The sequence below is a fragment of the Phyllobates terribilis genome, unplaced genomic scaffold (assembly GCF_046119375.1).
Source record: "Phyllobates terribilis strain yellow unplaced genomic scaffold, ASM4611937v1 Scaffold_1__5_contigs__length_1240528914, whole genome shotgun sequence".
Classification (NCBI taxonomy): domain Eukaryota; kingdom Metazoa; phylum Chordata; class Amphibia; order Anura; family Dendrobatidae; genus Phyllobates; species Phyllobates terribilis.
This window is the reverse complement of record NW_027362761.1, coordinates 354,480,428-354,624,606: the sequence shown is the minus strand read 5'-3', so window position 1 is coordinate 354,624,606 and position 144,179 is coordinate 354,480,428. Positions and strand designations below refer to the sequence as shown.

The following is a 144,179-nucleotide window of genomic DNA, read 5'->3' as shown; positions in this document are numbered from 1 at the left end:
GCACAGGGAAGCTGGTCAGAGTTGATGGGAAGATGGATGGAGCTAAATACAGGGCAATCCTGGAGGAAAACCTGTTAGAGGTTGCAAAAGACTTGAGACTGTGTGTAGGTTCACCTTCCAGCAGGGCAAGGGCCCTAAAAATACTGGCAGAGCTACAGTGGACTGGTTTAGATCAAAGCATATTCATGTGTTTAAATGGCCCAGTCACAGTCCAGACCTAAATCCCATTGAGGATCTGTGGCAAGACTTGAAAATTGCTGTTCGCAAAAACTCTCTATCCAATCGCACTGAGCTAGAACTAGTTTTCAAAGAAGAATTGGTAACATTTTCAGCCTCTAGATGTGGAAAGCTGGTAGAGACATACGCCAAATGACTTGCAGCTGTAATTGCAGCGAAAGGTGGTCCTACAAAGTATTGACTCAAGGGGGCTCAATACACATCACAATTTTCAGATTTATAGTGTTATAATATTTAGAAAACCATGAATTATTTCCTCTACAGTTCACAAATACTTGCTACTTTGTGTTGGTATATCACTTAAAATTCAAATAAAAAACATTTAAGTTTGTGAGTGTAACATGAAAAAATATGGAAAAGTTCACGGGGTATGGAAACTTTTTCAAGTCACTGTATATGTATGCATATTGCATTTCTTTTTTTATTTTACTGCATTTTTTTTACAAACTATGCAGAGTGCAGCAAGTGTGGTAAAATGGTGAAAAAACGTGATTCTCTCAATTTTGGAGGTTTTGTACAGGTGCTTCTCATAAACTTAGAATATCATCAAAAAGTTAATTTATTTCAGTTCTTCAATACAAAAAGTGAAACTCATTATATAGAGTCATTACAAACAGAGTGATCTATTTCAAGTGTTTATTTCTGTTAATGTTGATGATTATGGCTTACAGTCAATGAAAACACAAAAGTCATTATCTCAGTAAATTAGAATACTTTATAACAACAGCTTGTAAAATGTTTTTAAAATCTGAAATGTTGGCCTACTGAAATGTATGTTCAGTAAATGCACTCAATACTTGGTCGTGGCTCCTTTTGCATCAATTACTGCATCAATGCGACGTGGCATGGAGGCGATCAGCCTGTGCACTGCTGAGGTGTTATGGAAGCCCAGGTTGCTTTGATAGCAGCCTTCAGCTTGTCTGCATTGTTGGGTCTGGTGTCTCTCATATTCCTCTTGACAATACCCCATAGATTCTCTATGGGCTTACGGTCAGGCGAGTTTGCTGGCCAATCAACCACAGTGATGCTGTTGTTTTTAAACCAGGTATTGGTACTTTTGGCAATGTGGACAGGTGCCAAGTCCTGCTGGAGAATTAAATTTCCATCTCCAAAAAGCTTGTCGGCAGAGGGAAGCATGAAGTGCTCTAAAATTTCCTGGTAGACGGCTGCACTGACTTTGGTCTTGATAAAACACAATGGACCTACAGCAGCAGATGACATGGCTCCCCAAACCATCACTGATTGTGGAAACTTCACACTAGACCTCAAGCAGCTTGGATTGTGGCCTCTCCACTCTTCCTCCAGACTCTGGGACCTTGATTTCCAAATGAAATGCAAAATTTACTTTCATCTGAAAACAACACCTTGGACCACTGAGCAACAGTCCAGGTCTTTTTCTCCTTGGCCCAGGTAAAACGCTTCTGGCGTTGTCTATTGGTCATTAGTGGCTTGACACAAGGAATGCGACACTTGTAGCCCATGTCCTGGATACATCTGTGTGTGGTGGCTCTTGAAGCAATGACTCCAGCAGCAGTCCACTCCTTGTGAATCTCCCCCAAATTTTTGAATGGCCTTTTCTTAACAATTTCAAGGCTGTAGTTATCCCGGTTGCTTGTGCATGTTTTTCTACCACACTTTTTACTTCCACTCAACTTTCCATTAATATGCTTGGATACAGCATTCTGTGAACAGACAGCTTCTTTAACAATGACCTTTTGTGACTTACCCTCCTTGTGGAGTGTGTCAATGACTGCCTTCTGGACATCTGTCAAGTCAGCAGTCTTCCCCATGTTTGTGGAACCTACTGAAACAGACTAAGGGACCTTTTTAAACGCTTAGGAAGCCTTTGCAGGTGTTTTTTCTTAATTATTCCAATTTACTGAGATAATGACTTGTGTTTTCATTGGCTGTAAGCCATAATCATCAACATTAACAAAAATAAACACTTGAAATAGATCACTCTGTTTGTAATGACTCTATATACTGTAATGAGTTTCACTTTTTCTATTGAAGAACTGAAATAAATTAACTTTTCAATGTTATTCCAATTTTAGGAGAAGCATCTGTATTTATGAAATTTATTATTTGGTAAAAATGACCTCACAGTATTCTTCAGGTCAGTATACAGTACAGACCAAAAGTTTGGACACACCTTCTCATTTAAAGATTTTTCTGTATTTTCATGTCTTTGAAAATTGTACATTCACACTGAAAGCATCAAAACTATGAATTAACACATGTGGAATTATATACTTAACAAAAAAGTGTGAAACAACTGAAAATATGTCTTATATTCTAGGTTCTTCAAAGTAGCCACCTTTTGCTTTGATGACTGCTTTGCACACTCTTGGCATTCTCTTGATGAGCTTCAAGAGGGAGTCACCGGAAATGGTTTTCACTTCACAGGTGTGCCCTGTCAGGTTTAATAAGTGGGATTTCTTGCCTTATAAATGGGGTTGTGCAGAAGTCAGGTGGATACACAGCTGATAGTCCTACTGAATAGACTGTTAGAATTTGTATTATGGAAAGAAAAAAGCAGCTAAGTAAAGAAAAACGAGTGGCCATCATTACTTTAAGAAATGAAGGTCAGTCAGTGCGAAAAATTGGGAAAACTTTGAAAGTGTTCGCAAGTGCCGTTGCAAAAACCATAAAGCGCTACAAAGAAACTGGCTCACATGAGGACCGCCCCAGGAAAGGAAGACCAAGAGTCACCTCTGCTTCTGAGGATAAGTTTATCCGAGTCACCAGCCTCAGAAATCGCAGGTTAACAGCAGCTCAGATTAGAGACCAGGTCAATGCCACACAGAGTTCTAGCAGCAGACACATCTGTACAACAACTGTTAAGAGGAGACTTTGTGCAGCAGGCCTTCACGGTAAAATAGCTGCTAGGAAACCACTGCTAAGGACAGGTAACAAGCAGAAGAGACTTGTTTGGGCTAAATAACACAAGGAATGGACATTAGACCAGTGGAAATCTGTGCTTTGGTCTGATGAGTCCAAATTTGAGATCTTTGGTTCCAACCACTGTGTCTTTGTGCGACTCAGAAAAGGTGAACGGATGGACTCTACATGCCTGGTTCCCACCGAGAAGCATGGAGGAGGAGGTGTGATGGTGCTTTGCTGGTGACACTGTTGGGGATTTATTCAAAATTGAAGGCATACTGAACCAGCATGGCTACCACAGCATCTTGCAGCGGCATGCTACTCCATCCGGTTTGCGTTTAGTTGGACCATCATTTATTTTTCAACAGGACAATGACCCCAAACACACCTTCAGGCTGTGTAAGGGCTATTTGACCAAGAAGGAGAGTGATGGGGTGCTACGCAAGATGACCTGGCCTCCACAGTCTCCAGACCTGAACCCAATCGAGATGGTTTGGGGTGAGCTGGACCCCAGAGTGAAGGCAAAAGGGCCAACAAGTGCTAAGCATCTCTGGGAACTCCTTCAAGATTGTTGGAAGACCATTTCCGGTGACTACCTCTTGAAGCTCATCAAGAGAATGCCAAGAGTGTGCAAAGCAGTCATCAAATCAAAAGGTGGCTACTTTGAAGAACCTAGAATATAAGACATATTTTCAGTTGTTTCACACTTTTTTGTTAAGTATATAATTCCACATGTGTTAATTCATAGTTTTGATGCCTTCAGTGTGAATGTACAATTTTCAAAGACATGAAAATACAGAAAAATCTTTAAATGAGAAGGTGTGTCCAAACTTTTGGTCTGTACTGTAAGTGACACCAAAACTTCGGTGATACCAAACTTTTAAAGGGAATCTGTCACCCATTGGGAGATATCAGACCTCTACTATGGGCACACAGGTTATAGACATGTGAATCTATACTTACCTGTATGGCCCATAGTAGAGGTTTGATTGCAGAGAAAAGTGTTTTTATAAACTCCGTTTTTCAGACGCCAAGAAATCCCCACCTATCTGCTTATTATTCACCCAAGTCCCTGCCTATCTGCTTAGTTACCATATCCCCCCCCTCCCCTGCACTTTACAGGGCCCTGTGATGTGCACTGTGCTCCCTGACTTCCCTGGCATGTACAAAGCGCCACTCACAGAGCGAGCTTTACTTGCTCCTGGCCCGTCTCTCCGTGCTCTGCGCTGCAGGAATCTATCGCGCAGGTGCCGGGAAGTGACAGTGACTCCTCCGCACCTGCGCAATAGAACCCACAGATAGGTGGGGATTTCTTGGCGTCCAGGGGAGGCCAAGCCTATGAAAAACGGGGTTTATAAAAACTCTTTTCTCTGCAATCAAACCTCTGCTATGGGCCATACAGGTAAGTATAGATTTACTTTTCTATAACCTGTATGCCCATAGTAGAGGTCTGATATCTCATCTCCCAGGGGGTGACACATTCCCTTTAATGTTCTGTTTTATAATACAAAGGTAAAAAAAATTTTTGTAAAAAAAAATTATTTGTGTCGCTATTTTCTGAGACTTATTACATTTTTTATTTTCTGTCAAGGTGGCTGTGTGAGGGCTTGTTTATTGTACGATGCTCTTACATATTTGTTTTTAACATTTTCAGGTGGAGATTTGATTATTTTACTACGGTAAATGCCATAAACAGAAGTTTTTTTTTTTTAAAAATGCCAGAATTGCGTTTTTTTTTTCAAACACCTCACTTTGCTAAAAATAAAAAAATAAAAACATGACATGTATCCCAGAATGTTATCAATAAAACTGTTACCTCAACTTGCAAAAAATAAGCTTGAAAGTAACCATCGCTTTAATTTTTATTTTACAATTCACATGAAAATATTAAGCAACTCTGTAAGATAACTAGTCAAAAAAATCTGCTTATATCTCTGCAAGAATTGATATCACAGAATTGAGAATTTTGATAATGACTGATCAATTCTGTCTGGGAAAGAAACAGATATAAAAATTAAAACAACAGTTACTCTTTAACACATTTACATTAACAGAAAAATAAAAAAAATTACGATTCTCCAAAACTTGTGCCAAAAGAACAATTTATTTTTTTTTTTATACTTATGAATTTTTTTCTTAACATTAAAATATTAAGAGTAAACTATGCAAGTTTGGTATCTCTGTAATCATACTGACCTGGAGAATCATATTATAAGATTATTTTTACCACACAATGAACGCAGCAAACAAAACCCTAAAACAATTGCGGAATTGCATTTATTCACAGCATGTTTTTATTGTACTGCGGGGAGGGGCGACATTTCAATTATCGCCTTAGTTAGCAGAAAAGCTAAAATCGGCGCTACTAGCGATCCTCGGTCACACTGTCCACATGTCAGGATCATATTGCAGTCACCAACAAAATGACACTAACTGTAATCCTAAACTTTATCCGCACCCCATTTTGAAAATACCCAGAAGAGGAGGGGAGGACTGATGTCAAACACATGTGAGAAGACCCTGCCCACACTTACTGCAGTCGTAATGCAAGCTACGCTTGGATTTCATGTCAAATGTGAGGAGCTGCTCCCCCTAGTGATTACAAGTTGAAAATCTCAAAACTTTTAAAATAATTTTTCATCAAAAAAAAAATATATATATAAATAATAATATATATATATATTTTTTTTTTCGGATGATACATTCCCTTTAATATGCTAGCATATTTTGCAGATCCATTGTTAAGCCTCAGGTTACCAAAGCAGTTGATTAGCCCAGGGGATGGGGATGACTCGGTACCCGGGCCTTTGCCTGGCCTTTGGGGATGTCGCAGTGGTCGTCTCCCGGGCCCGTACCCTGGGGTCAGCTTTAAAAAGGGGATTGTTGTTAACTCTATGAAAGTTCGTGACGCCACCTGTGGTTTCTGGTGAGGATCACCAGCGCTGCGGCAGTCCACTGAGGCCGGTGATCAGGCAGCTTAGTTGGTACGGCTCCCCACAGGTGGAGCTAGGCCTCAGGGCAGCGTACGGAGAGGGGGATGCAGGACAGGCGAGACCCAGCCGGGTCAGAGCAAGAACGGGACAGACACGATAGTCACTTCAGTACCTTTTACTGATGGAAATTCAGGCACGTCCTGGAGCACTGTAGGGTGAAGGGTGCATATCAGGATCCTCCCCAATGAGTGGGTGTAGGGCCTCCTGTTTCTTGCCTCTGCGTAGTAGGTTTCTGACCTGCCTGGTGCTAGGCCTAACTTTATCTCTGTCCTGCACCGGCTGACGTTGTGGTAGGGCCTTTTCTTGGAGTGCATGCTCCCAGTTTACGGGGCCTATGTGTCTCCTGGCTCTGTTACGTATCAGCTCTCTGGTGAACCTGGGACCTGTAGTTCTCCAGGGATTCCGGTTATGCCTTATTGGGTCGTAGAGATCCCGGTAAGCTCGGACCCGATGTCCGGTATATGTTTCGGGGTGAGCTGGGTAAGCTCCTCTGCCCCCACTGCTACTCACTTTTCACTCGCCTTCGGCCACGCTAGGGCCCTCACTAGGCCACTCACACTAACGGCAGCTTGGCGCTCTTCACCGATATTATGGCGCCGGCACACCTAAAGCTCACTATTCTGAGCTACAACTGAGTCTTAGTCTGGATGAGCTCCACTGCAGGCTAGCAACTGCATGAGCTGGAACAGGCTCTGTCCTCTGAGGTAACTCTTCAGAGAAAACTGCTGAATCACTCTGTACTCTAAACTAGACTGAACTAGCCTGAACTGCCTAGCTCCACCTTCCCTATTTATATCCCTAACGGGCTCCCTCTGCTGGTCTGAGGTGGAAGGTGGAGATGTGTGAATGTTTATGGGGGCCTCTTGTGGAGGAATCCATCAATGCACTCTTCTAGGATCTGTGATACCAAGCGCAGCTGGGCGTCACACAGTCATTGACACTCCGCGATCCTGTTGTGTGCGGGTAGTGGGTACAGAACTATCTAAGGGGTTCAATTATACTTAAATGTATCCAAAGGGTTAAATGATTGGGACTGATGCTGTATCTTACAACTAACATCTGCTGTAATAGTGCCAGATTTCATGTTAACACCGACCCACCACTAATATAATAGTATGCCATTGGGCAGGAAGGGGTGAAACTTTAATTTCTATTCCTTTGTCATTTTTCATATCACGATCCACAGTGCTGTGCAAAAGTTTTAGGCAGGTGTGGAAAAATTACTGCAAAGTAAAAATGCTTTTAAAAATAGAAATGTTAATAGTTGATTGGTATCAATTAAGAAAATGCAAAGTGAATAAACAAAAAATAAATCTAAATCAAATCAATAAGTGGTGTGACAGCCCTTTGCAATATCATCACTTCCGGGACTCCTGTTTTCTCCTTTTCGCTGAAGATACTTCTTAATGAGATTGGCTGTATGTCCGGGGTCTTGGTCCTGCTGGAGAATAAATTTTGAGCCAATCAGATGCCTCTCTGACAGATCTGCATGTTGGATAAGTTTCTGCCTTTATTTCTCATGTAGAGACAGAAGGGATTATATGGAGACACAGGAGAATTTGCACAAGGCTATAGCCACACAAGATCTGTGGTAAGTTCTCCAAGATGTCTGGAACAACCTCCCTGCCGAGTTCTAGCAAAAACTGTGTGCAAGTGTACCTAGAAGAATTGATGCTTTGATGCTGTTTTGAAGGCAAAGGGCGGTCACACCAAATATTGATCTGAATTAGATTTATTTTTTCTTCATTCACTTTGAATTTTGTTAATTGATAAAAATAAACTATTAAAGAAGTTGGCCACTACTTTTTATGATTGCCCCAATCGACTGACCCGGTGCCAAAGGATTTTTCTAATTTCGTCCTGCGGTCCTTCTTGCCTGTGAGCGGCGCTATAGCTGTTGCCGCTCACAGGCATCACGTGACCCCCGGCTGCAGACGGTTTTTTCTCCAGCTGATGTCACGTCAAGTGAGGCGTGACATCAGTGACGCAGTCCCCGCGGTGGATGCTGGGTTGTGGGCGGGGTTACCCCGCGTGTCACACCCAGCATCCACCTCACGCTTTCCCAATGAATGAGGAGAGGGAGAGCGCGCAGTGGATGCTGGGTGTGACGCGCGGGTTAACCCTGCTCACAGCTCATCACTCACCGTGGAACGCAGCACTGAGTCACCCCCGGCTGCAGCCGGAACTTGATGTGACATCAGCGGATGTCAGAGCCGGCTGGATGGATGGATGTGTGGATAGCACAAAGGAACAGCAGATCTAAATAGACAATCAGGCACCTTGTTGTAGGAGAGTAGAAAATCAGGTACCAAATAGTAGCAGAGCCAAGTAGGAAGTGTGGCTTAATTATTGGAAAGTACATGGTAGCAGCATGTGTGGCACCCCAGGGGTCTGGTTACCACAGTAATAGAAATATTATGTCTGAGAGCAAGTGGGAGGTCTCCTGGTCAGGAGCCCTCAAGCATGCCACACCTCCTGCCTCAGTCCTGGGAGGGGAGGAATCTGCCCTATATAAACTGGGTCTGAGGCGGGGTTAGAGAGAGTGAAGTCCCAGACAGAGACGCAGTCCAGTCTGGAGGACAGCAGACACAGGGAAAGCAAGAACTAGGAGCTCTGTAGGAGCAGGAGCGAGTGCCAGGGGCTGGAAGCCAGATAGCTCGCCCTGGCTGAAGACACTAAGACTGGACACGGAGTCCGAGGCTGTGGGGACATCCAGGTCCAGCAGCAGAATCCAACCGGCAGGGGATTCCAGGTCCTCTGGCCATAGAAACCCGGAGGCATGGTCACAAGCAAGGGACCAGTACCGCCATCGTGGAGCGGAGGCTAACAGAAGGCCCCGAGTCACCGGCCATATGGGTGAGCACCACACGGTACACTCAGGGACGTGGGCTACTTCTACCCGCATACAGCAAGGTAGCCAGGAAGAGTGCAGATAGACGGGGAGGCCTACAACTTCACCTGGCCAGGGGGACTCCTGCTTGCTCACAGACTGACCAGGCCTCTACTGCTAACCAGTACTCCCGGGAGGGTCTGCTTTATAACACCAGTAAAGACCCTGAACTGCACTGCACAGACTCTGAGTTGTTCCTGCTGCGCTCGTGCACCATCACTCCCATCATCCACACCAACTGCCCTGAGACTATACTTCTCCCGTGGGGAGTCATCCCATTCTTAGCTGCACACACAACATCGGCCTCAGCGGTCTGCCTTGCAGCGGCGGTCCCCACTGACCGCAATCCACGGGTGGCGTAGTCGGACCATTATCATACTAATAAGACTGCCACTGATTTGACCACCCTGGGCACGGACCGGGTCATCGCCACGGAGACTACAACCCCCAGCGATCCGGCTCCGGGTATTCCCCGCACACACGTGCACGCACAACACAGGCCCAGGGGGCGAGTCACATGCATTAGCTACCCAAATACTCAAAAGGTGTGCAGCCTCCTGGGTCAGCCTTAAAAGGCCTTGAATTGTGACATCAGAGGTGTGCGCCAGAACTGGTTGAGTAACAGCCACTAAGCCAAATACTAAGATCATGCTTCTTTATGTTACGCATGCAGGTGGCGCATGTAGTTTCATGGACTCACTGTGCCACGGGGATGGGCTAAGCGGCTGCCAGGTGTTCACTGGAGCTTCTGATGGTGGAGTCAGGCTTGGCTGCAGGTAGCTGCCAGGTACCACTCGTAGGCAGTCCCCACTACTGCAGCTGCTGACTCCAGGGATCAGGTACAGAGACACTGATAGGACTAGGGCTTTGTTCAGACTACTAAGTTCTGGATCCTCTGTAGAATGGTTATTGACACGAACTCAGGCTTCATTCAAACTACTAGGTTCAGGGTCCTCTGCAGAAGTTACTGACACAGAATGATTCAGAGACTGATTGTAGCAGTTGGGATATACGGGGTACTCGAATAGGCACACGTTCAGACACACAGGTCTTGGATACTGATTCAGGGACCAGCCGCAAACAGACCAGGGGACGAGATTCAGGCACTGGCTGCACAAGGACCAGGGACTTCGGGTTTAGGACACTGGCCACACCAGGACCAGGGGACCTCACAACTCACTAGGAAATCATCTCACTCACTAATGATTCAATGTGTTGCTTGGCACCTCCCTATTGGGGAGCGTGCCTTTTAAACAAGATGCCTCCCAGCTATTGGCTGCTAGCTATCTTGCAGGTGTACTCATATACTAAATGCCTTCCAGCCATTGGATGGTGGCATTTAACTATGTGCGCTGCCCCTTTAAAAGCAGGGGAGCGCTCGTGTACTAGGCGCTCTGCGGGAAGTGTGGCGCACGCACAGCTGGAGTCAGGAAGCACGCCAGCGGCCGGGGTGGTAAGTATGCTGGCGTCCCTGCATGGAGAGGGAAGTGGAATAATGCAGGGGTGACGGCAAATAGCGTTACACTTGATATGTATAGATCACTTTTCAGACCGTGTGGCTTAGGATAGCAGACAGGACCGCCATTTGGTACAGGTACAGACTGTGCGGCTCAGGATAGTAGACAGAACAGCTATTTGGAACTGGTACAGACTATGCAGCTCAGGATAACAGACAGGACAGCCACCTGGTACTGGTACAGACTGTGTGGCTCTGGATAGCAGACAGAATGCAGATTAACAAACACTGGAACAATATCAAACAATGCAGACAGGGGGACTTAACAGGCAGGCTAGAAGCAAACTAACTAGAATACTGTTGGGTGGGGACACAATACAAGAGTGCACGCTGTCTCTTTAAGAGATCGGGGATCTGTGCACCCTGAGTGCGCTGCCTGGAGACCTTCCAGGAGAGCGCAGACCCTGGTGCGCGGGAGCAGGGACCGGAGATAGGTGGCCGGCGTGGTGAGTGAGTCGGCGTCCCTGCCAGGGGGTAACGGATGCACACAGAGATGCCGGCTCTACAAGGGTAAGACAGCGTTAATGTTTGGGACTAGCCCACAGTGTGAGGTTAGTGTTAGGGAGAGTGATGGCTTCCTGATAGAAAGGGAGATAGTTTTTTGAGTGCAGAGTGAGCAGTGGTGCATCGGGGGGGTGATTCTGTGTGAGGGGAGACCAAAGAAGGAGGGATAACGTGATCCTGAGGAAAAGTGACAAAAGAGACAGAGTGGCCTTCTGGAGTCGGGTCCTAGGAGGGGACGCCTAGCCACGAGATCTTGAACTTGCAACAAAAAATGTAACGGGCCTTAGCAGGACTAAGAGACTGGGACTAGTAAATGGTCCCGAGTGGGAGACCCAGGGCGCCAGTAGTGGAAGAAATAAGACGCAGAACCGCTGAGCAAGTAAAGAAGACTTATTAATCAGAACTTTGGCGTTAAAGCTGTGTTGTGGCAACGTAGGGAGAAACAGTGTACCTTGAAAGCCCTGGGGTATACTATAGAAATAGAATACTGTGTGAAAAAATGCTTCATACTGTAAAAGAAACATCCATAAAACTTTGTACCCGGTATTCCTTGTATATAACCCGTATCAAGTTACCGTTCTCTAAAGAGTTTATTTTGGAATGGGGGTCTTCCTCATTGAACCGTGAAACATCTGGTCCTGGCAAGTCCACAGCACCAACTACATGTGGCCTGCAAGAGCGTAAAGCCCTCGCAGCACAAGTCCACACACCCAGCCAGAACTCACACTTTCATGTAACGTGCCGGAGCATTGAAGACGAGTGCCTTGAAAGCAGCTACCACCCTGCGCCACGTTACACTTGGCGTAGTTGGCAGGATCAAGTCTTCCAGCTGAAGGAACAACGCAGTGCAGGGAAGACTCGAGTTACAGGAAAGATGGCAACAGTTAAACGGTCTAAGGTGGTGCCAAACAAAGACTGCAAAATGGCGGTGAGTGGCACGAAATGGCGAGTAAGACCCACCCATCGTGGGCGTACAAGGAGCGAAAGGGTGCAAAGTGGTGTCCAACCCTTCAGAAGGTATGCCTATAGGAGGGGGTGCCAGAATCGAGAGTGTCAGTCCACAACAGGGAGTGACCATCACCGCAGAGTGGAATGGAAGGAGAAGATCCGCCCAGTAAGATGTGGTCCGAGGAAATGGGTAGAGACGACTTCGAAATGGGATGATGAGCTAAAGAGGACTCCACCAAGCAAAAGGCCGGCCATGATAGGTCTTGGGAGGCAGAAAAGATGGAGCCAATTTTGGGTAGTAAGTCGGAGATGGCGGAGTCGAGTGAGGCTAGATCAACGGCGGTAGGAGCTGAAGATTGTAGTCCTAAAATCGGCAACTCCACTGGGCAGACAAGGCCCGAAAGAAGAACACGGCCTAAACCTACGGGGTTCCAGAGGACCGAGGAGGGAAGAGCCAGGATTCGGCAGCTTGTTAGTGACCTGAGGGGCCTCGGTGGGACGGCAGAGGTGAGAAGGCGGGGCAGTACTCGGGCCGGAAATATGCTGACAGGTCAGCTAGCCAAACGATACAGGGAGCTGGCCTCCCAGTGAGAGATCACAAATTAAGATCCGCAGCGTGGGCAATGATTCATCGAGGAGTTTGAAACTCTCCATAGAGTCCTTTTCGATCGGAGGATGGTAGAAAGTGATCACCTGCCCCGAAGGCTGCATGAACTGACGGCTGAAACGAGGGTCACATTTCTGAATTTGGACGGCAGCCATCGATGGTATGCCATCTGCATGGTCCATGAGAGCAGAGGTCTGGAAGAGCAACGAACTAGAGCAAGCTATCTCATCAGTGGGAGGCGCTAAAGCTTGTAGTCCTAAACCGGGCGACTCCACTGGGCCGATGAGGCCCGATGGAATAACGCGGCCTACACCTTCCTGAGGTCCGAGGAGTGAAGAACCAGGATTTGGCAGCTTGTTTGTGACCTGAGGGGCCTAGGCTGGACAGCAGAGGTGAGAAGGCGGGCCAGTACTCGAGGTGGAAATATGCTGAGGGGTCCTTTAGCCGAGTGATACAGGGAGCTGGTGTAGCATCGGCGTCTCTGCCCCCTGCCAGGCAGAGACGCTGTACCTCTCACCGCCGCGCTCCCTGCCCGGCGTCCTCCAGCGCTCCTCTTCCTGCTTCTGCTGCCGGCGCGCGCAGCTTCCCGGGCACTGTGCTTAGGAGTGCTAAGGAGTCCCAGGCCAATTGCCGGAGGTCCTCCCATATATAAGGCACCTCCTCCAAAATGGAGGTGCCCGAGCAATAGTTGATGCACAGTATTCTTACCTCTGCTGCTAGCCTGATAACTAGTCCTGCCCGCCAGCCTGACTATCAGTCCAGTCCGCCAGCCTGACTACTCTCCAGCCCGACAGTCTGTCTTCCATTCAGTCTGCCAGTCAGTCTATGGGCTTCACCCGCCTGCTTACCTGGAAGCACCTGCCTGTTACCTGTCAGCCTACCTGGAGGCTCCTGCCTGTCACTTGCCGTGACCACCTGTCTGCCTACCTGGAGGCTCCTGCCTGTCACTTGCCGTGACCACCTGTCAGCCTACCTGGAGGCTCCTTCCCATCACTTGCCGTGACCACCTGACAGCCTACCTAGAGGCTTCCGCCTTTCGCCTGCTGTCTCTGCCAGTTCATCTACCCGGATCTCTCGTCAGCCTGCCTGCTGTGCCCATCTGCAGTATCGGTCAGTCTCAGCCATCTGACCCGTGGTCGTCCCCAGAGTAGCACCTGGTCCCTCTGCTCGGTCCCTCCCTGGTCACAGAGTCGTTAGCCGCTGTATGACCTGGGTCGGTCCGAGTTGATACTTAGTTACGCCCCTCTGGGTCCCTCTTTGCACTGCAGCACAGAGGTTCCACCACCCGGATCCGTAACAGCTGGCCTCCTTTTGTGTGCAGCTTTATATTCTGTCCCCCTGCTGGCGTTTCCTACTGGTGATAGATTCATTTGGATGTTCTGACATTCTGTTGATGTTTGGAGCCAGTCTGTGAGATTCGAGCTAAGGATTTTCGCTTTGCCGTTTCTTTGCCATACTTTGCATCTTCTTTTTATCATTAGGAATAGGCAGTATATTTGTTAACAGTACTTGCTTTATTCTTTGTTTAGTGTTTCATTAATTACTTTTCTCACTCTGGAATCTTTCCTTTATTCAGCACATTTCTCTTCTTGCAGGTAATTCACACTCTGCTCTACCCTCCAGTTCTTTAGGAGGAATGTGAAGCAACTTGTGGGCCTTTTAGGCAATTTAAGCCAGAGTTGCAAGCTCCTAGTCAGTGGTTAGGACTATCTCTGCACCCACAGGCTCCACTAGAGACTACGGAGTCAGGATATCTAGTTTGTACAGGAACCGGCAGGGTCAGTCACAGTTTTTAGTGTATTACCTGTTTTCCCTAGCGACATGCTACCCAGGCATAGTTATTCTAGGAGCTGTTAGGGGCATTCAGGGTGAGCCACCATCGAGTGGGGGCGCCATTGCGTTATCTTAGGGTACCAACCAGGGCCGGGATCAGCACCCAACGCACCCAGGCAAGTGCCGGGGCCCTGAGCAGGCGGGGGGCCCACTCGCTGTTGGGCACCCCGCCACGCTATGGGACCCGTGAGCGGAGGAGAGCGGTGTCAGCGCCCGCTCCCCCCGCTTGCTCAGGGCCCCGGCAGCCGGCGGCACAATACTTACCCCTCCTCGTGCCTCCGCAGCAGGTCCGGTGTCTTCCGCGGCTGCTGCACTGTGACGTCTCAGGTCAGAGGGTGTGGAGATGTCTTTTCACCTCGCTCTCTCCTGAGCCATCACAGCGCAGAGCGGGAAGATGCCGGAGTACCCGGGCGCTTGCTCCGCCGACCTGCTCCTGGGCCCTCTACCGGAGCCACCTGCCCCCGCACCCGAGTGGGTCTATGGAAACACCACCTACGACTGGTCCGCCCGATATGAGGACCAGCAAGGACCCCCGCTAGCACCTGCGTCTGCACCCCCGGTTACCTGCCCAGGAGGAGAAGAGTTCCGGTGGGATAACCGGGAAGGTGACCTCATGGGGTTCCCGTGGGAGACGCAGGCCCAGGCCCTCCGGAGGGAAGAGCACTGCAGGAGGGAGCTCCTGCAGCTGGAGCGGGAACGTCACGACCGGCAGGTGCGGTGGGAAAAGATGGAGGCCCGAAGCATGGCAGCCAAGACCCGAGCCCGTAAAGCAAGAGCAGCCACCCCTAGTCCCCGTCTGGAAGGGATAGTCATCAAATTCAATTTTGACGCCGGGTGGGGCTTTGTGCGGGAGCCGCATACCGATCGAGACGTTTTTGTTAACCGGCGGGATGTAGAACCCCACCTCCAACAGGGGCATCCCGGCCGAAACCTCTATCCAGGTGACTACGTCACATTTACCCGTCACAAGGGCGAGCGCGGCTGGTATGCCCTTCAAATATATCGAGTGGCAAAGAAAAGAGACATGCCCCTGCAGCCCCAGGCTGAAGACCCGGCTGGGTCAGCCTGTAAAAATCAGGAATTTCCTCCCCGGAGGGAACCTCACTGCTGAACTGTTTGCTCTAAAAGCTGCTTGTATATAGTTACCTGGAAAGGTATGGCAGAGACACTGCAAGTTTGACCGATTTATGAGTGTGTTTATTTGATTACCCGGTAAGGGTACCAGAACTTGTAGGCTGAGGACTGTGAGCAGCAAAATACTCTCCATTGTAAATAGTTGCGCTTCTTAAAGTGCCCCTTATTGGTTTTATATATACAAAGCTGACCTCAGAACAAAAACCCATTTGGCGTGGCCGAAGACGTGGTCCAACACCTGGATCATCCATGCCCTGCAGCCACGCCCAGAGCCTACGTTGAGGGTTTTCGGACGGGTCCCTCATGCTCATGTTTGCTGGTTTGCACCTTAATAAAGAAAATGGACACCTGGTTGCAGATCGTGCTGTGACCTGTTGAAAAATGTTTTATAAGTGAAGAAAAATGTTATTTAAAAATTCTTATAATGTTTTGATAAAGAAACCAGTAACGTTCAAGTAATGCTCCTCCCATAAAGGGAAGAAAAAGTTTGTTTAATATCTTCTATGCGAATGCATTCTAAAAAATTGCATGTCTGTAAAATACCCTGTTTTTACTCTGTTCCAGCCCGCGGACGTGCTGTGTTTTACCAGAGGGGTATACGGCGCCCCTGAGGGTTCAATCGCCACAGAGGTACTGCATCTCACCCAGAGGTGTGGTATCTCACTCTCAGGTAAGGAAGGAGTACAGCTCGGGACCCTAATGACGCGCCCCCTGGGCCATATTCTTTAGGGGGAATATCCGGAGCCGGATCAGATGGGAGTTGTAGTCTTCCGAGTGGCTGTGACCCGGTCCGTGCCCAGGGTGTCAAACTCAGTTGTATGTGGCAGTCCTACAGATGTTATTAAGTTCTTTATTGTCGACTACGCCACCCGTTGTATTGCGGTCACTATGGCCGCCGCTGCAGCAGGGTCCGCTGAGGCTGATGGTGTAGGTGCAGCTTTTGGTGGTATAACCCCCAACGGGTGGGGTATAGCCTCAGGGGGTCAGGTGCAGAGGATGGGGGTTGTGGTGGTGCAGCATAGATGTTAAAGGAAGACAGAGTCGGGTTGTGCAGTTTAGGGTATTTACTCACTGCTGATTGTAACATACCTGGCGGCGTCCTTGCATGGTGGTCCATCTCCCACTGTGCAAGAGAGCGCACTTGATCTCCTGTCCAGAGTGTCTCTCTGGCTTCCCTCCATGCTGTCTGTTTGTGTCTGTCTCTGCTGCTTAAGGGCGGCGCCCGATCACTTCCTGCCTTTTGTACCTGCTGTGGGTCACACCCCTTGTGCGTCCTCAGCCTATTGCTGTCTGACACTTGGTATATAGCTCAGCAGCTCCCTTCTATCCCGGCCTGAGCATGTGTTTCTTTCAGTGTGTGCTTGCACTCTGAAGGTGCCAGGTCCCGTCTTTGTTTCCCTGTCCGCCTTTCCTGGAGGCTTGTTTCCAGGCCTGTCTGAACTAAGTCCTGTATGTTTCCTGCCTTGCGGTGTCAGCTCCCGTGTCTGAACTGTGTCCTGTATGTCTCCTGCTTTTCGGTATTAGTTCCCGTGTCTGAACTAAGTCCTGTATGTCTCCTGCCTGGCGGTGTCAGCTCCCGTGTCTGAACTGTGTCCTGTATGTCTCCTGCTTTACGGTATTAGTTCCCGTGTCTGAACTAAGTCCTGTATGTCTCCTGCCTTGCGGTGTCAGCTCCCGTGTCTGAACTGTGTCCTGTATCTTGTCTGTCCTGTCTGAACACGCTCCTTGCCTGTTCGTCCCGCCTCTCTGGGGGCAGTATTCCCAGACCCGCTCCTGTATCCCGCTGCAGTGTCGGTCTCCTCCGTACACTCAGTTCCAGTCTGAACTCTCTCCTATCCTTTACCTGTTTTGTCTATGTCCATTCCCTTCCTTTTCCTGCAGAGTCTGTACTCGTACCTAACTCCTGCTTGTTGTCTCTGTACTCCCGTTTGTGAGTTTTTGGTCCACTCGCTACTTCACTGCAAGTACCCTGTGGGTGTCTGGCTCTGTCTTTCCCTTCCTGTCTGTTCCGTGTGAACAGAGTCCTGTCCTGCCCTGCTTCTGCCCGCTGCTCCTGCAGTCCTGTCCTGCCCTGCTTCTGCCCGCTGCTCCGGCAGTCCTGTCCTGCCCTGCCTGTACCCTATCCTGCCTGTATTGTTCCTGAGTCCCAGTGTGTACTGGGCCCTATCCTGCCTGTATTGTTCCTGAGTCCCAGTGTGTACTGGGCCCTATCCTGCCTGTATTGTTCCTGAGTCCCGGTGTGTACTGGGCTCTATCCCGCCTGTGTTCCTACCTGCTAGTGCCTCCCCGTCTGCACTCTAGCTGTGCTTGCCTTTACCCGCCTGCCTGCATACCCGCCTGCCTGCATACCCGCCTGCCTGCATACCCGCCTGCCTGCATACCCGCCTGCCTGCATACCAGTCTGTTCCTGTATTTCCCTGTGTGGGTCAACAGCCGTGTCCGGGGTCTGTCCTGGAGTAGCACCTGGTCCCTCTGCTCGGTTCCTCCTTGGTGCACTGGCGTCGTATGCCGTCGTGCCACCTTGGTCGGATCGGGTAGATACTTAGTTACGCCCCTCCAGGCATACACTCTCCGGCACGGTCCAGTGGAATCACTACCAATCACATGCACACGCCGCTCTAGCCCGGGCGTGTGCATAACAGCATGCTCAGGCCATGGTTCCCGTTGAGCCCCACGGCCTTCGCCCTCTGAGAAGTTTTCCAGCGAATATATGCATTAAAATAAATAAATAATTTTTTTTTCCCTTAGCTGAGTTCCAGGCGAATTACGCACCGTCCAGATGGATCTATCAGCTCTCGTTCCTGCGGATCCGCCACGTTACTATGGGGATCCAAGACAGTGTCGTGCATTTGTGGAGCAATGCATGCTACACTTTAAGGCCTACCCTCTTTATTTTCCTTCCGATTGGGCTAAAGTGGCCTTTATGATGTCTTACCTGGCGGGTGATGCCTTGGAATGGATCAACCCCCTATATGAAACACAGGATCCGATCCTCCGGGACCTAATGGCCTTCCTGGTGGCCTTTCTAATGGTCTTCGATGATCCTAACCCGGAGGCTCCTGCTGAAGCTTCACTTCCCAATATCCCGGAGCAGCCCCAATGGGTAATGTGTGTGGGTAGCGCAATAGTCCTCCAGCCCAATGAGACTACTGCCCACCCAGAATCCTCTCAGGGTGACTACGCTTTCCGGAATACTTCTCTCAACCTCAAGAGGCAGTCCAGACGTGCTAGACTTAGAGGCAAGCCGTCACGCCAGGGCCTGTCCTCCCTGAGACCTCCTGACCCCAACCTTGAAGTCCCTACGGAAGCTTCATCTCCCTGTATCCCGGAGAAACCCCAATGGGTAGTGTGCGTGGGTAGTGCACCAGTTCTCCTGCCCGAAGAGACTTCTGCCCATCCAGACTCCACACAGGAGAACTTCCTGCACCCGGCATCAGATGCTTCTCTCTCTTTAACCGGTGTGCATGTCCAAGGATGCTCCAAAGCTGTGGTTACCTCTGAGTCTGTGCACCTCTACTACCTGGCGGAGGATCCCCTGTTGCCTCCTGAATCCTCCGGGATACCACTCTATGACAAATGGAGAGAGACTTCTCTACACCCGGTACTCAATACTTTGTCCGCTTCGTCCTGTGAGCCTGACAATGGGTACCCCAAAGTGGTAGTTACCTCCGAGTCTCTACACCCCTCCGACCAGGCGGAGGATCTCCAGTTGTCTCCTGAACCCTTCGGGGTGCTACCTGGTAGCGAAAGGACAGAGACTCTCCTATACTCTGTACCTGATACCTCGCTCGCTTCGTCCAGTGAGTCCAACCTAGTGTACTCCGAAGCAGAGGTTACTCCTGAGTCTCTACACCCCTCCGACCAGGCGGAGGACCTCCAGTTGTGTTCAGAATCCTTCGGGGTGCCACCTGGTGGTGAATGGACAGAGACTTTCCTATATCCTGTACCTGATACCTCGCTCGCTTCGTCCAGTGAGTCCAACCTAGTGTACTCCGAAGCAGAGGTTACTCCCGAGTCTCTACACCCCTCCGACCAGGCGGAGGACCTCCAGTTGTGTTCAGAACCCTTCGGGGTGCCACCTGGTGGTGAATGGACAGAGACTTTCCTATACTCGGTACCCGATACCTCGCCTGCTTCCTCCAGTGAGTCCGACCTAGTGTACTCTGAAGCAGTTGTTTTCTCTGAGCCTCTGCACTCTTCTGACCCGGCGGAGGACCTCCAGTTGTTTCCTGAATCCTCCGGGGTACCACCAGATAACAAAGAGACAGTGACTTTTCCTCATTATGTACCTGATAACCCGTCTATTTTTTCCTGTGAGCTTGACAAGATGTACCTCGAAGCAGAGATTACCCTCAAGTCTCTGTCCCCCTCCAACCCAGTGAACGACTGGTCCTCGAATTCCCTGCGGAAGATTCTGGCAGGCCTGAAGAAGAGGGGGCGTAAGGGGGGAGGTACTGTAACATACCTGGCGGCGTCCTTGCATGGTGGTCCATCTCCCACTGTGCAAGAGAGCGCACTTGATCTCCTGTCCAGAGTGTCTCTCTGGCTTCCCTCCATGCTGTCTGTTTGTGTCTGTCTCTGCTGCTTAAGGGCGGCGCCCGATCACTTCCTGCCTTTTGTACCTGCTGTGGGTCACACCCCTTGTGCGTCCTCAGCCTATTGCTGTCTGACACTTGGTATATAGCTCAGCAGCTCCCTTCTATCCCGGCCTGAGCATGTGTTTCTTTCAGTGTGTGCTTGCACTCTGAAGGTGCCAGGTCCCGTCTTTGTTTCCCTGTCCGCCTTTCCTGGAGGCTTGTTTCCAGGCCTGTCTGAACTAAGTCCTGTATGTTTCCTGCCTTGCGGTGTCAGCTCCCGTGTCTGAACTGTGTCCTGTATGTCTCCTGCTTTTCGGTATTAGTTCCCGTGTCTGAACTAAGTCCTGTATGTCTCCTGCCTGGCGGTGTCAGCTCCCGTGTCTGAACTGTGTCCTGTATGTCTCCTGCTTTACGGTATTAGTTCCCGTGTCTGAACTAAGTCCTGTATGTCTCCTGCCTTGCGGTGTCAGCTCCCGTGTCTGAACTGTGTCCTGTATCTTGTCTGTCCTGTCTGAACACGCTCCTTGCCTGTTCGTCCCGCCTCTCTGGGGGCAGTATTCCCAGACCCGCTCCTGTATCCCGCTGCAGTGTCGGTCTCCTCCGTACACTCAGTTCCAGTCTGAACTCTCTCCTATCCTTTACCTGTTTTGTCTATGTCCATTCCCTTCCTTTTCCTGCAGAGTCTGTACTCGTACCTAACTCCTGCTTGTTGTCTCTGTACTCCCGTTTGTGAGTTTTTGGTCCACTCGCTACTTCACTGCAAGTACCCTGTGGGTGTCTGGCTCTGTCTTTCCCTTCCTGTCTGTTCCGTGTGAACAGAGTCCTGTCCTGCCCTGCTTCTGCCCGCTGCTCCTGCAGTCCTGTCCTGCCCTGCTTCTGCCCGCTGCTCCGGCAGTCCTGTCCTGCCCTGCCTGTACCCTATCCTGCCTGTATTGTTCCTGAGTCCCAGTGTGTACTGGGCCCTATCCTGCCTGTATTGTTCCTGAGTCCCAGTGTGTACTGGGCCCTATCCTGCCTGTATTGTTCCTGAGTCCCGGTGTGTACTGGGCTCTATCCCGCCTGTGTTCCTACCTGCTAGTGCCTCCCCGTCTGCACTCTAGCTGTGCTTGCCTTTACCCGCCTGCCTGCATACCCGCCTGCCTGCATACCCGCCTGCCTGCATACCCGCCTGCCTGCATACCCGCCTGCCTGCATACCAGTCTGTTCCTGTATTTCCCTGTGTGGGTCAACAGCCGTGTCCGGGGTCTGTCCTGGAGTAGCACCTGGTCCCTCTGCTCGGTTCCTCCTTGGTGCACTGGCGTCGTATGCCGTCGTGCCACCTTGGTCGGATCGGGTAGATACTTAGTTACGCCCCTCCAGGCATACACTCTCCGGCACGGTCCAGTGGAATCACTACCAATCACATGCACACGCCGCTCTAGCCCGGGCGTGTGCATAACACTGATGTTCCGGTCACTCCAGCTTCAAGTGACCTCCCGAGCCGTGCTGCGTCCACCAGGTCCTGGATCCAGCCAACCCCCAAGCGAGTCCGGAGCGTGACCCTGAGCTCTCCTTCTGTCCTTTCTCTGGCCGTCCCCACTATTGATCCACCCAGGTCCAGCTCCCTCGGGCCTTCTGTTGGGAGACCCTTGGCCTTGGGTTCCCTGACCCTCCACGTGGTATGCCTTCGAGGTGGATGTGGTGGGTGGCCGTGGCAGACGCTGCCCACGGCCTCCGGTCTCTGGCTAGGGTGTGTTTTTGCCCCCACCAGCTTGGGTTCCGGTACCCTAATGCCAACTCTTCACCCGCTGATGGACTTTGGGTTCTCAGAGTTCCTTTCTTTGTCCCCTCTGGGTCTTTCTTCTCTGCTCCACTCTCTCTCTTTGGATCTGCTCTGCTCCTCTTCCTGACTCTGACAGACTGACCGTTCTGCAAAGACTGACTGACCCTGTTCTCTGATGGTGCCCACCTTATATACACCCTCTATGTGTGAGCTCAGGTGACCAGCACCCAATGAGCTCCTATCTTTACCCAGGCTGCTCCCCCTATCTGCCCCTACACTACTTGGGATGTACCACCCCCCTCCCACTCCAGCCAGGAACAGACTCGGTCGTACCTGCACATTTCTAAGTGGGAGTACCGTCGGTCTGCTCCTCGGAAATGGGATGTGTGTAGTGCATGCAGCCTACCGAGCTCAGGTCCACACTCCATCCTTACCCGGGAGTGGAATATCACACCTCTGGGTTGAGGTGCAATACCCCTGTAGCAGCCGAATCCTCAGGGTGCTACATTCCCCCCTGGTAAATCACAGCACGTCCTCGGGCTGTAAGACATAACACCAAAAACATACAAATTTTTGCATAAACATATAAAACATATTAAACAACATATATTAGCAGCATAACTCTTCATATAAAACATTCTCGTCGCCTCTGGCTCCTCCTCCGGTCACTGTGCAACGTGTGACCGGGTAAAGTGCGACAGTCTCTCTAGAAAACTGGTTTTCCTATAAAACCGGTAGGGGGCGCTTTAGGACGCGCAACTATATACAGGGGAAGTGGCCGCTCTCAGTCCTCGGCCAGGTATTGGGGAGGAATGACCGCTCTCAGTCCTCGGTCAGTGGGATTTAGGGGTTAAACGGATAACAGTTCACACATGCTGGTCCCAACGGGGACTATATTAGCAACAGTAACAGTTTCAGTTTATGGTGCCCCGACGGGCAACTATATACAGCTCCTGCTTCGCTGTACTTAACGACGGCGTCCTCCTGCTCTTTCTTTGTAGTTACCTTTAACTCTAGTTTCAGACCCGTCCGGGTCCTCTTGTTCTTCCTCCTCACACCGCAGCTCTTCCTCCGTCAGGCGATGCACATGGAGGGCGTAGGGTCCTTTGGCACACTTGTGCCGGGTGAAGGTGACCTCGTCCCCGATGTAAAGGTCACGACCTCTGTGTCCCTCCGGTAGGTGGGACTCAACGTCTCTCCTGGTCACGAAGACGTCGCCTAGGGTGCGGTGGTCTCGGATGAAGCCCCACCCATGCTGCATGTTAAACTTTATCACAGTCCCGGTGGTGCGGGGACTATGCGCTGCACGGGGGTCTCTCCTGGCCCGGCTCTTCTGCTCCGCGCTCCTTATTTGAGCTTGCTGTTCCCGGACCCGCCTCTCTCTCCGCTCCCTCTCAAAGTCCTCGAGCTGTTGGCGGCAGCACTCAGCACGCTCCGCTGCAGCTGCCCGAGTCTCTTGAGTGAACCCCATGAGATCTTCTCCGGTGGGGTCCCACTCGAACTGCGCTTCTGCTAGCGGGGGCGAGATCCTCTTTACGGGCTTTGGAGCCGGGATCAGGGGTTCATCCAGGGGTCTCTCTCTCCGGAGTCGGGGATGGTGGAACTCCGGTGGCCATATAAATGGCTGCCCATCCGGGCACGTATGCTGGGCGTACAGGTCCTCTCCCAGATGCGGCACTCTTGGTCTTATGGGCGCGGTGGTGTTAGCGCCCGGGTTGCCCGGGCCTTGCGGCCAGGCCTGGGGTATCTGGAAGGTAAAGGGCACCGTAAGGACGGCGGCGCCCTGGGCTACTTGGCCCTGCGACCAGGCCGGGGGCTCCGCGGAGGTAGGGGGCGCTGTTGGTATTGCGGCGCCCGGGGGTACTAGGCCTTGCGACCAGGCTGGTGGTACTTCCTGCTTGGTCACGCTCGGGGTCGAGGCGTGTGACGTCACAGGGGTCGCGGCTCCCGTTTGAGGCCTAGTCTGCGGCGGTGACGTTGCAGCGACGGGCACGGCAGGATAGACTTCGGGCTCTGCGACGGGGAGCTGGGGCAGGTACGCGGTTTCCCGGTTTGGGGTAGAGACGTCCCCTTTACCTGCCTCCACTCGTTCGGCTCCCTTCTCGGCGCCGTCTCCGGCCTTCAGTCCTCCCGCGCCATCCTCAGAGGCGGTCTGTCTCCTCATCTTGGGTGGCGTGCTCCGCTGACAGGTCTCGGTCTGCTGGGCCATCTCACGGCTCCACTCCGCCAACGTCTCTCGCTGCACCCGGGCCATCCTCCTTGCGAGGCCCTCCAGAGCGGTCTGTGCACACTCCCGATCTCGGGGGAGCTGTGCTAGGACCTCCACTAGGCCTAGTGGGGTCGTTGCTTCCAGCAGGCTCCTGGCCAGCGGGCCGGTGTTGCTCTGCTCTCCCTCCTCTGTTTCTAGCAGGCTCCTGGCCAATGGGCCGGTGCTGCTCTGCTTTCTCGCCATCTCCGGGTAAGCTCCTCCGATCTTCTTCTCCAGGCTTCTTGCCTCCGGGTGCGCTCGCTCCAGACTGCTCCAAGCGACACCCATCTTTGTTCTCTCCTTTCGTCTCCTCCCACCTCGAGGGCGGTCCCGGGGCCCCTTGGTGATTGTCAGCTCCAGGGGCTGTTCTTTCACGCTGACAGACACCTCTAGCATCACAGTCTCTGTTGGTGGGGGCGGTTTCCACTTTTGGCGCCATTTTCGGTCCTGGCCCACGATGGGAGGTGGCCTCTTGCCATCCTCTGGCACGCCCATAATGGCGTCCGCTCTGACAAGGCGGGAAACCTTTGGAAATGGCGGGAATCGTCTCCCAGTGGCGGGAAACTCTGCAGATGGCGGGAAAAAGCTGTTAATGGCGGACAACCGGCGGGAGTCGACCTGTGATGGAGTCCGATGGCGGGGACCCTCCGGAACCGGCAGGAGACTTCTTTTTGAGGTAAACTCGCACTTTTCTTCAGGCACGCAGTACCCGGGTGTTGCGGGCACGTAATCCTGCCGACTACGCCAAAGTTGACGCGCCCCCTGGGCCATATTCTTTAGGGGGAATATCCGGAGCCGGATCAGATGGGAGTTGTAGTCTTCCGAGTGGCTGTGACCCGGTCCGTGCCCAGGGTGTCAAACTCAGTTGTATGTGGCAGTCCTACAGATGTTATTAAGTTCTTTATTGTCGACTACGCCACCCGTTGTATTGCGGTCACTATGGCCGCCGCTGCAGCAGGGTCCGCTGAGGCTGATGGTGTAGGTGCAGCTTTTGGTGGTATAACCCCCAACGGGTGGGGTATAGCCTCAGGGGGTCAGGTGCAGAGGATGGGGGTTGTGGTGGTGCAGCATAGATGTTAAAGGAAGACAGAGTCGGGTTGTGCAGTTTAGGGTATTTACTCACTGCTGATGTTCCGGTCACTCCAGCTTCAAGTGACCTCCCGAGCCGTGCTGCGTCCACCAGGTCCTGGATCCAGCCAACCCCCAAGCGAGTCCGGAGCGTGACCCTGAGCTCTCCTTCTGTCCTTTCTCTGGCCGTCCCCACTATTGATCCACCCAGGTCCAGCTCCCTCGGGCCTTCTGTTGGGAGACCCTTGGCCTTGGGTTCCCTGACCCTCCACGTGGTATGCCTTCGAGGTGGATGTGGTGGGTGGCCGTGGCAGACGCTGCCCACGGCCTCCGGTCTCTGGCTAGGGTGTGTTTTTGCCCCCACCAGCTTGGGTTCCGGTACCCTAATGCCAACTCTTCACCCGCTGATGGACTTTGGGTTCTCAGAGTTCCTTTCTTTGTCCCCTCTGGGTCTTTCTTCTCTGCTCCACTCTCTCTCTTTGGATCTGCTCTGCTCCTCTTCCTGACTCTGACAGACTGACCGTTCTGCAAAGACTGACTGACCCTGTTCTCTGATGGTGCCCACCTTATATACACCCTCTATGTGTGAGCTCAGGTGACCAGCACCCAATGAGCTCCTATCTTTACCCAGGCTGCTCCCCCTATCTGCCCCTACACTACTTGGGATGTACCACCCCCCTCCCACTCCAGCCAGGAACAGACTCGGTCGTACCTGCACATTTCTAAGTGGGAGTACCGTCGGTCTGCTCCTCGGAAATGGGATGTGTGTAGTGCATGCAGCCTACCGAGCTCAGGTCCACACTCCATCCTTACCCGGGAGTGGAATATCACACCTCTGGGTTGAGGTGCAATACCCCTGTAGCAGCCGAATCCTCAGGGTGCTACACTAACACCTGCATCCAACACATACCCGCAGTGGGGGTAGGGCGAGATTGCTCCTAAGGGAGAGCACAGTCCCGGGTCCCTAGCTGTTGGGAGGAGCTATGTAGTGGGTGTGGGTGGAGGAAGTAGCTTAGGGGAGCACATGAGAGGAAGGCATATATAGAGAAGCCATCTTGTTTTAGGGAGTTCAGTTCTGTTCAGTCTGAGTGGAGTCACAGAACAGTCTACAGTGAGAGGAGTGGAGCAGGGCTCTGCAGGAGCTCTGCTCAGGCAGAGGGCCTGAGGAGAGGCCCAGGACTGAAGGAGAAGGAGAGGAGCAGGAAGGGCTCCGGGAACGAAGGACGGGACCCCAGGGGTACGGGCAGTGCTGGAGGCTACCCGTACACCCGAATCTACCGGGAGGTGGAGGGGTCAGGCCACACAAAGGGGACCGGTCCCTCAACTAGCGGAGCACTTTATGTCTCAACTAGAAACCAGAGGCTGCAGTATTTCAAGTCCTGCAGCCAACAGTCCATATCAGTCTCACCAAGAAGGTAGCTATAGAGGACCCAGGGGACAGAACAGACGTCGCCCGACAAGGCCCGCAGGTACCGGATTGGGACACTTGGTATGAGGTGCAGGGAGACGGCCAGAGAAAGGACACAGAAGGGGGTCCCGTTAAGTACTCCGGAGATATCTGAGGGTGGACTGAACCCCTCCCTGAATAAGCGCAGCACGACGAGGGAAGTTACGTTGGTACCTGTAACTTGGACTGCAACAAACGTGAGTAAAGACCCTGAGGACTGCACCCCATTGTCTCTGTGATTATTGCTGCGCCATCAAACCCTGCACTACAACGCCCAGCACAACCTATCCCATCTACACTGCCCTGGAGCTAAGCTCTACCTGTGGAAAGCCACACTATCCCTGCTGCAGTAACATCAGCTCCAGAGGACCTGCTCCGCAACGGCGGCTCCCTTTAGCCGTATACCACAGGTGGCGTCACGAACTTTGTACATATAAACTATAAAATCCCCTTTTTACTGACCGCCCTGGGTCACGGACCGGGTCACCACCACTGTGACATCTCCCCTAGCAACGACCGGCCCGGCACCGAGTACCCCACGGCCCAGGGGGCGCGTCAGTGACATCCTGCATGGAGCATTATAAGGGAGGGGGTGTTTGACATCCTGCATGGGGTATTATAAGGAGGGATGACATAATGCATGGGGCATTATAAGGGGGGTGACATCCTGCATGGGGCATTATAAGGGGAGGTGACATCCTGCATGGGGCTTTATATGGGGGGAACAGCCTGCATGGGGCATTATAAGGGGGGAACAGCCTGCGTGGGGAATTATGTGGGGGCAACAGTCTGCATGAGGCATTATGTGGGGGCACAGCCTGCATGGAGCGTTATATGGGGGACAGTATTCTGTATGGAGCGTTATATGGAGGCCAGTATCCTGTATGGAGCGTTATATGGGGGCCAGTATTGTGTATGGCGCATTTTATGGGGGCCAGTATACTGTGTGGAGCGATTCGCCGGTTTCTGAGCTAATGTGGAATTTACAATAGATATCACTCAAGTAATGTAAGAATTGAAATCTTTGCATTGTACTATACCTATATTTCTCTGCGGTATCTGTGCATCATGAATCGTGGTATGTGTTAAAGGGGCCACTGAGACTCTTTCGCCCAGGGCCCACAAAAACCTGGAGCCGGCCCTGATGCCAACCTTTGCAGTCAGGTAGGAGCAAAACAAAATTTGTGTGAATCTCAAACCATTTGACCACGATTAAGTGCATTCGTGTCCACGGAGGCCAGTAAATGGTCAGTGCTACAGGACCGGCGGGGACCACTGAAGCAGTCGCATAGGTAGAGCACGGGTTCCCATAGTTTGGAGAGAAAAAAAGCACCTTGCTGCATTGTTATTTTTCGTACGTTGAAATATTAGACAAACTAACGAAATCCCAACGGACCTCAATATAGTAAATAGGGTCTGTCGGGCGGAATTTGCAACCGTCATATGGCGGATCTGGTTCCTGAATGAATATTGCCACATTACAGAGCAAAAAATGGAGCTCGGACCAGAGACAAGAACCTAGCCCAAGTGTGAGACGTCACACTGTTCATCGCGCCAAGCTGGACGACACATGTAGATTTGATGCTGTGTGATTGTGATGTTACTTTACAACATCTATTCTTGGCGGGTCACGTGACATTGCTGTGTCATGTGACCTCTGCAGCCAATCACAGGTTGCCTACTGGCTGAAGTCTTTACAGTATTTCGTTAGAGCGGATGTCCACTCTGATGTAATATTGTTGAGCAGCAGCAGATCAAGAACTGGTGAGTGGCTGCAGCGGTCACAAGACACAGCAATGTCATATGACTGGCCGGGAATAGCTACATAGACATCGCAGGAGCGGTGCCAATGCAGGAGGTGAGTATATATTGTTTTCATTTGATATGAGGCATTGAATTAAGCACAGCCTGTCCAGTAGTGGAAAACCCCTTTAAGAAAAATAGGCTGTAGCGCATTCTGAGTGACTCAGGGAATGATCAAACAGATCTAAAGCTGCCATTAATGAATGTTGCTGAGCCAGGCAGCATTAGTGAGGAATCAGCTGTAACAAAATCTTTATTTTAAAACGATGTATTCGATTTCTGCCTGTTCTGTTCCCTTACTTAAAATGGCCGCCAAGGCTTCTGACAGCTAGACGTGACAGCGCGTTTTCTCGTACTGCCAGGTCTACACTACGTTTCTATTGCCCGGATGTCACATTGTCCCAGCCGGGCCTCCGTACAGCCGTTACGTGGCACTAGCTGCTAGCTCCCCGGCAGCCTACAGCGGTGACGCCTCTTTCTCAGTGAGGCCCAGACTCCGCCGCAAGGTTCCCGGCCTGTGCTCGCTTCTTTCCCCACACTGACCGCCATGTTTACGGTATCGGAGCTCGTGGCCCTGGTCGCCTTCTTCTCCGCCACGGCCTCGGGCTACTTTGTGAGCATCGATGCGCACGCTGAAGAATGTTACTTCGAGCATGTAACGTCCGGCACCAAGATGGGCCTGATCTTCGAGGTGGCGGAGGGGGGATTCCTGGACATCGATGTGGAGGTGAGTATGGTGCAATCTGCGGCCCCCTCACTGACACAGTGTCCCCGGGATGCCCGAGCACCTGACACTCTCCATCGCCATGAGTCCAGTGTGCCAGAGCCGCCCTGCTGCTGGGGTGGACATGGTGCCAGGCTGATATAGATACATAAGACATGGTGCCAGCGCTATAGATAGACCACATATATACCACACATGGTGCCAGGCTGATATAGATACATAAGACATGGTGCCAGCGCTATAGATAGACCACATATATACCACACATGGTGCCAGGCTGATATAGATACATAAGACATGGTGCCAGTGCTATAGATAGACCACATATATACCACACATGGTGCCAGGCTGATATAGATACATAAGACATGGTGCCAGTGCTATAGATAGACCACATATATACCACACATGGTGCCAGGCTGATATAGATACATAAGACATGGTGCCAGCGCTATAGATAGACCACATATATACCACACATGGTGCCAGGCTGATATAGATACATAAGACATGGTGCCAGCGCTATAGATAGACCACATATATACCACACATGGTGCCAGGCTGATATAGATACATAAGACATGGTGCCAGCGCTATAGATAGACCACATATATACCACACATGGTGCCAGGCTGATATAGATACATAAGACATGGTGCCAGCGCTATAGATAGACCACATATATACCACACATGGTGCCAGGCTGATATAGATACATAAGACATGGTGCCAGCGCTATAGATAGACCACATATATACCACACATGGTGCCAGGCTGATATAGGTATATATACATAAGACATGGTGCCAGCGCTATAGATAGACCACATATATACCACACATGGTGCCAGGCTGCAATACATGGCTATATACACCAGACATGTCTCAGGCTTATGGATAGATATATACCACACATGGTGCCAGGCTGTGATTATACAGTGGTGTGAAAGTGTTTGCCCCCTTGATGATTTCTTATTCTTTTGTATGTTTGTTACACTTAAATGTTTCGGATCATAAAACAAATGTAAATATTAGACAAAGATAACACAAGTAACCACAAAATGCAGTTTTTAAATGAAGGTCTTTATTATTAAGGGAAAAAGAAATCCAAACCTACAGGGCCCTGTGTGAAAAAGTGATTGCCCCCTAAACCTAATAACTGGTTGGACCACCCTTAGCAGCAACAACTGCAATCAAGCATTAGCGATAACTGGCAATGAGTCTTTTACAACGCTCTGGAGGAATTTTGACCCTCTCATCTTTGCAAAATTGTTGTAATTCTGCTACATTGGAGGGTTTCAGAGCATGAACCTCCTTTTTAAGATCATGCCACAGCATCTCAATCGGATTAAGGTCAGGACTTTGACTAGGCCACTGCAAAGTCTTAATTTTGTTATTCTTAAGCCATTCACAGGTGGACTTGCTGGTGTGTTTTGGATCATTGTCCTGCTGCATAACCCAAGTGCGCTTGAGGTCGAGGTCACAAACATATGGCCGGACATTCTCCTTCAGGATTTTTTGGTAGACATCAGAATTCATGGTTCCATTTACCACAGCAAGTCTTCCAGGTCCTGAAGCAAAAAAACAGCCCCAGACCATCACACTACCACCACCATATTTTACTGTTAGTATGATGTTCCTTTTTTGAAATGCTGTGTTACTTCTACACCAGATGTAATGGGACATGCAACTTCCAAAAAGTTCAGCTTTTGTCTCGTCAGTTCACAGAGTATTCTCCCAAATGTCTTGCCGATCATCAAGATGTTTTCTGGCAAAATTGACATGAGCCTTTATGTTCTATTTGCTCAGCAGTGGTTTTCGTCTTGGAGCTCTGCCATGCATGGCATTTTTGCCCAGTCTCTTTCTTATGGTGGAGTCATGAACAGTGACCTTAACTGAGGCAAGTGAGGCCTGCAGTTCTTTGGATGTTGTTGTGGGGTCTCCTGTGACCTCTTGGATGAGTCGTTTCTGCTCTCTCTGGGGGTTAATTTTAGTCGGCCGGCCACTCCTGGGAAGGTTCACTCCTGTTCTATGTTTTTGACATTTGTGGATAATGGCTCTCACTGTGGTTAGCTGGAGTCCCAAAGCTTTAGAAATGGCTTTATAACCTTTTCCAGACTGATAGATCTCAGTTACTTTGTTTCTCATTTGTTCCTGAATTTCTTTGGATCGCAGCATGATGTCTAGATTTTGAGTATCTCTTGGTATACTTCACTTTGTCAAGTAGGTCCCATTTAAGTGATTTCTTGAATGAGAAATCAGGACTGTATGGGGCTATGGCAATTGATCTTAGCTTCACAAAGATGTGATAAACCACAGTTAATTTATATTTTAAGGAGGTGGGTGGGGAATTACTTTTTCACACAGGGCCCTGTAGGTTTGGATTTCTTTTTCCCTTATTAATAAAGACCTACATTTAAAAACTGCATTTTGTGGTTACTTGTGTTATCTTTGTCTAATATTTAAATTTGTTTTGTGATTTGAAACATTTAAGTGTGACGAACATGCCAAAGAATAAGAAATCAGGAAGGGGGCAAACACTTTTTCACACCACTGTAGATATCTACACATATACCACACATAATACCAGGCTGCAGTGTGTATGTATGTATATATATATTACACATACAGTACATACCAACAGTTTGGACACACCTTCTCATTTAAAGATTTTTCTGTATTTCATGACTATGAAAATTGTACATTCACACTGAAGGCATCAAAACTATGAATTAACACATGTGGAATTATATACTTAACAAAAAAGTGTGAAATAAGTGAAAATATGTCTTATATTCTAGGTTCTTCAAAGTAGCCACCTTTTGCTTTGATGACTGCTTTGTACACTCTTGGCATTCTCTTGATGAATTTCAAGAGGTAGTCACTGGAAATGGTCTTCCAACAATCTTGAAGGAGTTCCCAGAGATGCTTAGCACTTGTTGGCCCTTTTGCCTTCATTCTGCGGTCCAGCTCACCCCAAACCATCTCGATTGGGTTCAGGTCTGGTGACTGTGGAGGCCAGGTCATCTGGCGTAGCACCCCATCACTCTCCTTCTTGGTCAAATAGCCCTTACACAGCCTGGATGTGTGTTTGGGGTCATTGTCCTGTTGAAAAATAAATGATGGTCCAACTAAACGCAAACCGGATGGAATAGCATGCCGCTGCAAGATGCTGTGGTAGCCATGCTGGTTCAGTATGCCTTCAATTTAGAATAAATCCCCAACAGTGTCACCAGCAAAGCACCCCCACACCATCACACCTCCTCCTCCATGCTTCACTGTGGGAACCAGGCATGTAGAGTCCATCCGTTCACCTTTTCTGCGTTGCACAAAGACACGGTGGTTGGAACCAAAGATCTCAAATTTGGACTCATCAGACCAAAGCACAGATTTCCACTGGTCTAATGTCCATTCCTTGTGTTCTTTAGCCCAAACAAGTCTCTTCTGCTTGTTGTCTGTCCTTAGCAGTGGTTTCCTAGCAGCTATTTTACCATGAAGACCTGCTGCACAAAGTGTCCTCTTATCAGTTGTTGTAGTGATGTGTCTGCTGCTAGAACTCTGTGTGGCATTGACCTGGTCTCTAATCTGAGCTGCTGTTAACCTGCGATTTCTGAGGCTGGTGACTCGGATAAACTTATCCTCAGAAGCAGAGGTGATTCTTGGTCTTCCTTTCCTGGGGCTGTCCTCATGTGAGCCAGTTTCTTTGTAGCGCTTGATGGTTTTTACAACTGCACTTGGGGACACTTTCAAAGTTTGGCCAATTTTTCGCACTGACTGACCTTCATTTCTTAAAGTAATGATGGCCACTCGTTTTTCTTTACTTAGCTGCTTTTTTCTTGCCATAATACAAATTCTAACAGTCTATTCAGTAGGACTATCAGCTGTGTATCCACCAGACTTCTGCACAACACAACTGATGGTCCCAACCCCATTTATATGTCAAGAAATCCCACTTATTAAACCTGACAGGGCACACCTGTGAAGTGAAAACCATTTCCGTTGCCTACCTCTTGAAGCTCATCAAGAGAATGCCAAGAGCGTGCAAAGCAGTCATCAAAGCAAAAGGTGGCTACTTTGAAGAACCTAGAATATAAGACATATTTTCAGTTGTTTCACACTTTTTTGTTAAGTATATAATTCCACATGTGTTAATTCATAGTTTTGATGCCCTCAGTGTGAATGTACAATTTTCATAGTCAAGAAAATACAGAAAAATCTTTAAATGAGAAGGTGTGTCCAAACTTTTGGTCTGTACTGTATACCACACGTAATACCAGGCTGCAGTGCTGTGAGTATATCAGTGGCCACAGACATCCCTTACACCATGCACTAACTGAAAGAAGAACTGTTCGTAAGGGAAATGGCCCAATATCTGCACTATAAGGCTTGTGCCCTATCCGCTGTATATAGGGCACGTTTGGCCAGTTATGGTTCAGCACGCAGCAGAATTGTCATCTATGTAGTTCTTATAACACTTCAAAAATGGTCATCTTTTCTGTGATCCAGTCCAGATGTGTGCCAGACATTGCATGGCAACGTTTGCCCCAACCCAGGTGACTCCTCACCCTGTGCTCTTGTGGCATCTCCACCTGCTCCGGTCTTACATGTACCAGACTTGTTCTTGTGATTGTCAGTGACGTTGCTTATAGATGACCATGCATATTACATCAATGTCAGCCGTGCCGGACCATTTTAACAGGACTGGCCGACCTTCTAAGGCTATGTTCACATGTCCAGTAACTTTCCGTTAGAACAGTACAGTGGGCAGGACTCACAAGAATATCAAATCTGCAAGGTGCGGGAAATAACACACCATTCGTGACAGATAAATCAGACATTGGTTACTAAGGGATTAAAATTGAACTGTATGTAAATTACCTGCAGAGAGTAATCTGGTGGTGGTGCCATACTGAAAAATCACCCAATCCAGTTCCTAGACGCCCCTTGTTTGACATCCCACAAGTCTTGGTGGATCTGCCTGGTATTGATGGACCACGGACTTTGGTATGTCAGTCAAGAAAGTAAAGTAATTTCCCTTTAGCTGTGGTATACACTCAGTTTTTGGGGCAGATCATATGGGGGCATCTTTGAGTATTGTTACCGTCCACTATAATAGAATGGTTGTGGTTTAGAGGCCAAGATTGGTAATAAATCTATGAGCAGTGGGAACAGGGTGTCTGATGCCTTGTTCTAGGAATCAGTGGTGGTCCAAGATTGCAGTCTTCACCTCCGTGATCTTACTGTGTACCTGGCATATTAGAAGATGGTTTTGACTGGACTTCTCTGTACAAACTGCCTTTTCTGTTTTAGATCACTGGTCCTGACAATAAAGGCATTTATAAAGGAGACAGGGAGTCCAGTGGGAAGTACACCTTCGCGGCACACATGGATGGAACTTACAAATTCTGCTTCAGTAACAGAATGTCAACCATGACTCCAAAGATAGTGATGTTCACTATTGACATAGGAGAAGCCCCTAAGGGCCAGGACATGGAGACCGAGGGTGAGTGATAAAATCTTTATGTGTATAGCGTTCATTATTAACCATTGAGGGCTCAGATCAAGTACAGAGAATCAGTCAGTACCTTTTTTGCTATGTAATATGAGAGCACCATGATGTTGAGGCTGAGAGCCTGATTCCAGCGATGTGTCGCTTACTAGACTGTGTTTTGCCGTTTCAATGTAATTAGTGTTCTCTTATCAGGAGATTCTCACTACAGGACTAGATGTCTAGTGCCCCCTGGTCCAACCACACCCACCACTGATTAGCTGCTTTCTGTCAATATACAATGTACACAGAAAGCTGCCATTCAGTGGTGTGGGTGAGTGATGCAAAGCTCAACCTTCTTATCTCTGCTAGATCCTGTATTGGAGAAAATTGATTATCAGAACTGCTGCACTCAGTAAACTAAGTGGCATTGCTGGAATCAGGGTCTCTGCTTCTACATCATGCTACTGTTAGATTACATAGCAGAAACCTGCTGACAGATTCTCTTACATTTAGCCATAGACATAAGATTTTTCATTTGGAGTTGCCAAAAGAAGCGTCAAACGATCCGACCCATTCAATCCCTGCTTCTGGCAAACAGGTTTTCTCTAAAGATCTGATCACTGAGGCTTTCACTGCTTAAGACTGCCAGTAATATCGTCTTTATGGAGTTGCCAGAACGACTCGTCGTGAAAATACTCCTGTCTTAAAGAAGTTGTCCACTACTTTTCCATTGATGCATCAATATTTGATTGGCCGGGGTTCCGCACCTAGCACCCCCACCGATCAGCTGTTATCGGGGTACTGCACATCCGCCTCCCATTGAATTGAATAGGATGCTTATGTGCAGTAACCTGCGGCAGCCACTACCGCTAGACGGCCAAGCACCGCAGGTAAGTACTTCCGGCCAGCGGACACTGCTGCCGACACTGATAACAGCTGATCAACGGGGATGCCGCGTGTGGGACCCCGGCCAATCAAATATTGATGCCCTATCCTACGGGTAGGGCATCAATGGAAAAGTAGTGGAGAACTTCTTTTAAAGAGTACGTGTCACTTGCTAAGGCACCTTTCACACAGAATTTTTGCCGACGCTGGGAGCCTAGGAACAAAAAAATGAGGTTACAACCTTGGAAAAATCCCTGAGCTTCCCTGATTCTGAAGAGATGTGAATATCTCTGCAATGGAGCAGCGCAACATGGAAAGTAAAACAGCAGTATTGGGACCTCAGGTTTTTTTTTTTAAGGTATTTAACGCATTTATTTCTAGTAAATGACAGGAACTTTTTAAGAACTAGTCCATCAGGAAAGGTATGTCTGCTCCAATGACAGGAGTTATTAAAAGCAAAGAGCCCTCCATCATTAACAAGGTTCCTTCATGTGTTCTTATCTCTATAATTCCCCTAGGAGGAGGAGATACATGGGATGGTATGTCTTCTGCTGTTTGATGATAGTTGCCTGACAACATGCAAATTAATATTACTATACAACCATTTCTTTTTCCCTAACCCTAACCTCCATGTCGCCATGGCCGTGGTGTGAGTTGGTGCAGATAGTGATGGTACTGGTTTGGCTGGCACTTGTCTAACAAGCATTGTGTTGACCTGGGTTGGCATGTTGTTTGCTGTGATGTTTCAGCTCTAGCTAAATATTACTTTTAGTTGAGTAATTTTTTACCTATTGGGAAAACACTCCGTTTTCAAGGAAGTCTGAATGGGGGCATGTTCACATGGGAGACGGCCGAGACACCAACAGCAGAAGATCCGCTCCAAATCACACAGATTGTGGGGCTGATTTGACTGTGACTTTGCAGCTACAAGTAAAATATAAGAGAAAATATTACTTTTCCCTCAGCTTGCACTTCTAAGTTTCCTTTGCCATTTGCCTGCTAGTCTCTGTACAACTCTGTCTCCTCCAATGATGTCTCAACCTAAGTGACCGCTCCAGCCTGTGATTAGCTGCAGGGGTCACGTAGAATGAAACCTAATCACTGGAGGCAGGGTACAACTTTATCATATAGATTGGTAGAGGCCTGACTAATCAGGAAATAATAACATATGTTAGCAATTTTCCATCACTTACTATGGTAGAAAAATCCTTGCTCTTTTTTAAAGGGACCCTGTCATCACAGAATGAGTGCTCAAACTAAGTACAGGCGCTCAGTGCAGCATGGCGGGGCCAATCATTTAAGTGCAACTTCCCATCTTTTTGTTCTCCATCTATCAAGCCAGAGCTGTCAATCAAAGAAGGGGGTGGGGGGTAGAGGGAAAACAAGCAGGTGAGAAGGTGTAGTTAAATGCAGGGCTGTGCAGTCGGCATCAAAATGGGCCGACTCCCAAAATATATAATACATTGGGTACAGTAGTACAATGCAGTAAGTTATGAAATATATGTCTGTTCTGTTCCTGATCTAAGGATCTCGGCTTTTAGTTGAGATGAATCTGTGCTGCACTTTATGTACACGCTCAGTAGTGAGGCAGGGCTGTGGAGTCGGGAGTCAGGGAAATTGAGGAGTCTGTGGTTTGGCTTACTGATTCCACAGCCCTGGTTAAATGATTGGCCCCACCATGATGCACTGAGCACCTGTGCTTGTTTTGAACAGTCATTCTGTTGTGACAGTCCATTTAAAGGGGTTGTCCCATCCAAATCGATAAGTCTGAATGAACCCCCCTCCCCCCAATGCAAGCACTGTGCGCTGCGGGGATTCACCGGTTTCTAACCCGGGCCTGTGGGGTATGTATAAGTGATACATACTCCTGGCCAGTGGGCGTGTATGTAGCGAGGCTGTGCCTTCTAGTCGGCCATGCCCACTGAACATCCATGTCACTAGCTGGGGTGCGGCCTCTCTATACAAGTGTATGGAGTGAGACCACGCCCACTAGACGGGTCCTGGCCGGGAGTATGTATAACTCATACATACCCTTGTTACCGGGTCAGAAACCGGTGAATCCCCGCAGCGCACAGTGCGTGATCTGGGGGAATTCGTAAATCTGCAGTCACACAGAGTCGCTGCAGACTTATTGATTTGGACCAGACAACGCCTTTAAGCTCAGAATCCTTATACCTTAATCTCATGTTAGTGGTGGTTGCTGGTATTCTCATTTGACTTGGTCTGTTGGAAGGGAAGTGAGGAAATTGTGACTTTGTATCATAAAAACATCCCTCTATTAAAGGTGTTCTCCAGGACATTGACATTGATAACCTATCCTCAGTGTAGGTCATAAATGTCCGATCAGTAGAGAGCTAGCGGCTGGCAGCCCCAACACTGCTATTATAATAGGAGCAGATCTGCAGGACCCTGGGAGCGGAAGTGTTCCTCCCCATGCACCATGGCAGCTGATTTGTGGGGGTGCTGGGTTTCGGCACACCTCCGATCTGATATTTATGACCTATCCTGATTATAGGTCATCGTAATCGATGTAACCCCTTTAAGATGTGATATTAAATTCTTCAGAGCAAAGGCAAATTGCTCTGTACCCTCATCCTTAGGACATGGTCATCGGATGTGAATACTGCCTTTATGTGATGTTATATTTCCTTCAAAGCACATTTATAGTTTTAAAGTGAACCCATTTTAGACTATACCATACATTTAGGAAATTACATTATTAGCAATGTATTTTTATTACCTACTTTACTACTTTCTTAGGGGCGGGGGTCCCATACGTCTGAATGCCATGATAAGAGAGGCTATTACAGGTTGTTTTTTTTTGCCTATACAATACACACTTTACTGATGGCACCTATGGGGAATTTGATGTCTCCTCATTGTCTTGTAGTATGGCGCTACTTTCTCTCAATCATGGAAAGTGCTTTATGTAATGGAAACTAGATTATAAAGTTGCTTATAATGCAATTTCATTATAAGTTCTGAAAGTAATACCATAGGCTTTGTTTGTAGGAGTAATTAGAATATGTCTAGGCAGCTAGGAGCATCGGCTTAGTCTAGTTTGTTAATGGTACTGGCCAATGAATGAAACACAACAGTGGCGGGTTGGGTCTTATGTACATTTGTATGAAGGGGATGGAGCTTAAAGGGGGTCTGTCTCCCTCAACAAACAATTTAAACTACTTATCCAATCTTTGAGGGGACATAGCCCCTATAAGATTTCTCTTCTCTAGTTGCACAGAAAAAAACCTTTATTTCATGCAAGTGACGGTTGTGTGTTGCCCCTTTTTCCCTTCTCAATCAATATGCCATCACCTCCCTCCCCTGTGCTTTGTCAGCGCTCACTTGCCCAGAGCAAGAGCGGCCTGAATTGTGTCCTCAGCCCTGCATGTCGGTGCTGGCGCGCTCTCCTCCCTCCTTCCTGTCCGCCATCCTGCTCGCTGCACACAGGATCACACAGTAGTGAGTGACTGTCACCTATAGGACTATATAAGTAGTTTTAAATGGAGATTTGGGGGTGGCATACTTTTAACTGGATATTTTGTTTTAAAGCATTTTTCTCCTAAAACTGGAAAGAACGGGGGCCCTGGTACCCTGATCCATCTCCCTACAAGTCCACGACTAGGATACATTCGAGTGAAGCAGCAGTAGGACATGTGCCAATCACCGTGCTGTTGGTGCTATAGCTTACAGGCAATGGCACCATGCTACCTAATCAGAGAGCAGCATGGTGTGCAGACAGAGACCCCAGTCAGTAACCAAAGTACTAGTACTCCTGCTGCCAGGGAGTCCGAGTATGTCTCCATCACCAATGAGCAGCTTTCTGCCTATGCACAGTTGTACATACAAAGCTGCCAATCAGGCGTGTGGGCAGAGTTATACAGAGATCCACATTCAGAGAACTGCCAGATCTGCAGCAAAAATATAATAGATTTTAATCAAAACTGCAGCTAGCAGCCCAGTAAGTGATACATCACTGGAATCAAGGTCTCTGCCCCTACGTTAGGCTGCTCTCAGATTACATAGCAAAAGCCTGGTGACAGATTCCCTTTAAGTGGAGCAACAGAGCATATGCCTGACCATCACTCTATTAGAATTCTTCCTATTCTTGTCTCTGTTGGAAATGGGGAACCAGGGCCGCCTTTTTCGGTGATCGGTGTGGGATCTACAATTTGTGATTTGAGTTATGGAAGGTAGACACACAGGCAGATCTATGAGGGATGTATTATGTGAATGTGTAACCACTAATACAGTAAATTACCCGTGTGCTTTATTATAGCGATGTTGTGTGTGTTGTGGAATTATTGCGGGTTTTACTTTTGTGCTCTCTTATATTTTTACTCTGGATAGTTTCCTATTACTGTTGTCTATCAGTGCATTTCTCCCATGCCATGCGTTCACGGTTTGACTTTCTCATGATATATTATGACTTGTTTGTCCATGTGTTATGCAGCACACCAGAACAAGCTGGAGGAGATGATCAATGAACTGGCAGTGGCCATGACAGCTGTGAAGCACGAGCAAGAATACATGGAAGTGCGGGAAAGAATACACAGAGCAAGTGAGTCCTCGTTTCCCTAAAATGATGTTGGTATTAGAAATGTTGTTTTTCTGTTTGGCACAAGTGAGCAAAAACATTAGAATTTTTCTAACATGAAATAAATATACAGCCGTTCTGTACAGGGCTTTTATTTGTACACTATATTAGAATGCTATAAATGAGACTACTGGACAACCCTAATTATTAATGGCTCCTCTGTCAAGCATAAAATAAAGAAGCTCTATACTTGCCTCCCAAACCATTGCTGTTCTCAATGTTGCACCATGTTCCCGGTGGACAAAATTTTTTTCTCATACTCAGCAGAGTGTTCATCTGGGTACTTTCTCTTCCCACGTCTTCAACCTAATAAAGGCCTTTTCCCTTTCCCTCTGCATATTTCATTCATTTTTTACAGTCCCCATACAGAATAATTTTTTTTTTCCAATTTCTTTCAATGGATTTTTTTTTTTTTTTTTTGAACGTTATTTTTCACATTCCCTTATTTTTCTCCAATACACTTTTATCATAGCAATTTTAATATAAAATGTCTCTATAAACTAAACTTTCTGCACCATTTAAGTCTGTTCCTACTATGTACAATCTTTGTGGGTCTCCTGAAGTCTGAGAACTGCGAAACACATTGAGAATAAACTGCGCTATTACCTTCTACACTGCATATTGGAATTATTTGTGGACACATCACCCGTGGTGCAGGTTATCCACATCTCTGATTACCTCAATACCCCGTGGTCAGTTAACCTAGAAATTGTCCCATGACCGCTGCAGCCAGTTAGTGGTTGCTGATCCGCTATAGCCTTCACTATTCTGTCAGAGCAGAACACTGTTTATACCACTCTGACAGCAGACTGACCACCGGGGGTTGAGGCGCTGGGTTATTCTGCACAGTGGAGCTGTTAATAAGGGGTTGACCAGTAGGGGGCACCCCCTTTAGTACGTGCTTCATGTGTATCTTGTCCAGTTTGCACTAATTCTTCTGTTTTCTCTCCGCAGTCAATGACAACACGAACAGCAGGGTGGTGCTTTGGTCATTTTTTGAAGCCCTTGTACTTGTTGCTATGACACTCGGACAAATCTACTATCTGAAGAGATTTTTCGAAGTACGACGAGTTGTTTAGGAAGCTGCACCTGTTTTTGTTTTTGTTTTGTTTTTTTGTCCCAAATAATGATCCCAATTTTCCCCCAGAACCTCCCCCTTCTTATCTTGGCCAGACCAACTTTAAAGTTTAAATTTTGCAATTTTTGGTTTGGGGAAATGCCCATTGTAGCACAAACATCCTGCTGCATTTGTTACCTTCAGAAAAGTCTCCTTGATATGAAACTGGTGACGTTTTGGGAAGATCCTAGAGCACGATCTGTGCTGTTACCATCCGGATTGGAAGTACATCTAGTTACATTTTTCTTTTTTTACCACTTTACTCTTGCATTTATTTTTTTTTTTAATGAAGACTAAGACCCAAAGAGGTTCTTGAATAAGATGGCTCAAAATAAGCCACAGAAATGTAATCTATAATATCTGTTCTGAGCAAATGTCATTCTCCTGAATTCCGGTGATAATTGACGTGCTCTGTCTGATGTGTTTTCTAATAATTCATCATCTAGCAAGTTCTGCCTGTAAGCGTCGTACACTGGTAAAAGCTTTGTTCTAGATGCCCACAAGCAACAACCATTGAAAGGGGTTTCGTGGTGTAGAAACTCAGTCCCAGAACTGCTTTTTTTCTGAAAACCTCACCCCACCTGTCAGCAGGTTGTGCGTGGTATTGCAGGTCAGCCTTAGGCTAAGGCTATCATAGCAACACGTGTTGCTCAACAGCAATTCTCAGACAAGTTGCTTTTCAGAGGCAAATTGTAGATAAGTTGCAGTCACATGTGGGTTGTGTGCAACCTGCAACAGAAAATTTGACACATTTGGAAACCTTTTCGACTCAGTGACGTAGGTGACTATTGGGTGCAATGTCTCATTGAGAGACTGTTTTCAGTGTCTCGCAACTCGCCACCGTCTAGCCTTAACCTGAGCTGCAATACTGGGCACAACCCTTGGACACGTGGCACTGTATTAAGAAAGCAGCTATGTTCTCTGGTCGCAGACAACCCCATTAGATGTATTCTTTTTCTAGCCTCTCCGAGATCATTACTAACTTGCACTGGTTTTTATTTTTCTGCGTTGCTTTAAAGCGGCAGCCTGTAGTTGCAGACATTTGCTTTCTTCTCATTCCCTACTATGCAAAGAAGGCAATTTTTGTTGTTTTTTTTTTTTTGCCTGGTGGACAGTAAATGTGACTCTTTGACATATGAAGTTTTCCCGGTATAAGATATTTTAGTAATGAAACAAGACTTTGTAATCTTCACCCATCAATAAATTGTCTGCAGTGGCCAGAAACATGCTTTGCTGATGTATTCCATTTTATTCACTTGCCCAACAGTTAAGCAAGCCATGGACAACTTTGGCTGAGAGTGAGAAGTCCCAATGCCATCAGTAACATGTCCATTGGCTGACCACCATCTTATTTCTATAGATGGAGGGACATTCGATTATCCGCAGATCCTTTCACACTCAACCAACCAGCAAACGATTGCTACACGATACTGCTGCGTGTCCACAACACCTTCATCAGTGCATAGGTATTAAATCTTATAAACCACTATCGGAGAGTGTAGTGATCATAAAGTATCTGGGAAGAGGATGATGGTAAGGAACTAACAATCTTAAAAGAACTACTTGAATTTAGCAGATCACACTTTTATCCCACAATCTGTGGGTTGTATATTTGACCTCATAAAAACCTAATTGAGCACGGGAACCGAGATGAACAACCCGCCATGTTCTATAATGGATCTTTATCATATTGTCTAATACTTCTCTCACCATCTTGGTCATTTCTACTTCTTTTTATTATACTGTGTGCAATGTCTCGGCTGAAGTAAAACTAACGATATACTAGGAAGTTTGGGGTCATATTCTTGCTCCTGCTGCTTTACATTTTTGTTTAGGTTTGACGCTTTTTAGCCTTTTTTTTTTTTTTCAATGTAGTTACATTTAGAAATCTAGACCATTGTTTGCAAAAAAAAAAAAAAAGTTGTCAACTGTCTGTCGGTTTGATAATGGGATAATTAATATGGCTTCTGGTGTCGGTGCAGATTGGGATTATTTAGTGAATTATGTAAATTACTTGGTTTTTTTATTTTGTTTTTTGTCTCCTTTCGTCTTTCTTTCTCTGGACGCAGAAGGAACCTTTGCAAGCAACAAAACCGTTTTGTATAAATAAGTTAAGTTTTCTTATGGGTTTCCATGTTTAAAGAATATTTTCAACCTTGGGCTAAACGTCTCACACAGCAGGTTTATAAGGATGGTTCTTTATGTTAGGACTTGTTTGCCAATTGGCTTTGAATTTCACTTTCAAATTGACTTCAAAGATGTACATTTAAGAAAAGAATGCTTGTCTGAATATTACCCAGGTTCAGTGAAGAATAAAACCTTGTTTAACAAAAATGGTCTTAATTCTGTCTTTTTAAGTTTTTTTTTTTGTATATACGCACCATTTATCACAATTTGAGTGAAGAACAGGAGAAGAAAAAAAGGAAGAAAAGCAGTAACTGTCTTTCATTTATACTTTCCTTCCTTTTCTGATCTTCTCCTGGCTTTTCTCGATTGCATATAGGCTTTCTGCAAGGCCAATTTACATGAACAGTTGCCGAAAATTAGGCAAAAATAACCTTCCACCTGTGAAGGCGGGCTTCAAAGGCGACCGTGATTTTTACTATCAATACTGAGGTATTGTTGCAAATAGTACAAGCGATCAACCGATCACAGGTTCTAGTCCCCCGAGGTGACTAACAAACACTAAAGTTTTAAAATATGAAAAAAAAAATTAAAGCTTGTAAATGTTCGACTCGCCCAACTTTTTCCACATTAAAAATAAACAATATACATATGTGGAGTTGTCACGTCTTTAAAAGTCCAAACTATCAAAATATAAAATTAATTAACCTGATTATGTTGTTTATCAATCAGAAAAAAAAATCAAAAATTGCATGTAAACCATTGAAAAAGGTCGTAAGAAGCTGAAAACTTTGTATCTATTTCAAAATGATATTAATAAAAAGGTCGTCTTGCCAAGCAAAAAATAAGCCCTCACTCAGCTCCATCGCCTAAAAAATGAAAATGTTCCGAGTTTTGGAAAATGGCAACAATCAACTTTTTTTTTTTTTTTCCACCACTAAAGTAAAAAAAAAAAAAAAAAAACTGGACATTTGGTATCCCTGTAATTGTACTGACGTGGCATGATACCAGGTCATTTTTGTCACTGAATGTGTGCTGAAAAACTATTCACAATAAAACGATGTCAGAATTGCATATTTTCTCAATTTCACTGCACTTCTAGGTCTCTTTTTCCCGATTTTCCAGTACATTATGTGGTAAAATGAATGGTGTCATTCAAAATTAGTACACCTATGTGCATGGAAATATAAAGATGTTATGGCTCTTGGAAGAGAGGGAGGAAAAGGCAAAATCGGAAATTGGCCATGTTGGGAAGGGGTAGGGACACTGTAGTTAAAAAAAAACAAAAACAACCAAGCTGATATTCAGGGACCAGTGTGAAAATGTCAAGATGTTTCATAATATAATATACAGGTGCATCTCACTAAATTAGAATAACATCAAAAAGTTCATTTATTTCAGTTCTTCAATACAAAAAGTGAAACTCGTATATTATATAGAGTCATTACAAACAGAGCGATCTATTTCATAACACTTCAGCAGTGCCACAGGCTGATCGCCTCCATGCCACGCCGCATTGATGCAGTAATTGATGCAAAAGGAGCCACGACCAAGTATTGAGTGCATTTACTGAACATACATTTCAGTAGGCCAACATTTCAGATTTAAAAACATTTTTCAAACTGTTGTTATAAAATATTCTAATTTACTGAGATAATGACTATTGTGTTTTCATTGGTTGTAAGCCATAATCATCAACATTAACAGAAATAAACACTCGAAATAGATCACTCTGTTTGTAATGACTCTATATAATATATGAGTTTCACTTTTTGTATTGAAGAACTGAAATAAATTAATTTTTTGATGATATTCTAATTTAGTGAGATGCACCTGTATATATCAGGATGGGGACATACATCCCAGAAGGGGCCCTGGATATTAGTACATAATGAGGGGGGGGGGGTAACATTTATGTCCTTATAGTATTTAGAACGCTACAAGGGCCTATACATCTGACTAACATGCAGGGGGACCCATCGGACTCTAGTTACTCCACTGTTCACAAGGCAGATATAGACATTCTGCTGCAAGTTCTCGTGAAACGACCGTTACGCTAAAAAAAAAACTACAATCAAAGACTCATATGTACCCCAAAATAGTGCCAGTGCCAACTTCAACTTCTGCAAAAATAAATGGAGGCCATGAGCAGACCTCAGTTCTCAAGATGGATGCAACTCCCACATCTATCCTACATTTATGATATACTTGTGGACATGTAACCCTTTTGTCCCGTCTTTTAATGGGGGCATTGAGGGTCCTGAGTTTGCAGCGATGTCTTTTGAGGTATTTGCTTTGACACTCCTGCAATCTAGCAGGAACAGGCTGGACCTCCACCTGTCAGAGGCAGCTGGTAACCCCAAGGACAAAACAGAGGAAGCTCTTTATCCAGCTTCTACCGTCTTATTTCCGTCTATCTGTGCTCAATGCCTGGTACAGTGGATATAAAAAGTGTACACAACCATGTTAAAATGTCTGGGTTTGGTCATGAACAAAAAAATCAAACCAAGTGAAATAGTTTTACAACTTTTACAATTTTTTCCACCTTTAATGTTACTAATAATCTGTATGATTCAAATGAAGCATAAACTGAAATCTCTTCTAGTGGAAAAAGAAAAAGGTAAAATAATATGGTTGCATAAATGTTCACACCCTTTGTAAGTTCCATTTGAATCTTATAACAACATTCAGTCTTTTTGGCTAGGAGTATATCAGCATGGCACATCTGCACATGGCATCTCCTGTGTACAGTCCTCCTTAGGTCATTGATTTTCAGAAGATAGTATACAACATTAAACAAAGGAAAAAGAGTCATTAAGTCAAATACAATAGAACAAATGCTCCTTAATACTCCAAAATAAACAATTAGTGTAAGACTGCAGTGTCTTGTGTTACACAGGGCCAGACTGGAACTGAAACTCAGCCCTGGCATTTGGGAGCCCACAGGCCACCCGATGCTTGGTGAATGTGAAATATTATCGTGCATTTGTGGGTTATGGCTAATTTGGGTATATGTCCCATTTTTTAAATAAAACTTGCTGTAAACTGCACTTTATCATCGACAGACAAAACTGAATTGACATAATGTAGAATATAAGTTTCCCTCCAGGAAAATGTTAATTTATTTATATTACATATTTGTAATATAGAGCTTCATGGTCCCAAAAACTCTATTTACTCACTTATATAGCGCCATTAATTCCACAGCGCTTTACAGACATTATAATCCCTGTCCCCACTGGGGCAGACAATCTAAATTCCCAATATGTCTCAGTATGTCTTTGGAGTGTGGGAGGAGACCTGGGAGAAACCCAGAGGAAACCCACACAAACACGGGGAGAACTTACAAACTCCTTGCAGATGTTGTCCTTGGTGGGATTTGAACCCAGGACCCCAGCGCTGCAGTGCTAACCACTGAGCCATTATGCTGCCCTCTATGTTTGATAGTACCAGAAAAGTGAATGAGATTTCTGAAATAACATGGAAAAGCAGCTTATTTTTTCCTTGCAGATTTGAAGCAGTTTCATGTCTGCAGCGTCTATTCTTTCAGCATTTTTGCAGCGTTTTTCACCTATTCTAGAACGGCAAAAAAAATCTCATTAAAAAAAGCAGCAATATCAAGGCAATTTTCCTGTCAAGCGTTTTTCCTGCCAAAATACACGTTTTTGGTACAGAAATGTCTGCAGCAAATACTTATTGTGTGCACATACCCGCCATTTCGTTACCAGTAAACATTGCAGACTATGGGCTGTTATCTTTACTAGATACTGACTTCAGCAATTATCTGCAGCCGATAAAATGTCTTTCCACCGCTTTGTCATGTAACTGTATGTGATGTCCACAGTTGCAGTTTTGGGCTGAACAGATTCTCATCATCTTCTCTCAATGTTCTTCTGAGTAAAGCAGATGACAATCTACTCAGAACATGAGCACAATTCACAAAAAATCCCATTCCTGCAGTGACATGACAACCGACCAACAAGCGGAGCCAAATCCTAACATTATATATACTGCACACTGTCAGCTATTCCGGAAGCTGTACTGCTTGCTGACAGTTTCCTTTGGGGTGAAAAACCCCTTTACTGGCTGTGGTCAGCCAGGGTGAATGCACCTCAGAGAGAACCTGTCAGCAAGTAAAGTCATGGCTGTAATGGCGCTGTAATACTGATTACATTAATCTCTTTAGTGAAGAAATCTGCTTTGCTGTTGTGCTTTAATCACCATGTGAAGTTTTCTGCTAATGAGATTTCAGTGCACAGGGGCCGGACTGTTTAACTGATCAGTTTTCCATAGACTTCATTGTTAAAAAAATGGATCCAGTTGAAACCAGTTTTGTTAGCTGGACCATGCAGTTCTTAAAAACTTTTTTATTACAAAAGGATGTGGAAAACATTCCTGCAAGGGCAAACACATGGCAGATGACGTTTAATGTTAATAAATATATATAGAGAGAGAGAGAGAGAGAGAGTAATGCACAGTGACCGAAGTAATCGTACTGCTGCATATAGATTAAATGCAAATATAATAGAGATTACAGAACAGGAGAAGGACTTGGGTATTCTGGTTACAAGTAAACTGAGCAGCAGTACTCAATGTCAAGCAGCAGCAGCAAAAGCAAATAAGATTTTAGGGTCTAAAAAAAGAGAAGTAAAATCCTGTGATCCAATTGTATTAACCCCTCTATAAATCCCTCGTAAGGCCACATCTTGGATGTGTAAAGAAATGCAAGAGCGCAATAGGGTTTTATCCACGTTAAGAGGTTGATTATTAAAGGTAGAACCGCTTACCTTATGAAGTTGTATGAGACACAACACTTATAGAGCCTGAAAACCAGATGCAGCAGCTTCCATGAAACAGTAGATTTAAGTAGCAGGATTGGAAGTGTTTCTGCACTCTCCGGAATAAGACACAATTAGTGGTATGATAAAATTGTAGGTTTATTGTGAACGAGTTTCAGAGTACACCGACTCCTTCTCCAGGATGCCATACAATAAACCTAAAATGTTATCATACCACTAATTGTGTCATATTCTGGAAAGCGCAGAAACACTTCCAATCCTGCTGCTTAATATTCACATCTTGGATATGGGATACAATTTGGCCTCCACATTTTAAAAGAGATATTTGGAATTTAGAGTCAGTTCAAAGGCAGAAACTAGATTATTACATTATTATTATTATTATTATTACAAGATCTCATTTATATGTATAAATACATATGTGGTCAATGCATAGTACGGGCACATGACTTATCATTTTCCAGGACCTTACAAAGGGTAATGGAACATTTATTAAACGTGGAGGAAAGTCTATTCTGGCAGTTAAATAGGAAAGGGTTCTTTACAGTTAGAGCAGTCAGACTGTGGGATGCCTACCACAAGAGATAGTAATGGCAGACACTCTTACAGCATTTAAAATAGGGCTGGATACTTTTTTTTAACAAAACATGACATTGTGAGTTATAAATAACCTAGCAATAGAAAATGTATAACTTTGAAGATAAGCCCATAAAGTTCAAACTATGTCTTTTTTCAACCTATATAATTATGTAACTATGTAGAATGTACATTAGGAAAATGCTTGAAATGCCATTCCCTATAATATTATTTTACAAGTACTTTCCTCTTAATTTTTTTCTTTGTAAAGTGCTAGTTATAAACCCAATTTCTGGATCTAAAAAGTGCAAAACACTTCTGGAAAAACTTGCATGTTTAATCTGTAATCTGTATTTCTTATGGTGCCTGAGGGAAGCCACAATGATAAGCCTGCTTGGTAACACGTGGAGTTATTTGCCTCTATAATGAAAGTGAATTACTAATGATGAAAGGGTTAATACTTGGGTCCTGCATTAGGAATAGCCCCTGTAGTAACCATGACAACTGTTGTGAGGCCATAAACAAGTGTCATAAAGAAGATCCCATAAAAGAAGAGCGCTCTGCCACAATCAGTGCCATTACTGATGCGCCTGAGGACCTTGAGCTTGACCACCCCACGTAATGTGCCGACCTTGGTGTAATTTGGAGGTTCTAGTAGGGAAAGGGGTTGCCTACTTTAGACACCCCCAGGGCATGGGAAGGTAACAGAGGGGAGGGGGTCCCCAAAACAGGATCCCCTTCTGTTACCCTCTACATAGAGCAGCTCTCCTTTGGGAGTTCATTGATGGATCTATGACTTTAATGGGTGATAAATTGTGAGGGGCAAGGAGGAAGGGGGAGGGGGATATTTAACCTATAAGGTATTATCCATAACGAACTGTTACCGAGTGCCCAACTTATTTTTTAGAGGCAGTTCTGGATCTGTAAGGGAGAAATGGTTCATCCACCTGGGCAATCAGATCAACCAAATTAGTTCTAGCAGTCAATGTGGTGACAGATATCGCAGCCAGATCTCTTCCACATCCAGTTTATCACATTCATAGTCTATATTTGTTATGTCGTTCTCTGTAAATCTGGTAAAATATTTAAATTGTAAAATTCTGCAGTTAGATCTGTTATATATCGGCACTAACTCTCTAAGCCCGAGGGAAGGGCAATCCTTCAGCCATGGTTCCCTAGAGGTTTCCTCTACAGGGGGTTTTCCTCTCCTGAGTGCTGGAGGGTGACTCTTCGTGAGTAGGAAGTTTTGCTATTTTAGGTGTCATGTAAATTTAAATAAAGTTGAGAACATTTGACATCTAATTGCAATGCTTCTTGTATTTATTTTGTATGCTTCTGTCTGATTAATTTTATTTGGGAGTCGGGGTCCATCACATATCACTGAGACATACGTCTGGACTTCTGTCTGACGCAGTTTTTCCCCAGGGGTTGCTGCTGCTCTGGGGAGTATGATGGAGCAGAGAAGACAAGCATTACAGCACATCACCTGCAAGTGAGCACTCATCCTCGGAATAAGAACGTATATTACAGTATTACAAGTAGCTGTCCCACAAGGTGTTGGAAAGACTAAGTGCAACACGAAGGGAAAAGGGGGAGGAAGCCCAAACACTAGGGAAAGGGGGAATGGGGACCCCTAGGCAGATCTGATATCACCCTGCCTACTCTATTGTCCCTATACTGGTTCAACACCAATCGCCGAGCAGGACCCTAAACCATGTATATCCCTAGAGCCTGGCCTTAGATAGGGAGGGGGAGGGGTAAGCACTGGTTAGGCCCTACTACAAACTAAAGACAACAAGGAAGAAAAACAAAGGGGATTAACTTAGCTTGAGCAGACACCAGAGGAGTAAGGCCAACTGTCCTCCAAGGGTACCAGAGAAGAAGCCAGCCATCAGCTGGTGCGCCAAACATGCACAAAAGAACATAGAAGTATCACCGGCGATTGCCTAGAGCAAACTGAGGGTTTTTAACTCCCATGCAAGGGTGTGTCAATTAGCGGCAGGAGGGAGGTTGCCGCTGGGTCTTAAAGGAAGAAGGATTAAGAAGTTGTCTGCTATGCCAAGCGCAGTGACCTTCTACAGCTAGATACACAGCGACTGTATATTACACCTGACACACCCGTGAAAGCAGCTTCCTCGCCTCATTCACACAGTGAGTATTTTGGGCAGTAATTTACATCAGTATTTGTAAGCTAAAAACCAAAGGGGAACAAATACAGAGAAAAATAATAACTGAAACACTTTCACCTCTTTTGTGTTTTGGATGCACTCCTGGTGTCTGTTAACAAACACTGATACAAAGTATTCCCATGTAAAAGGGCCCTAAATCCTTACTGACTGATGTGACAGTGTCAGTCGCAGTGAAGCAGCAGCGGTTGCAAGCGTTAAAGGAGTTTTCCAGTTTCAAAACCCCGGTCCCCCAGGTGCTGTTTTAAAAAAACAAACAAACTGTACTTTCCTCACGCTCCCCAAGAAAGACTGTGCAACTTATGATCTATGATAACCGCCTCCCTATCCTCACCTCACCTCACTTACAACCAGCTACTGCATCTGAGTATGAGACGCACTCATTTAGACTAAGTTCTGCTGCATATTTTCATGCAAAAAAAACACGTAATACATCGCATTAGAGTTCCAGCAAAGTGGATGACATGAATATAATCAAAAAGGCAAAAAAAGTCAGCTCAGAAGATCCATGCACGGAGACTTGTAATGTGGCGAGAGGTAGGCAGAAGCAAAAACAGTGATCCAGTATCAGAATCTTCTATTAAGGCCACAGCCCCACTATCAGTATTTGGTCAGTATTCGGTCAGTATTTTTTCTCAGGAGTGGGAGCCAAAACCAGGTGAGGAACAATCAGAGAAAAGGTATAATAGGAACAAGTCACCAATTCTGCATTTATCACCCACTCCTGGTTTTGGCTCCCACTACTAAGAAAAAATGCTGATCAAATACTGATGATGGCCTAAAAGCCATACTTTATTGTGCAAAAAGAAAAAAAGAAGTCGCAACTTCATCTCTAAAAGCATAAAAAAAATTAGCTAAACGCGTTTCAGACGACTGTCTATTAGTCTTAATTATTGCATGTTTTTGCTTCTGACGTGTATGTAAATCTCACAACCCTGAGCCTTTTTTTAACACTAAGGAATTTGAAATGCATTGACTTTTTGAAATCTGCAGCGTCTCTTTTTCTTGGGGTTAATATGTGCTTTATTTGTGGGTTTTCCCCATAGACATTAACAGCATATAAAAATGCATATATATTTCTATTGCGTTTCTGTAGCAAAAATGTATGTAATCCACGTGACATCAATAAAGCTTTTTAAAAGCTCAGCGGTCAGGAGGTTTACAAAACAAAGTAGTTTTATTTAAAACACGATAAACAAAAAGAAACAAAAGCAAAAATGAAATTAAAAAAATAAATGCGATACAAACACATAAAATAAACACTAAAAAATTCAAGAAAAAAACACAAGTAACCTAATGTAGCTTATTAAAGCATGAAATGCTGCAGAAAATCAGCAGCGTCAAAAACTCACCAAATAATCACTGTGGAAACATATTGTAGCCTTAAAGGGTAATTCTGCTGATTGTGAGACGGGTGATTAGAGACAAGTCTGCTGCCAATGGGAGAGAATTTGTGGTCTGAGTTATGGGGGTTCTCCAGCTGAAAAAACAACATCCCTATATACTAGGGAATATAGGGGCGTCCTTTGTCCGTGATTTTTGTGGTTACAAAGAACATGTCCTGCTTTTGCTTCTCCACGGCTGTTATGCCCTGCAGTAACCAACAATCCAGACTGTCCGTGAATTTGAGTCCAGGTGTCCAGAATTTTTTTTTTTTTTAGGAGGTTGGCAACCCTGGAGGAATCATGATCCAACCGTGGCTGGTAACTTGTTAAATGGCGCCGTCAATCACTGACAGCAGCATTTATCTCACGCACGCCGGAAGCACGTCATAAGACCTGCCCAATGGCGCCCCTGTCACATCAATATGCGGCACCGATGGGTTGACATAACAGCCGGGGGTCTGCAGAAGACCACGTGCTTGTCATTGCAGACCTCCTATGAACGCTGGCCCGTGGCTGGCATTCATAGGAGATGATGATTTCTGCTACACATAGCAGGAGTGAAGCCCTTCTATGCGCAGCACAAGCAATCAGAAGATCGCAGCTTCAAGTCTCCTAAGGGGACTACTGAAGCAAGTAAAAAAAAAATATATAAAAAAATATGAAAAAAAAACATATAAAAGTTAAAATCACCCCTCTTTTACCTCATTCAAAATAAAACAATAATAATTGAAAAAAATACACGTTTGGTATCACTGCGTTCAGAAATGTCCAATCTATCAAAATATGAAGTAAATTAATCCGATCAGTAAACGGCGTATCAGGGAAAAAATCAAAACGTCAGAATTACATTTATTTGGTCGCTGCAACATTGCAATAAAATGCAATAACAGGCGATCAAAATATCGTATCTATCCCAGAATGGTATCAATAAAAACATCAGTTCGGCGCACAAAATATAAGGACTCACCGAGCCTCAGATCCTGAAAAATGGAGACGGTGCGGGTCTCGAAAAATGGCGCCATTTTTGGTTTTTTTTTACAATTTTTTTTTTTTCACCATTTAAATAAAAAAGAATCTATACATGTTTAGTATCTGCAAACTTGTAATGACCTGGAGAATCATAATAGCAGGTCAGTTTTAGCATTGCTTATTATTGTGCTGATTAAAATCTTATAATTTACAAATTTTTATAAAGTTTATAAAAAGCACTAAATCTTACTGCTCCTGATACTCAGCCATTGTACAACGATCAACAGCTTCCCCAAAAGGAGTATGATGTCCCCACAGCCCCCACACACAGTATGATGGTCCCACAGCTCCCCACACAGCATACTGGACTCTACAGCTCCCCATACACAGTGTGATGCCCCTAAAGTCCTGCACACAGTATGATCTCCCACAATAAGTATGATACCAGACACAGTATGATGGCACCCACAAAGTATGATTGCTCACACAGTATGATCCCCCCACCAGAGTATGAACCCCGACAGCCCCCCAACACAGTATTATGGCTCCCACAGCTTCTCAAAAATTATGATCCCACACACAGATTGATGACACCCATACAGTAGAACCCTATATACAGAATGGTGCTCAAGGTATGATAAGCCATAGCCCTCAACACATTATGATGTCCACTACAGCCCACAGACAGACAATATGATGGCCCCCACAGCTCCCTATAAAAAGTATGATGGTCCCTAAGATCCACCACAGCCCTCAAACACAGAATGATGAGCATCACAGTATGATCTCCCACAGCAACCCGATATAATATGATGGCGCCCACAGCACCCTCAATACAGTATGATCCCCTACAGCCCCCAAACACATATTGATGACCCCGACAACACCCAACTCAGTATCGTGGCCCCCAGAAGTCCCTAACTCACTATGATGGCCTCTACGCTCCCCAAACACAATATGACCCCCCACAGCCCTTTAACACAGAATGATGACCCCCCCCCCACAGTATGATCCCTAATAGCCCCCAAACACATTATGATGGTCCCCACTCCCCACATTGTATGATCCCCTGCAGCCCCCTAAAGCAGAATGTTTACCTCCACAGTATGATCCCTCACAATCCCTCAACACATTACGATTGCCCCAAAACATTATGGTCACCCACATCTGGAAACGCAGAATGATGAATTCCACAGTATAATCCCTAAAGTTCTCAAACACATAATGATAGCCGCAGTGATTGTCTGGGTTAAATAAAAGCTTTACTGGGGGCATAAGTTTAGTAAAAATAACAAACTGAGAAATATCAGAGGATTCGTTGTCCTTGTCACCTGACTGCTGCAGCAAGTCACAGGCCTCAGCAATCCTATGACAGAAGAATAGGGACTTGATTGAGTAATGCTGTTCCTCTTTACAATACATGAAGATGGGCAACACTACGGACAGTAGACAGGTACTTTACATGAAGAGGGACCACATAGGAAATACACAGTTACTAAACATACAGAAGGATCGCATTAAGGACAGAGCACTCCCAATATACATGAATAGGAACTGAAATGGAGACAGTATACAGGTAAAGGGATATCGAGGGCAGGAACACATAATCATATATGTAAATGTTCTGAGATGTTCCACTATATAAAATGTATATCTATATGCCCAAAGAAGAAATGCTGTTATGTTATGCTGAACTATAAATCGCCATGTATAGATGGACAATGCTGATTGCTGAAAGAAAACAGAAACAGCCAATTGTAGTGAATTATTATATTCCTATCTCGACCTCCACTGCCTTTTTATACTCAGGGCTAGTGTTTCGGACGCCACCCCCTGACGAAGGTAGTTCCGAAAAATGCGTCGCGGTAGGCGCGCTAAAACATACATGTCCGGACCACCAGGTAATGTACCTATCAGCGATCAGCACTGTGTATTTACACATGGTGTTTCACAGTTCTGTCTAACATATTTATATACAGGACAGACCAAAAGTTTGGACACACCTTCTCATTAAGATTTTTCTGTATTTTCATGACTATGATAGCATCACTTGGAAAGTGCTTGACAACTAGGTCACACTATTTAAATCCATGCAAAAGGCATGGATTTATATAGTGTGACCGTAAAAATAAAAAAATAAAGCTATACTTACCCCCGATCCCCCGCAACGTGTGCTGTCGCGCTCATCCTGGCTTCTTCCGGGTTGCCGACATCTCGCTAGACAGCCTGCGGTCACATGACCGCGACGTCATCTCAGGTCCTGGAAGGAGAAGCGCTGCAGGGGCCGCCGGACAGGTGAATATAAACTTTATTTATTATTTTATTCTTTTTTTTACAGGTACAATGGTACCCAGGTCTGGATGAGAGTCTCCTCTCCTCCAGAACTGGGTACCATCAGCACATAGAGACGCATAAAATCCGCTTGTACAAATGTACAGACACGGATTCTATGCGTCTCAATGCAAGTCAATGGTGGCGCTTCCGCTGCTCTTCTGCAAAATTAATGAACATGCTGCGGATTTATTTGCGCTGCAGAAACGCTGCGGAAAAATCCACAGCATGGGCATTGACATTGCGGAATGCCATTGGGGACCATGGGGTGCGGATTACCATGCGTTTTTGATGCGTTTCCGCTGCGGAAATTCCGCAGCATAAACGCATGAAAAACGCATCGTGTGCACGCAGCCTAATACTTTAATTTCTCATAAAATACCCAGCTCCTATATTCCTGTCAGACAATGTCACCCGGAGGACAGGAGAGACTATCATTTCAATAATTTCCAGGAGCTCTGCCAGCTGTCAATGAATGGAAACCTGCACTGGCCTGGAGAGTCTCATAGCACAAGATTTGTAACAATATGTTAGTCTGGAGATCACAGAGAGTTGGCAAGGCCGGCACAGTGCACACTGACTGCAACAAACGCTCAGCATCATTGAGAGGAGACAGTCTCAGTAGACACAAATATCTCTGTGACAAACTGTGAGAAGCCCTGCTATTTAACCCCTTTACAGCCCATGACGTACTAATACGCGTCTGTGCCATGGGCTTTAAGAGCCTGACCCGTATTAGTACGTTATCGTGATCGCGCGCGCACACAGGCTGTGCGGGCGCGATCGCCGCCGGGTGTCCGCTGATTGTCACAGCTGACACCCGGTACTATGTGCAGGGAGCGGTCCGGCACCTCTCCCAGCACATTAACCCCCGCAATGCTGCGATCGAAGGCGATCGCAGCATTGCGGTGGCAAGGGGAGGTGATCGGTATACTCACCTCCTCTTCCGGCCTCCAGCACTGTCTGCCGCGGCTTCCGGGTCTTGCCATGACGACCCGATGTCGTCATGACAACATCCGGGTCACCAGACAGCAGTAAGATTGTTTGGACATGCGCAGTGCATCTCCAAACTATCTTCTCCCTGTCCAGCGCTGACTGCCTGCATGGCACAGGGATGGTGCTGCATTCCTGTGCCATGCAGGCGATTAGAATAAAAAAAAGTGAAAGTCCCATAGTGGGACAAAGTAAAAAAGTTAAAAAAAACTCCCAGAAAGTGAAAAAAAAAATAAAAAAATAAAATTGTAAAAATATATATAAAAAAAAAAAAAAAAATAATTCACTAAAAATAAAAATATAATGTACCCATCAATAAATATTATTAAGAAAAAAAAAACAAACAAACAATAAAAGTACACATATTTGGTATTGCCGCATCCGTAACGACCTGGCCTATAAAACTGTTCCACTAGTTAACCCCTTCAGTGAACACGGTAAAAAAATAAATAAAAAACAAAGCAAAAAACAATGCTTTATCATCATACCGCCAAACAAAAAATGGAATAACACGCGATCAAAAAGACGAATATAAATAAAAATGGTATAGCTGAAAACGACATCTCGTCCCGAAAAAAACAAGCCGCCATACAGCTCCATCATCCGAAAAATCAAAAAGTTACAGCTCTCAGAATAAAGCGATGCAAAAAAAATTTTTTTTCTATAAAATAGCTTTTATTGCGTAAAAGCGCCAAAACATAAAAAACGGTATAAATGTGGTACCGCTGTAAACATACTGACCCGAAGAATAAAGCTACCTTATCAATTTTACCACACCCGGAGCAGAATAAAAAAATGTAAAAAAACACAATTCCTGAATTGTTGGTTTTTGTTTATTCTGCCTCCCAAAAGCTGGAATAGAAAGCGATCAAAAAATGTCACATGCCTGAAAATGGCACCAATAAAAACGTCAACTCATCCTGCAAAAAACAAGCCGTCACATGACTCTGTCGGCCAAAATATGGCGATGCAAAAACTAGATTTTCCAAAATATGTGTCTTTTAGTGTGTGACAGCTGTCAATCATAAAAACCCAATATGATTCTGGTATCGCTGTAATCGCACCGACCCGAAGAATAAAGTAATCTCATCACTTATACCGCACGAGGAATGGCGTAAAAAATAAACGCTAGGGCTGGGGTTGGGGTTGTGCTAATGTTAGGGTTGGGGTTGTTTTTTTTTTCAAAAGTAAAAAAAAAAAAAAAAAGATGACGATATGGCAACTAGTGTTGAACGCAAGTGCTCGCTACTTGAGTTTGCATCGGGAGCTCGGGTATGCACTGAGTATCGCGGGTGCTCGAGTCTCCGCCCCATATGCTTCGCGGCCAAAAAACCTCACGGGGATTGCCCGCCATGCACGAGCGATCCCCGCATGTTTTTTTTGGAGTGTCTAATAACTGTGAAACATGCGGGCGGGGACTCGAGCATTTCACTTGAGCACCCGTGATACATGGTGCATACCTGAGTACCCGATGCAAACTCAAGTAGCGAGCACTTGCGCTCAAGAGTAATGACAACTTATTCAATATGATGACCTAATGTTATCAAATTCTGTGTCGTACCTCTGGGTTCAAAATGTTCACTATACCCCTTAATAAAATCCTTGAGGGGTATAGTTTCCAAAATGGGGTCACTTGTGGGAGAGCTCCACTGTTTAGGCACATCAGGGGCTCTCCAAACGCGACATGGTGTCCGCTAACAAATTGAATGGAAAATCGGCTCAAATTGTTAGCGGACACCATGTTGCGTTTGGAGAGCCCCTGTGTGCCTAAACATTGGAGCTCCCCCACAAGTGACCCCATTTTGGAAACTAGACCACCCAAGGCACCTATCTAGATGCATAGTGAGCAATTGGAACCCCCAGGTGCTTCACAAATTGATTCGTAAAAATGAAAAAGTGTTTTTTTTTCCACTTTTTCGAATCAATTTGTGAAGCACCTGGGGGTTCCAAGTGCTCACTATGCATCTAGATAGGTGCCTTGGGGGGTCTAGTTTCCAAAATGGGGTCACTTGTGGGGGGTTTCCACTGTTTAGGCACATCAGGGGCTCTCCAAACGCAGCATGGAGTCTGCTAATTATTCAAGCAAATTTTACAATCAAAAAGTCAAATGTAGCTCCTTCCCTTCCGAGCCCTGCCGTGCGCCCAAACAATGTTTTTCCCCCACATATGGGGTATCTGCGTGCCCAGGGGAAATTGCACAACAAATTTTGGGTCCATTTTTTCTTGTTACCCCTGCGAAAATAAAAAAAATTGGGTCTAAAGTAACATTTTTGTGAAAAAAGTTAAATGTTCATTTTTTTCTTCCACATTCCAAAAATTCCTGTGAAGCACCTGAAGGGTTAATAAAGTTCTTGAATGTGGTTTTGAGCACCTTGAGGGGTGCAGTTTTTAGAATGGTGTCACTTTTGGGTATTTTCTGTCATAAAGACCTCTCAAAGTGACTTCAAATGTGATGTGGTCCCTAAAAAAATGGTTTTGTAAATTTTGTTGGAAAAATGAGAAATCGCTGGTCAACTTTTAACCCTTATAGCTTCCTAACAAAAAAAAATTTTGGTTCCAAAATTGTGCTGATGTAAAGTAGACATGTGGGAAATGTTATTTATTAACTCTTTTGTGTGACATATCTCTCTGATTTAAGGGCATAAAAATTCAAATTTTGAAAATTGCAAAATTTTCGCCAAACTTCCGTTTTTTTTCACAAATAAACGCAAGAGATATCGAAGAAATTTTACCACTATCATGAAGTACAATATGTCACGAAAAAACAGTCTCAGAATCAGCGGGATCCGTTGAAGCGTTTCAGAGTAATTACCTCTTAAAGTGACAGTGGTCAGAATTGTAAAAATTGGCCTGGTCATTAACGTGCAAACCACCCTCGGGGGTAAAGGGGTTAATAAACATATACAGTTATTTGAAAATTGTGCACTATTTGGAATTATTCACCTTATTAATTTTCCAAACATATTCACTGAATATTTAACTTCTAAAACTTGCATCATAAACAACAAAATCTATTAAAGGTCTTGCGGACGTGGTGAAGCCTGTGTGTTGTATACAATAATGTGTAGCAGGCTTCACCACGTTCCGCACAACCTCGATTGAAATGTTGAGGGCCCCACTATGAAGTTTTGCCCCGGGGCCCCGAAGTTTATAGTTACGGCACTGATCTATATATAATACATTTCATTATTATTATCATGTATCTATAATACAAATAGTAGTAATATGTATTATATGTAAATGTACACATATATATGTATTCTGAGATGTTCCACTGTGTACAGAATATATTGAATATGATGGAACATCTCAGGACTTTCTATGTTTTCTCTTTCTTCCGCTGATGCCTGACCTGTAGCCAGCAGTTTTCCTCTCCTGTTTTCAGCCTGTATCCGGTACCTTGTTCTCATACACAAGTTGTCCGGGGGACGCTTTAGCCGGGTGCACTGCACCCACGTGTGCGCTGTAGTTGCAGGAAGATGGAGAATGTCACAGAAGGGACTTGGGATTCTTTACCCGAGAAGCTGAATGAGCTGATCCGCCAGACGCTGAGAGAGCTGCGCTTCACTCACATGACTCCGGTGCAGGTATTCTCTGTGGTCTGTGAGCAGGTGGCGGCTCCTCGCCTCCATTATCTGGGAGTGCAGAGACTATCACTGTGTCCTCGCTTCTCCCCCATTATAGAGCAGTGTATAGAAAGTGCAGGGATGATCATGTCCTCCCACCCCCCCATAAACACTATCAGAGTCCCCTCTGCCCCCCATAAACACTGCCATCAGAGTCCCCTCTACCCCCCATAAACACTGCCATCAGTGTCCCCTCTGCCCCCCATAAACACTGCCATCAGTGTCCCCTCTGCCCCCCATAAACACTGCCATCAGAGTCCCTCTGCCCCCCATAAACACTGCCATCAGAGTCCCCTCTGCCCCCCATAAACACTGCCATCAGAGTCCCTCTGCCCCCCATAAACACTGCCATCAGAGTCCCTCTGCTCCCCATAAACACTGCCATCAGAGTGCCCTCTGCCCCGCATAAACACTGCCATCAGAGTGCCCTCTGCCCCGCATAAACACTGCCATCAGAGTGCCCTCTGCCCCCCATAAACACTGCCATCAGAGTGCCCTCTGCCCCGCATAAACACTGCCATCAGAGTGCCCTCTGCCCCCCATAAACACTGCCATCAGAGTGCCCTCTGCCCCCCATAAACACTGCCATCAGAGTGCCCTCTGCCCCCCATAAACACTGCCATCAGAGTCCCTCTGCCCCCCATAAACACTGCCATCAGAGTGCCCTCTGCCCCCCATAAACACTGCCATCATAGTCCCCTCTGCAAACACTGCCATCAGAGTCCCTCTGCCCCCCATAAACACTGCCATCAGAGTCCCTCTGCCCCCCATAAACACTGCCATCAGAGTACCTCTGCCCCCCATAAACACTGCCATCAGAGTGCCCTCTGCCCCCCATAAACACTGCCATCAGAGTGCCCTCTGCCCCCCATAAACGCTGCCATCAGAGTCCCCTCTGCAAACGCTGCCATCAGAGTCCCCTCTGCAAACGCTGCCATCAGAGTCCCCTCTGCAAACGCTGCCATCAGAGTCCCCTCTGCAAACGCTGCCATCAGAGTCCCTCTGCCCCTCCATAAACACTGCCATCATCAGTATCAGGCAAAAGCTACCAAAGTGCCCCGCGTAGCCCCCTCCAACAAAATACTGCCCTTATATACAATACCAGCATCGTTTTGCACTTTGAAACAAAGATAAAATGAAAAACAAAAATAATTTTTGGCACTGATGTGACCGACACTAATGTCTTTCTCTTTCCTGCAGGCTGCAACCATTCCTCTATTTATGAGCAATAAAGACATTGCTGCAGAAGCTGTGAGTATCGCACATTATTTACAACCTAGAGCTCAGCTCACAATTTCTGGTGTCCGTCAAAGGGATTTGTTCAGAGTATTCCCAAGTTATACATTTGATGTAAGCCTCGGATGTTTGCTATTGTGTAGGCATACAGTAGTACATATTGGCCATTGACTCACATTGTAAAAAAAAAAAAAAAGTATACAGCACAATTCATGATTTACTGTGTAGGTAAGTGCAGCAGATTGCACTTTACTACAGTGCCGGCAAAAAAATCTTTACACTTGCGCAGCAAAAAAAAACTTTACATATAAAATCCACATCATAATTTCACTTTTTAAAAGTGTACACAATGGGGGAGATAATAAAAAACTGTCTAATATTAAAGCTGGCTTTGTTGCAAATATCAACCAATCAATGCTCAGTTTTCACTTCTCTGGTCAAGCGAAAGCTGCACTCTCATTGGTTGTTATGTGCAGCTCAGCCAGTTTTGCTATTAGGCAGTCTTTTATTATCTCCCTGAGTTTTATATTATCTCGCACAATGGGTCGAAAGAAGCTTAAAATGGAAGAGAAATCCCGTGCCTTGACTCTGCTCGAGAAGGGGGATTCAGTGATTGCTGTAGCTAGAGATCTGGGAGTGTCAAGAGAAGCAATTTATCAACTGAAGCGGTTGGCGGCATTATTGCCTCCTGGGATGGTACCGCAGAGGAAGTCAGGCTCTGGCGCACCTAAGAAGACTTCACCAAGGACTGATAAGCTTCTGGAGCGTGAAGTGATGTCACATCCTTCTATAACTGCCGTTGAAATAAAAAATAAGTACCCTATGCTCCTCCAGAACATCGCAACTAGGACAATTCGTCACCGCCTGCAGAAGGACCTGGGTCTACCAAGTTGCCGTGCCGCAAAGAAGCCCCTGCTCACAGCAGCAATGAAGAAGAAACGGCTTGCCTTTTGTAAGAAATGGCTTGCCTTTTGTAAGAAATATCAAGATTTGACATCTGAAGAGTGGAAGAAAGTGATGTTTAGTGATGAGAGCACTTTCAGGCTGGTCAGGGGAGGCTCAAAGGTTGTGCGTCGTCCGAGTACAGTGTCACGTTATGACCCAAAATATACAGTTAAGACTGTTAAACACCCTGACAGTGTGATCGTGTGGGGTGCAATCAGTGGAAGCATGGGCAGGGCAGGTTTGTACTTCCTTCCCAAGATTATAACTATGAAAGCAAGCAATTATATTACTGTTTTGGAAGAACACATGCTTACTTTTTGGGTCATACATCAGTGTGATTACTTTATGCATGATGGAGCCCCTGTCCACAAAGCCAAGGCCGTGAGAAAGTTTCTCAGTGACCATAACATTAACATTTTAGAGTGGCCAGGTAATTCCCCTGACCTTAACCCCATAGAAAATGCCTGGAATTTAATGAAAAACAAGGTTCAAGAGACACGACCCAGCAACATCAACAATCTAAAGGAGGTGCTGAAGACACTGTGGGTAAACATGGACTCCACATACTTAGCCAGCCTTGCTGAGTCCATGCCTAAACGACTGCAGATGGTGATAAAATGTAAGGGTGACATGACAAAATACTAATTGTAATAAAATATCCACAATAAAACACTTGAATCCACTTGAATATTTAAGATTTTGTGGTTTCATTGAACTTGTAAAGATTTTTTTTGCCGGCACTGTATAAAGTAAGAAAAGAAAGCCAACACTTACTGGTCTAGTCCATAACAAAAAGAAACTCTTTTGGCATGCATTGGTCATATGACACCCTATTAATTACATCTTGCATATTTATCTGAGGTTTTCTCACCACATATGCCAAATGTGTTCATAAATTGAAGTGTGAATGGTGCCTTACAGCTGAGGCATGGTCACTTCTCTTTGATTAGAACTAAGTTTGATACAATTTTTATCTTGGTCACAGATAACTGGAAGTGGGAAGACCTTGGCCTTTGTGATCCCATTGTTAGAAATACTCTTGAGTAGAGAAGGGAAACTGAAGAAACATCAGGTAACATCATTTTCAGTTCTCCCATTTAGTTTGTGGTAAATAAAATAATTTCCTGACATCTAAACTGACTATAGCTAATAGCTGGAAACACTGCCAGTTCCCGAAGACTTGGCTAAAAGTCAGCTATGTGATGTATCTATGGATTATGGCAAATGATGGACTCATTGTGAACGAAGTACAGTCCGGGCTTGATGCAGTATGGAAACGTTGGCTGTGTGGAGATACCGACCTAGTAGCCATTCACACAAATACAAGAATCCCACATATGCTGATAGCTCACCATCTCTTTCCATTCTGTGTGTATAGATGTTCATACTCAGGAATCCAACCTGGAAGTTGTTTAATCTCCCCCCTAATTGTTTTCGATATAATAAATAATAACTTTTTTCATATATCAAAATATATATATATATATATATATATATATATATATATATATATTACATTTATTTATTTATTTGAGACACTAAGGTGAGGTTCCTGGAATGCCATGCAAAGAAAAAATTATTTAGCCAGCAATGGCCATGATCAGCCATTCTCCTCTGTAGCAACCATGTAGTATTACATTGCATCTATTCAGATGTTTGGCCATTCATATAATAATTGCATGGTCCAAGTCCCGCAAACTAAAAGCCGCTGCTTGTTAGCTTCTCTGGCTCATAGAGTGAGTCTGGAGTGGAAATACCCCTTCATGGCATCCATATTCTCTTAGAGTGTTTTCACACTGCATTCAGGCACCCGATCAGGGCTCACTTTCGAACCTCTGGCAAAACGAAGTAGTAGACTGAGTCTGGGTGTCTCCAGTAGGTGTATATGCTCGAAAATTATGCACGTCAGAGCGCTCGTTCTGTCTGTCGGCACCATTATAGTCTATGGCCCCACCGACATATATGTCCGAATCCCTTTTTGCGGAGGAATCAGATGTAAGCCCCGACTGAGCCACTGAACGGGTGCCTGAACGCAATGTGAAAGCATCTTAATAGGGCATGTGGTTGTCAGTTTTGCTGTATTATGGCGGTGAGGGCTTGCAGTGGCAAAGAGGTTTGGATATTATAATCGGCATATAACAAATTGCTGGATTAATGGTGGAGGCTTCAGATTTAGCTATAGTGATGTAGACTTTAATATTTCCAAACTTGGTTACTAGCAGATAACGGATCTTGCAGTTTCATGGCATGTGTGTGTATATACTCATAGCGTTCTACTTTTTTTTTTTACACAAAATATCTGTTGTATATAATTGTGTATATGTGTATTTATATGTATTAATGTATGTCTCAGTATTGTTAGTGTGGTGAGATGCTTCTTTGTGCTTTTTTTTTTCTTCTAATCAAAGCCTTAGGATGATGCAGTAATTACTACTGTAACCCAGTTGTGGTTTAATATCAACGCCTCTAGGGTTATTAGCACATGCTGTTTAAATTGGACATTTCATTTGTTTGAGCATGTTCCGGTAATTTGGCCACATCATGGAATTGTGGCTGCAGAGCTGAGTAAAATGTATTTTTAATTTCTCCCCTCCATTGCAGAGATATTAGGTTGTAAAGTTTATGTTATAATTTATGTTCTGTTCATTTATGTAAGGCCTATCAGTATTTGGTCAGTATTTTTTCTCAGGAGTGGGAGCCAAAACCAGATGGGGATTAATCAGAGAAAAGGTATAATAGAGACAATTCACCAATTCTGCATTTATCACCCACTCCTGGTTTTGGCTCCCACTCCTGAGAAAAAATACTGACTGAATACTGACCAAATACTGATAGGGGGGGTGTGGCCTTTCTGTTAAACTGAATGTTACCAGAGATTTGTCTGTGGGGTGTGTACGTCTCCCCAATCATAAGCAGACGTGGGAGAAAAGAACTTGCCCTCCTCTCCTCAATCATCTCTGCATCTACTGTGTACACACACAGCAGAGCTGAGTTATGTATCCTTACAAGCACTTATAGATCTTATCTCATGGTGCTGTCAGCTCTCACCCCTCACACACACACACACACACTGACTGCTGTGATATGAGATCTGAAAATGTTTGTAATTTTACATAACTTGGCTCTGCTGTATCTCTACACAGCTGCTGCCGAGATTAATGAAAGCGGGCGTGTTCTTTTCTCCTGCATGATGCTGCTCGCTTATGATTGGTCAACCTCATGCAGGGGAAGAAGTACACGCCCCCAGAAACAAATCTCTGGTAACATCCAGTTGCCCTATAACACAAATAATAACCTTTACAAGCTAATATCTCCACAATCGAAAGGAGAAATTTAAAACTATATTTTACTCAGCTTTGTAGCGACTGTTCCATGATGTAGCCAGTATAACATGCTCAAACTGGTGAAAACATCATCTTTAAAATTCCTTTGAGACTCACAATAGCTTTTCACTCCAGTTTCCCGGGAGAATACCGACCACTTGCATTCACTTACACTGGTAAAATGGGCATTTCCAATCAAAACACTGTTTTATTTACTGTCATTTTATGAATTTAGCAAGAATATTATTTTTTTTATAAAGCCAAAGCCTTTTTTTTTATTACTGTACAGTATAAGGGGTTGATGTGTTTGTATACTCTTTTATTATCACTTAGGTTGGGGCAATTATTATTACTCCAACTCGGGAGCTTGCAGCACAGATTGATGAGGTGCTTTCATATTTCACAAAACATTTCCCGCAATTCTGGTAAGTCCTAATTCTCCATTTCAATATTGGCAGGGATTTTTTTTAGTCTGCACAACACTCAAGCGGTTTCCAGCTTACTTTAAGTACTTGCTCACACAAGTGTATACATTGGATAAGTGCTATCTGATGTTTTATTGGATAGCCTTTGGTCCAATGTTATACTATGGGGTAGTGCTGATCAGGGTTTTTATTTTTTTTTTTTAATACCGATTCAGCAAGAGAATAAAAATTTGCAGCACAAATGGTGTGGCGTGCACCCATTCTTGTCTATTGGTGCGTGGATATCATTGGACATCCGAGTGCAGTCCGATTTCCAGGGACTCACAGAATGGAGAGGATGGAGAAATGTAGTTCTTCATCTTCTCCTAACCTGTGCTAGGATTCTCTCATCCGAGAGAATCTGATCAGTTTGATCAAAGTGTCATTAACATAATTGATCAGATTCTCCAATAAGAGAATCTGTGCTTCCGTGACCATAGCCTTAATGTTTACTTTAGTTTTTGGTTCATTAGTAGTGAAAAATGATGCGGCAGATAGAAGAGTCCTTTGCTTTAAACCTTCTGTGGATTTATCATGACCATGTATTAGATATTTCATTTGAGTAGGCTCCACATAAAACTACATTCCCCACAGAGGCAGCAGGAAGGGAAACCTTTAAGTACTTCCCAGAGACAGCTGATCGTTGGTACAGTATCCTTTTGCGGGGGATTTGTCTGCTGTAGGTAATTTTTGGTGGTGGTGGAGCTCAGTTCCTGCAGAGAAACATTTTTAGTTTACTGTTCGATTTGGTAGCTTGATACAAGTGTAAGTTCGCTTTTATCTCTGTATTATATGCTTAGAAATGACAACGTAATGCTGGCTGCATTGTGCAATATACAGAATTTGGATTTTAACTTTTTTTTGGGGGGGGGGGTTAACTCCTTCAGTCAGATCCTCCTTATTGGTGGAAGTAATCCTGTTGAAGATGTGAAGAAATTTAAAGAACATGGGTAAGTGCCAGTATTTCGTATTGTAAAGATGTGCTAAATGAAACATTTCATCCTGAATTTCCCTAATAAATACATTATTTTACATGTAGTGAAAATTGCCATCAAGCCTTTGTCCTGGCAGCACTTTCAGCTCATACTGCTGACCATGTGTTATTGGAATACTATTGAAAGTAAAGTGTGTCATCTGGCATAGAATTATAACGCAGGAGGAGCTGAGCTTAGAAGATAGTGTAAAGGCAAGAGACACAGTGTAACATGTATTGACATTTATGGTATATTTTCCGGTTAAATGTCTGACATGTGCAGTATCTAGAGATCTGACCCACATTTATCTCCAGAATAGTTTTGCCTCGACAGTTGCTGGGGGAAGAAAGGCGGCCATTCACTTCCATTAGAGTTGGTAAACTGTTGAGCATACTTGGGGTATGTGCACATTGAGTCATTTTACTGAGTTTTTGGAACAGAAACTGAGTGGAAACTCTGAGAAGTTTTGAGTCTATTAGGAGGTTTTGGAGAGTTTCTGCTCTAAAAAAAACCCAAACAAACAAAAAAAAGCTTTAGTGTGCACATACCCTTACTTGCTGTCCTCAAAATTCTGATACGAGTAAACGGAAACTCCTAGCACATGCGGCACCCTAGCCCATAGTTGTCAAACATTTATAGTATGTCCTGAGGATACATTATGAATGCTTAAGATGAGCATACCCCTTTAATGACTGACAGCTTTCCACTTATATTTATTTTAGTATTATTTTTGTTGAGTTAAACACAATGGAGGGCACCACTAGATGGAAAGGGATCAGCCCTACATATACCAAAAATAGCAATGTTAGAAAAGAGAAAAAGTATGCAAAGAACAAGGGTTCACTTAACGATTAAATAAATATTATAGATGCCACACATGAAATTTCCATGCACCAAAATGGCCCCCACCGCCCGCGCATGCGCAGTAGCAATTCTCGGTTGCCGAAAGATAAAAAGAGCTACTAGATAATACATCTATAGTATATACTGTCAAAGGGTATAGTCCTCTAAGGGATCAGGATATCAATGAAGGTGCAGATATGTTAAAATGTAGACCCTGTCTTGCAGGGGATAGTATCTAAAACAAAGATAGAGTGTATAGATGGTATGATATCAAAACATAAGGCTAAAATGCCCTATTGCTCCCTACTTATACCCCTGCCTGACCGTGAAGGCAGGGATATACTTGTGCATATTAGGGTGCCAACCTCCATGGTCAGGCTGGGGTATAAGTAGGGTGCAATAGGGCATTTTAGCTCTTTGTTTTGATATACCATCTATATACTCTATTTTGATTTTTATACTATCCCCAGCAACACTGGGACTATTTTAACATATTATCTGCACCTTCATTGATGCCCTTAAAGGACTATACCTATTGACAGTATACACCACATCGGTGTTATCTAGTACCTCTTTTATATGTCTTTGTGACAGAGCCCATTTTGTTTTGTGCATTTTTTGTGCTTTACATTTCTTTTGATATTAGCTAAAGGTTTTTTAAGAGTATCCATTAGAGTATTTTATTTTAGTGCGCATATATCTGTGAGCCATTGCTCATAAATTATATACTGTTGTGCAAAACTAGATTTACTCAGTGAATCAAAAACAAAAATTGATGACATTGGGAAGTAGTCATCCCACATTTTGTTCAGCTTTGGATTAGATGTTACTGTACTCAGGCTGTGAATCTGTATGTTCTTTCCATACTTGTGCAGTTCTTCTATTCACATTAATTTATCCTTATTGTCAATAGCGGAAACATTATTGTGGCTACTCCAGGGAGGTTGGAAGATATGTTTCGGAGGCAGGCGGATGGGCTGGATTTGGTCAATGCTGTAAAGACCTTGGATGTTCTGATTTTGGATGAAGCAGACAGACTTCTGGACTTGGGGTTTGAAGCAAGGTGCTACAGCTTTACTTTTATATACAGTACAGACCAAAAGTTTGGACACACCTTCTCATTTAAAGATTTTTCTGTAATTTCAGGACTATGAAAATTGTACATTCACACTGAAGGCATCAAAACTATGAATTAACACATGTGGAATTATATACTTAACAAAAAAGTGTGAAACAACTGAAAATATGTCTTATATCCTAGGTTCTTCAAAGTAGCCACCTTTTGCTTTGATGACTGCTTTGCACACTCTTGGCATTCTCTTGATGAACTTCAAGAGGTAGTCACTGGAAATGGTCTTCCAACAATCTTGAAGGAGTTCCCAGAGATGCTTAGCACTTGTTGGCCCTTTTGCCTTCACTCTGCGGTCCAGCTCACCCCAAACCATCTCGATTGGGTTCAGGTCTGGTGACTGTGGAGGCCAGGTCATCTGGCGTAGCACCCCATCACTCTCCTTCTTGGTCAAATAGCCCTTACACAGCCTGGAGGTGTGTTTGGGGTCATTGTCCTGTTGAAAAATAAATGATGGTCCAACTAAACGCAAACCGGATGGAATAGCATGCCGCTGCAAGATGCTGTGGTAGCCATGCTGGTTCAGTATGCCTTCAATTTTGAATAAATCCCCAACAGTGTCACCAGCAAAGCACCCCCACACCATCACACCTCATCCTCCATGCTTCTCGGTGGGAACCAGGCATGTAGAGTCCATCCGTTCACCTTTTCTGCGTTGGACAAAGACACGGTGGTTGGAACCAAAGATCTCAAATTTGGACTCATCAGACCAAAGCACAGATTTCCACTGGTCTAATGTCCATTCCTTGTGTTCTTTAGCCCAAACAAGTCTCTTCTGCTTGTTGCCTGTCCTTAGCAATTGTTTCCTAGCAGCTATTTTACTATGAAGGCCTGCTGCACAAAGTCTCCTCTTAACAGTTGTTGTAGAGATGTGTCTGCTGCTAGAACTCTGTGTGGCATTGACCTGGTCTCTAGTCTGAGCTGCTGTTAACCTGCGATTTCTGAGGCTGGTGACTCGGATAAACTTATCCTCAGAAGCAGAGGTGACTCTTGGTCTTCCTCTCCTGGGGCGGTCCTCATGTGAGCCAGTTTCTTTGTAGCGCTTGATGGTTTTTGCAACTGCACTTGGGGACACTTTCAAAGTTTTCCCAATTTTTCAGACTGACTGACCTTCATTTCTTAAAGTAATGATGGCCACTCGTTTTTCTTTACTTAGCTGTTTTTTTCTTGCCATAATACAAATTTTAACAGTCTATTCAGTAGGACTATCAGCTGTGTATCCACCAGACTTCTGCACAACACAACTGATGGTCCCAACCCCATTTATAAGGCAAGAAATCCCACTTATTAAACCTGACAGGGCACACCTGTGAAGTGAAAACCATTTCCTGTGACTACCTCTTGAAGCTCATCAAGAGAATGCCAAGAGTGTGCAAAGCAGTCATCAAAGCAAAAGGTGGCTACTTTGAAGAATCATAGAATGGTAGAGTTGGAAGGGACCTCCTGGGTCATCTGATCCAACCCCCTGCTCAAAGCAGGATTCACTAAATCATCTCAGACAGAAGTTTGTCCAGCCTCTGTTTGAAGACTTCCATTGAAGGGGAACTCACCACCTCTCGTGGCAGCCTGTTCCACTCATTAATCACCCTAACTGTCAAAAAGTTTTTTCTAATATCTAATCTGTGTCTCCTCCCATTTAGTTTCATCCCATTGCTTCTAATCTTTCCTTGTGCAAATGAGAATAAAGATGATCCTTCTACAATGTGACAGCCCTTGAGATATTTGTAGACGGCTATTAAGTCTCCTCTCAGTCTTATTTTTTGCAAGCTAAACATTCCCAAATCCTGTAACCGTTCCTCATAGGACATGGTTTGCAGACCGGTCACCATTCTGGTCGCTCTTCTCTGAACTTGCTCCAGTTTGTCGATGTCTTTTTTAAAATGTGGTGCCCAAAACTGGATGCAGTATTCCAGATGAGGTCTGACCAAAGAGGAGTAAAGACCGATAATGACTTCACGTGATCTAGACTGTATGCTTCTGTTAATACATCCCAGAATTGTATTTGCCTTTTTTGCTGCTGCATCACACTGACTCATGTTCAGTCTATGATCTATTATAAAACCTAGAATATAAGACATATTTTCAGTTGTTTCACACTTTTTTGTTAAGTATATAATTCCACATGTGTTAATTCATAGTTTTGATGCCTTCAGTGTGAATGTACAATTTTCATAGTCATGAAAATACAGAAAAATCTTTAAATGAGAAGGTGTGTCCAAACTTTTGGTGTGTACTGCATATTCCTAAATGTTTCATCTAATAATAAGTTTCAGTGTAACATAATGACATACATATAGTTACATTATATATGCAGACAGTAAGTTATATATTTAAAGGGAACCTTTCACATTTAGAATTGCTGTTACCTGCTGATATTGGTTTAATCTTCAGGGAAATGGTGTTAAAATCCTTCCTATGTTATTTGAAGTATGTCTGCAAGGAGAAAATTAATTCATCCTCCCTGTATCCGCTCACCTTCACTCGTCGGAGTGGTGCAGGGAGCAGTTAGTCACCGCTCACCATACTGTGATTGTAATCACTCCCTGCCACTTTGATTGACAGCCTACTCTGAAGTGTGTGTGCAGTCTGTGTGCGGAGCAGGCTGGGGAGTGACTACAGCCGCACCCGCTGTGTATTGCGCGGTGACTGTGACTGCTGCCTGCCCCGTCCAGATGACTGAAAGCAAGTGGCTATAGGGGGATATAAGTTAATGGTCTCCTTGCAGCATAGAATGTCTTTTCAATCCAAGCACATGCACTCAGTGCATCACGGTGGGGCCAAGTATTTAACTACATCTTCCATCATTGCTTTTTTTTCCTATTTATCTCTCCACGGCCCCCCCTCCCCCATGTTTTTTGATTGACAGCTCTGTCATGATAGAGCCAGAGAAGAGCGGAAATAGATGGAAAACAAGCAAGTGGGAAGGTGCTTGGTTTGAACAGTCATTCTGTGTTGACAGTCCCTTTAAAGCGAGCGTGTCTGGTGATATCCGCAGCCATATCTGAGAGTAGGATATGACAGCATGTGTGGGCGAGTTTGATAATAAATATTTGAACATTCTCCAATATTGATATTACCACGTAAAGCTTCCTTACTGGCACTGCGTCACTCCCTTTAGTCTTTATGCCTCCACAATGTTTTCTTTCTCAACTGTAGTATAAACACTATATTAGGCTTTCTGCCCAAGCAAAGGAGGACTGGTCTGTTCTCTGCCACCCAAACTCAGGAAGTGGAGAATCTGGTGCGAGCTGGGCTCCGGAATCCAGTGCGGATCACTGTGAAGGAGAAAGGGGTGGCAGCCACCAGCACCCAGAAGACGCCAGCACGACTTCAGAATTATTATTTGGTAAATGATATTCTGTGTCATTCCTAACTAACGTGACTGAGGAAAGTAACCTAGGAGATTATATTTATTAAAAAAAAAATGTTAATCTCCTATATATGTATTGTTTTAATCTGTATGTAAGTAAGGAGTTCATCTTGTAACCCTAAATTCAGAAACGTTACAGTGAGATTCAGGAACTTCTTCACTTCATTACACAGCAGATAGATGCATACTGGATTTGTTCTTGGTGGGAAAAGCATTTTTTTAGGTTTAGTATCTATCCTGAAGAAAGATGATGATCTTGGTGGGAAAACCTTTCTAAGGTTATGCGTACACGTTGAGTATTTGCAGCAGATTTTTCTGCACTAAAAATGAGTGTTGCCATTAGGAGGTTGATTTCACTACTATAAATTCTCTGTTGCTGAAAATTCTGGTAGACTCCATGGCCTTGGTTAAAGGTAAGTGGGAGGACATCCTTGAATTGACAGGAATGATCTAGATTAATACGGCCCAGAGAAGATCTGTTATTTTTATTGCATAGGGTGTATAGGTCCCCCAAGGCATTATGTAAGATGGGTCTTAGAAAAGATATGTGTTCAAGATGTAGGGAAGAAGGAGCAGACTTAATACAGATGTTCTCGTCCTGTCCTCAATTGACTGAGTTATGGGAAAATGTTGGTAAGTTAGTCTCAGAAGTTTATGGACTCCAAGATCTGCTCAATCCCAAGACATGCATTCTGGGCCTTGTTGGAGACGAGTTAAGAGTTGGCTCCAATTCAACTGGCCATGACCAAGATATTCTACCAAGTCAGGAAGTCCATAGCCGAGCATTGGTTGGCAAAGGATCCCCTGTCGATATATGAAATAACCCTGTGTTTGAATAACACAATACTGATGGAGAACAAGGTATATGTTAAAAGGGGAGCAATAGTTCCATTTGGTAAGCAATGGGGCAACTGGATTAGATGCCCTAGGGTGGTATCTGAGGAGTTAGCGAGGGATGTAATTTTCAGTTTACGAATACTTTAATATTAACTGAATGTGTTTTGTTGCGCACCAGAGAGGGAGGAGGGGTTTGTTGGGATTGTGGGAGGGCTGGAGGGAGGCAGAAAAGTGGGTTCAACTTGTTTCTGGGAAAATGCAAAGGCTTGTGCGCATTAAATATGTACAAGATGTATAATGCTCATATGTTCTCTAAATGTTTGTTGTTAATCTTGATGAATGGTTGAATAAACTTATCATGATTAAAAAACAAAACAAGAGGGTTCGCAGGAAAAAAGTTGCCGAAAATATATGCATTTTTACTTGTTTTCCCATTCATTTAAATGGGTGAAAAGCGCTGCAAAAACGCTGAAAGTGACCTGCTGCAGATTAAAAAAAAAAAGACTGATGGTTCAATTCTGCAAGGAAAAAAATAAGCACCATGTGCATGAGATTTCAGATATCCCATTCATTTTGCTAATACTGTACAGTGCAGCATTTTGTTTTTTTTTTCATGGAAAAACGCAGCGTGTGAACAAGCCCTAAAGATACATTCAAAGGAAAGGGTGCAGTTCCCAGTAGTGGTCCTATGGATGTCATAAATATTTATGATGGAAATAGTTTTTTAATGTTATCGGAGATATAAAGGGGCCTTAAAGGGGTTTAACGAGAATTTAATAAAATGCCCATCAAGTAATTCAATTGGCAGTCCATCCTAATCATGTATCAGGACAAGCTGCAGTATGAAGAAACACAGCTCCTGAGACCTGTCTCTCAACTGACAGAGGAGCTTTATCGGATGCACACATACCTCCATGAGCCGAGGTTGACTGAGGCTGAAGGGAAAACTTTGTGCACAGTCAGTCAAGGAGAATTATTTCTTCTGTTGTCACAGTCCTTCTCCTCAGCTCATGGAGATATGTGTGCTTATGATACAGCTCCTCTTGTCAGCTGAGACACAGGTTTCTGGAGCCTGTCTTGACCTGTGACTAGGACAGGTTGCCATTTGAATTACTTGATAGGGGCAAATAAATATAGATCGTTTATCCCAAATATTTGTTTTTAACAGGTTTGCAAAACAGATGAAAAGTTCAACTACCTTGTGAGTTTCTTACGTCAACGCAAGCAGGAGAAACATCTTGTGTTTTTCAGGTAACAACTGATTGTGGGTGACGTCTTGACCAAGAGTCTGCTTTGTTCTGTTATTACAATGCCATTTTCTGCTTGTATACACAGTACCTGTGCCTGTGTGGAGTACTATGGGAAAGCATTAGAAACCTTTGTGAAAAATGTGAATGTAATGAGCATTCATGGGAAAATGAAACACAAGCGTAACAGGATTTTCACAGAATTTAGGAAGCTTGAAAGGTGAGAAAACTGGACAGACTGCATCTTGTAGGCTTATAGTGTTCATGAATGGAAGAAGGTTCTTAAGTGTCACCATCTAACATGAGAGACCATGCACTGCAACATCTGTTCAAGATTTTGCAGTAGTTTGTTGGCATTACCTGAACATTATCATCGTGGGGAACAGTTTTTTTTTCTTAAAGGCATTGTTTGGGGGACTGAAAATAATTTTTACAATTGGGTTTTCTTAAAACCCATTATTAAAACAATTTGACTTTTTCCACGTAGTCAACTTTGATGTAGTCTGTAGTCATAAAGCAGCTAAGAGGCACCTAGAAAAAGACAGATAAATAATTGACTATCTCTCCTGTAAGACTGTCACAGTGAGCTCACTGATAGATTTTCAATGAACTCACTCTGCAGCCAGCCGTAGACATTACAACACAGAGACTACAGAAGGCAAATGCTAAAACATTTTTAAAGAAACACAATTGTAAAAATACATTTATGTAAAAGGAAAGAAAAGAAAACCTTTTAAGAATGTGTCTCATTTGTTACAGTGGAATTTTGGTGTGTACTGATGTGATGGCGAGAGGTATTGACATCCCAGAAGTAGACTGGGTTTTGCAGTATGACCCCCCCAGCAGTGCCAGGTGAGCAGTGTTTCAGAGAGCGTGCCATTCTTATAGTTGAAGACTCGTCACTAATTTTTCTATTTTGTAGTATTAGGGTATGTGCACACGATGCAGAAATGCTCCAGATTTTTCCTGAGCGTTTCTGGATCTCCCTGGCAGAAAAAACGCATGCAGATTGTACATGCGGAAGTGAAGCGTTCTTCACTTTCATTTACGCATGCGTGTTGACAAGCGCTTTCCAAGCGATTTTAGCATCACTTAGAAAGTGCTTGTCAACTTCACACTATATAAATCCATGCAGCCGGCATGGATTTATATAGTGTGTGAATGTCAAAAAATAAATATATACTTTACCCTCTGATGGCCCCCGGTGTCCTGCTTAGCTCGGTCCCGGCTGCCGGCAGTGAAGACTTTAGGACCTGCCGACGTCAGCGTCACGTGACCCGTCACATGACTCTGACGTCAGCGAAGGTCCTTCTTCATTCAACCGCTAAGTGCCGGGAACCAAGCAGGAGTGCTGCGCGGGCCGTCAGAAGGTGAGTATATATATATTTTTTATTTTATTCTTTTTTTTTTAATGGTACCTGGGTCTGGATGAGAGTCCTCTCCTCCACACCCGGGTACCATCCGCACATTAGACTGCACGGAATGCGCATCAACATATACAGTGATGCGGATTCCATACAGTCTAATGCAAGTCAATGGCGGCAAAAGAGCAGCGTTTCCGTAAAATTAATTGACATGCTGCGGATTTTTGAGCGCAGCGTTTACGCTGCGGAAAAATCCGCATCATGGGCACAGCACATGCGCATTTCAATTGGGGAGCATTGCTGCCCTTCTACCATGCGTTTTTAATGCGTTTCCGCAACTGCAAAAACGCCGCGGAAACGCATTAAAAACGCATCGTGTGAACTCAGCCTGAGGCTTCTACTTGTCTCTGTTTTCTTTACTGTTGCTGAATGTTTAACCCCTTCATGACCGGAACATTTTCCGTTTTTTTGCATTTTCGTTTTTTGCTCCCTCTGTTCCCAGAACCATAACGTTATTATTTTTTTGGACAATATGGCCGTGTGAGGGCTTATTTTTTGCGGGACGAGTTGTACTTTTAAACGCCATTACTAGTTTTACCATATCGTGTACTGGAAAACGGGAAAAAAATTCCAAGTGCGGTGAAATTGCAAAAAAAAAATGCAATACCACAGATGATTTTTTTTTTTTTTTTACCACGTTCACTGAATGCTAAAACTGATCTGCCATTATTATTCTCCAGGTCATTACGAGTTCGTAGATACCAAACATGTATAGGTTCTTTTTTATTTAAGTGGTGAAAAAAATCCAAAGTTTGCTAAAAAATAAAATAAAATGGCGACATTTTCTGAGACCCGTAGCGTCTCCATTTTTCTGGATCTGGGGCTGGGTGAGGGCTTATTTTTTGCACGCCGGGCTGACGTTTTTATTGATATCATTTTGGGGTAGATATGATGTTTTGATCGCCCGTTATTGCATTTTATTGCAATGTTGCAGCTACCAAAAAAACATAATTCTGGCATTTGGATTTTTTTTCTCGTTTCACCGTTTACTGATCGGATTAATTCTTTTTTTATATTCTGAATGCGGCGATACCAAATATGTGTATGTGGGATTTATTTTTTATCATTTTATTTTGAATGGGGCGAAAGGGGGGTGATTTACACTTGTATTTTTTTATATATTTTTAAAAACATTTTTTTAAAACTTTTTGCATGCTTCAATAGTCTCCATAGGAGACTAGAAGCAGCAACTGTCCGATTGCCTCTGCTACATACAGATGATCAGCAGATCACCTGTATGTAGCAGAAATGCTCCTGTACTATGAGTGCCGACCACTAGGTGGTGCTCATAGCAATCTTTTCATGACAACCACTGGGGTCTGCTGCAGACCCCGGGTTGTCATGCTGACCCGCGGGGTCACCGATGGGCGGGGTAAGTGACGCGCTTCCGGCGCGGCGCTGTTAAATGCCGCTGTCAGAGATTGACAGCGGCATTTAACTAGTTTACAGCCGCGGGTGGATCGCGATTCCATCCGCGGCTGTTGCGGGCACGTCAGCTGTAATAATCAGCTGACATGTGCCCGGTTCAGTGCGGGCTCACCGCCGGAGCCCCCGCTGAACCGGGTGTCATGACACATGACGTATTAATACGTCATGTGTCATTAAGGTGTTAAGTATAATTTTATGGAACAATATGATTAATCTGCCAACTGAATAAGTGTGTTTAAATAGTGATTAATAGGAATTGTTATACGCATTGCAAGTCTACGATGGGTATAACTCCCAGATGTCCACTTCTGTCATTTTATAAAATAGTCATGTGCTTTAGGCGTCAGTGGGCATTCCTGTGTCTTATATTATAGGTATTGGCATTCTTCTCTGTGTGGCTACATACTTTATCTACAATTTTCAGATTGTGTCTCAATATACAGTTTTCCACTATAGTTCTGGCCATTTTTTCTCTCCCTTATGTTAGTTTGTTTCTTTCAGTGCTTTTGTGCATCGATGTGGACGTACTGCAAGAATTGGTAATCATGGCAATGCTCTTGTATTTTTGCTTCCTATGGAAGAATCATATGTCAATTTTCTCTCAATAAATCAAAAGGTGAATATTTTGGAATATTTTTTTCCTTCACAGCTAATAAATAAATATATATACAAGAACATCCCAAGAAACAACAAAATGAACATATACCCTACAGCAAGTAAATGGTAATGGTACATGTAAATAACACAGGCTAATTAGTTACCGCTATTTTGATGAAAAAAGCATAAAAGCCATGCCATGACGACAAGGTGTACCCATCGGGATGGTCCTAACCTGTTTAGTATTAAAACCTTCCCATGTGTCATATGACGTCAGTGTGAATAAGGGCAGAGTGGGACAGGGTCCCGACTTAGACACTCATTCATGGGAAGCTATACAAATGAAATACGTAGCCCAGAAAGGTGGGGCACGCCCCCCGTTTGTACAAAGTACAAGAGATTACATCAAAACCAAAAACCTGAGCCGGATTATAAACTGGTATACATGCAAAGTGTAAGAGCACATTCACACTGTGGCCACTTTGCACGTATACCAGCATATAGTTCGGCTCAGGTTTTTGGTTTTGCTGTAATTTCTTGTACTTTGTACAAACATGAGGCATGCCCCACCTTTCTGGGCTAAGTATTTAATCTGTATAGCTTCCCATGGTTGGGTGTCTAAGTCGGGACCCTGTCCTGCTCTGCCCTTATCCACTTTGACGTCTTATAACCCATGGTAAGATTTTAATACTAGACAGGTTAGGACCATTCAGATGGATATACCTTCTTGTGGTGGGATGGGTTTTATGTTTTGATCAAAATACCGTTAGCTAAGTACCCTGCGTTATTTACACGTACCATTACTATTTACTTGCTTTAGGGTATATGCTCATTTAATTTTTCCTTGGGTTTTGTCTGTGAAATGGCCACAGTGTGAACGCGCTCTTACACTTTGCACATATACCAGCTTAGAATCCGGCTCAGGTATTTGCTTTATCTACTAGAGTTATGTGGATCCCAAAGCAGAACAGGGAAATTTTGTCCCCAGTCCTTTCCTGGTTGCAAGACCATTCTGCACATTTTGGTGTCTTATCCCTTCTCTTATCTCGTGGCTGTATACTTTCAGTCCGATGCTTTTACTTTCGACCGTTACTAATTCTTGTAATTTCCTAATCATTAGTGCCCGCTACAAGAAATGGTTGACTTCAAATGTACAGTGGACCATCTGCCAAAATTGCGAACTATGGCAGGAAGAGATAGGGCGATGTTTGAAAAAGGCATGAAAGCTTTTGTGTCTTATGTACAGGCTTATGCCAAGCATGAATGCAACCTAATTTTCAGAGTCAAAGGTATGTATGCACTATATTCATCATATGCGTGTGTGTATAATATATATATATACAGTGCCTACAAGTAGTATTCAACCCCCTGCAGATTTAGCTGGTTTGATAAGATGTAAATAAGTTAGAGCCTTCAAACTGCAAACGAGAGTAGGTTTTATGAACAGAAGCATAAATCTTACAAACCAAAAAGTTATGTTGCTCAGTTGAATTTTATTAAATTTTAAACATAAAAGTGTGGGTCAATTATTATTCAACCCCTATGTTTAATATTTTGTGGAATAACCCTTGTTTGCAATTACAGCTAATAATCGTCTTTTATAAGACCTGATCAGGCCGGCACAGGTCTGTGGAGTTATCTTGGCCCACTCCTCCATGCAGATCTTCTCCAAGTTATCTAGGTTCTTTGGGTGTCTTATGTGGACTTTATTCTTGAGCTCCTTCCACAAGTTTTCAATTGGGTTAAGGTCAGGAGACTGACTAGGCCACTCCAACACCTTGACTTTTTCCCTATTGAACCAGGCCTTGGTTTTCTTGGCTGTGTGCTTTGGGTCGTTGTCTTGTTGGAAGATGAAATTACGACCCATCTTAAGATCCTTGATGGAGGAGCGGAGGTTCTTGGCCAAAATCTTCAGGTAGGCCGTGCTATCCATCTTCCCATGGATGCGGACCAGATGGCCAGGCCCCTTGGCAGAGAAACAGCCCCACAGCATGATGCTGCCACCACCATGCTTGACTGTAGGGATGGTATTCTTGGGGTCGTATGCAGTGCCATCCAATCTCCAAACGTCACGTGTGTTGTTGGCACCAAAGATCTCGATCTTGGTCTCATCAGACCATAGAACCTTGAACCAGTCTGTCTCAGAGTCCTCCAAGTGATCATGAGCAAACTGTAGACGAGCCTTGACATGACGCTTTGAAAGTAAAGGTACCTTACGGGCTCATCTGGAACGGAGACCATTGCGGTGGAGTACATTAATTATGGTATTGACTGAAACCAATGTCCCCACTGCCATGAGATCTTCCCGGAGCTCCTTCCTTCTTGTCCTTGGGTTAGCCTGGACTCTTCGGACAAGCCTGGCCTCGGCACGGGAGGACACTTTCAAAGGCTGTCCAGGCCGTGGCAGGCTAACAGTAGTTCCATAAGCCTTCCACTTACGGATGATGCTCCCAACAGTGGAGACAAGTAGGCCCAACTCCTTGGAAAGGGTTTTGTACCCCTTGCCAGCCTTGTGACCCTCCACGATCTTGTCTCTGATAGCCTTGGAATGCTCTTTTGTCTTTCCCATGTTGACCATGTCTGAGTGCTGTTCACAAGTTTGGGGAGGGTCTTAAATAGTCAGAAAAGGCTGGCAAAAGAGATCTTTAATCCACACATGTGAAGCTCATTATTCTTGGTGCCTGTACTACTTCTTAATACTTTAGGGGGACCAAACAGAATTCTTGTGGTTTGAGGGGTTGAATAATAAATGACACTCTGAATTAACTTTTAACGTTTAAAAAAAAAACAAAAAAAAAAAACAAAAACAAAAGTTGCTGCAGTGCATTTCCCACTTCCAGGCTGATCTACAGTACAAATGTCACAATGCCAAGTTAATTCCGCATGTGTCAACCAGCTAAATCTGCAGGGGGTTGAATACTACTTGTAGGCACTGTATATATATATATATATATATATATATATATATATATATATATATAAAATCAATTAGTAGTCATCTCAAGGCTTTTTTTTATCTTTACATCCTTGTGTAATACTGAGCACTTCTGATAGTAATGAGAAATTAGGGCCTAAAGCCCCCGTCACACTAAGCGAGATCGCTGCTGAGTCACAAGTTTTGACACGTAGCAGCGACCAGGCCTCTGCTGTGAGATCGCTGGTCGTGTCGAAATGGCCTGGACCATTTTTTGATCGTTGAGGTCCCGCTGAGTAGCATGCATCGGTGCGTTTGACACCTAATACCAACGACCTCGTTGCCGACTCAGAACTGAGACACATAGGCGTGCATTTGCGTTGCATCGTTATACAGGTCTCAACGGGTCGCTGTATCGTTGCTGCATTGTTGGGAAGATCTGACTGTTTGACATCTCACCAGTGACCACATAGCGACGCAGCAACGATCCCCGACAGGTCGTATCGTTGTCGGGATCGCTGTAGCGTCGCTAAGTGTGACGGTACATTTAGTAATCAGAGACATTTCAACAGAAGTCTGGAATAAATTGCTCTGAAAAGTCACAAAATTTTGCCACAACTGGGAGTTGTGCAAAAATGTAACGAATTTCGGCGTTTTCACTCCTTTCTCTCCCAGCCCACCAAAATAGTTGGAGCTAAAGCAGGACTGGGGTATGATGCCACAGTCTAATCCATGCCAAGCTGTGGGGTTCTCTACACCAGAAATCTTACTCCAGTCAGTGACTAGAGTAAGATTTGTAGAGAGGCGCTCACCTCTTGTCAGACACTCCTGATTCATTAATAAGACACGCTCCTCTTCATGAGTCTGGAGCGTTTGACTCTCAACACGTTCCCTCATCAAGATCGGCAAGAAACCCTTCAGTCTTCATGAATCAGGGCCGTATTGTTTCTTTTCTGATGGTTTGTTGTTTTATTTCATTAGATTTTGACTTCTCCACTCTTGCTCGTGGTTTTGCTCTGCTTAAAATGCCCCGAATGCCAGAACTGAGAGAAAAGGATTTTTCAGACTTTGTTTCCACGACCATCGATACAGACTCTATTCCTTACAAAGATAAACACAGAGAAAAGCAAAGACAGAAGATGCTGCAGGAGAAAAAACAGAAACCCGAGGGGGAATTTAGAAGAAACTTTGCAAAAAATAAAGCCTGGTCAAAGCAGAAAGTCAAAAAAGAAAAGAAGAAGAAAAATGCTCTGAAAAGAAAACATGAGGAGGTAAAACTGTTCCAACTGTGAATATATTATGCATTTGCATGTTTTTTTCTACATTAAATGCTAATTCTACTGTAGAAATTGCTGCAGAGAAGTCAATAGTAAAGTTGCTGATGTGTCTTTCAGGATTCTGACATAGATGATGAAGATGTGAATGAGCTCCTCCGTGATACCAGGCTGTTAAAAAAGCTGAAGAGGGGTAAAATAACAAAGGAAGAATTTGACAAACAGCTGACGATTGTTGGAAGATCTGAGGGTGGATCAGATGTGTCAGACTGACCTTCATTTGGCTATTCCTCGTATAAGGAATCCAATCAAAATGGCCTAAACAAGTACTTGTTATCTCTGGAGGAAGACTGGCTCTATGGGTAACCAGTAGGGTTGAGCGAGTATGTTCTGTCCGAGTATGCTCGAGCCGAGCTCCGAGTATTTATAGCTGCTCGGTGATATGCTTGAATCGCTCCCGTGTGCATGATTTGCAACTGTTTCCTCACATGTAATAAAACTGTCAAACAGTTGCAAATCATGCACACGGGAGTGATTCAACCATATCACCGAGCAGCTGTAAATACTTGGAGCTCGGCCCAAGCATACTCGGCGAATGGGTTAATAGAACATACTCGCTCAACACTAGTAACCAGTAAGAGGATCAGCCTCCCACCCCAACCATAGGTGTATAGGGTATGGCGGAGGGGCAGGGGCTCTGCTGATACGCTTGTGAGAAGATCCTGTTTTTATGGAAGGGGAATAAAGATTAGGCTATGTTCACATTTGTTTTCATTCAGTTTCTTTGTTTCTTGTTTCTTTCTAAACAAAATTAACATCAAAAACAGATTTGTCACAAAACAAATGCAAACAGAAACAGAGGGACCTCATTGATTATTATGGGATCCATGGGAGTTAAGGTTTCAATTTTGTAAACGGAATAAAAATTTCGGCTTTCTAAAAAGAGATACAAAACAGACCGCATAATAATCAATGGGGTTTCTGTTTCCATTTGCATCAGTTATGCCACATATCTGCTTTTGACATTGTTTTGTTTTTAGGAACAGATAATAGAATTAATGTGAAAAGCCGATCTGTGGCATAACTGATGTAAATGAAAACAAAGACCCCACTGATTAATATGGGATCTGGTTTATCTGTTTTTAGAACGCATAATGCAGAAATTTTTATTCAGTTTTAAAAACTGAAACAAAACCGAATCCAGACAAATCCCATAATAATCAATGGGGTGCCTCTGCTTCCATTTGTATCAATTATGTCCCAAATCCGCTTTTGATATTGATTCTGTTGTCTGTTCCTAAAAACAGAACCGAGAAACAGAATGGTAAAATGTGAATGTAGCCGCAGGACACCCACTAAAAGTGCATATGCTTTTACCTGCAGTGTTTCCACATCTAATGGAATTCTGTAGGGAAAATCTGCACATAAAACTGCATACTCGCAAGGGAAATTGGCATATTGCGGATTTGAAACACTGCAGGTCAATTTGCTCAGCTTTTAGAAAAAAAAATTCCATTCACTTTTCTGCATTTTTGCGCATCAAAAATATGCAGCATTGTTTAACTCTATGTAGGAACGTAAAGGAAATCTGTCACCAGGTTTTTCCAATACAAACTAATGTCTGCACCTTTATCTGGTCTATTACCACAGCCCATCAACCTGCATATAAGCCCTCAACTCTCCCTGCATATCCCAAAAAATACTTTTCATTAGCCTTCCATACCGCCGCCTCTGTCTACAGAATCGCCGTTCTTCCTTGATGTAGATGACGCGTCCTGTCATTCATATAACCCTGCAAAACTTACTAAGGGCAGAGCAGAATCCATTAATGCATCGGCGCCAATTAACTGGGAGTGAAGCCATTAGCGCAAGATTTGTAGGGACTTGTGGATGATCTAGGACGCATCATTCACATCAGTCAAAGCAGGAGAAGGGTGATTCTGGTGATGGAGGCACAGACGCCCACCAGACTGGACTAAGCTGATTAGCATAAGGCGCTGGAGACTTAAAGGTATTTTTTACGATATGCAGGAGTTGCAGGTTGATGGACTGCAGTAATAAACCAATTAACAAAGGCGGTGGATTTAGTTTATATTAAGAAAACCTGGTGACAAGTTCCCTTTAACCTTGGTGTATACCTGTTCGCTGTACTGAAGTGTCAGTCTAGATTTATTGTATATAAAGCAGGCTGTGTGGATTCGATACTCTGCTGTTTTATCACACAATTATTTGACATTTTTAAGATGATGTAATTTTCCAACTGAATTTTTCTATTTTTGAAATGGACATGTAAAGTGTTTTTAGTAAAAATCTTTCATGATTTATTTTCATTTGTAACAACCTCCAAGCGCATAAGGACCATTTACTCTGTCATGTATTTAAATCTGTTCTGTGAATTAATTTACCCATGTGTTATACTTACAAACTCATTCTCCAAGATGGGGGGACATTCACTCATTATACTGAACAGTAGTAACTAACCATGAGTGAATTGCTTCGCAGGACCCTTGTCCAGCGGGCACCTCAGTGGTCCATAGCCTGCAAATCACCTATCTCCCTCTTCTGATTAGTAGCACAATGTTACGTCGTGCCAAATTCCTTCTTTGTTTTTGGGTTTCATTTTTACGAATTGGACTCTACAGGCCAGTATGATTATGGTGATGCCAAACATGATTTTGCTTTTCTTTGTTACTGATTTTAAAAAATGTTGAACTCTGGAAATGATGATAAACTTTTTTTTTTTTCAAAGACCCATAACTTTATTTTTCCATTGATGGATCTGTGGGAGGGCTTTTTTTAAAAAAAAAACAAACAATTTTTCGTTTAACTTTGAGGGAGTGCGGTGACCAAAAAAACAGCAACTCTGGTATTTCGATGTTCTTGTTTTCTTTACAGTGTTCAATATGCTTTAATTTATATTTTAATAGATTTGACTTTTGCTGATGCAGTGATACTAAATATGCCTTTTTAATACATATATATTTTAACTACTTTTAGTCACTCTATGGAGCTTGTACTATATAATGCATTTTTCTACATTATTATGGTATATAGTGAAAATAACTATCGCTTTTGAAGCATTAAAATGGTTGTGGTGACCGCATCCTTCTGTAGCCTGCAGCCTACCATTGTAAACCATCAGCACATCATTGAGCCATGAGGTTGGAAGTGAAAGGGTAATGGCGCCACTTCAAGCCATATAAATGGTTAGCGCAGGTAACGGCTGTCTGACGTTTTTCTATTTGTACTGTGTCTGAAAACATAACCACCCATAGTTATTTTACATAGCTACATGATGGAATTGATCTCTTACGGAAAGAATTTAATATCACAGCAATCTCTTATTTACAACATGCCTTGTATTGTGGGGCTAACTTTAATCTCCTGTTATAAATACAGTTTGATGAGTTCATCACTTATAGCTGATGGAGTCAGGACTCCCAGATCTGTAAATAGCAATGTGATTAGGGAGGGTGATGTGTAGTCAATCCAGGGGTGCTCTTTCTTAAGGTCTTTCTTCTGCTGCTGCGTGTCTGCTTTGTACTGAAAGAAACAAAACCAGGACTATAACAAGCTGTACATCCAAGCTGGAACTGCAATCCCCTTGTCTTTTAAAAGTAAATGCTGACAGATTCCCAAATCTTCAGCCATAAGTGATTAGTGTGCTTTCTCTGGACAGCACCAAAACAAATAATCGAAGAATTGCTGAACCAGTTATTAGCAATGTTACCACGACCAGACCACATTATAAACATTGTGTAATAAAAGGCCATGACCCTAACTAGCAATGTATGGATAAAGCATCATTGCAGACTATATTGTTTTGACACAACATACACTATATGGACACATCTCGTAATCACTTAATTAGGGTTCTTCATTGAGTCCTATTGATACAGATGTATAAAATCCAGCCCCTTGCTTAATACAGGTGCATCTGACTAAATTAGAATATCATTCAGTTCTTTAATACAAAAAGTGAAACTAATATTATATAGAGTCATTACAAAGTGACTTATTTCAAGTGTTTATTTCTGTTAATGTTGATGATTACGGATTACAGCCAATGAAAACACAAAAGTCATTATCTCAGTAAATTAGAATACTTTATAACAACAGCTTGAAAAATGTTTATAAAATCCGAAGTCCTTTTGCATCAATTACTGCATCAATGTGGCGTGGCATGGAGGCGATCAGCCTGTGGCACAGCTGAAGTGTTATGGAAACCCAGGTTGCTTTGATAGCAGCCTTCAGCTCGTCTGCATTGTTGGGTCTGGTGTCTCTCATCTTCCTCTTGACAATACGCCATAGATTCTCTATGGGATTAAGGTCAGGCGAGTTTGCTGGCCAATCAAGCACAGTGATACTGTTGTTTTTAAACCAGGTATTGGTACTTTTGGCAGTGTGGACAGGTGCCAAGTCCTGCTGGAGAATGAAATTTCCATCTCCAAAAAGCTTGTCTGCAGAGGGAAGCATGAAGTGCTCTAACATTTCCTGGTAGGCAAATGACTTTGATCTTGATAAAACACAGTGGACCTACACCAGCAGATGACATGGCTCCCCAAACCATCATTGATTGTGGAAACTTCAAATTAGACCTCAAGCAGCTTGGATTGTGGCCTCTCCACTCTTCCTCCAGACTCTGGGACCTTGATTTCTAAATGAAAATTGGAACTCTGGGACCTTGTGAAGTGTGTCACTGACTACCTTCTGGACATCTGTTAAGTCAGCAGTCTCTCCCATGATTGTGGAGCCTACTGAAACAGACTAAAAGACCTTTTTAAATGTTTAGGAAGCCTTTGCAGGTGTTTTTTAATTATTTTAATTTGCGGAGATAATGACTTTTGTGTTTTCATTGGCTGTAAGCCATAATCATCAACATTAACAGAAATAAACACTTGAAATAGATCACTCTGCTTGTAATGACTATGTAATATCTGAGTTTCACTTTTTGTATTGAAGAACTGAAATAGAATATCAAAGTTAATTTAATTTTGTGAGAAGCACCTGTATATGTGAAGTAATGGGTTACAAATAAGATATTCCAAAAATGGGCCCAGGCGTCCATAATATGTGGAAAAGAGCTGCTGGATATAATCTACACCTAAGTACCCTTGCATCCATCCCCCCTTTTTCCCTTCTTTTAAGGTATTGGGGTATTTATGGACCAGCTGTAGATATGATACACTGTGATTCACTGTTGCTAGATAATACAGAGTCCAATTGCTCAGCTGTTATTGAGCCCAAACAAACAAAGTTTTTCTTTGCTCCTCACTCGTTGTGATCCCTCAGGCCGTAGACCACTTCTGCCCATGCAATGGCTGCTGCTGGAGGAGCATCTGACCAGACCTGTCCATCAGCCTCCTCAGTGTTTTCAAATGGAGGAAACTGATGGACATCTGGTCACTGCTCCTCCACCAGAAGCCATTGTATGGACAGGAGAGCTGTGAGGAAAGCTGCTCTAACAAGTGCAGGAGGAGAACCTGTCATACCTATATATTAGTAAGTGCTACAAAATCATTTGTCCTACACCATTTTTTCACGTAAACTGGCCAATACCTGTGAATTGTAACAACATATGTCCTTGTACAGAAAAAAAAATCCCTAGAAAGATACAGACAGATCATATGATGGCTGCCTTCTTCATGAGTCTTACTTCTGCTAACTTGACAGTCTTTTAAGCTCCTACAAACCATACATCATTCTTATAGTATTCTCACCTTAAACTTGTCTGGTACATCTCTCTGATTCAGTGGGAAGAGACGAACGAACTTGAAACTTTCTGCCACCACATAGAATGGTTTATTCTGAGCTTTGGCACATACAGCCATTTGATTTGTGCCAATCTGCGGTAAAATCCATAAAAAAAATGTTATACAATGGGGTTTTCAGGTCATCATACACTATATGACTGTTTGAAAAGACTTTAAAACACCACTGCTTGATTAGAAGCAGTGTAATTCATGGACAGATCTGCTGGTCTTAGAGCCCAAACCTTACTTTTTTTTTTTATACAGTAACAATATTTTGGACTTAAAGGTATGAGCCCCAGTATTCACAAAATGAGTTTTCCTAAATGCAGGTGACTCTTGGTTGAAAGAACGACAAGTAGTGACATAATTGGAGAGATTTCCAAGTCCCGAGGGGCTTTGAACTATATATAACAGATGAGAGAAATCCAAATGACAGCCAGCGATACCCATCTCTAAAATATATAACTTGGAAGCTACCTGGCGTTACCCATTTCTTAAAGACTGGATCCTGATGACTGTATCTGGGCCTATCCAGATTCAGATGACTTGTAAAGAGATACATTGTGTTTTATAATACGTACAGTACAGACCAAAAGTTTGGACACACCTTCTCATTTAAAGATTTTTCTGTTTTTTCATGACTATGAAAATTGTACATTCACACTGAAGGCATCAAAACTATGAATTAACACATGTGGAATTATATACTTAACAAAAAAGTGTGAAAAAACTGAAAATATGTCTTATATTCTAGGTTCTTCAAAGTAGCCACCTTTTGCTTTGATGACTGCTTTGCACACTCTTGGCATTCTCTTGATGAGCTTCAAGAGGTAGTCACCAAAATGGTTTTCACTTCACAGCTGTGCCCTGTCAGGTTTAATAAGTGGGATTTCTTCCCTTATAAATGGGGTTGGGACCATCAGTTGTGTTGTGCAGAAGTCAGGTGGATACACAGCTGATAGTCCTACTGAATAGACTGTTAGAATCTGTATTATGGCAAGAAAAAAGCAGCCAAGTAAAGAAAAACATCATTACTTTAAGAAATGAAGGTCAGTCAGTCCGAAAAATTGGGCAAACTTTGAAAGTGTCCCCAAGTGCAGTTGCAAAAACCATCAAGCGCTACAAAGAAACTGGCTCACATGAGGACTGCCCCAGGAAAGGAAGACCAAGAGTCACCTCTGCTTCTGAGGATAAGTTTATCCGAGTCACCAGTCTCAGAAATCGCAGGTTAACAGCACCTCAGATTAGAGACCAGGTCAATGCCACACAGAGTTCTAGCAGCAAACACATCTCTACAACAACTGTTAAGAGGAGACTTTGTGCAGCAGGCCTTCATGGTAAAATAGCTGCTAGGAAACCACTGCTAAGGACAGGCAACAAGCAGAAGAGACTTGTTTGGGCTAAAGAACACAAGGAATGGACATTAGACCAGTGGAAATCTGTGCTTTGGTCTGACGAGTCCAAATTTGAGATCTTTGGTTCCAACCACCGTGTCTTTGTGCGACGCAGAAAAGGTGAACGGATGGACTCTACATGCCTGGTTCCCACCGTGAAGCATGGAGGAGGAAGTGTGATGGTGTGGGGGTGCTTTGCTGGTGACACTGTTGGGGATTTATTCAAAATTGAAGGCATACTGAACCAGCATGGCTACCACAGCATCTTGCAACGGCATGCTATTCCTTCCGGTTTGCGTTTAGTTGGACCATCATTTATTTTTCAACAGGACAATGACCCCAAACACACCCCCAGGCTGTGTAAGGGCTATTTGACCAAGAAGGAGAGTGATGGGGGGCTACGCCAGATGACCTGGCCTCCACAGTCACCAGACCTGAACCCAATCGAGCTGGACCGCAGAGTGAAGGCAAAAGGGCCAACAAGTGCTAAGCATCTCTGGGAACTCCTTCAAGATTGTTGGAAGACCATTTCCGGTCACTACCTCTTGAAGCTCATCAAGAGAATGCCAAGAGTGTGCAAAGCAGTCACCAAAGCAAAAGGTGGCTACTTTGAAGAACCTAGAATATAAGACATATTTTCAGTTGTTTCACACTTTTTTGTTAAGTATATAATTCCACATGTGTTAATTCATAGTTTTGATGCCTTCAGTGTGAATGTACTATTTTTATAGTCATGAAAATACAGAAAAATCTTTAAATGAGAAGGTGTGTCCAAACTTTTGGTCTGTACTGTACGTCAACTGCAGCAGAACTTATATTTAAAGAGAGAGCATTTTGTGTTATTCAATAAAGATTCACAAAATAGATTTTGCAAAAGCTGAATTGTTTTATAGACTGGCAGTGAAGTTGCCGGAGGGTCATATTTTTGCCACTAATGTATAATATTTGAGGCAACCAGGCGGTTTCCATCTTAAAAAAAACCCACAAAATTTGAGCTTGGTTTAAGATGGTATACATACAGTACATGCATGTTTCACAATGGCCAAGAATCAGAAAAACCTACAAGAAGCAAAATGGACAAAAACCCTGATGTAAATACACTACTCAAAAAAAATAAAGGGAACACTTAAACAAGAGAATATAACTCCAAGTAAATCAAACTTCTGTGAAATCAAACTGTCCACTTAGGAAGCAACACTGATTGACAATCAATTTCACATGCTGTTGTGCAAATGGAATAGACAATAGATGGAAATTATTGGCAATTATCAAGACACCCTCAATAAAGGAGTGGTTCTGCAGGTGGGGACCACAGACCACATCTCAGTACCAATGCTTTCTGGCTGATGTTTTGGTCACTTTTGGACGTTGGTTGTGCTTTCATACTCATGGTAGCATGAGACTGACTCTACATCCCACAGAAGTTGCTCAGGTACTGCAGCTCATCCAGGATGGCACATCAATGCGAGCTGTGGCAAGAAGGTTTGCTGTGTTTGTCAGCGTAGTGTCCAGAGGCTGGAGGCGCTACCAGGAGACGTGCAGGGGGCCGTAGGAGGGCAACAACCCAGCAGCAGGACCGCTACCTCCGCCTTTGTGCAAGGAGGAACAGGAGGAGCACTGCCAGAGCCCTGCAAAATGACCCTCAGCAGACCACAAATGTGCATGTGTCTGCACAAACGGTTAGAAACCGACTCCATGAGGGTGGTATGAGGGCCTGACATCCACAGATGGGGGGGTTGTGCTCACAGCCCAACACCGTGCAGGATGCTTGGCATTTGCCACGGAACACCAGGATTGGCAAAGTCGCCACTGGCTCCCTGTGCTCTTCACAGATGAAAGCAGGTTCACACTGAGCACATGTGACAGACGTGACAGAGTCTGGAGACGCCGTGGAGAGCGATCTTCAGCGGGACTGGTTTGGCAGTGGGTCAGTAATGGTGTAGGGTGGCATTTCTTTGGAGGGCCACACAGCTCTCCATGTGCTCGCCAGAGGTAGCCTGATTGACATTAGGAAACCGAGATGAGATCCTCAGACCCGCTTATGAGACCATATGCTGGTGCGGTTGGCTCTGGGTTCCTCCTAATGCAGGACAATGCCAGACCTCATGTGGCTGGAGTGTGTCAGCAGTTCCTGCAAGATGAAGGCATTGAAGCTATGGACTGGCCCGCCGTTCCCCAGACTTGAATCCGATTGAGCACATCTGGGACATCATGTCTCGCTCCATCCACCAATGTCACGTTGCACCACAGACTGTTCAGGAGTTGGCGGATGCTTTAGTCCAGGTCTGGGAGGAGATCCCACAGGAGACCATCCGCAACCTCATCAGGAGCATGCCCAGGCGTTGTAGGGAGGTCATACAGGCACTTGGAGGCCACACACAATACTGAGCCTCATTTTAACTTGTTTTAAGGATATTACATCAAAGTTGGATCAGCCTATAGTGTGTTTTTCCACTTTAATTTTGGGGGTAACTCCAAATCCAGGCCTCCATTGGTTAATAAATTTTGATTTCCATTGATGATTTTTGTGTGATTTTGGTGTCAGCACATTCAAATTTGTACTGAACAAAGTATTCAATGAGAACATTTCATTCATTCAGATGTGTTATTTGAGTGTTCCCTTTATTTTTTTGAGCAGTGTAAATAAAAAGCAAGTGCATTTAAATAAAATAGGGGTCTTAGTAACACTGTTTTTGATCAAAAATAGTATAAAAGCTATCCCACCAGCGACAAGGTGAACCCGTTTGGGATAGACCTACACTGTCTAATATTAAAAACCTTACCATGTGTCAAAGTTGACCTCAATGTGAATAAGGATAGACAAAGGCCCAAGCCCCAAACTATGAACACCCAGCCAAGGGAAGCTTTTTAAAGTATTATCCAGCTTTAGGCAGGAAGGCCACACCCAGGTTTGTACAGAATGCAAAAAAATACAAAATAATAAAAAAAAATTATTCACACTGAGGTCAATTTTGACACATGGTAAGGTTTTTAATATGTGACAGTGTAGGTCTATCCCGAACGGGTTCAACTTGTTGCTGGTGGGTTAGCTTTATACTATTTTTGAAAAGACAAAAACATTGTTACCAAGAACCCTATGTTATTTAAATGCACTTGCTTTTTATTTATTTACAGCAGGGTTTTTGTTCATTTTGCTTCTTGTAGGTTTTTCGGTTTCCAACTTAGAAAGATGTCTTTCCCTGACATGTAAAATGTAAAACCTGGAATAGGAACTGGGGGAAGGAAAAGCGGACTCCTACTCCACCCGTCCGAGACTTGAGCTGTTTAATTAGGCTTATTAGTAGAGATGAGCGAACCCAAACACCTAGTGTCCGGTGCTGGACTCTGGACATGGAATTCTCCCGGAAGTCTGTGCCAGTGTTCAGAGTTCTGGTAGGTTTAGACCGGGAGGAGAGAGAATTATGTAACTCAGACAAGGTGGTCCCATAAGCTAAACTGACCCTGAGTTGTCACATAATTACAGTATATACTCCTAAACACACGTATAAAATATGTCCATTACAGACCAGTAGGGGTGAAGGATGTGATGGAGTAATACCTTGTGGTCTCCTTCTACATGGGAGCTGCTTGTCTGTTATTGATAACTAGGTGCTGGCAGATATATATATATATATATATATATGTGTATGTATGTATATGTGTGTATATATAGTGGTACACTGGGAGTCTCCTGCTACCCCTTCTCTAATACCCCCCACCGGCTGTATGGCCAAGCATTCTTTCTTCCCCTTTCCATACCAATATAAGATATGGCAGGAGAGTTACTCTTTAAAATAATTGTAGTTTACCTTATTGATTATTCCTCCGCTCTCCACTACTCCTTCAGCTCCCACAATCACCAGATCTACTTTCTCCATGATATAACTGGCAAAGAGAAACCATTTAAGTTGTGAAACACTGTAGACATTAAAGGGGTTTTCCCACTAACAAAAGGTCATTTTAATCAATGGTTGTGTCTGCCTGTTTAAGGAACATGGTCTGATCATACCACAGCTCCTGGGCAGGGGAGGAAGGAAAAGACAATACAGACATTACAGTATGGGATCACAGCTGATTCTTTTTGTGAGGTAAAACATTTCCCTACCTGTTTATAAACAATATTTTACCTCACAAAAAGAATCCTCTGTGATCCCCTGATGTAATATCTGTATTGTCTTTTGCTTCCTCCCCTGCCCAGGAGATGTGGTATATTCTGCACACGGTCAGACACAGCCATGGATTAAAATTAACTTTTGTTCGTGGGAAAACCCTTGTAATTTTGTGCTTTCAACACATCACTAACTCACCCCACTGCGGCATCCAGGATCACAGTGACTGGAACATGAATTTGTTGCAGAGCTTCAGCCATATTCCTCCTATTGGGCAAGAAATATATGATTGCAACACAGGCCTGTTGTAACCAATATATTCAGAAAATACTACCTTTCCATAACTGGACCAGAATAGGACTTGCACTAATCTTTTTTTTTTTTTTTTTTTTTCCAGTTCAGAAACAAGGATCCATTGAAAAAAAAAAAACTAAAAGTGCAAAAAGTTTCATTGACTAATAATGGCTACATTTTTCACCAGGAGGTTTTCTAACTTTGTGACAGCATAAAAGAAGTGGCCTGAATAATAAAACACAATCCTGTTTAGTACACCATGCCAAGGTTGTGCTGTTTGATTTACCGAGCGCTCACAACCATACTTTACTATTTGGAGTTCAAAAGGCAATAGAAGAGAATTCATCTCGCTCACAGGCCTTAATGGAAACCTGCCATGCAATTCATGCTACCCAAACCACAGAAAGCAAGAATCGGAGCTCAACTGCACGATTAGGGTTATTTTTCTCTGAAATACTCCAGTGTTTAAGAGAAAATAATTAGAATAGCCGGCTTTTCCCAGCACCGCTCCAGGTAACTGACAGGCCTCTCGCTAAGTACACATATGAAAGAAACCTGTCGATCACCTGGAGCAGCCAGTTGGGGGGCAATACCTGAATAGTCTCTTTCTATGGTATTGCTGTATCTCTCAGCGAAGTACAGCAAACGTTCCACTTCGCCTACTCTGAATTGCCTAAATGTGAGAGCAGGAAACCTCTGCAATTTGTATTAGGCATATGGAAGCTATTATTGCTGTAATGGAAATGTCAGCCACCTGTCATTATAATTCTGTAAAGCTTGAGGACCATATTGGCACTTAGGACAGCGGTGTGCTCACCCTGATAAGTCTGGCTGTGACTCCGTAACATAGACACTAAAGCGTTTATTAGCAGCTGCAGCTTCTTCCAAAACCTTCATAACCACCCGGGAGTAAGCATGGGTTAAAATTTTCTGCAAAATGAACAGAAATTAAAGGTTAAATAATAGTCATACAGTAGGATTAATAGCTCCACGAACTGACACTGTAGTAAAATATACCATAACTTATCCAATTGTTCCCTGACTACTACAATCAGTGCATAGTTTGTAAAATAAGGGATTTTCAGCTTTTTAAAAATGATGGTTTATCCCTAAAATAGGCCATTGATATTAGGTCAATGATGATCAGCAGCCCTTCTCAGCTGTTTAAAGCGACTCCTGCGAGCAGTAAAGCCTATTCAAACAGCATATCTGTGGTGCCCACATCCTGGCAGCCATGTGTCGATGCACCATCATCAGCGCCGCTCACATCCCGATGCTGCTGAAGTGCGCTGTGCCAGGGAAACCCTTTAATTCCAACAAGTTGGACTTCAGATATTTTCCACACTCACAGCTCCATCCTTTATAAACGGGCAGCAGAGTTTTGTAATCTTGTCCCTTGATGAGGAGATCCTTTTTAGAAAGAGTTCACCTCGTTCACTCATCCTTTCTTTGCATAAAGCATAATTCTAAAAATTAAACAAAAATATATGTATTATATACTTGTGTACAATCATTGGAGATGATCTGCTTGCAAGCTTAAAGGGAAACTTAATGCAGGCATCATGTTATAGAGCAGGGGGAGCTGAGCAGATATATATAACTCAGCATAACCTGTTTCATCATTTAATCCTTTGCTCTTTCTGGGATTTTGGGTCCAGTGGGGATCCTATTAGTAATTGACAACTTTCTTTGTATAAGTGTGCTTACAATCACTGATAGGACCTCCCACTGGACCCAAAATCCCAGAAAGAGCAGAGGTTTAAATGATGAAACAGGTTACACTGAATCTTTTCTCACAAAACTATATATCAATCTGTTCAGCTCCCCGGGCTCTATAACATGGCGCCTGCAGATTGGACTGCATTTTCATGGTGACAGGTTCAATTTAATAATATACTGCTGTTCTGTCTCATTAGTACATTTAAACTAAACATCTCCATCCTTGAATTACTGATTTGACTACGTACTTTGTAATAGGCATAATAGTTGGCTTTTGTTGCAGTGTATTATCAGTCTTCTTAAATTTAATTTATTAATAAAAATGATCAGATGTTTAAAGGGGTATTCTGGACGCAAAAGAAAAGTCTGCAGTCACACTATGACTGCTGAAGCGTGACAATAAACAGGTACGCTGTTATGATTCCCCTTGTATTCCTTGTGCTAATGGTCACCTGATCACATTTATGCGATTTGCAATCTTGTGGTTACTTGCCAAATAGCTTGATAGAAGCGAATGAGACTAGCTGGCATAAGACTACAAGATTGAAAATCGCATACATTTGGTCATGTAACTACCAACACTCGCTGCGAAAACAGGAGCCTGATGACAGTGTGTACATTGCACGCTGTCACGATTTGACAGTCTGCAGACTTTCCATCCCGAAAAACCCCTTTGATGATAAAGGTTACATTATTCCTTAAAGGGATTAATCAATGTATCTGTATATGTTAAGGGAAATATAAGCACATTTTATAGTACCCGAAAAATTCTGTTTAAAATACCAACATGACCTACAAGGCTGTCTGTAATCTGTGTCCCCCATACATCTCTGAATTAATCTAAAAATACCTCATCACACGATCTCCTTCTTCCCTCTGTCCTTGTGTGAGGAACATATAACAGTCTCCCAGATTTCTCCGAAGCGTTCCCCATCCTCTGGAACTCACTACCTCAGGAGAGCAGATTGTCTCCCTCAACTGAAACTTTCAGATGCAACCTGAAATCCCAGGTCTTCAGAAAAGGCTACAATAACCCCGCTGCTACACTACTACCATCGGAGCTGTTCCTACCCCTTACAGGGCCTTTCCCACTAACAAAGTACATTTTAATGAATAGATATTGGAATAATAATAAGTTCCACCATTAGATGATTTAAAGAAATGTTCCTGTGCTGAGATAATCTTATAAATGTGCCCCTGCAGTGTACTGTGTAATGGCTGTGTCTGACCGTACAGGGACATGGTCTGATCATATCACAGCTCCTGGGCAGGGAAGGGGGAGGGAGTAAAGAAGTATCCTCTTTTTCTTCCTCCCCTGCCCAGGAGCTGTGATATGATCAGACCATGTTCCTGCACGGTCAGACACAGTCATTACACAGTACACAGCAGGGGCACATTTATAAGATTATCTCAGCACAGGAACATTTATTTAAATCATCCAATGGTGGAACTTATTATTATTCCAATATCTATTCATTAAAATGTACTTTGTTCATGGGAAAACCCCTTTTACCTATGGTCTCCTTCCTCAATAGATTACCGTGAAGGCAGGGTCCTCTCCCCTTCTGACACTTAGTTTATGTTTGTTCTTCTTCCTTGTCTATAAACAGTCACATGTACAGTATGCTGGAATTAATGGCATCTTAACATAAATAAAAATAATAATAATAATAATAATAATAATACAAGGCACCTGTAATTCAGAAATGGTGTTTGCGGAAATGTTGTCAATATTAGACTATTATTATTAATCAACCCTTTTATGACCTGGCGATTTTTTTATTTTGCCCTTTTGGTTTTTCCTTTACTTCTTTCCAGAGGCATACCTTTTTTCCGTTAACATAGCTGTATGAGGCCTTTTTTATGCAAGACAAAGTGTAGTTTTAAATGACAAGATTCATTCTACCATGAATTTATTGGAAAAATGGGAAAAAAAATTCCAAGTGGGACAAAATGATGAAAAAAAAAAACAACAAAACTTGATGAAGCTGCTTGAGAGAATGTCAAGGGTGTGTAAAGCTGTCAGAGTAAAAGGAAAGAAGGGAAGTAGTTTAAGGAATCTAAGGTTTAACATATTCTGGATTGTTTCATGTGTGTTTCTTTATAGGATAAATAATGTCTTCACCCTGAATCCTATCCAGATATGATCACAAGGCTCTATCACCCGTCATACGCTTTATATAATCTATGTCCCAGAGAAGAGAACGTCACCAGATTCTGGGCTCACTCCAGTAAAGTGAGAGTAAAATTGGTGTCCCTTTAATACCGAGGAAAATCATCAGATTCATGAATGACATGTACTTGAGAAAATTATAATTTTATCTACTGTCACTTTTACTGTTTTCCTCCTCTTTAAGAGACTAATTCGGTTACCTGACATTTGGTACAAAATTATTTAACATTTATAATTTTTATTTTTTTAAAAAGGTATGTATATATTTTTTAATCTAGTTATCCAACAAGTTTTAGGCAATTAATGGCTGGGTTGAAGAAATGTAGCTGAGCACAAGCCTACACTTGGAGAACACTTACAGAATGCTCCAGCTCAGAGGTGAGTGTAATGAACCTGAGGAAGAGCTCCCCTCCAGAGGAGACAGCAACAGAGGAATCCACTCTTGACATGGTTTCGATTGCATCTTTTAGACTTCCAATCAGACCTTGTATAGTTTCACCTAGAACACAAATCTCACAGTTAGAAACTGCTGACTGATATCAACAAAGTGGAGATATTTAGGCTCAGAAAAAATAGCAAATAATACTTTATTGTTTCAAATGAATGAGGTTGAGCTGCAATACCAAAGATTTCTCATATGCAAAAATGGCGCCCTGTCACAAAAAAAAGCCTTTTCAATCTTGACCCATAAAGTAACTTGACGACCATAGTGATTGCAATGGAACATTCTGTGGGCTTATGAATCCCAATTTACAAGCGTAATATTAGTATTTCAGAACTACAGTACAGACCAAAAGTTTGGACACACCTTCTCATTTAAAGATTTTTTTTCTGTATTTTCATGACTATGAAAATTGTATATTCACACTGAATGAATCAAAACTATGAATTAACACATGTGGAATTATATACTTAACAAAAAAGTGTGAAACTACTGAAAACATGTCTTATTTTCTAGGTTCTTCAAAGTAGCCACCTTTTGCTTTGATGACTGCTTTGCACACTCTTGGTATTCTCTTGATGAGCTTGAAGAGGTAGTCACCGGAAATGGTCTTCCAACAATCTTGAAGGAGTTCCCAGAGATGCTTAGCACTTGTTGGCCCTTTTGCCTTCACTCTGCGGTCCAGCTCACCCCAAACCATCTCGATTGGGTTCAGGTCTGGTGACCGTGGAGGCCAGGTCATCTGGCGTAGCACCCCATCACTCTCCTTCTTGGTCAAATAGCCCTTACACAGCCTGGAGGTGTGTTTGGGGTCATTGTCCTGTATAGTTCTGACTGTACGCTATGCTGTACAATCCATGTAAAAGACTTTTTGCAACCATCAGTCAACAGAAAACATTCAAACCTTGTGCTCATTTGTACAAAAGCTATTCCTCCCAACTCTCCGAAATTAAATATGTAGATGCTTGGCAAGTGTTTTAGATGGGAAAAAAAAAAGTATAAACTACTGTCAATTTCCTCTGGCAGGTTTCTTATCTTCAGCTCTAACAATGGATAGGGCATGCCGAAATTCAACATGCCCGATACTTCTTTCCTTCCAAATTCTATCACCTTTCTGAGAGTCATGTGAAAACACCTTACAAATTTGGGTGTGTACTTCTCCCTGTATGATACTGACCAATCATAAGCAGGCATCAACACAGCAGAAAAAGAACACGCCCCCACCATAACTTAGAGCAGGCTTCTTAGTGTATGAGATGCAATGATACAGCTTTGATCTCCTGGTCTAATAATTAGAAAATGCTGGGAGATTAGAGCACAGATAACTCACTTTTCTGATGAGGCCAATGTGGGGGAAGGTGCAGCACAGCTGCATATAGAAGGGTTAGTCAGAGTAGTGGACCACCGTTTTACCAAAATTTTCATGTTGAACTGGACACATTACAATCCCTTCTTCTATCAGCTCTCTTCTTCTTACAGCACTCTCAGCTCTGCTATACTGCCACTTCTCCCACACTGCCTGTCCGAAGCGGTGTCTGTAATCACACTTACATCTGTTGAGTTACACTTATGTTGGTTTTGCTCATCTCTGAACAAGCAGTGTGGGAGGAAGGGCAGCACAGAAGAGCGGACATTGCTATGAGGAGGAGAACTGATAGAAGGGTTTGTAATGTGGCACAGCTAATGTATCCAGTTAAACATAAAAAGTTTGTAATGTGATACAATTCTGTGTCCAGTTCAAGTTGAAAAATCTGGTGAAAGGTTCCCTTTAACCGCTTCCCGACAGCCCACTGTATATAAACGTCGGCACTGCCTGGGCTCTGTGCAGCGCCGACGTTTATAAACAGTCGGTGGTCCCGCAGTGCTCAGGGGTCCTGCAAGCGCTACGGGTGCGGTGCAGAGCAGTAGCTCTGACAGGGGACATCATTAGGACCTGATTAGATCAGGCCTCAATGATGTTAACCTTTTGCTATCTTCTAGATGCCGCGATCTATATCAATCGCGGCATTTAGGAGATAGTGAGAGGAGAGGGGGTCGTTCACTCACCTTTCCGACGGCCCCTGTGATAGCTTACAGGACCTGGCGTTGTCATGGCAGCCAGAGGTCACATGACCACCTCCGGGTCTGCCATGCACAGTGTCCTGCTAGGCTCAGCCAGCAGCTGAAGTCTAGCAGGAGATACTGACACACTAAAACTGTCAGCTCTCATGCAATGCAATACATGTCTATTGCACTGCATGAGAACAGTGATTAGAAAAATAAAATTTGATGTCCTATACAGGGACTAAGTAAAAATGTTAAAAAAAATGTTTAAAAAAAAATAAAATAATAAAAAAAAAAAAATCACAAAATAATAATAATAAAAAAAAATTATTAAACCAATAAATCCATATGTTTATGCAAAAACAAAAAAAGTACACATATTTGGTATCGCCGCATCTGGGACAACCCGATCTATAAAACTGTCACACTAATTAACCCCTTCTGTGCATAGCGTAAAAAAAAAAAAAAAAATGAGCAAAAAACTGCTTTTTCATCATACCGCCAAACAAAAAGTGGAATAAAATGCGATCAAAAAGCCAAATGGAAATAAAAATGGTACCGCTGAAAACGTCATCTTGTCCCGCAAAAAAAAAAAAGCCGCCATACAGCTCCATCAGCCAAAAGATAAAAAAGTTATAGCTCTCAGAATAAAGCGATGCAAAAAAAAATTATTTTTTCAATAAAATAGTTTTGTGTAAAAGCGCCAAAACATAAAAAAAAACTATATAAGTGTGGTATCGCTGTAAACATACTGACCCGAAAAATAAAGCTGCCTTATCACTTTTACCACACGCAGAACGGCATAAAAAAAACCTCAAAAAACAAATCCTGAATTGCTGTTTTTTGTTCATTTTACCTCCTAAAAAATGGAATAGAAAGCGATCAAAAAATGTCACGTACCATTAAAAACGTCAACTCGTCCCACAAAAAACAAGCCCTCACATCACTCTGTCGGCCGAAATCTGGAAAAATTATAGCTCTCAAAATATGGCGATGCAAAAAAAAAAAAAAAAGCATCTTTTAGTGTGTGACAGCTGTCAATCATAAAAACCAGATATAAATCTGGTATTGCTGTAATCGCACCAACCCGAAGAATAAAGTGGTCTAATCACTTATACCGCATGAGGAATGGCGTAAAAAATAAATGAAACCAATTCTTCACCTGCTACTGATTTGTTTATTATGTCTCCCAAAGATCACAGTAAGGCTCAGCTCACATTTATCCTGCGTTCTGCGCTGAGCGATTACACCGGGGTTTCCGTGTAAATCTCTGAAATACGTGATTCAGACAGAACCCCCGGGAGAAGATTCCCTGTAATGAGGCAGATATAGGCCACTGTGGATGCCGTCTGGCCTGTGATCCCACGGTGTCAGTTTTTTTAGGCGTGCATAAAAGTGCGGTTGGCCAGTTTTGTGCACTTCTGAAAAAAAGGACACCGCTAAACAGAGGCCAGACGGAGTCCAGAGTAACTCTGCTGCTTCATTATAGTGAATGGCTCCCTCGGGGTTTCATCTGAATTACATCACTTGGAGATTTAGATGGAAACCCCGATGTAAGTGCTCAGCCTAGAAAGCCGGATAAATGTTATGTAAAATGTTCCCAATAAAAGCTTCAACTCAGTCTTCAAAAAAGCTAGTCCCCACTCAGGTCCTTTATCTGTAAAAATATAAGGGACTTCCAAGTTACTGGTAGCACAAAGGCTCTGGAAAAGCGAAATGGCTTCTCGCCCCCCAAAAGAAATTCAGAAAATTTTGTGCTCCCAAATCCAAATGCCTCCCTCCCTTCGGAGCCCCACAATGTGTCTAAACTACATTTAGGGTCCACATGTTTGGCATTCCTGTAGCGATGAGAGCTTGCCTAATTTACAGGTGCATGTCTCCAGAAGCACGAGCTGGGCACAACGTACTGGTCACTATAACGTACTGGTCACTTCAACGGCAGTTTGAAATTTTCACTCCGCAACATCCACTGCTGCTTGTTTCTGGAAAAGACCCATGGAGTCAAAATCGTCACTACACCTGTAGGTAAATTCCCAAAGGGGTATAATTTCCAAAATGGGGTCACTTGAGGGGGGATTCTCCTGTTCTAGCACTTACGGGCTGTGTATATGGAGTCCGCAAACTATTCTACAATAATTTGTTCTCCAAGAGTCAAATAGCGCTCCGTCCCTCTCGGGTCTCACCGTATGGCTAAGCGGTACTGTACAGCTACATACGGGATATTGCCACGTTTAGAACAAATTGTGTGACACATTTCGGCACCATTTTTACCCATTGCCCTGGGTGAAAATGTAAAATCTGAGGCTAAAACATTTTTTTTGTGCGAAAAATATAATTATGTTTTCTTCACTGCCCAATGGTATAAATTAAAAATACTCACTACTTCCCTAGATGAATTCCTTGACAGGTGTAGTTTACAAAATGGGGTCACTTGTGGGGGTCTCTACTGTTTCGGCATTTCAGCGACTCTTCAAATGTGACATGGTGTCTGCAACCTATCCCAGCCAACATAGCGCTCCTTTCTCTTCCAAGCCCTGCCGTACACCAAAGCAGTGGTTTTCCCCCACATATGGGGTATCGGCGCACTCAGGAGAAATTGCACAACAAATTTCATAGTGCAATTTCTCCTGTTACCCTTAAGATAATGCAAAATTAGGGGATGAAAAACATTTTTGTGGGAAAAATGTGAAAATGTTATTCTTACGGCTAAAAATTATAAACTTCTGTGAAGCACCTGGGGGTTCAAGGTGCTCACCACCCGGGGGGGTTCAAGGTGCTCACCACCCATCTAGATAAGTTCCCTGAGGGGTCTAGTTTTCAAAATGGTGTCATTTGTGGGGTGTTCCCACTGTTTAGGCACATCAGGGGCTCCCCAAATGCAACATGGTGTCTGCTAATTATTCAAAAAGTCAAATGGCGCTCCTTCCCTTCCGAACCCTGCCATGTGCCCAAACAGTGGTTTTCCCTCACATATGGGGGTATGAGCGTACTCAGGAGAAATTGCACTACAAGTTGTGTTGTCCATTTTTTCCTGTTACCCTTGTGAAAATAAAAAAATTGGGTCTGAAGTAACATTTTTGTGAAAAAAGTTAAATGTTCATTGTTTTCTTCCACATTCCAAAAATTCCCGTGAAGCACCTAAAGGGTTAATAAACTTCTTGAATGTGGTTTTGAGCACCTTGAGGGGTGAAGTTTTTAGAATGGTGTCACTTTTGGGTATTTTTTGTCATAAAGGCCCCTCAAAGTCACTTCAAATAAGATGTGGTCCCTAAAAAAATGTTTTTGTAAATTTTGTTGGAAAAATGAGAAATCGCTGGTTAACTTTTAACCCCTCTAACTTCCTAAGAAAAAAAAAATTTTGGTTCCAAAATTGTGCTGATGTAAAGTAGACATGTGGGAAATGTTATTTTAAAACTATTTTGTGTGACATATCTCTCTGATTTAAGGGCATGAAAATTCTAAGTTTGAAAATTGTGAAATTTTCACCAAATTTCTGATTTTTTCACAAATAACCGCTAGTCATATTGAAGAAATTTTACCCCTATCATGAAGTACAAGAGGTCAAAAAAAAAAATCTCAGAATCAGTGGGATCCATTGAAGCGTTCCAGAGCTATTACTTCAAAGTGACAGTGGTCAGAATTGAAAAAAATTGGCCTGGTCACGAAGGCGAAAACGGGCTCTGGCGCGAAAGGGTTAAAGGGGTGGTTCACTACTCAGACAACCCCTTCTTAAATATAATATTTCTCAGTAAAATAGAGATAGCACATACACGCCTCCCACTCCGGCACTATTCCAGCAATGTGGACTTTGGGTCTCCCAGGGCTCACGTGACATTGTAATGCCATGTCAGAACTGCAGCCCATTAACGGCTACTGATTGTCTTCATGTGGTTTAATAATGTCATGCAAGATCTGGAATACCCAGTGCCAACATCATTGGAACAGCGTCGGTGCGGGAGGTGCGAGCGAGTGTATGCTATTTTTATTTTACACTGGGGAATGTAGTACTTAAGAAGGGGTTGTCTGAATAGTTGACAAACACCTCAAAGGGGGATCCTGGGTCAGAAGCCTTAATAGATCACATCTAGGAGTTAAATGATCACATAAGATCACATCAGTCAAACATGCACTCTATCACTCCATTCAAAATGTATGACACTGATGTCTGGCGATTGGTCCTAGCAGTCGGACCCTTATCGATCCAGCACGTCATCACCTATCCAATAGATACGTAGGATAATTGCTTAGGTCTAGAATCTCTTTCCTATGATGTAGTCGTTATCACCTGGTTCCGGCACACTTACCCTGACCTGAACATGGATCACCCTCGGGATCTACAGTGATCTGTTACTTGTTCCACGACACTGCGGGGCTCAAGGTATTGCAGCCGTATTACCACCATATTTATTACAGCTGTGAAGAGGTTTGAGTAACAGCTGGACCTACCTTTGTCCTTCTTCAGAAACTCCAGTAAAGTTTTAATGGCCGCAACAGCGGTGGCCACATTTGGATCCTCTTTCAGCTGACGCTTAAAACATTCAATCACATCTGCAAAGAGAATAACAATAGCGACATATTAACAATAAAAATACTGATCAGCGCTATGAATTGTACACACAGTGAGGGATAGCGTTTAGGGTATGTTCACACTGCATTTTTTTATGATGGTTACAAACGGGGGTTTTACAAGCAGATGTTCTTTTTCTGGATTTGCTCTGCGTTTTGGAATCCTTAGTGTTTTATTGTCATTCCCTAAAGCTTTCTGTTATTTTCTGTGTGTCTTTATTGGTGTTTACCCAATGTCTTATTAAATTAATTTAGCAATGGATCAAATAGTTGCATTTTTTTTGTTTGGAAAACGCTAAAAAAAAAAAAAAAAAAAAAGCCCGGCATCTATCTTTTAGCCTCATCATAGACTTGTAAGGCATGGCGTGCCTTCCTGTAGGAAAGCTCCAGTTCCATACATGTCGCTTATGGTGACTGCTTGGTGTAAGCCTGAACATTGGAGCAGAAAGGGGTTTCCCATAAATCAATAGGAACATTTCCCGCTAGCGCTTTTATGATCACACCTGCTCCAAAACCCCACAGTGTGAACAGGTAGAAGTGGAGAACAGCTTCTCTTCCATCCACAAGTGTGCCCTTGAGGTCAGGGATCCCCGCCTGGGGGGAGAACACATACATGGCACATACATGTATATAGTGTCAGTGCTGTGGAGGAGATTGGTCATGTGAGGCGGTGCCAGCAGGATGCCCACATCGTCCTGGTCGCCAGAGCTGTGCCATATGCATTGCCTGCCACCATGCACTCCCTGTGTGCACTATACAGAGAGGAGCTGTCACCTATGTAGTTACCGTTCTCGTTCATGGCCGTTATTCTATAGTCCCCGCAGAACAGCGGAAAGCTGCAGAGCTCGGGCTGTAGTAGACTCTACGTCACGCGGCAGTGAGGGGGTTAACAGCAGCCGCATGGCGTCCTGCAGGCCCCGCCTCCGACATTCTACGTCATCAGAGTGGGACGGAAGTGCTCTATTTCCAGTGTGCGGCGGTGGAAGTTTATTATGGCTTCAGGTGAGTGGATGCAGGGATATGACATGAATGCCCGGAGGCGCCATGGTGACTGCAGTGACCCACTCAGCTGCCACATGACAGCCCCCTCCTGATACCGGCTGAGGCGGTGCAGCAAAGAGTGGGATCGCTTTACGTTCTATGATTTCCATGTTCTGGAATGTGGGTCACTCACATATAGGCGGTGACTTTTCACTTTCCATAAGATCTGTACTGATTTCCAAGCACATCTACCACTGCTGCCTGTGCTAATATACTATCTTGTAGCCCTGCTGCTTTCCATCTATAAACTCAGTGCATCTAAAACAAATGAATATGAATTAACTTTGCAGATTGTTTTAAATTTAAATAGGCTACCGTCCTCTGTACACAGCTCAATGTGTCTCCATGGCCACAGGCAGAAAACAAGGCTAGTGTATAGTCTGATCCCCTAATGATAATTTTATTTTTCAATTTTTTTTTTTTTTTTTTTAAATGTATTTGTTTGTTTTTATCCAACTTGATCAGTCATCTGGGGAACCGAACCGCTCACAAAAAAAAGCTCAAAAACAGGATACTGTTTGGCTGCTTCTCTGCCCCTCTCAGTGATGATTGACAGCTGGCTGTGGGGTGTCTGCTAACACAGCAGTTAGCTGGGGGCGCTCGTCTCTCATGAATGTACTTTGTGTCTGGTGTATTATTTGATTGCTCCTATTAACTTCACTGAATGAAAATATAAACCCAACATTTTTGTTTTTGCTCCCATTTCATGAGCTGAACTCAAAGATCTAAGACTTTTTCTATGTACACAAATTTGTCTAAATCTGTATTAGTGACTCAGTGAGCACTTCACCTTTGTCGAGATAATCCATCCACCTCACAGGTGTGGCATATCCAGATGCTAATGAGACAGCATGATTATTCCACAGGTGTGTTTTAGGGTGACAATAAAAGCCCACTCTAAAATGTGCAGTTTTACAGTATTTGTCAAAAAAACAGTCAGTATCTGGTGTGACCACTATTTGCATCACATCTCCTTCGCATAGAGTCAGGTTGTTGATTGTGTAATGTTTGTCTACTCTTCAATGGCTGTGCAAAGTGCTTGCATGGCCAGCATACTCACCGGCCATGTCACCCATTGAGCATGTGTGGGACGCTGTGGATCGGCGTATACGACAGCATGTTCAAGTTCCTGCCAATACCCAGCAACTTCGCACAGCCATTGAAGAGGAGTGGGCCAACATTACACAAGCCATAATAAACAACCTGATCAACTCTATGGGAAATTGATGTGTTGCACTGCGTGAAGCAAATGGGGGTCACACCAGATACTGACTAGTTTTCTGACCTCCCCTGGACCCTCTAATATTGTAAAACTACACATTTAAGAAAGGCCTTTTATTGTGGCCAGCCTAATACACACCTGTGCAATAATCATGCTGTCTAATCAGCCTCTTTATATGCCACACCTGTGAGGTGGATGGATTATCTCAGCAAAGGAGAAGTGCTCAGTAAGGCCTCTTTCACATGTCCTGATATTACCGGTACAGGAGAAAAAACAGTACCGGTGCTGTTCGTGTCCATATATATGACATCCGTGTGCCACATCAGTAGGACACGTAGTGGCGCCTGGGAAAAAGCAGTACAGTCAGTTCTGTTCCCAGGTGCTGAAGGCACCTGTCATCATTATCCCCCCCCCCTTCATTTTCCTAACCAGCTGAGGGAAAGCAGCAGACAGCTGGGGGCTGGTGTTTAATATCCTGGGAAAGGGGCCAATAGCCAAAATGGTTCCCAGGCTATTAATCACAGCTCACTACTGTTTGCTTAGCCTTTACTGGTTAGTAAAAGGGGTAACCTTCCCCCCCCCCCCCAAAAAAAAATGACGTAGGGTCCCCCTATTATTACTAACCAGCAAAGGCTAAACAGACAGCTGTTGACTGATATTAATAGCCGCGGGGAAGGGGCCATGGGTATTGGCCCCCTCCCAGACTAAAAACATCAGCCCTCAGCCGCCCCAGAAATGGCACATCCATAAGATGTGCCAAATGTGGTGATTAGCCTCGGCTCTTCTCGGCTTCACTTTCCCTGGTGAGGTGGCAGGTGGGGTAATATTTGTGGGTTGATGTCAACTGACATCAAGCCCAGGGATTAGTAATGGAGAGGCATCTATAAAACCCCACCATTGCTATCCCCGTCAGTTTAAGTTAAAAAACACACACACAGAGTAAAGTCCTTTATTTGGAATAAAAACTCCTCAACCCTCTTTTACCTATTTATTATTTTCCAAATAAAAATAAAAAAACAGACATCCTCACCTGTCCGCTGATGATCCATATGTCCCAAAAAAGCCCAACTCAGCTACATTGCATTGCTGAGTGGTGACATGTGACCGTTTAGTCCTGCTTCCAGGATACACTGAGCTGAGCGTGAGAACGCAGCTTCAGTGACCAGCGGTGACGTTATTGAGGTTACCGCTGATCACAGGCAGCCACGTTCCCACGGTACGCTCTGGGTGAGCTGGTCTATGACCTGCGGTAACCTTACTGACGTCACCGCTCGCACCATGAGAAATTTTTCACGGTGTGAATGGTGACTTCAGTAAGGTTACAGCAGTTTTTCACGGTGCAAGCAGTGACGTCAGTAAGATTACTGCAGTTCATAGACCGGCTCACCCAGAGCAGATCATGGGAATACGGCTACCTGTGACCAGCGGTAACCTCAATGACGTGACCGCTGGTCACTGAATCTGCGTTCTCACGCTCAGCTCAGTGTATCCTGGATACAGGGCTGAGCGGTCACATCATGTCAGTGCTCAGCAATGCAACCAGATGTAGCTGAGTTGGGCTCTTTGTGGGACATATGGATTATCAGCGGACAGTTTAGGATGTCTTATTTTCCAAATAAAAATAGAAAAACATAAATGGGTAAAAGAGGGCTGGGGAGTTTTTATTTCAAATAAGTACTTTACTCTGTGTGTTTTTTAACTTAAACTTACGGGGTTAGTAATGGGGGCTTCTGATAGATTGCTAACACCTGGGCTTGATGTCAGCTGACATCACAAAGCTGACATCAACCCCACAAATATTACCCCACTTGCCACCGCACCAGGGGAAGTGGGAAGAGCCAAGGCTGAGTGCCAGATTTGGTGCATCTAATGGATGCACGCTATTTCTGAGGTGGTTGAGGGCTGATGTTTTTAGTGTGGGAGGGGGCCAATATCCATGGTTCCTTCCCAGGCTATTAATATCAGCCCACATATGTTTGTTTAGCCTTTGCTGGTTAGTAATAACAAGGGGACCCTACGTAATTATTTTTTTTGGGGGGCACCACTTTTACTAACCAGTAAAAGCTAAGCAAACAGCTGTGAGCTGTTATTAATAGTCTGGGAACCTTTATGGCTATTGGCACCTTTCCCAGAATATTAACATCAGCCCACAGCTGTCCTCTTTCCCTTAGTTGGTTAGGAAAATGATGGGGGACCCCATGCCATTTTTTTCTTAAATTTATTTATTTTTTTACGCGCTAGACAAAGACGATGGTCGCTAAGTACAACTATCATCAGCATCACCTGGTCTCGCTGATCGCAGGGAGAACAGCCGACAATGATGACCGTTGTAGTTAGCACTGTACACAGACAGCAGCCTATGTCTACAACTGTCATCAGACTCACCTGGTCTTACTGATCGCAGGGAGACCAGATGACAATGATGACAGTAGGATTCAGCACCTGGCGCCTGGGAACAGCGCTAAATGTACTCCTTTTCCCAGGCGCCGGTGCATATCCCATTGATTACACACGGATGTCATCAGTGTGCGCATGTGAGGAATGTTTTGCGGCCCATGCTGCCGGAGAAAAATGGACATGTCAGTCTCAGCGTGTTTTGCCCATGGACACACGGTCCATGCAAACACACTGACATGTGCGCAGACCCATTCACTGTACCTGATGCCAAAGTCCATTAGTCTTCACAATCATTGTTTTCTTTATTATTGAGGTCAGTGATTGAAAAATTGCTAAAAAAAATATGACATTTAATGGCAATTTACCATTAGTTGTTTAGTAGTTTTTATTTTTTTGCAGACCAAAAAAAATTATCTAACCGTGATCCGGACCTGAGTCTATCAGCAGCTTCAAACCAATGAAGATAATTTTTAAATGGTGTTGTCTACTACTTTTATATTAATGACCCATTCGCCGCATCGATCATCAATGTATGATTGGTGGAGGACCAGCACCCACAGCAATCAGCTGTTATCAGCTCTGATGGCGGCCACATGTAAACAGTGTACCGACTGGTTTACTAAAGCTCCGGCACACAGTTTAGTGGCCACTGCCGGGTACTACAGATCCGCTTCTACTGAAGAGTAGGAGATCAACTGCAGTACCTGGCAGCGGCCACAAACAGTGTGATGGCGCTGCGCTGTCCCACTCTGTAGACTTTTATTTTATAGTTTTATATTGATGAGATATCCTGCACATAGTGGACAATTCCTTCAGGCATTTGAGAGGACTTCAGTCTGTTTCTATGTATATTTTTATTGGTAACTGCTTTTTTTTCTTCTTTTTCATAGATGACGACGTTAATCTCTTAGTAATCGTAGTTGATGTGAACCCTATATGGTGGGGACAGCAGGCCCTCAGTCATTCAGTGGTATGTAGTTCTGGATCTGTCACATTTCCCTGACTCCACATTCCTCTCTATATATTACAGTTGTGATCACGGTTTCCTACTTTCTTACAGGTCACACTTCCAAAATGCATTGATGCAGTTATGGTGATGGGAAATTCCCACTTATTTATGGGCCGCAATAACAAACTTGCTGTAATTGCCAGCCATTTACAGGAGAGGTACTGTTATCAATGGTCGCCTACTTTGCGCTATAAGCTGCTGTAATCTGTTCCTATGGAGTAATGATAATATATGGTGTTTGCTTTTTAGTCGCCTTCTTTTTCCAGGCAAGCAGTGGAGATGTGGAGACTTGACTGAGGAATCTGCTATTCTGGAATCGAATGCATCCGGCAGCAAGGATGGCAAATACGAGTTACTGACGGCCGCCAATGACCTGATTGCTGATGAGATTAAAGATCTCATGACAAAGTGTAAGGACTTGTAAATGGGGAGTATCTGTATCATGTCACTGCTGTCTCTTTCATAGACCTTTCTGTAGACCTTCATGTATTATAGCAATGTTTCTATACTTGTAGGCAGAGTTTCATAATGTAATGGTTAACCCGGATTTATTTAGCATTTGATGCTTTCCTGTCTCATTTTAGCTGGGGAAATTAAAAGACAGCGGACCGACACCGTTCTGGCGGGATCTCTAGCAAAAGCTCTATGCTGTATCCTTATGTTATTACACCTGCAGTAGTGTAAAAATGCCATAATACTTTTATCTTTTTATTTATTTTTTTTTAATTAAATGAATTAAATAAATAGTTAACGAAAACTATGCCTAAAAATGGAAGTTAGAAAGCTACAAAGATACTTATTGATTGAGCTTAGCAGTTAATATGGCCTAAAGAAGCTGTTCACTGCGAGCAGCATACGCTTTCCATATGCTCCATTAAGATGATATACAGGAAGGATTGGAGATGGGTCTGTCCCCTGTTAGTTGATGTGCCTCAGGAAAGGGGTTTTCGTTGGTGACTAATGCCCTTTCGAGGCAGAAAAAAAAATGGATAACTTGATAGCAGCCTAATCTAATCTCAGTTATGGCTCTGGTCATCCTTTAGAAGAATACGTTCTACTATACAATGCACAATATACACAGGCTGTTATAGGATAGCCCTTTAATACTTTTCGATTGTCTTACATCTTCACTGGACCACAGGTTTTTATAAAAGTATTAAACCATCATTGGCTTCTTAACAGTGAATCTACACTTTAAGAATATATTAAAATCTGATTTGGTTCATTGTTTTTTTTTTATTTTAAGAAATTTATATTGAGTTTCCCTGTACACATGCATAGATGGTTCAGCCGAGCATTCATGTGTTCTCAATAGAAAGTAAGCTTATCTCCTGGGAGAGCAAAAGATTACCTGTTGCAGGAGATGCATGATCTCCTTATACACATCAGGCAGTTCTACCCAAGTCAGCAGGTTTGGCTGACTTTTCCTAATGTGTATGGAGGGGTTAGGGTGCTTTCACATTGCGTTTAGGCACCCATTCATCGGCCCAGTCGATGCTTACATCCGAACCCCCCACAAAACGGGATTTGGATGTATGTGCCGATGGAGCCATAGACTATAAAAAGGTGCTGGCGGAGCGAGCGTGTTCTCTGCTGTGCATAATTTTCGAATATGTGCGCCTACTGCTGGTTGACACCCAGACGCAGTCTACTATGTTTGAGTGTCTGTCTCCAGTAGGCGTACACACTTGAAAATGATGCACAGCAGAGCACATCATTATAGTCTTTGGCCCCATCGGCGCATACAGTACAGACCAAAAGTTTGGACACACCTTCTCATTTTAAAGATTTTTCTGTATTTTCATGACCATGAAAATTGTACTTTCACACTGAAGGCATCAAAACTATGAATTAACACATGTGGAATTATATACTTAACAAAAAAGTGTGAAACAACTGAAAATATGTCTTATATTCTAGGTTCTTCAAAGTAGCCACCTTTTGCTTTGATGACTGCTTTGCACACTCCTGGCATTCTCTTGATGAGCTTCAAGAGGTAGTCACCGGAAATGGTCTTCCAACAATCTTGAAGTAGTTCCCAGAGATGCTTGGCACTTGTTGGCCCTTTTGCCTTCACTCTGCGGTCCAGCTCACCCCAAACCATCTCGATTGGGTTCAGGTCTGGTGACTGTGGAGGCCAGGTCATCTGGTGTAGCACCCCATCACTCTCCTACTTGGTCAAATAGCCCTTACACAGCCTGGAGGTGTGTTTGGGGTCATTGTCCTGTTGAAAAATAAATGATGGTCCAACTAAACACAAACCGGATGGAATAGCATGCCGCTGCAAGATGCTGTGGTAGCCATGCTGGTTCAGTATGCCTTCAATTTTGAATAAATCCCCAATAGTGTCACCAGCAAAGCACCCCCACACCATCACACCTCCTCCATGCTTCACGTTGGGAACCAGGCATGTAGAGTCCATCCGTTCACCTTTTCTGCGTCGCACAAAGACACGGTGGTTGGAACCAAAGATCTCAAATTTGGTCTCATCAGACTAAAGCACAGATTTCCACTGGTCTAATGTCCATTCCTTGTGTTCTTTAGCCCAAACAAGTCTCTTCTGCTTGTTGCCTGTCCTTAGCAGTGGTTTCCTAGCAGCGATTTTACCATGAAGGCCTGCTGCACAAAGTCTCCTCTTAACAGTTGTTCTGGAGATGTGTCTGCTGCTAGAACTCTGTGTGGCATTGACCTGGTCTCTAATCTGAGCTGCTGTTAACCTGCGATTTCTGAGGCTGGTGACTTGGATAAACTTATCCTCAGAAGTAGAGGTGACTCTTGGTCTTCCTTTCCTGGGGTGGTCCTCATGTGAGCCAGTTTCTTTGTAGCGCTGGATGGTTTTTGCAACTGCACTTGGGGACACATTCAAAGTTTGCCCAATTTTTCCGACTGACTGACCTTCATTTCTTAAAGTAATGATGGCCACTCGTTTTTCTTTACTTAGCTGCTTTTTTCTTGCCATAATACAAATTCTAACAGTCTATTCAGTAGGACTATCAGCTGTGTATCCACCAGACTTCTGCACAACACAACTGATGGTCCCAACCCCATTTATAAGGCAAGAAATCCCACTTATTAAACCTGACAGGGCACACCTGTGAAGTGAAAACCATTTCCGGTGACTACCTCTTGAAGCTCATCAAGAGAATGCCAAGAGTGTGCAAAGCAGTCATAAAAGCAAAAGGTGGCTACTTTGAAGAACCTAGAATATAAGACATATTACTCTGTCGCCTCATTGGGGGGACACAGGACCATGGGTGTTATGCTGCTGTCCACTAGGAGGCGACACTATGCATAATCTGAAAAAGATTAACCGTGGCTCCTCCTCTGCAGTATACACCCCTGGACGGCGTCAGCCTTCTCCAGTTTTTGCTTAGTGTCGCATAGGAGGCACACCTAAAACTTTTACTCCGTTTTCTCCGACTGGACTACAGATGAAGAAAAGCGGGTCTGCTGCGAGACTCCCGGCATGGCTCCTTCCTCTGCCCCCTATTATGGGGTGCACAGTTGAAATTGAGATGGCTATTCCCCATGTCGCTCCTTCCCCCAGCCCCTCGCGTGCTGGATCGAAGTCGAGACCCCCCCCTTCTTCCCCAATTCCTTTTGGTTTCTGGGTTGAGGTCGAGGCGAGGATAAGCCCCCTGATGGTGACAGCAGCACCCTCCCTAATCCCCCTCTGGGGGGCATTAGGTTGAGACGCCTCAGGTCGGGCCTGTACAGGCAGCACTCTGCAGCTCCCAGTAGCTAGCATACTGCAGCTGAATCCAGGGACCCCAGCCCTGCTGCGGGCTCCTGTCGGGGGGCTGGGGGGAGTGCAGGCAGGCATGGCACAACACAGGCACAGGCCTCCCTGCGCCCTGTATCTGCGGCAGCACCAGCTCTATGGTGCCTCAGGGGGACACCTCACAGGGCCTCCCTTCCGCTTATACCCCCACCGCTATCCTGCCTTCAAATCCGGGGGGGTCCAGTTCAGATCCGGCCACCTCCCGGACTTTCGCGCCGGCCTGGAGCCCCTTTGGGCATCAGGCTTCTAATTTAGACCGCGGCTCCAGCCTAGCCGAAGCCTCCACCCCCTCCCTGCCCCCCGGATGACAAATATGACACTCTACAGTGTCATAGAAGGGGCGGATCCAGACTGAAAGGGCGCGATTTCACAGCAAACTGCCGTCCTTTTCAGCTCTCCGCCCCCCCTTCTTCCTCAAACATTTACTCCAGCGGCCATTATTTGCTGCAGGAAAAAGATTAACCCTGCAGCTACCGGTCGGCAGATACAGACCAGGCCTGCCAGTCTCCAGGGAGGCACAGTACTGTGGATCTTCGGCGTTGGACCTAGAGGCACACTGGGGGGATAAGATTACAGCTAGGGTTCCTCCTCGGCTGTGAATCCCATTATTTCTCATAAGCTCCTCTGCACTCTGCATAGCCACCCCTGTGCACTATGCAGGACTCAAGGTCCAAGAGAACCAGACAGGACTGCTATTATGCACTCTGTACAGCCTGCAGTAATATTCTCCCCAGTGGCAGCACGTACCTGCACTACCAGGACTTCATCCAGACTACTGTGCCAGAGCCCCAAGAAGCCCCTGCCAATGCTTCGGGTCTAATGCCACGCAGGAATGGGTCACTCAGATGTCGCAATCTATGACGCAGTCTATAAATAACCTAACCTCCACATTGCTTCAATCTCTGCAGCGTCATGCCTCGGCTATGAACGCTAACCAGCAAAGGGAGAGCTCGACTCAGGGACATGACGACCCAGGCACATCCACGTCTAGGTCAGGACGCAAGCGGACCCATAGGTCACGCTCATCTGCTTCATCCCATAGCACACGGTCATCCCCTTCTAGGGAGAGACACCGTAATTCCAGGTCATTTAGACCGTCCCCTACCAGGGACAGACAATGCAGATCTCCGCAGCGATCCCCGACCAGAGTAGGCCTCCGCCCCAACAGCAGGAGACGCCTTAGCGATACACAGGATTCGGAAGACATCTGTGATTCCGACTCTGACAAGGAAACTGAAGGGTCCCTGATCCAAATCCTCCCCCCCAGCTCCCCTAGCAATACAGCGCTAGTTGAGGACGTAATCTCGCCCATCCATCGGGTGTTGGACATTTCTGATCCGCCCCCGGAGGCACCAGAGCATTTCCTTTGAAGGAGCTCTGAAGCCCCCTAAGATCTCTTTGACCACCCAGAGTTTAAATCGATCCTTAAATTGCAAATATCTGGAGGCGAGGTACCCCTTCCCACAGGAGGTCACCAAGGAATGGACAGATCCACCCAAAGGGGATCACCCAGTCTCTAGGCTAGCACCACAGTCACTCCTTTCACTGCCAGGTAGCTCAACCCTCAGGGATGCAGCAGACTGGCAGGTTGAACGCAAGGCTCGTTCAATTTTCGAGGCCGCAGGGGCCTCCCTGGCTCGCGCGTTCGCTTCAGTTTGGGCTGCCAAGGCCATCCTGGCTTAGCCCCAAAAATTTACAAGCTGGCCTCCAAGCATCTGCTCCTGAGCTGTCGGACCAATCGGTTCAAATAGCAGATTACATGCTTCATGCAGCTCTGCATTCAGCTAGGGGTGCAGCGGGGATAGCATCAAACGCCATCACGATTCGGCGTATCCTCTTGCTGCGGAAATGGAATAGACGCAGCCTCAAGGAAGTCCCTCACGCACCTCCCGTACCTCAGTGGTCGACTTTTTGGCGAACAGTTGGACATGATGATATCCAACGCCACCGGGGGTATGAGTATTCTCTCCCCCAACTGAAACCCAAATGCACTTACAGGAAGCGTAACCAAACTCAATTCCGATCCTTTCGGAACTCTTCGGACTGGTCCGTCTCGCGTCCAACACAAAATAGCAACCGCTCTCCATGCAGGGACAACTCGCGGTCGACGCAAAAGTCGGACAAGACCTGGCAGTCAAAAGCAGGCCAGTCAAAGTTTAAAGGAGGAAAATCTCAGATTTCCTCCTCATCATGACTCACGGACTCCGGAAGACACCCCACCCGTTGGCGGCCGACTTTTGCTCTTTCATCAAGTCTGGCTGCCTATTACAGAAGACAGGTGGGTTGGGGAACTAGTGTCTTCGGGATACAAGATAGAATTCACTTCCAACCAAACAGACTCTTTCTGTTCCCCCAAAGCCGCCAGCCAAGGCTCTTGCCTTCCGCCAAGCCGTCTCCTCGCTTCTTCAAGCAGGAGTCATAGTACCGGTCCCCGCGGCTGAGCGCTTCCGAAGGTTCTACTCCAATCTATTCATAGTCCCCATGAAAGGAGGCGGCGTACGGCCCATACTGGACCTAGAACAGCTCAAGAAATATGTACGGGTACGTCACTTCCGCATGGAGTCCCTTCGGTCCATCATTGCGTCCATGGAGAAGGGAGAATTTCTCGCCTCCATAGACATACAAGACGCATACCTGCATATACCAATTGCACCTACCCATCTGAGATTTCTCAGGTTCGCAATCGACCAAGACCACGACCTGTTAGTGGCTCTCCCGTTCGGACTCGCCGGCTCTCCCAGAGGGTTTACCAAAGTCATGGCAGCCACCATGGACGTCCTGCACTCCAGAGGCATAGTAGTCGTTCCATACCTGGACGATCTCCTTATGAAGGCTCCTACTTTCAAGGACTACGAACTCAGCGTCTCAATCACAATCGACACTGAGTCGCCTGGGCTGGTTAGTCCACCTACAAAAGTCATCACCAACCCCGAGTCAGTCTCTGACCTTCCTGGGAATGCTATTCAACGCCTTCAGGGGTCTAGTGCTCCTTCCCAAGGACAAGGCACTGCCTCTCCGTCTGAGTTCGCACTCTCCTCAGCAAACCCCCTCGATCTCTCCGTTTTGTCATGAGAGTCCTTGACAGGATGATGGCGGCAATAGAAGCGGTCCCATTTGCCCAGCCTCTCCAACTCAAGTCATGGGACAGGAACCCCTTTTTTCTCTCGACAGGGAGTTCCAGCTGACATTGTCAACCAGGAAGTCCCTGCACTGGTGGCTCAAGCCAACCTCACTAACAAAGGGGAAATCCTTTCTCACGGGTCAATGGAAGGTTCTGACCACCGACGCGAGCCTGACGGGTTGGGGTGCGGTGCACTTACACCACAGAGCACAGGGCAAATGGTCCCCAGCGGAAGCGACCATGCCCATCAACATCTTCGAAATTCGTGCCATCCTCCTGGCGTTGAGAGCCTTCCATCACTTACTGGCAGCCTCTCACATCAGAGTACAGTCTGACAATGCCACGGCTGTGGCATATGTGAATCACCAAGGGGGATCTGCAGTGCCCAGGCGATGCGAGAAGTGACACACATTCTCCACTGGGCGGAAGACACAGGTTTGGTTCTCTGCGGTCCGCATACCGGGTGTGGACAACTGGGAAGCAGACTTCCTCAGCCGGCAAGCAATGGGTTCGGGAGAGCGGTCTCTCCATCCCGAAGTTTTTCGCCAGATCTGCCTTCGCTGGGGGACTCCGGACGTGGACCTAACGGCATCCCACTTCAATACCAAGGTCTCCAACTTCATGGCCAGAACACACGACCCGCGGGCGCTTGGAGCGGACGCCCTGGTTCAGGACTGGACCCAGTTCCAGCTCCTGTACATTTTTTTCCACCTCTCCCCCTGATATCCAGAGTGGTGAGGAAGATCAAGCAAGAGGGAGTTCCAAGCATCCTAATCTCACCGGACTGGCCCAGACGTACAGGGTACGCCGACATCGTACAGCTCACAGCAGACGTCCTCTGGCGTCTCCCCGACCGCCCGGATCTTCTGTCACAAGGCCCTTTCTACCACCAGAACTAAGGGGCCCTCAATTTGACGGTGTGGCCATTGAGACCTGGGTTCTAACCCAGTCAGGGTTGTCGCAGCACGTCATTGCAACCATGATCAGGGCACGGAAGCCAACCTCTGCTAAGATTTATTACCGTACCTGGAAAGCCTTCTTTACCTGGTGCGAATCTCGTGGCCAGACCCCATTCCCTTATTCCCTCCCCAGGGTACTTGGGTTTCTCCAATCGGGTCTGGAGGCCAGACTGTCCCTGGCCTCCCTTAAGAGCCAGGTGTCAGCTCTCTGTGCTTTTTCAGAAGTGCATTGCTAACAAGCAGCAAGTAAGGACATTTCTTCAGAGGGTTTCCCGATTTGGTTCCCCCCTACAGACGACCACTAGAAACGTGGGACCTCAACCTGGTGATGACATTGCAGGAAACACCTTTGAACCCCTTAGTGAAGTCCCACTCCACCTTCTATCCCAGAAAGTGGTTTTCCTAGTGGCAATCACCTCGCTACGCAGGGTGTCTGAACTGACAGCACTCTCCTGCAGGCGGCCCTTCCTAGTTTTTTTTTTTACCAGGACAAGGTAGTTCTATGTAGGTCCCATCCTTCCTTCTGAAGGTTGAGTCCAACTTCCACCTCAATGAGGAAATTTCACTGCCATCCCTCTGTCCGATCCCGGTTCATAGAGTGCAGAAGGCTCTGCATACGCTTGACCTTGTCAGGGCATTGCGTATCTATGCGTCTAGGACTGCGCCCTTCCGGAAGTCTGATTCTCTTTTCCTTCTTCTGGAAGGCGGCCGCAAGGGTCTGCCAGCTTCCAAAGCTACCCTTGCCAGGTGGATCAAATCCACCATACAAGAGGCCTACCGCCTCAAAAATTCTCCAGCAGGAATTACGGCACACTCTACACGTGCGGTAGGGGCCTCCTGGGCCCTTCGGCACCAGGCTTCGGCACAACAAGTGTGTAAGGCAGCCACCTGGACTAGCCTACACACGTTTACCAAACACTACAAAGTTCATACCCAGTCCTCAGCAGACGCGAGCCTGGGTAGATGGGTTCTGCAGGCGACGGTGCCCCAAATGTAGGGGCCTGTCTACACAATATTTGTCCATTGCTTCCCACCCAGGGACTGCTTTGGGACGTCCCATGGTCCTGTGTCCCCCAATGAGGCGACAGAGTAAAGGAGATTTTTGTGTATTCACCGTAAAATATCTTTCTCTTAGCCTCTAATTGGGGGACACAGCTCCTACCCTGTTGCCCGTTCCGGGCCGTTATGTTGAGTTCTCATATTGTCTTTGTTTGAGCTCCTACATAGTTGCCTTCTTATAGGCATGATTATGTTATCCATGTTATGTTCCTCCTACTGCTTTTGCACAAAACTGGAGAAGGCTGGTGCCGTCCAGGGATGTATACTGCAGAGGAGGCGCCACGGTTAATCTTTTTCAGGTTATGCATAGTGTCGCATCCTAGTGGACAGCAGCATAACACCCATGGTCCTGTGTCCCCCAATTAGAGACTAAGAGAAAGAGAGAGAGAGAGATTTTACAGCGTGTACACAAAAATCTCCTTTTTCAGTTGTTTCACACTTTTTTGTTAAGTATATAATTCCACATATGTTAATTCATAGTTTTGATGCCTTCAGTGTGAATGTACAATTTTCATAGTCATGAAAATACAGAAATTTCTTTAAATGAGAAGGTGTGTCCAAACTTTTGGTCTGTACTGTACGTCCGCGGATCCTGTTTTGTTGGGAGTTCGGACTTAAGCTTCGACTAGGCCACTGAATGGGTGCCTGAACAAAATGTGAAAGCACCCTTAGAAATTAGTATTTTTTGGACTTTAAGAAGCAAATTTGGGAAAGGAAAAAGTGCTGTTATAAATTAGTTTGTGCGTCTTATAATCCGGAGGCAACTTCTTTTAACTGAGGAGAGCACTGACACAGCATCCTTCCCAGTCACTGAACTGCTCTGTCTCCTCCTGCCCCACACTGATCTGTGTGATCGGTGAAGAGCAGGAGTGAAAGCTGCTGTGATCTGCACAGATGCTTCATGTCCTAAACAGCTGAAGGACCCGTCGGGCCATGTGATCAGTCATGATGTCGCTGAGCATGTTGTAATTGATCTGAGTGTGTTATAGTTGAGCTGCGTGTGTTTTGATGATGTAGCTGAACGTGTTGCAGTTGAGCTGTGTGTATTTCAGTGATACAGCTGAGCTGTGTGTCTGTGTGTGTGTCTGTGTGTATGCAGCCGAGTGTGTGTCTGTGTGTATGCAGCCGAGCCGAGTGTGTACTGTAAATGCAGCAGTGTTTTATATATAAATGTGAGTACAGAGATAATAAGTATGTGTTTATAATGCACATGCTGCAGAAAAACCCTAACAATGTATTACCTCCCTATTCTATCCTACTGCATTGAAAATTAGTGGTGTTGACTCCTTCATTTCTTTACACCTCGAACGAAGTTTTAATTAATGTGAAATACGTTTTTTCCTTTTTTTCTGCTGTCTAAACCTGGGGTGTGCTTTTAATGTGAGGTGCATTCTATAGTCTGATAAATACAGTATATGTGCTTCTCTTTTGCCCTAGCATATATTATAGGTACATTTATATCACCCAGAGTAACAATACTTTGAATTTAAGTGTCACTTAAAGAGTTTTTCCACTAGTCCTTTAGGATAGGTCATCAATGTCTGATCGGTCGGGGTCCAACACCTAGAACCCCCGCCGATCAGCTGGTCTCAGTGGTGGCCGCCGGCCAGAAATACTCAATTGCGGAGCTGCTCCGTCTTCTGATAGTGGCCGCGGCTGGGTACTGCACATCTGTCTCCTATTCAAATCAATAAGAGGCTGATGTACAGTACTCGGCCGCGGTGACTATGAGAGGATGGAGCAGCTCCGCAATTGAGTATTTCTGGCCGACGGCCACCACTGAGACCGGCTGATCGGCGGGGGTGCCAGGTGTCGGACCCCGACCGATCAGACATTGATGACCTATCCTAATGATAGGATCAATGATAAAGTAGTGGACAGCCTCTTTAATATTGAATCCCCCTCTAACCATTACTTTTGGACCCATGAGTCTTAGTTCAGCGAAACATCTATTTAAGACCATACTGTTTCTGACAAATTAGAGTGGGTCCAATCCTGGATAATGTAACTAATTTGATAACAGGCTTTTATATATTTAACTAGTTGACAACTTTTGTGGAGCTGGTAAAGTACAATCCGTTTTCTAGTCACATAGAGAATATGCACCGTTGAGATTTTTACATAATTTACCAGGAAGACCTCCACATATTCTAGTACACTTAAACTAACAGGCTAAGATCTATGACTACTCAGTATGTTGAATTAAAAGGGTTGCCAAAGCTTAGATATTGATGATTTATCTCCAGGATAGGTCATCAATAGCAGATTGGTGGAGCTCCAACACCAAGCATTCCTACCAATCAGCTGGTATTTGCCCTGGCGGTGGCCAGATATTAGTGCTTTGAGCGGAGCTACCAAGCGCAGCCCCATACAACATGTGACTGCTGCTGCCGGCTACTGCAGCATAGGTTCTATTTAAAAAAATAGGAGCTCTTCTGCAGGACCTGGCAGTGGCCGCTACACTTGGCACGGAGCTGCACCTATCGGCTCCATTCAACATGTTTACATACTGCCACCGCCAGAACAACAGCCGAGTACTGAACCCCCACCAATATGCCATTTAAGACCTATTCTGTGAATCGCTTATCGATGCCTGTGCCCCGACAACCCGTTTAATGAAGCCCACCATTCGACCATCACCACAGCATATAAAGCACATTGACATGTTGTTTGTTGTATCTGCGACACAGTGGTGAATCCCATAGGGTTCTATGTTCTCTGAGTCACAAATGCAGATGTGATAGGCGATGTGCGTCACCGAGGGTAAGCTTCGGAGCATAGCTTTTATAGAATAGCAAGACTTACATCATCCAACTTCTCTAGTCACATTCCTCTAAGAAGCTATAGGTAATTTTTCATGTACATTACTGAATACACCGGCTGTGAGAATAACATGAAATTAATTGTAGTGATATTGTTTCCTTATCATAAGCATCCTAGATATTAACCGGATAAGCAAAGAAAGTAAAGGTATTGCTGGAATGAATGGAATCATTTATAGTAATTCATACTAGTCTCTGTATTAATAACATTTGTATCTGATTTTATTCTTTACTATACAGCTGGAGAGGAAGTGAAATCCAGGATACTAGTGAGTATGTAGAGGCTGGAGCACATTTCACACATACAGGTTTATAAAGATGACCATTATGACTCTCCATCCAATCTGTCATCCTGTAGGTGATTAAGGCGGCAGAAGATAGTGCTCTACAGTACATGAACTTCATGAACGTCATATTTGCAGCTCAAAAACAGGTATTAGTCTGCGTTCAGCTCTCTTGTTTAGAAAGACTTCATTCAATCCTGTATTTGCCTTTTAAGCATGGCCGTCCGCTATCAGAATGTGTGTGGTTTTGATGAGTAATGCCCCTGTTACACTAAGCGAGATCGCTGCTGAGTCACAAGTTTTGTGTCGCAACTGCAACCTCAGCAGCGATCTCGCTATGTTTGACACGTAGCAGCGACCAGGCCCCTGCTGTGAGATCGCTGGTCGTGTCGGAATGGTCTGGACATTTCTTTGATCGTTGAGGTCCCGCTGGGTAGCATGCATCGGTGCGTTTGACACCTAATACCAACGACCTCGTTGGCGACTCAGAACTGAGATAAATGGGCGTGCATTTGCGTTGCATCGTTATACAGGTCGCTACGGGTCGCCGTATCGTTGCTGCGTCGTTGGGAAGATCCGACTGTTTGACAGCTCACCAGCGACCACACAGCGACGCAGCAACGATCCCTGACAGGTCGTATCGTTGTCGGGATCGCTGTAGCGGCGCTAAGTGTGACCGTACCTTAAGAAGGGCAACAGTGGTGCCTAAATGAATCTGCCACTGCTTATCTTAGGGAAACAAATGACTCAAACAGGTTGGATTCCAGCCTTTCTGATAGTTGGTCAATCACTATGGACAACTGATGTATGTGGAAACTGAAAATGCTCTAGAAGCATTGATGAGGCACATTTCATACATATGATGTGGGAGTGTAGACAGATAGGCCCATTTTGGAATGAGGTCATAGCCTTGATAGAAAGGGTGTATGGAGTGAAATTGTTAACAGATCCCCGTATATGTATATTGGGAAAATTTGAAGATGGAGTGATCCCGACTTGCCCCTATTCATAGGTATCTCTCGTATCTTATTTCGAGCACAAAAACTTCTTGCATTTCACTGGTTAGACGCACAACCTCTATCTATGGGAGAGCTACAAGGAAGGATAATAATATAATGGAAAGAGGAGTCTATCATGAATGTAACTCTATTCGCAAATTCGATAATATATGCAGTCTTTGGTTGGATACTCCAGGGCTGCCCTCAAATCTTATAATTAGAGATAGAATATTAACGATGCTATCCCTTTGTTAGTCACTTTTTTATCTTCTTCCCCTTTCTACGAATGTTATACTCCGTTATTCTAGAACTGCTCTGAAAATGGTTCTCTCTGGAATGTTGGGACTTGGGTTAGGGAGTTGAAGTTGAGATACTTTTGTTCATGTTTTATACTATGGAATTACTATGTCATTTATGTTATTTGAAAGATGGAAAATTTGTATTTGGAGTTTTTCAATAAAAATTTGATTAAAAAGAAAATGCTCTAGAAAGTAACGGGGTTTGGCATATGCTTTAACTGTGCTAATCGAAAATCCAACCTCGGTATTTTAAAATGATTGGACTGGAAATCTCCCCAAGAAATCGATAAATCTTACTTTTTCCTGCCCTTCAAAACAAGCTAACTTCTTCTTCCTATTATTTTGTATTTTGCAGAACATTCTCATTGATGCTTGTGTACTGGACACAGATTCTGGACTTCTACAACAGGTATGGTATTAGCCCTAATTCTCAATGCTCCAGTGTGGTATTAACATTTACCATAAGTGGCTAGTTATAAATGTAGGACCTTTTATATTTTATTTGTTTTGTAATAAACTGCCCTTTTAACCCTTTAATACAGAGCATCTTAATGATAAATACATTTATTTCTATAGCACCAACATATTACGCTGGATGCCACGAGGTTGAATTACCGTATTTTTCAGACTATAAGACGCACCTAGGTTTTAGAGGAAAATAGGAAAAAAAATGTAAGCAAAAAATGTGGTCATGATGCCCTGTTATGGGGGAGGGGGTCTGCTGCTGACACTGGTATTGGGGTAATGTCCCCCAATTGTTCAGAAATGACCATACAAACAAGTGAGGGGGGGGGGTGTTTATATGTAAAATCATGATTAAAACCCATCTTGCGTGAGAATATATGTGACTCTAATGAAAATGTAGAGTCCCAGTGGGTGGAGATAAGGGGAGGGGGGAAAAATAATAAATTACTGATAGGGGTTTGCTATAAGTCTCCAAAAATAATGGAAGCAGCGGAGAATATCCTCAGAAAGCAAATAGATGAAGCAGCGACTCAAGGAGAAGTCATTATTATGGGGGACTTCAACTACCCTGAAATACATTGGGGAACAGAAACCTGTAGTTCAAGCAAAGGTAATAGGTTTTTGACAACTATGAGAGACAATTACCTTTCACAACTGGTTCAGGACCCAACAAGAAGGGGGGCACTGCTAGACCTAATATTAACCAACAGGCCAGACCGCATATCAAATATGCGAGTAGGGGGTCACTTGGGTAATAGTGATCACAAAATAATACGTTTTCATGTATCCTTTAATAAGATGTGTAGTAGAGGGGTTACAAGGACACTAAACTTCAGGAAGGCAAATTTCCAACGGTTGAGAGATGATCTTGGTGCAATAAACTGGGACGATATCCTGAGACATAAAACTACACAAAGCAAATGGGAGACATTTATTAGCATCCTGAATAGGACCTGTGCACAATATATACCCTATGGGAATAAACATGCTAGAAATAGGAGGAAACCACTATGGCTAAATAGAGCTGTAAGGGGCGCAATAAGTGACAAAAAAAAAAGCATTTAGAGAACTAAAGCAAGGAGGTAGTGATGAGGCCTTAAATAAATACAGAAAATTAAATAAATTCTGTAAAAACCAAATCAAGGCAGCAAACTAAAATGTTTTTATACAAATGCACAAAGCATGGGCAACAAACAAGGAGAATTGGAACTACTAATGCAGGAAAAAGAATATGATGTCATTGGAATCACTGAAACTTGGTGGGACGATACACATGATTGGAATAAAAGGCTAAAAGGATACAACTTAATTGCAAGAAACAGACTTGATAAACAAGGAGGAGGTGTCGCATTGTATGTTAGAAAAGCATATATCTGCACAGAGATTGAAGCTTCAGAGACTGGGAGTTCTGTGGAAACTGTTTGGGTAAGAATACAAGGAGAGAACAACGGAAAGGACACCATTGTAGGCATTTACTACAGGCCACCTGGGCAAGCTGAAGATATGGATGAACTCTTTATGTATCAAATGACCAAGTTCTCCAAAAAATATGACGTAGTGGTCATGGGAGATTTCAACTATCCAAACATTTGTTGGGAATCTCTCTCAAGTAAAACTAACAGGTCAAGCAAATTCTTATCCTCTCTTGCTGACAACTTTATCTTCCAAAAGGTAGGGGAGAAAACAAGGGGTTCTGCTACTTTGGATCTAATCCTTATAAACAGGGAGGAAATGGTTGAGGAGGTAAAGGTGGCTGGGACCCTAGGAGGCAGCGATCATGCTATTATAGAATTTTGGATAACTAGAGGAGGAAGACATGTGAAGACTCAAACTTCAAGGTTAGATTTTAGAAAGGCAGATTTTAAGAGACTCAGAAAGAGAATAGGAGGGATCCAATGGCTGGATGTCCTTAAGGACAAAAATGTCCAGGAAGGATGGGAAATTTTTAAAAATGAGATTCTCAAAGCACAATCGTTAACAATCCCAAAAAGTAGGAAGAATGGGAAGCATTTAAGGAAACCAGGATGGATGAACACAGAACTTAAACACACGCTAAAAAGAAAGAAAGAAATGTTTATTAAATGGAAAGAGGGAGGCATATCTAAAGAAGATTATAATGCAGTCTGCAGATCCTGCAGGGCACGTATCAGGTTAGCTAAAGCTGACAATGAATTAAGGCTTGCAAGAGATGTCAAAAGCAATAAAAAAGGATTTTGGGGGTATGTCAAAAGTAAAAGAAAAGTCAAAGATGCTATAGGATTTTTACAGGATGAAAATGGAGAAATGGTAAGAGAGGATGTTGAGAAGGCCGAACTTTTTAATTCCTATTTTGCATCTGTTTTCTCTCAGAAAGAAAATGTAACATCAACTGATCTTCACTGTCCTTTTAAAGGAATAGAGGAATCCAAGTTATCTGTAAACAGAAAGATTGTGAGGGAATATTTAGCTAACATTAATGAGTTCAAGTCTCCAGGTCCAGATGAATTACACCCCAGAGTACTGAAGGAGATCATAGAAGAAATTTTAGAACCACTCTCCATAATCTTTGAAAATTCTTGGAGAACAGGAGAAGTCCCAGAAGACTGGAGAAGAGCAAATGTTGTTCCTATCTTCAAAAAGGGGAAGAAGGTGGACCCAGGGAACTATAGGCCGGTGAGTCTGACTTCTATACCAGGAAAGATCTTTGAACAAATTATTAAACAACATGTATGTAAGTACATGGATAAGAATGAAGTGATTAACCAGAGTCAGCATGGGTTTGTAACTAACAAGTCATGTCAGACTAACTTAATTTCCTTCTATGACAGAATCACTGACTGGGTGGATCAGGGAAATGCTGTAGATATAGTATATCTTGACTTCAGCAAAGCATTTGACAAAGTATCTCACACCATCCTTATTGAAAAAATGACCAAGTATGCAATGGACCAGGCAACTGTTAGGTGGATTCATAACTGGCTTAGTGATCGGACTCAAAGGGTGGTTGTAAATGGCTTCACATCCAGCTGGATGAATGTCTCAAGTGGGGTACCACAGGGCTCCGTCCTGGGACCTGTATTGTTCAACATCTTTATCAATGATTTAGATGAAGGAATTGAGGGTAAACTGATTAAATTTGCTGATGATACAAAGCTAAGAGGGATAGCTAATACTAGAGAAGAGAGAGAGAGGATTCAAAAAGACCTAAATAAACTGGAGCAGTGGGCAGCAACCAACAGAATGGTTTTTAACAGGGAAAAATGCAAAGTACTACATCTGGGCAATAAAAATGAAAAAAAGCATATACAGAATGGGAGGAATAGAGCTAAGCAACAGTACATGTGAAAAAGACTTAGGTATACGAATAGATCATAGACTGAACATGAGTCAACAGTGTGATGCAGCAGCAAAAAAGGCAAATACAATTCTGGGATGTATTAACAGAAGCATACAGTCTAGATCACGTGAAGTCATTATCGGTCTTTACTCCTCTTTGGTCAGACCTCATCTGGAATACTGTGTACAGTTTTGGGCACCACATTTTAAAAAAGACATAGACAAACTGGAGCAAGTTCAGAGAAGAGCGACCAGAATGGTGACTGGTCTGCAAACCATGTCCTATGAGGAACGGTTGCAGGATTTGGGAATGTTTAGCTTGCAAAAAAGAAGACTGAGAGGAGACTTAATAGCTGTCTACAAATATGTCAAGGGCTGTCACATTGTAGAAGGATCATCTTTATTCTCATTTGCACAAGGAAAGACTAGAAGCAATGGGATGAAACTAAATGGGAGGAGACACAGATTAGATATTAGAAAAAACTTTTTGACAGTTAGGGTGATTAATGAGTGGAACAGGCTGCCACGAGAGGTGGTGAGTTCCCCTTCAATGGACGTCTTCAAACAGAGGCTGGACAGACATCTGTCTGAGATGATCTAGTGAATCCTGCTTTGAGCAGGGGGTTGGACCAGATGACCCAGGAGGTCCCTTCCAACTCTACCATTCTATGATTCTATGAAGATTGAGACAGAGAGACTCATTGCTAGAGAAAGTAAAAATAATCCCAAAATATTCTTTAACTACATAAATAGTAAAAAACTAAAAAATGATAGTGTTGGCCCCCTTAAAATTAGTATGGGTGAAATTGTGGATGAGGATGAGGAAAAAGCCAATATGCTAAATGATTTTTTTTCAACAGTATTTACACAAGAAAATCGCATGATCAGTGATAACAAAAATTCTCCATTAAATGTCACTTGCTTAACCCAGCAGGAAGTATGGCGGCATCTAAAAATCACTAAAGTTGGCAAATCCCCGGGCCCGGATGGGATACACCCGCGAGTACTGCAGGAATTAAGTAACGTCATAGATAGACCATTGTTTTTAATCTTTAAAGATTGCATAATAACAGGGTCTGTACCACAGGACTGGCGTATAGCAAATGTGGTGCCAATATTCAAAAAGGGGACAAAAACCGAACTTGGAAATTATAGGCCAGTAAGCTTAACCTCTACTGTGGGTAAAATCCTGGAGGGTTTTCTAAGAGATGCTATACTAGAGTATCTGAAGAAAAATAACCTCATGACCCAATATCAACATGGGTTTACGAGGGATCGTTCCTGTCAAACTAATCTGATCAACTTTTATGGCGTGGGGAGCAGGGAATATTCATTTTCTTTAGTAGCGGGCACAGCGTAGGCTGCAGCAGGCGGCTGCTGCCTCCTGTGCCCCGTTGATACCCAGCTGCTGCTCCCCCACCCCTCCTACCACACCACGCAGAGCCACAGTATATACAGGTAGATAGTATTCGGACTATAAGACGCACCCCCCACTTTCTTCCAAAATTTTGGAGGAAAAAAGTGCTTCTAATAGTCCGAAAAATATGGTACATACCAGTTTGCTTTTTGTGTTTTTGCCTCCATGAGCTGCTGGAGCGATAATTTGAAAGGGGACACTGTAATGCCAGACATACCCTCTGCAGACCTTATGGGGTTAATAAATACATTTGTTGATTTATCCTCTTCATCCTGATGGCGGTACAGGTGGCAGACTGTGCTTCCCTATAGGAGACACAGACAGATTGGGCAAGTCTGTAAGGCAGGGATGTCAAACTCAAATAGCCATCAGAGGATGAAGAGGAAGAAGAATCAGATTCACCTTCTGACTTCACTGATTTATTCAAATCAGATGAATACATTCTGGTTTTCTTTCTCCCCTTCCTGTCACTTTCTTTATAGATTAGGGTCTTAAGGGAATCTTGAACTTCTGCCCTAATAACTGATTTTAATCCCATGGCGAAATTTGGGGATTCCTCACAAATAATTTACTGGATACATCCTGAGCGGAGAGTCTTCTACCATGAGCCGGGTAACGTATCCCTGCAAAGTGCACACTCATTTTTAAGCTTTGCGCTATATTTCTTAGGCTTTTCCTAGTAATTAAACAACAAGAAAAAGGACCTGATTACCATGGTGAACTTTCACGAAGATCACTCAGTCGTAGTAAGGGACCGGATTCGGAGGCTGGATCAAATCACACAATTGTTCTTGCCTGAAGCCGATCCACAAAGTATTTCTGTTTTAATATACAGACTCCACTGCAAGGGGGGCTGGGTCAGGGGACAGGGATCAGTCCCACCTGGATTCATTACAGCAACAGTGACAGGAGGCTGCACTGTCAGAGATTAGAGTCCCTGATATGGTGACCTTCTACTCAGATCTCCATGCTGGTCGGGCTGTGTGTGGCTGAGAAACCTGATCCTACATCGAAGAGCATGAAGCTCTGAACACACAGTTACTATATCACTGTAATATCAGACTCAGGCAGCAGAAAGCATTCTCACCTCCATTAGTAGAAGAGTCCTTGGGTGAGTGAGGGATAACATGCCATTCTGCTCAGGCTGGAGGACGGGAGGAAGCTCTATGGTTGCCGGCTGAGGAGGGCAGGAGCCGGGAGAAGCAGCCTGCTTGCCTGGACTGAGACGCCTGTGAGAGTTCAGCTGAGCTGCACAGCGTTTCTGTAGCAACTTAGCAATGCTTCTGAGTCACTGGTCAAATATAATCAGCCGGCAGGCCAGATTTGGCCCATGGGCCAAAGTTTGCCACATGTGCTGTAAGGGCTACCATAGGCATCATAGATGCTAAAACCCCCAAATCAGAACAGGATATTATGTTTGGGGGGGTTAGAGCAGAAGATGAGTTGTACATTTCCAATAAATGAGAGAACTCAAGCTCTCATTAAAAAAGAATTAAATAAAAACAGAAAGGTTTGCTACCAACTTCTCCAAAGATAAGGTTCCAAAGATAGATGTAGCAGTGGCCAAATCGTCCAGAAAATCTATGTTGCCTCTTGAAGACATGGGTATCCTGAAAGAGCCTCTGGATAGGAAGGCTGATGGATACCTAAAGCTTACCTAGGAGCCCTTAAACCGGCTATCTTGGCAACGTGTACAGCCAGATCTATTGATTTGGATGGAACAACTGGAAGGTCAACTAAGTGATAATGTTCCGAGAGAAAAGATCCTGGCCAATCCATCATTGATGCAGTGAGCAGAAGCCTGTCTTGCAGATGCCTCAGCAGACTCTGTGAGGCTGGTGGGCAGGTCAGCGGGCCTCTCTAATACTGCTCGTAGTTGGCTATGGCTCAAATGTTGGCCGGGGGATGTCCAGTCTAAAACCAAGCTATGTGCCATTCCGTGTGATGGACAGTATCTCTTTGGTCAGGTTCTGGATGACATCCTGGACAAAGCTGGTGATAGAAAGAAGGGATTTGCCAATTTGTCCATCCCAGAGTATAAAAGGTCCTTTCAGAGGAGAAGGTACAGCCGGAAAAGACCTCCCAGGAATCAAGAAAAATGGGAAGACTAAAGAGGGAAAAATAGAGGATTCATGTTTGGAGGTCCCACCTCGGGGAGTGGGGAAGTTTTCCCAGTGACGCCATTCTCTGGGTAGGGGAAAGGCTTCCCCTCTTCCTCCGTGCCTGGGCAAGAATTTTTTCCAATGTTTGTATTCTAGGTATAGTGGAATCAGGCCTAAGGTTGGAATTTTGAACTGTTCCTCCGCGAACATTCCCAGTAGCATCCCACCAGAAGTCTTGCAAGGAGCAGTTAGCCCAGGAAACAGAAGTTTTGAATCTAGTTCAAAAACCGGTTTTAATGGAAATACCAATGGAAAAATAAAACAAGGGTTTTCTATTCTCCCTTTATTGATGGCGCCTTCAGAACCATCGTCAGTGTGAAGAGTCTGAACAAATTCCTGTTATACAGTTGTGCTCAAAAGTTTACATACCCCAGCAGAATTTTTCCTTTCTTGGCCTTGTTTCATAGACTATGAATGATAACAAAAAAAGTTTTTCTCCACTCATGGTTATTGGTTGGGTGAAGCCATTTATTGTCAAACTACTGTGTTTTTTCTTATTAATCTTAATGACAACCAAAAACATCCAAATGACCCTGATCAAAAGTTCATACCCTGGTGATTTTGGCCTGATAACATGCACAAAATTTGACACAAATGGGTTTGAATGGAAACTAAAGGTAACATCCTCACCTGTGACCTGTTTGCTTGTAATCAGTGTGTGTGCATAAAAGCAGAGTGAGTTTCTGGGATCCAGACAGATTTTTTCATCCAGCCACTGACGTTTCTGGATTGTGAGTCATGGGGAAAGCAAATTAATTGTAATTCCCCTGCCCCCTGTCTCATACTCACCTGCCACTGCCTTCATTGTTTTCCAGTGTCGCTCCCATCGGTTTTAGGCAAAAATTGACTTGCCTGCAGCTCTAGTGTTTCATGGAGCTGCGCGGAGGTCACTTTTCAATATAAGTCTATGACAGCCTCGCTCTGGTTCTTATAGACTTGCATTGAGAGCTTGTGACTTAGCTTCTGGCTTCCAGCCAATATGAAGCTGCGCTCACAAGATGGCGTCGCGGGACCGAAAAACGGTGAAGACGCCGGAGGGTGAGTATACGACCAGGGTCAGGGGACTTATATTTAAAGCGCCACTCCAGCGCTGAAAAAAAACAAAACGCTAGAGTGGTGCTTTAAGAGCAGGAAACTGGTAGCGACCTGGAGAAAGTTCCTCTCTAGTTCATGGGAAAGTCTTGGTGATGAAATTCTGATTAAATCTATCCTAGAGTTTCTCCAGAAAGGATTAGCGCTTGGGCTATCCATTAGCACTCTTAAAGTGCAGGTCTTGGCCCTAGGAGCGTTGTATAACTGTGACTTGGCAGGCAATAGATGGATAACTGGTTTATTAAAGCATGTGATAGGTCTAGGCCAATCCCTAGTCCAAAGATTCCTCCTTGGAATCTGAATTTAGTGCTGGACATCTTAACCAACCCCCCTTTGAACAGGTGTCATCTGTTAAAAATTTTACATGAAAGACTGTAATTCTGGTAGCACTGACTTCAGCCCGTAGGGACAGTGATAGCCAGGCCTTGTCAGTTAATCCCCCATTTACACAGATTTTGGAAGATAGGGTTATTTTAAGACCAGATGCAGCCTACCTTCCGAAAGTAGCAATTAAATTTCATAGCCAGGAGATTATTCTTCCCTGTTTTTGTACTAATCCAGGAACCTAAAGGAGGAAAATTCCACACACTGGATGTTAGGAGGTCTTTAATAAATGACATGTCAGTAACGAAACAATGGAGGAAGAGGCAGTCATTGTTTGTTTCCTTCCAGGGCTCTAGGAAAGACCTTAAAGTCTTGAGGGGTACCCTGGCTAGATGTATTAGGGAAGCCATTAGGTTAGCCTAATCCTCTAGTGGTGTATCAGTCCCAGAGAGTATAAAAGCTCATTCTGCTCCAGCTGTTGTGACCTCCTGGGCAGAGAAGGTGGAGGTGTCCATCGACCAGATATGTAAGCCAGCAACATGGTCCTGTTCATCAACCTTCAATAAGCACCAGAGGCTTTATCTGACCTCCTCTGCTAATCTATCCATTGGGAGAAGGGTTCTACAATCTCTGACGGAGTGCTTCTTTAATTCATAGATACACCGGATTTTTACAAATTTGGAAATGCCGCATGTGTTTATTTATTTTTTTTCTTGATTTTTATTGGGCAAAAGAGCAATTTTCTTACCATTATTAGTCACCTTTGAGACCTTGAGTCTGCAATCATCTGATTGCTTGTATTATGTATAGCAGTACCATAGTATTGCCATATTTAATAAAAAAATCAAGGTCTTCTAGGAACACCAGCCACAGGCTCAACTTCTGAGTCTGCTTGAAAGAGAGGGACCTGACATGTGATGTAATAGTATGCTATATGTTGTGAAGGGGTTAAAGCAGGGATCTCAAACTCACCTGGGTACATGGGCCACACATAGATTTCTATAAATCTAATAATTTTTTGATCATTTTGGCTTGTGTTTTATTTTATTCTTTTAAATGGCATACATCGTATGGGATATGGAACAGTTTTATAGCTTGGGTTAATAAAGGTGCACTTTTTTTGTTTACTTTAATTTATACATAAAACAGCATCATTTTTAGTGTCAGAAAGTTGAATCACCACATTCCTCATTCAATTGCATCAGATTGCATTGGTGATCCTGCAGCAGCCTTCATGTACAGTGGGTACGGAAAGTATTCAAACCCCTTTTAAATTTTTCACTCTTTGTTTCATTGCAGCCATTTGGTAAATTCTAAAAACTTCATTTTTTTTTCTCATTAAAGTACACTCTGCACCCCATCTTGACTGAAAAAAAAACAAATGTAGAAATTTTTGCAAATTTATTAAAGAAAAACTGAACTATCACATGGTCACAAGTATTCAGACTCTTTGCTCAGACACTTATATTTAAGTCGCATGCTGTCCATTTCCTTGTGATCCTCCTTCAGATGGTTCTACTCCTTCATTGGAGTCCATCTGTGTTTTAATTAAACTGATAGGACTTGATTTGGAAAGGCACACACCTGTCTATATAAGACCTCACAGATCACAGTGCATGTCAGACCAAATGAGAATCATGAGCTCAAAGGAACTGCCCAAGGAGCTCAGAGACAAAATTGTGGCAAGGCACAGATTGGGCCAAGGTTACAAAAGAATTTCTGCATTACTCAAGGTTCCTAAGAGCACAGTGGCCTCCATAATCCTCAAATGGAAGAAGTTTGGGACCACCAGAAGTCTTCCTAGACGTGGCCGTCCAGCCAAACTGCGTAGTCGTGGGAGAAGAGCCTTGGTGAGAGAGGTAAAGAAGAACCCCAAGATTACTGTGGCTGAGCTCCCGAGATGCAGTAGGGAGATGTAAGAAAGTTCCACAAAGTCAACTATCACTGCAGCCCTCCATCAGTCGGGCCTTTATGGCAGAGTGGCCCGAAGGAAGCCTCTCCTCAGTGCAAGACATATGAAAGCCCGCATGCAGTTTGCGCAAAAACACATGAATGACTCCCAGACTATGAGAAATAAGATTCTCTGGTCTGATGAGACGAAGATAGAACTTTTTGGTGATAATTCTAAGTGGTATGTGTGGAGACAACCAGGCACTGCTCATCACTTGCCCAATACAATCCCAACAGTGAAACATGGTGGTGACAGCATCATGCTATGGGGGTGTTTTTCAGCTGCAGGTACAGGACGACTGGTTGCAATTGAAGGAAACATGATTGCAGCCAAGTACAGAAATATCCTGGATGAATACCTCTTCCAGAGTGCTCTGGACCTCAGACTTGGCCGAAGGTTCACCTTCCAACAAGACAATGACCCTAAGCACACAGCTAAAATAACAAAGGAGTGGCTTCAGAACAACTCTATGACCATTCTTAACTGGCCCAGCCAGAGCCCTGACCTAAACCCAATTGAGCATCTCTGGAGAGACCTGAAAATGGCTGTCCACCAACGTTCACCATCCAACCTGACAGAACTGGAGAGGATCTGCAAGGAAGAATGGCAGAGGATCCCCAAATCCAGGTGTGAAAAACTTGTTGCATCATTCCCAAGATGACTCATGGCTGTACTAGCTCAAAAGGGTGCTTCTACTCAACACTGAGCAAAGGGTGTGAATACTTATGACCATGTGATATTTCAGTTTTTCTTTTTTAATAAATTTGCAAAAATTTCTACATTTCTGGGTTTTTTTCAGTCAAGATGGGGTGCAGAGTGTACTTTAATGAGAAACAAAAATTTAACTTTTTAGAATTTACCAAATGGCTGCAATAAAACAAAGAGTGAAAAATTTAAAGGGGTCTGAATACTTTCCATATGCACTGTACTTTCTATAGGAGTTGTGACTATCACAACCCTATCAAGGGAGCGTATTCCTTAAACTTTCCATATCCTTTTATCATTGGATAAGACCCTATTTTGCATTTTTTTTGTCTCTCCAGTTTCTTTGTTTTATTTGCCTTTCTGGTAGTAATGTCCCCCATCCTGGTCCCCCTCTTAAAGTAAGGTTCCCATTTTATAGTAATGTGCTCATTCTGGTCTCCATCTTGTAGTAAGTAAAGTCCCCATCCTGACCCCCATCTTGAAGTAATGTTCCCATTTTGGTCAGCATCTTGTAATAATGTCCCCATCCTGGTCAGCATCTTGAAGTAATGTTCCTATCTTGTAGTAATGTCCCCTTCCTGGTCCCCTTCTTATTGTAATGCCCCTTCCTGGTCCCCATCTTGTAGTAATGTCCCCATCCTGTTCACCATCTTGTAGTAATTTCCCCAATTCTGCCACACTTCACATACACATACACATACAAAAATATTCTTTCTAACCTTACCTCAGCTCCATCGGCGAACAGCGACCTCTTCTCCTCGGCGACGTCACACACTGCACAACGTCAGCTGTTGGCCTCTGATTGGCCGGTGGCTCATATTCGTATGGCGGCGCAGAGAGCTGGTGTCTACGCCGCAATAAATTTCAATTGAATGTGCATCCAATGACGCACAACTTTAAAAGAATCACTGACGTCGGCAGCCCCCAGGACTTGGCCGCGATCATCATGGGAGCTCCAATTCCTGCGGGCCTCATGAAGCAGCCTCGGGCCACATGCGTCCCTCAGGCCACATGTTTGAGACCCCTAGGTTAAAGAGACAAGAAAGGCCCAACTTGTCTGTTTTAGGGTTTAAAACACATTCAGAAGACTTTTTTTGGGCATAAACAGTCATGGTTTGGAGAGTAAGTTTGTGTCTGCATGTTGTTTAGCAGTGTCACCCGCACTGGTACTCCTGATTTGATTAAATTGGTCTAAAAAATAGTTTATTCATATTCTGCATGCAGTCAACTGGACTCCATTTTTGACCACGCCATCACCACATTACGAGCGCAAGTTTTGGCCTTTACCATAACTGTTTTTTTTTCTCATTTCTACTATTCACAAGTGAGACCACATAAAAATCACCAAATAATATACTTTACTGGCATTCTACAGCTAGTAGTTTACTTATATGAAGAGGCCATCAAAGGGTTTGTACAAAACTTAAGAAATTGTCTGCTATCCATAGCATAAGGGGTAACATCCTTAACACTGGGGGCTTAACCACCTCCACTCCAGAGAGTGGGGCTCTCAAGCAATGCGCACGTCCACACCATTAATTTTCTATGGGACTACCAGATAAATAAAAATACAATGCTTAGCAATTTCTGGCAGTCCTATAGAGAATGATGGGAGCAGAAGATGCCCAGATACGACCTCCACTCCATTCAAACTGGGCCATGCAGTGTCTCATTTTCTGGATCGATAAGGGACTCGGTGATCAGGCAATTATTCTCTATCATAGAAGATAACTTCTAAACTTGGTACATGCTTTGAGTTTTGTATTAATTTCTATTTTACGCTGATGGTATCTTGTTTGCCCTTTTGAATGGATTTTTGAAAATTTCATCTAGGTGTCTTATGGGTATATGGTAAGAGACCGAAGCATCACTTGTGTACATGGAAGTTCTTTTTGTGTTTACAGGCCTGTGACATAACAGGTGGTCTATATCTGAAGATACCACAAGTGAACTCCCTGCTGCAGTATTTATTGGTAAGATAGTCAACACACTATGATAGTGCCGTGATCTCACTAATGCATTAATCCAGAGATGTCAAACTCAATGTCACAGAGGGCCAAAATGAAAAACTTGGACAAAGTCGCGAGCCAACTAGTATACAGTATAAGGGTCCCCACATAGTCCACCATACAGAATAATGGCCCCACATAGTGCTCCATACAGAATAATGGCCCCACCTAGTCCTCCATACAGAATAATGGGGCTTACATAGTCCTCCATACAGAATAATGGCCCCACCTAGTCCTCCATACAGAATAATGGGGCTTACATAGTCCTCCATACAGAATAATGGCCCCACCTAGTCCTCCATACAGAATAATGGGGCTTACATAGTCCTCCATACAGAATAATGAGCCCCACATAGTCCTTCATACAGAATAATGGCCCCACATAGTCCTTCATACAGAATAATGGCCCCACATAGTTCTCCATACGGAATAATGGGCTCCATACGGAATAATGGCCCCACATAGTCCTCCATACAGAATAATGGGCCCCACATAGTCCACCATACAGAATAATGAGCTCCACATAGTCCTCCATACAGAATAATGGGCCCCACATAGTTCTCCATACAGAATAATGGGCTCCATACGGAATAATGGGCCCCACATAGTCCTCCATACAGAATAATGGGCCCCACATAGTCCACCATACAGAATAATGAGCCCCACATAGTCCTCCATACAGAATAATTGGCTCCATACAGAATAATGGCCCCACATAGTCCTCCATACAGAAGAATGGGCCCCACATAATCCTCCATACAGAATAATGGGCCCCACATAGGGGTGGTAGTTCTAGTGTCGTGGGCCAAATAAAACCACCCTGTGGGCCAGAATTGGCCCACGGGGTTTGACATGTATGCATTAATCTATATCTTTCGTCATTTTTTTTTTAAAGCTACTCTGAAGTCAAACACACAACCTTAAAGAGGCTGTCCACTACTTTCACATTGATTACCTATCCTTAGGATAGGTCATCAATGTCTGATCGGCCGAGGTCCGACACCCTGCACCCCTGCCGATCAGCTGTTATTGGTGGCAGCGGCCTCTGGCCGAAAGTACTTACTTCCTATTGCTACAAGTAGACAGCCAAGCTCCACAAGTGAGTAGTTCTGGCTGCCGCCACCACCAATATCAGCTGATCGGTGGAGGTGCCATTTGCTGGACCCCGGCCGATGAGACATTGATGCCCTATCCTAAGGATAGGCCATTAATTTAAATTTAGTGGACAACCTCTTTAAAGGAGTTAAGACAAGTTATCATTATCATATATGCGGTGGTCCAACACTCGGCACCCCCACCAGGCATCTTCAGCCGCAGCGAGATGTAAACAGTGTACAGAGCCAGAATAACACAGCTCCATACTCTGTACTGGCAGTCCTCTTGTATTGAAGTATACAGCAGCTGCAATACCAAGAACGACCACTACACAGAGTATGGCGGTGTTGTTTAGTCTACTTAAACTTTTTACATCCAGTCGCTGCCGGAGCTGCAAAATAGATGACCAGTGGGGTGCAGGGTGTCAGACACGTACCAATCTGATATTAATGATCTGTCCTAAGGTTAGGCCATCAGTATCTAAGTAGCATTCAACTCTCCTAATTATATATATATATATATATATATATATATATATATATATATATATATATATATATATATATATATATATATATATTTTATTATTATAGCGCCATTTATTCCATGGCGCTTTACATGTGAAAAAGGGGTATAATACAAGAACAATTACAATAATCTTGAACACAATGTGACAACGACTGGTACAGGAAGAGCGAGGACCCTGCCCGCGAGGGCTCACAATCTACAAGGGATGGGTGAGAATACAGTAGGTGAGGGTAGAGCTGGTCGTGCAGCAGTATGGTGGGGCGGTGGTTACTGCAAGTTGTAGGCTTGTCGGAAGAGGTGGGTCTTCAGGTTCCTTTTGAAGGTTTCCACGGTAGGCGACAGTCTGATACTTTGGGGTACAGAGTTCCAGAGTAGGGAGGAAGCACGGGAGAAATTTTGTATACGGTTGTGGGAGGAGGAGATAAGAGGGGAGTAGAGGAGATCTTGTGAGGATCGGAGGTTGCTTGTGGGTATGTAGCGGGAGACTAGGTCAGAGATATATGGAGGAGACAGGTTGCGAATGGCTTTATATGCCATGGTTAGGGCTTTGAACTGGAGTCTCTGAGCAATGGGGAGCCAGTGAAGAGATTGACAGAAAGGAGAGGCCAGGGAATAGCGGGGGGACAGGTAGATAAGTCGGGCAGCAAAGTTTAGGATAGATTGGAGGGGTGCAAGAGTGTTAGAGGGGAGGCCACAGAGCAGGAGGTTGCAGTAGTCAAGGCGGGAGATGATGAGGGCATGCACTAGTGTTTTTGCAGATTCATGGTTGAGGAATGTGCGGATCCGGGAGATATTTTTGAGTTGGAGTCGGCAAGAAGTGGAGAGGGCATGGGGATATGCGGTTTGAAGGAGAGATCAGAGTCCAGGGTTACTCCATGGCAGCTAGCTTGAGGGACTGGGGAGAGTGGACGGCCATTGATGTTGATAGATAGGTCAGTTGGGGGGGTTGAATGAAATGGCGGAAAGATGATGAATTCTGTTTTGTCCATGTCAAGTTTTAGAAATCTGGCAGAGAAGAAGGATGAAATAGCAGACAGGCATTGTGGGATTTTGGTTAATAAGGAGGTGATATCTGGTCCAGAGAGGTAGATCTGTGTGTCATCAGCATAGAGGCGATAATGAAAGCCGTGAGACTCTATGAGCTGTCCCAGGCCTAAGGTGTAGATGGAGAAGACCAGGGGTCCTAGAACTGAACCTTGGGGGACACCGACAGATAGGGGGCAAGATGAGTAGGTGGTGTGTGAACGGGAGACACTGAATGTCCTGTCTGTTAGGTATGAGGACATCCAGGATAGGGCCAAGTCTGTGATGCCGAGAGATGTGAGAGTCTGTGGTAAGAAGGAATGGTCCACTGTGTCAAAGGCCGATGACAGATCCAGGAGCAGGAGGACAGAGTAGTGTCGCTTAGATTTGGCGGTTAGTAGGTCGTTGGTGACTAATATGTATGTGTGTATGTATATGTGTGTGTATATGTATGTGTATATGTATAATATATATATAATACTTATTCTTTCATCATCAAATGTTCAGGCCTATTTTGATTCCAGACTGAAACCCCACTATATCCCTCACTTTATTTCAGTTTTCGTCTCTATTCTTTGTTCATTAGTGGGTTTTCCTCCCTGATCCGGATCAAAGGTCGCAGTTAAACCTTCCCCCTCCTGTACACGTGGATTACAGGGCAGCATGTTTCTGCCATCGGAATCTGATAGAAATTGGTTATGTTTGTTCTGTCTGCCTATCAAGTAAGTATTAGCCAATGGTAACGTTTCCTTTTTTATAAATACATTGTGGTATCTCTATAGTATGGGATAAGGAGGTGGTTTAAAGCACAGAATTTCTCTTTCCATGCCTCTGCCCCTCAGGCCCCCCACACGAGACATACTTGTGCACACATTTTGTGTTCCTTTCATTGTTATTTTGCTATGTTAGCAAAATGTAAGTGTAAAACATAACTTTTAGTATATTATTAAAATAATTGTAGCTGTAAGAACAAATATAAAACTGTCTATCAAAGTGACAAAAAAAATCACTTTTTATATTTATCTATGTGATAGGCGTTTCATTGGTAAATTACAGCTGCAATTATTTTAGCGGTCTATTAAGTTATGTTTTACACTCACGTTTTGCTAACGTAGTGTCTTCTTTTAGTGAGTAGGCTTCAGTTCTGATAGAGCATGGATTTAGATTTTCTACTTTTCTTGTCCTTTTATTCTGTGCTGTACACTAATTGTTATCTTGAATGAATCATTTTTACACTTGATTCAAGTCTTAAAATGGGTTTTCCACCACTTTGATTCAACTAATAGGATCTGATCTGCATGAAAGCAACAGCGGCCACCATGCAGCATGGCAGATTGGTTGGCCGCCGGGCGGTGTGGCGGACGGGTTGGCCGCCGGGCGGTGTGGCGGACGGGTTGGCCGCCGGGCGGTGTGGCGGACGGGTTGGCCGCCGGGCGGTGTGGCGGACGGGTTGGCCGCCGGGCGGTGTGGCGGGGACTGGTGGTTTTCAGCTTAGTACACGGTTTACATCCAGCCTCTGGTGGTACTGCAAACAGCTCATGAGTGGGTGTGCTCAGTGCTGAACCGATCTGATACTGATGACCTATCCTAAAGTCATCAATATCAAAGTAGTGGAAAACCCCTTTAATATGAACAAACCTGAAATAATGTTACAGTTGCCTATAGCAGTCATGCAGAGCAGTTTTCTTACGTATAATGGAAACAAGAATCTAATTTCTGCAGCCTTGTAAACTCATTTACTACTTCATGTCCAAACACAGAAATGAAGATCCTACTGATTGTTAGAAGATTTTGTATTTTTTTTTATTTTGTAGCAGACACTTAACTCCAGTCTTATTCTGTTTTGTATTCACTGTATTTTTTCTTGTCTTTTTCTTCAGTATTCTGTAATTTCAGTCCCATCTGCACAACCTGCGAGTAAGTAGTGTGAATGATGCCTCATATCTAGCACACATTGGCTTTAAAGTAAGACAGATCAGGGTGACCATAAAAAGTAACGGTTACGACTGCCATTCAGCGGCAACTGAGCATGATACCTCCTAGATCTAAAACTGAGAAGTACCTAAGTAAAAGTCCAGAAGTACCCATGATGAACCAATATTCGAAAATCATGCCCGCCACAGAGCCCTTATAGTACCATGTACTTTTCTATTCCATAGTACCGCACTGATCTGTTTTCTAGTATTGAAGCAGAAAAACTGAAAACCATCTGGTCCTGCACCAATCTCTCCAATTAGTTAATCACTAGAGAAATGTGTCATGCAGGAGCAGTCTGTAATGATATGGACAATGTCCGTAATCATTAGTCATTTGGGGATAATTAACTCGATCTGGTAGTTGCCAGAATCTGGAAATCTATAGGTTTTCAAATGACGATAGTGTATAATTTATTTGTTTTAAACTCTTGTATAGCGCCATTAATTCCACAGCCCTTTACACACATTATCGGCACTGTCCCCATTGGGGCTCACAATCTACATTCCCTATCAGTATGTCTTTGGAGTGTGGGAGGAAACCGGAGAACCCGGAGGAAACCCACACAAACACTGGGAGAACATACAAACTCCTTTCAGATGTTGTACTTGGGATTTGAAAAGTAAATATTGGCTGAGCTATGTGTGAGATTGAACAATACCTGTAGCCCTTGGAGGTGTGAAATTGAACAATGCCTATGCAACTGAATGGCAGACCCCATAGTGTGAAAGTAAATAGTGTCATGCAAGCTCAATGCATTGCCAGTGTCTAAACTATTCCTGAACAATTCACCTCCCCCACTATGCCAAAACCAGAATGAGATTTTTTTTTTACTGAACTGTATGTACATGCATAAAGAGACAAAAGGACAGTAAAAAAAAATGCTGAAAAAACGCACCAAAAATGCATGAAAACACGCAGCAAAACCTGCATTTTTGACGCAGCTTTTTTCCTGCCAGAGATCAAGTTTTGCTGCAGATTTGTGATGCCATAAAAACTATGATGTGTGAACATAGCCTTAGGGTAAGTTTGTATAAAGCGTCTAAAAATAATCGTCCAATTTCAAAACATGATTTTTCATCTGTAATGGCATCTGTTTTCATACATTATTTTTACAAGACCAAATGCAGAATTGTAATGTATCAGTAAAAATCGGTTGCTCTATATTTGATCTGTACGGGATCAGATTTATTTTGCACACTCAGACTTGTATAGGTGATTCTCATTTGAAATGCAGAAATAGCTAGTGCATGCTGAAATTTTTTTTTATATGCACGGCATTTGGCCTATGAAAAGAAAAATGTTCATCTGAATTGCACCATTCAATAACATTGGTCTGAGTGCTGTCAGTTTTTTTTTTCACAGACCGTATTAGGACCGAAAATACGGCTGTGTGAACGTATCCCAACCCTGTAAATTAGTCTTCGCTACTTCTTGTCCTGAAAGTCCTAGGTTATATTACAGTGACTTTCAATTGATATGGTTTAAAGGAATTTTCACTACTTATTTACTCAAAATAATATTAATTTAACTTAGAATGTCCTGTTTTAGAAATATTACATACTCATATTCAAGTTTGCATTCGATTTTTTATTTATTTTTTTTTTTTTTTAAGTACTAATCTGTTTGTGTCTTTACAGAACTGCCTTCAAGATCTCATTGCCTCCCGTTATGAAGGCAAAGAAGAAGAAATTAAAACCTTTGTTTTAAGGAGGAGGATTGGTTGCTTTGCAAATTACAACAAGACATAGATGAACTTCTCAGACCTTCTTTAATTATTAACACTATGTCATATTTTAACAACAGAGTATCAAACAACAGGAAAGCCATAATTCACTCGTCACAAAGAAAGCGACATGGCAACAAAAGGAGCAGTCGTGGCAGGAGGTGTTCGTATACGGCAGATACCTGCACAAGTCATAAGAACTCACTTACAGATAATTCCAAGAGTTTATAAATCATACACAGTATTGTGTTTTATATCCAGAAGAACATTGCTCTTTGCAATATTTTTATTTGCTTCCGTTATTTATACATGCACAATTTTTGTAAAAAAAAAAAAAAAAATTAAAGAAAATAAAAAATGTGGACCATTTAATAAGTGTTATATATGCACCTCATATATATGTAAAGAACTTTACTGAATAAAAACAAAACAAATGGAAACCGTCAAGTTTATCTTAAAGAAGCACTCCTCCGATCAAAGCTTTTATCCTCTTAAAGGGGTTGTCCACTACTTTAGATTACACCCCCAATGTATCCCGGGGCCCCTAAGACTTTTGTAAATACCTTCCGTTGCAGATAATTCATGTGAGCGACGATCTGGTAGCTGCTCACAAGCATTATGTGACCCCTGGCTGCTGCCGGCTCTGACATC

At 44.1% G+C, this 144,179-nt stretch overlaps 4 protein-coding genes across 8 annotated transcripts; 3 read left to right on the top strand and 1 right to left on the bottom strand.

Moving 5' to 3' along the window:
- Nucleotides 1–28,834: 28,834 nt before the first annotated feature.
- On the top strand, nucleotides 28,835–43,597 carry TMED2 (transmembrane p24 trafficking protein 2). 2 transcript variants are annotated; one of them, XM_073676183.1, is made up of 5 exons: nucleotides 28,835–29,177; nucleotides 34,484–34,676; nucleotides 36,068–36,088; nucleotides 40,003–40,110; nucleotides 41,101–43,597. In XM_073676183.1, the coding sequence occupies exons 1-5, from the start codon at nucleotides 28,998–29,000 to the stop codon at nucleotides 41,223–41,225; spliced, it is 627 nt and encodes a 208-aa protein (XP_073532284.1). In that variant the 5' UTR covers nucleotides 28,835–28,997; the 3' UTR covers nucleotides 41,226–43,597. The 2 variants fall into 2 exon arrangements, with proteins under 2 accessions (XP_073532284.1, XP_073532286.1); XM_073676185.1 differs by lacking the exon at nucleotides 36,068–36,088 and having other exon boundaries at nucleotides 28,852–29,177.
- A 16,449-nt stretch (nucleotides 43,598–60,046) lies between these two features.
- DDX55 (DEAD-box helicase 55) lies at nucleotides 60,047–85,005 on the top strand. Of its 2 annotated transcripts, none has more exons than XM_073676177.1 (14): nucleotides 60,047–60,213; nucleotides 61,453–61,503; nucleotides 63,419–63,505; nucleotides 66,090–66,181; nucleotides 67,108–67,170; nucleotides 68,951–69,100; nucleotides 72,323–72,512; nucleotides 74,542–74,624; nucleotides 74,709–74,840; nucleotides 75,380–75,472; nucleotides 77,974–78,088; nucleotides 79,190–79,358; nucleotides 81,965–82,254; nucleotides 82,378–85,005. In XM_073676177.1, exons 1-14 carry the CDS (start codon nucleotides 60,106–60,108, stop codon nucleotides 82,528–82,530), a joined length of 1,776 nt encoding a protein of 591 aa, XP_073532278.1. In that variant the 5' UTR covers nucleotides 60,047–60,105; the 3' UTR covers nucleotides 82,531–85,005. The 2 variants fall into 2 exon arrangements, with proteins under 2 accessions (XP_073532278.1, XP_073532279.1); XM_073676178.1 differs by having other exon boundaries at nucleotides 60,081–60,209.
- Nucleotides 85,006–85,558: 553 nt separating this feature from the next.
- Nucleotides 85,559–105,711, bottom strand: EIF2B1 (eukaryotic translation initiation factor 2B subunit alpha). Its single transcript, XM_073676182.1, has 9 exons — nucleotides 105,537–105,711; nucleotides 104,631–104,732; nucleotides 98,059–98,198; nucleotides 95,157–95,273; nucleotides 94,625–94,737; nucleotides 93,712–93,780; nucleotides 93,214–93,289; nucleotides 87,978–88,103; nucleotides 85,559–85,800 (listed from the first exon to the last, which is right to left on the bottom strand). Exons 1-9 carry the CDS (start codon nucleotides 105,547–105,549, stop codon nucleotides 85,645–85,647), a joined length of 912 nt encoding a protein of 303 aa, XP_073532283.1. The 5' UTR covers nucleotides 105,550–105,711; the 3' UTR covers nucleotides 85,559–85,644.
- On the top strand, nucleotides 105,682–143,911 carry GTF2H3 (general transcription factor IIH subunit 3). Of its 3 annotated transcripts, none has more exons than XM_073676180.1 (14): nucleotides 105,682–105,752; nucleotides 110,301–110,380; nucleotides 110,471–110,577; nucleotides 110,669–110,829; nucleotides 111,004–111,069; nucleotides 122,280–122,309; nucleotides 122,402–122,430; nucleotides 122,520–122,594; nucleotides 124,098–124,151; nucleotides 126,674–126,859; nucleotides 137,078–137,146; nucleotides 140,415–140,550; nucleotides 141,709–141,745; nucleotides 143,443–143,911. In XM_073676180.1, exons 1-14 carry the CDS (start codon nucleotides 105,743–105,745, stop codon nucleotides 143,510–143,512), a joined length of 1,110 nt encoding a protein of 369 aa, XP_073532281.1. In that variant the 5' UTR covers nucleotides 105,682–105,742; the 3' UTR covers nucleotides 143,513–143,911. The 3 variants fall into 3 exon arrangements, with proteins under 3 accessions (XP_073532281.1, XP_073532280.1, XP_073532282.1); XM_073676179.1 differs by having other exon boundaries at nucleotides 126,557–126,859; nucleotides 143,443–143,910; XM_073676181.1 differs by lacking the exon at nucleotides 126,674–126,859 and having other exon boundaries at nucleotides 143,443–143,905.
- Nucleotides 143,912–144,179: the final 268 nt, after the last annotated feature.

Bases quoted from the DNA above. Each gene is read 5' to 3' on its own strand.
- DDX55 (XM_073676177.1), top strand. From the start codon at position 60,106: ATGGAGAATGTCACAGAAGGGACTTGGGATTCTTTACCCGAGAAGCTG. The intron at 60,214-61,452 runs GTATTCTCTGTG...TCTTTCCTGCAG, and splicing joins CTCACATGACTCCGGTGCAG to GCTGCAACCATTCCTCTATT. The intron at 78,089-79,189 runs GTGAATATTTTG...CCTAATCATTAG, and splicing joins TTCTCTCAATAAATCAAAAG to TGCCCGCTACAAGAAATGGT.
- TMED2 (XM_073676183.1), top strand. From the start codon at position 28,998: ATGTTTACGGTATCGGAGCTCGTGGCCCTGGTCGCCTTCTTCTCCGCC. The intron at 34,677-36,067 runs GTGAGTGATAAA...TAATTCCCCTAG, and splicing joins CCAGGACATGGAGACCGAGG to GAGGAGGAGATACATGGGAT. The intron at 36,089-40,002 runs GTATGTCTTCTG...TGTGTTATGCAG, and splicing joins AGGAGGAGATACATGGGATG to CACACCAGAACAAGCTGGAG.
- EIF2B1 (XM_073676182.1), bottom strand. The intron at 98,199-104,630 runs GTAGGTCCAGCT...TTTGTGTTCTAG, and splicing joins GTTTCTGAAGAAGGACAAAG to GTGAAACTATACAAGGTCTG. The intron at 95,274-98,058 runs GTAAGTGTTCTC...TTTAATTTTTAG, and splicing joins CCTCTGAGCTGGAGCATTCT to AATTATGCTTTATGCAAAGA.
- GTF2H3 (XM_073676179.1), top strand. The intron at 122,431-122,519 runs GTGAGTATGTAG...GTCATCCTGTAG, and splicing joins AAGTGAAATCCAGGATACTA to GTGATTAAGGCGGCAGAAGA. The intron at 137,147-140,414 runs GTAAGATAGTCA...TTTGTTCATTAG, and splicing joins CCCTGCTGCAGTATTTATTG to TGGGTTTTCCTCCCTGATCC.